The sequence below is a fragment of the Myotis myotis genome, unplaced genomic scaffold (genome assembly GCF_014108235.1).
Source record: "Myotis myotis isolate mMyoMyo1 unplaced genomic scaffold, mMyoMyo1.p scaffold_m19_p_7, whole genome shotgun sequence".
NCBI lineage: Eukaryota > Metazoa > Chordata > Mammalia > Chiroptera > Vespertilionidae > Myotis > Myotis myotis.
The window spans coordinates 63,983,583-64,107,559 of NW_023416379.1; the positions used below are offsets into that span (position 1 = coordinate 63,983,583).

At 41.4% G+C, this 123,977-nt stretch overlaps 1 protein-coding gene and 1 non-coding gene across 4 annotated transcripts; one reads left to right on the plus strand and one right to left on the minus strand.

The window, feature by feature from the left end:
* The first annotated feature begins 2,710 nt into the window (after positions 1 to 2,710).
* Positions 2,711 to 84,965, plus strand: SLC17A5 (solute carrier family 17 member 5). 3 transcript variants are annotated; one of them, XM_036316828.1, is made up of 11 exons: positions 2,711 to 2,913; positions 26,128 to 26,324; positions 37,224 to 37,457; positions 40,016 to 40,103; positions 43,666 to 43,752; positions 44,907 to 45,025; positions 55,030 to 55,188; positions 59,883 to 60,015; positions 61,007 to 61,154; positions 78,518 to 78,608; positions 83,630 to 84,965. In XM_036316828.1, exons 1-11 carry the CDS (start codon positions 2,823 to 2,825, stop codon positions 83,765 to 83,767), a joined length of 1,485 nt encoding a protein of 494 aa, XP_036172721.1. In that variant the 5' UTR covers positions 2,711 to 2,822; the 3' UTR covers positions 83,768 to 84,965. The 3 variants fall into 3 exon arrangements, with proteins under 3 accessions (XP_036172721.1, XP_036172720.1, XP_036172719.1); XM_036316827.1 differs by lacking the exon at positions 2,711 to 2,913 and adding an exon at positions 20,897 to 21,013 and having other exon boundaries at positions 37,302 to 37,457; XM_036316826.1 differs by lacking the exon at positions 2,711 to 2,913 and adding an exon at positions 20,899 to 21,013.
* Positions 63,001 to 63,105, minus strand: LOC118660951. Its single transcript, XR_004969113.1, has one exon. It is a non-coding gene; the product is annotated as a U6 spliceosomal RNA (small nuclear RNA).
* Positions 84,966 to 123,977: the final 39,012 nt, after the last annotated feature.

Consider the following 123,977-nt stretch of genomic DNA (forward strand, 5'->3'; position numbering starts at 1 on the left):
AGCTGGGAGTGGGGGAGTTATGGGGTTCTTTTGGGACTGGGTGTTGGTGTCCCTTCTTGAGGTTCCCAGGGTGTACCCTCTTAGGTGAGCAGTGCTGGGAGCAGAATTTTTGTGAGTTTATTTGAGCCAACCTGTTGACAATTGCCAGGAAGCAGAATCTCAACATATTGGGATAATGCTCCAGAGAATGGCAGTTTTTCACCTTGTTTTATACATTACAATTAAAGGAGGAGACATAAGTGGGTTGCATGAAATCCACTGGTGATAGATTAGGGAGGTGGAAAAAGCTAAGGGGGGGGGGGGAACCTCTGGGGTCCGATAAAAAAATAAAATGATCGACACATACTTCTTTTACTTAGGTGGGTACAGGATAGTTAATACTCCACAATCAACAAGAACAATGAAGTGATTTATGGCAAGAGTACCAGGGCCCAGGAGCATTTGGTTGTGCCCTGAGAGGTCCAGAAAGAGGGAAGTTACAAGTTACCCTGACATTTCACAGGGATGTTATCTTAGATGCAAAAAGACAACAGGCTCAGTTAAGGTAAAGATTGACCTTTGTCAGGGAAGATACTGTCCTAGGACATGACTACCCACTATAAACTGCTTTTACTTAAAGTTTTAATTTCAGACCATCCTTTGTGGTTACTTCAGGTCTTTGAGTTTGTAAGACTGCCATGCAGGCCTCCCCTGAGCCTGTCAGGTTAGCACAGTGATGGCGAACCTTTTGAGCTTGGCGTGTCAGCATTTTGAAAAACCCTAACTTAACTCTGGTGCCGTGTCACATATAGAAATTTTTTGATATTTGCAACCATAGTAAAACAAAGATTTATATTTTTGATATTTATTTTATATATTTAAATGCCATTTAACAAAGAAAAATCAACCAAAAAAATGAGTTCGCGTGTCACCTCTGACACCCATGTCATAGGTTCGCCATCACTGGACTAGGCAGAGTATGAGAATTCTCTATCCTATTTCTGCAACGTTTCTGTAAACCTAAAACTTTTAAATAAAAAGTGTATTTTTGAAAAAGGATCTTCCCTAGTTTGAAATGTTTCAAATCTCTTGGAATCTTTATTCCTTGGTCCAAGTCCTCTATAACCTAACTATTCGAAGTGTGGTCATCGGTGAACTTCTCAAAATCTCAGCCCACCCCAGATGTACCAGTCAGGGTCTCCAGAGAAACAGAACCAACTGGATGTAGGTGTGTGAAAAGAATTATTATAAGAAATTGGATCATGCAATTATTAAAGCTGGCAAATCCAAGTCTACAATGCAGGCCACCAGCCTGGAGGTCCAGGAGATGTGCAGTCTAGACAACTTATCACTGATGATTATCACTGGTGACATTAAACTTCATCACATGCCTGAGACAGTGTTTGCCGGGCATTCCCCCCTGTAAAGTTACTCTTTTCTTCTCCTCCCTTTCCGTACTTTTCTCTTTGGAAGGAAGTGAGTATGTGCAATGGATGTCTGAAAGCAGTCTGCGAGGAAATGCCCCCTGCTCAGAGTTGGCCTTTTTGTTCCACTCGGCCCTTTGATTGCATCAAGTCTACCCAAGTTAAAGAAAGCAATCTGCTTCACCCACAACTTGCTCTTTTAAATCCAAAAACACCCTCCAAGTGGACACACAAAACTTATTGTCACACCAGACCTGACCAATCTGAGTCTGCATTTTAAAAGGATCTGCCAGGGGATTTCATGCCTATTCAAGTTGAGCAGCATTGCTCTACAAGGCTCCCAAAAAGCTGGAATCCCTTCCCTCAGAGAGTTTCAGATCTACATGGTAATAACTCAGAAACAAGGCTTGATTTGTTGTTTTCAACTTGATAACTTTTCTAGCATTTACTGATCTGGAGGTTAGGGGTATCTTTGTAAACCCCAGCCCTCCTTGTGGGGCAAGGGTGACCTTCCCATTGTTCTCTACCTGGACCTCACCAAACCTCTGATCTGGATTATTCAATGACTGGCTTGCAAGTCTTCCCTGGCCACAATGAACTCCCCAAGGTCATCTACCACGTATTTTTTTCCTTTTCCTTGCATATCTTTATTACCCACAATAACCGACGGTCAGGACAGAGGCCCCAGGTCTGTTCCACCCTCGCCCCCACCCGCCTCCCAAGACAAGCCGGTTCCTCTTGTTCCTCTTCCTGCGTCAGCAAATACCAGGGGAGGCTGCTGGGAACCTCAGACCGGCAGGGGGCACACCACCCACCTATCAGAGCATTCAAGGGGTGGAATCCTATGAAACTGCCGATATTGGGTTACTTTGACCTACACAATCGGGAACTTTACGGGACTCAACAGGGTTCTGCTGCCTTTTTCCTTCTCCAAAGCTACTTTAGGGGTAGTAGGCGGCCACAGGTAGATGGCAACAGGGCTGCTAATACTCATGGCAATTTACCACCCACAAATGAACGTCAAATGTGCACCATCCACTTCCTAAATCCGAGCCGAACTCTCCTTAACCACGCGCGACTCCAGGGCCCTCCGTCAGCCCCCAGTTCCCACTCCGCCGCGGCCCCGGAGGGCGGCCCGGCGCCGGCCCGGGGAGAGCAGCGGACGGACCGGAGCATTGTGCGCAATGCGTCAGGCCCCGCCCCCCAGCCGAACTCCCAGAATTCCGCTGCCCATTGCCCAGTCGCCCACAGCCAAGATGGCGACGGGGGCGGAGTCAGCGCGGCCGCCTCGGGGCGGGGCCGCGGCGACCGGACGGGGCTGAGGGGCGTTGCCAGGCCGGGGGCTGCCCCGGGGTTCGGCGGTCCGGCCCGAGCGCTGCCCTGCGCCGGTAGATCGGCCGCCTGCTCCCCGGAGACGCCATGAGGTCTCCGGTTCCCGGCCAGTCCCCCGAGGGCGAGAAGGTCTCGGACAGCACACCCCTCTTGCAGGGCGCCCCGCAGGCGGAGGCCGGTGAGCCGCGGCGCGATCCGGGGACTTCGGGCGGCCGGGCGGAGCAGTGATGGCCCGAGGCCCCGCGCCCTGGGTCTGTGGGGCGGGCGGGGTGGGGGAGAGCCAGGCGTGAGGGGGCGCGAGGACCGGGGGACCCGCTTCTGGGCCCCGGAGGCGGGCGGGAACCGTGAGGCCAGGTCCCGCCGCGGGTTGGGTGGGACCTCGGCAAGTGGCGCCGCCGGCGATGTTGGGTGGTATCGAGCGGGGCACCCCACGGGAGAATGAATGAACGGGGGGAGCATCTATCAATCAATGAGACCAAGAGGCCAAGGGGCGGGCGGAGGACCCCGCGTGAGAGCGAACCGGGGGAGAAACCTGCGAATGGACCGGCCGGACAGAGCTGCCGGCTCTTCCTCCCCGTCCCTCCGGGTTCCCGCAGCTGCACGTCCGCCAGCTTGTGGTCGGGGAGCTCCTTGGGCGAGGAAGGGAGGCCAAAAAGGAGGTTTATATTTGTGAGGACGCGGATGGAAATCATTGCATAACCCAGCGACTATCTTGAAATTGTTTGGTAAGAGATAAAAAGTGCTGCGCTCTGTTATTTCCGTCTTGACATTTATGTTAGGAATCAGTTGGGTTATCCTCAAGGGATATCTATAAAAGTCTCTTCCAGGGTAACTTGCCAAAGGTCTTGCAACAAATAGGAACGGGGAATACTTGACAACGCATCCTCCCCAAATGGGGGGAGAGGGGGAAGATATTGTGCTCTTTGCTATTTCTATAATGAAACTTCTTTCGAAGTAATTGAAACTACAGAGCAAAACAGCTTGCGTGCCTTCGGTAGTTGCAAAGAAGTGTGCATAAGAAACAGTTGAATTAGAAATTTGACTTTTCCTGACCAAGAAGAGTATAGTCCTGTAGTGTCTTTTTTATTTAACGTTCCCAGATGGCAGCCGTAGACGTGGCAACGTTACAGTGCCGTCTGGCAGCTGGGAGCTTGTGTTGGTGGATGTTCGTGTAAATACTGTACCGCAGGGACGTATTACCTGGGAGTTGGACTTAGTTCCATAAATTGATTTTTTACCCCCTGTGGCATATAATGTTAGATTTCTATAGTTTTCCTCTGTAAAATAATCTAGTATGGAAATACAGAAATAAAGGTCATAATAAAGATATTCCCTAGAGACTACTAAAGTCTGTTGCAATTTGGGAGGAGATATTTCTGTGTGTGTGTGTGTGTGTGTGTGTGTATAAAATTTTAGCTCAAATATTAAACATCATTAGTTGTCAAGAAAATGCATATTAAAACCACAACTATGTCACTATGTACCCGCTAGAGAGGCTAATAAATTTAAAAGGCTGAAGATGCCAAATGTGGACTAAGACATGGAGTAACTAGAACTCTCATTTTGCTGGTAAGAGTGTAAAATGTTACAAATACATTGGGATCTGTTTGGCAATTTATTTTAAAGTTAAACATATATTACCATAATATAGCAGCTTTATTTATAATAATAAAAGACTGTCAACAACCTAGGTATCCATCAACAGGTGACCAGATAAACAAATTGTGGTATGTCCCTACAATGGAATACTGCTCAGTAATAAAAGGAAACTAGTAATATACATGTTAAACAATAACCTTCCAGGCCAAAAGTTTTTCTGAAAGAAAGGGTTTATTGAGCAATATGCTAACCAGGAAGAGGACCAGGTCCTGGGACATACCGTCTTAACCATCAGCAATAGAGCTAGGTGGGAAGAACAGACATGCCTGCTGTCCTAGCATTGATAGGGCTCCTTTTATGCAGTGATTTTGGGGATGAAGAAATAAAGGGGCAGAGGTGGTAGTGGTCTGATGCAGGGCTAGTTTGGGGATAGGTGTATTGTCCATAAGGAAGAAGTGTACACTGCTTTTGGGTTGGTTGTGGGCAACAGTCCAGAGAGTTTATGCGTAAGCAGCATGCCAAGTTATCTGGTGGTGGGCTATCTTTTTAGATGAGATGAAATAGCCACCTAGGAGTTGATTCATAGCTTCAACATACATTTAGGAATATGAGCAGTCTTCGTTGGTTTCTTGCCCCCAGTTCTATTAATTGATTAACCTTCCTCCTCCATCCTCATTTTAATTTAGGACATCTCAGAATTTTTCTCTTGTCACATATAACAATCTGGACAAATCTCAAAAACACTGAGCAAAAGAAGCTACCATATTAACATATGGTTCCATCAGCATGAAGTTCTAAAATAAGCAAAATTAATCTGTAATAGCAGAAAGTAGATCAGTGGTTGCCCTCAGTTCTATTAACTGATTTTAATTTAGGACATCCAGAATTGGCTTTATTAGGTCATTCCAAGAGGCCCTGGAATGCCTCAAGAATTTGTTTTCTCTCCTTTGTTTCTTCCATTCCATGAACAGGTAGTATATCTTTTCATTTTTTTCTGTCTTCTTCAGTTTCTCATAATAATGCCTTGTGGTTTTCAGTGTATAAGTTCTTCACATCCTTTGTTAAGTTTATTGCAATTGAAAAATGAATTGTTTCCCTTTTTCATTTCTTTTTCTGAAATTTTATCAATGGATTTTTATACATTTTTCATTAAATTATGTTCTATATATATTCACTTTGCACTTTCATGAAAGTAAGGATGTTTAGAAAAAAAGCTTCCCATCCACATCAATACATACAGACCCAGGGAAAGGTCCCGGGCCTGAAAATCTACCTCCCTAAATGTAGGGCAGAGTAAGATCAGAGAATGAGGCTGCCACTCCACTCTGATAATTGGGAGTTTATTAAGGGAGCATATGTGACAAGGCAGTTGCAAGACTAAATGGATCCTGCACTGCTTGGCATGTGCCAGAGAATTATACAGAACAAGACAGGATAGTCACAAGTACTTTTAAGTGACCAGTCCCAGGTACAAATGCTTTCCATGCTTGACTGATTGAGGACAATGGCCTCTTCCAGGAGCCAGTATGTAGCAGCAGGCAGGGGAGGGGTGGTGATTTATATCAGAACATCGACTACCATCAGACGGTCTCTAAGTCGGGTTTGCCATAAGCAATCTCCAATCTGGCTCAGTCCAGCTAGAGAGCCTGGCATTAGTCACATTATGGAACAGTCTAGACTTTTCCACAATTCAGAATTAGTTTTTTTAGGTATGGTGCCTGAAGGAGTAAGTCTTTAGAAGTCCTAAAAATTTCTCTTCCCATATGTTTGCATACATTTTATTTATCTTTTATGTTTGTTTCTGGAACAAACTGATAATGGAATTAGCTGTACCTCATCTATGCTTAAGTGTATGGTTTTGTTTTTCAGAAGAGAAATGCTGATAAATGTCAGTCATAAAATTGTACTTAACAGACCTTAGAAACCAATTACCACCTACTGGCACATGCTTTCATATATAAACTAGTGGCCTGGTACATGGATTTGTGCACATTGAAAGGAAATTAATTAGAAGAAATATTTTAATATCGCTATTTGCCCTTTCTCTATAATTGAAGTGTCAACCAAATTCACGATCGACAATGACAGATTAAAACACACGCGTGTGATTGGCACCAGCGAGAGCTTTATATGAATCGTGCATGTGCAAGTCAATGTTTATTTTTAAATTGCCAGCGTGCATCATATGTACTGGCTGGTTGGTCAGTCAGATGGACAGTCGGTCACTTAGCCTTATATATATATAGATACCTGAGGGCCAAAGAAGTTAAGTTCCCAATGATTGCATGAAGCTCTATTAATGACTAACTTGAATTCTGAATTTTAGTCCCATCCTCCTTCCTTAACACAACACTGCCACATTTGTGTTATATTTGAGAAATTCTTGTTTGCAAAATGCTTCATTTTTACATGATCCTTAACAAAATTGAAAGTTTTCCACTTCATTAGGAATAAGATGACATGGTTTTAAATTATGTATAGTGTTTCTTTATTGAGGGAGCTAAAATTAGGATATAGTTCTTTGGTATTAAGAATTAATACCTCTCAGGTTGATATAACAAAATTCTCGGTAACCCTACTGTGGTTTGCCTCTCAAGTATTTGCTTTAGTACTTAGGCCAGCGGATTTCAGAGATGCACACCGAAATGATTTGGGAAGGGTGGCTCAATGCTGATAAACAACAGGAAGTATATGGAGTTTTCTAGCTAATTTAGGTAGAAAGAAGGGAGGGAATTAGGTAAGGAAGAGCAAAGCGTCCCCTCCCATACATAAAAATTCTTTATTCCTCACATTTTCCACTAATTGAAAGTTTATTTTTGTATGAATGAGATGTGACTTATATATACTTAAATGGATTTTCAAAATACTGTTGCACCAAAAATGAGCTCATTCATGTTGAGCAAATAAGCTTTAGGGCTTCTAAGACATTTGTTTGTGCTTAAAGGCAGAGCATGGATTTGGAGCCAGAGTGCCTAATTGCCAATCCCAGGTCCACTAACTAGTTGTGTGAGTTACCTAATCTCTCGTGTTTTCTTTATTCATAAGTCAAGGAAAATAATACACCTGATTCATAGGGTTATTGTGAATATTAAATAAGCTAATAGAAAGTGCTTAGAATAGTGTTTGGCACATGGTATTAGTTACTATTAGTATCATTATCATAATCATCATGATAAATAAAAAGACCATTTGGACTTTATATTGCTCAGAGAAGCAGGAATCCACAAAATGAGGGCCCCATTCTTCACTATCATGCTCTGTAGGAACTTGTGATTTTCTAGCTTAAAATATAAGGTATGATGTGCTGGTAAGCAGCAACCATAAATGGAAATTGATTGGGGAGCTAGGAAGGCATAAGGATTTATGAGGAATTAATAAGGCAGGGTAAGGCCAGTTGAAGATTACCCTTTTTTTATAAATATATTTTATTGATTTTTTACAGAGAGGAAGGGAGAGAGATAGAAACATCAATGAGAGAGAAACATCGATCAGCTGCCTCCTTCACATCTCCTACTGAAGATGTGCCTGCAACCCAGGTACATGCCCTTGACCAGAATCGAACCTGGGACCTTTCAGTCCGCAGGCCGACGCTCTATCCACTGAGCCAAACCAGTTTCAGCGAATATTACCCTTTTTAAAAGCAAAGCTTATGGGACTGTAGAAGATGGCAGCGGAATAGGCAGGCATGTCCTAGGTCTTGCCCAGAGCAAAGGAGTGAGCAGCTGAAACTAATAACACCCACCCCGAATTGGGGAAGTATACTCAGCTGGTGAGACAGTTTGCAGCTGGGAAGGGCAGAGTTCCCCTGGAAAGGTAAAAACCAGGGATCTGAGCAGGAAAGTTTGCCAGACCTCTGAGCTCAGAGGGTCAGAGGGAGACCGCGTGGCACACAGCCGCGTCTCTTGGGACAGGCACAGCCCCTGACTGTGGAAAGGAGATCCGCAGGACTGTTGGCGCTGGGGGATTTGAGATCTGGGTTCTGTAATTATGGAGGACTGAGCCTAAAAGGGGCAGCCTGAAGCGCTGACCAGACCATGCAGTGCCGGTAAGAGAGGAGCTTACAGAGACTCAGCCTTACCTGTTTCTGTGGCCAGCGTTTGTTTGTTTGTTTTCACTGAACCCTATTTATAAGACATTTCGGATACAGACACTCACCCGTGCTGAAGAGCGGGAGAAGGTGCAGACGAGTGGAATCTGGGGAGAGGCTGGGGAGAGAAGGAGGGCCAGGAGAGGTGGCAGCAAATTGAGTGCTGAGTCACCCCTGAGCCCAGAACTTGGGCAGCCATTTTTTCTCCTGAAGCTATAATTCCTCCCTCCAGGCCCCAGGCAAGGAATACAGGCACACCCAGATTCCACCCTGAATGAGATGAAGGATTAAAATAATCTGATTAATCCCTGGGAGTTAACAGGGTGTGGCCTATAGAGGGGCTTTTAGTCCCAGCAACAACAACAACAACAGAATCACAGACATTCCAGAAAACTGGGATCTTAAGCCAGCTAAAGGAATGACATTTCAATTTTTCAATTTTATTTTTTTATTATTTTGTTAGCTTTTTTTTTCTTTTTTCTTTTTTTCCCTTTTTTTTTGTTTGTTGCTTTCTTCTTTCTTTGTTCTCCTTTTTTTTGTTTGTTCCTTCATTTCCTACTTCTGTTCACATTATTTTTTCAACCACATGAGCAACAGACACATGAGCGGCACACTCTTGTCCAGGTAGCATCAACCCTGTGAGCAGCCTGCCTCGAGCCTAAGAGCAGCAGCCTCATGTGGCCTGCCCCTGTCCAAGGAGCAGCAGCTGTGTAAGCAGCCCGCTTCCCCATCTGAAGAACAACAACCACGTGAGCAGTTCAACCTGTCCGAGGAGCAGAAGCCGCACGAGCAGTCCTTCTACATCTGAGGAGAGGCAGCCCTGCGCAGCCCACCCCCATCCGAGGAGAAGCCGCTGCGCACAGCCCACACCCTGCACTAGTCCGAGGAGCAGCAGCTGCACAAGCATCTTGCCCTCGCCCAAGCAGCAGCAGCTGCACAAGCATCCTGCCCAATCCGAGGAACAACAGCTTTGTGAGCAGCCCGCCTCCATCCGAGGAGCAGCAGTTCTGTGAGTGGCCCGGCTCCATTCGAGGAGCAGCAACCACACAAACAGACCACCCACATCCAAGGAGTGGCAGCTCTACGCACTGGTCCGAGAAGCAGAGCCACAACAGTCAGCACCTGTCCAACGAGCAGCAGCCGGTCCTAGGAGCAGTAGCCCCACAAGCAGCCCACCACATCAGAGGAACAACAGCAGCGTGCAGCCAGCCCCCATTCAAGGATCAGCAGCCACATGAGCACTTCGCCCCAGTTCAAGGAGTAGCAGCTGCGTGTGTAGCCCGCCCCATCCAAGGAACAGCAGCCTCGTCGTGATCAGCACCTTTTCTGTCTGAGGAACAGCAGCTGTGTGTGAAGCCTCCCCCCACCAGCCAGAGGAGCCACAACAGCGGTGAAAAACACCCACCACAGGAGCTCCTGCCAACTGAGGAGCAGCTGCTACCACAACCGCCCAAGGAGCAACCACAGCCACTCCCTCCCAAGGAGCAGCCACTGAACGACTCAATATCTAGATATGTCAGTGAGATCAAACATGGGTAGACAAAGAAACCCCCAAAGGAAAGAAAAGGAGGACTCGCCAGAAAAGTAGCTAAGTGAAACCGAGGCATGCAGCATGACAGAAAAAGAATTCAGATTAAGGGTCCTAGAATGCATAAACCGGATGGAGGAAAAAAATCAACAACTTATGCAAGAAGCAAGAAGAAACAGATGAAAAAAATTAATAAATTATGTAAGAACCAAGAAGAAATGAAGATATAGCTGCAATAAAAAACACCATTGAAAGTTTCAACAGTAGACTAGGAGAAGCGAAGGACCGAATTAGCAAATTGGAAGACAGGGAAACAAACCACACCCAAAATGAACTGCAATTGGAGAAAAAAATTAAAAGAGGAGGAGAGCCTAAGGGAGCTATGGGACAACATGAAACGAAACAACATACTAATAATAGGGATGCCACAACAACAGAAAGATGAACAAGACTTAGAAAACCTATTTGAAGAAATAATATCAGAAAACGTCCCTGAGGTGGGGAAGAAAAAAGTCACACAAGCACAGAATGTACCAAACAAGGTGAACCCGAAAAGACCCACACCAAGACACATCATAATTACCATGGCAAATGTTCAGGACAAAGAGAGAATCTTAAAGGCTGCAAGAGAGAGACGGAAAGTTACATACAAGGGATCTCCCATTAGATTATTAAATGATTTCTCAATAGAAACACATCAGGCCAGAAAAGAATGGATGGAAATCTACAAAGTGATGCAAAGCAAAGGACTGAATCCAAGAATACTCTATCCAGCAAGGCTATCATTCAAAATTGAAGGGGAAATAAGAAGCTTCATAGACAAAAAAAGGCTAAGTAAGAGAGTTTATCACCACCAAGACAGCAATGCAAGAAATACTAAAGGACTAGTGTAAACAGAAGAAATAAAAAGCTCAAAAAGAAAACAGCCACAAAAAATATAAATGGCTACAAACAAGTACCTTTCAATAATAACTTTAAACGTAAATGGAATAAATGCTCCAATCAAAAGACATCGAGTGGCTGAATGGATAAAAAAACATGACCCATACATTTGCTGTCTACAAGAGACCCACCTCAGAAGAAGGGACTCACACAGACTGAAAGTGAAGGGATGGAAAAATATCTTTCAGGCAAATGGAAATGAAAAAATAGCTGGGGTAGCAATACTTATATCGGACAAAATAGACCTCAAAGTGAAGGCCATAACAAGAGATAAGGGAGGCCACTTCATAATACTAAAGGGATCAATACAACAAGAGGATATAACCCTGATAAACATATGCACCCAATGCAGGAGCACCCAAATCCATAAAAAAACTCCTGGAAGATATCAAGGGAGAGATCGACAACAATACAGTCATACTAGGGGACTTTAATACACCACTGACATCACTGGATAAATCCTCTAGACAAAAAGTCGGCAAAGAAACAGCAATCCTAAATGACTCACTAGATCAGATGGGCTTAACTGACATCTTCAGAACATTTCACCCCAAAGCCACGAAATACACGTTCTTCTCAAGTGCTCATAGGACATATTCAAAAATAGACCAAATATTGGGTCACAAACAAAGTCTCCCCAAATTCAAGAAGATTGAAATCATACCAAGCATCTTCTCAGACCACAAGGCCATAATATTAGAAATAAACTACAACAAAAACAACTCAAAATACGCAAACACTTGGAAGCTGAATAGCACGTTACTAAATATTGATTGGGTTACCAATGAGATCAAAGAAGAAATTAAAAACATCCTGGAAACTAATGACAATGAAAACACAACAATCCAAAACGTTTGGGACGCAATGAAAGCAGTCCTGAGAGGGAAGTTTATAGCTCTACAGGCCTATCTCAAAAAACAAGAAAAAATGGTAGTAAATCATCTAAATCAGTTATTACAGTACCATAGTCCAGCCACATCAAATTATTTGTAGTTTTCTTCTCTCCCTTTGCTTGACTTTCTCATTTCCTCACTTCTGTACATACTGCTGTTTTTGCTTACATTGTTCTACCTCCTCTAATCTGTGTGGTGAATTTTTGCTCATTGGCAAAGACTCAGTGCAAATGTACTTTCTCCAAGAGGACTTCCCTGATTCCCTCCCTCCCCCCCACCCCCACACCACATGCAGATTAATGTAATTCTTTTGTCCCTTGTTACACACATATGTCTTATTGGTATAACTTTCTCCAGGGTCAGCAGGGAAGGAACTCACTTTTACTGCGTGCCAACTATACCGCTCTACAGTAGTTTATTTAATCACACAAAACTCAGTGAGGTGGATGGTGGTCACCTCATTTTCAAGCTGAAAACGTGAGAATGAAAACTTAACTTCCCCAAAGATACACAGCCAGTGAAAATCAGAACTGAGGTTCATTCCCACACCTGCTTCATTCTAAATTAGCCCGTTTTCTTTCAGCTACACCCACTACACATTTCCTAAGTTTAAATCATATTTGAGAAGCTGATGTTTGCTTTGGTGGGTGCTCTGTTCAATATGCAAGCATGATTTTGCTTTGAACTTGATTTCAGTGTGTCAGATGCTCAGTGGATATTATGTTCTTTTTGTCATGCAAGCATGCTTTCATTGGACCAATTTCAAACATTATCCAAATTCATAAGCACATTTTGCTTTATCACCATACTTTTTTGAAATAAAATTTTTCTGACTTCTAATCAACAACCATTTTTATAAAGATATGAACCATCTATCTTTGATATTTCTTAAAATCTCATAGTCATATACTTTGTGGCATCTGTGTTGGCTTTTTATTTTCTAATTATTGACCATGCCCCCAAAAGTTGAAGTAGTGTGAACCACAACTTCTACGTCATATTTTCAAGTAGTATCCTATCTAATAATAGACAAAGATTAAAGTTAACCCTACCTCTGCTACGCTTCCCATTGGCTAATCAGCGAGATATGCAAATTAACCACCAACAAAAATGGCGGCCGGCAGCCATGCAGCTGAAGCGAGCAGGAGGCTTGCTTGCTCCAGTGATGGAGGAAGCCAAGCTTCCTCCCTGCTGCAGCCAGGCTCTGAGCTCCACTCTAAGCAACAAAGTTCCAATTATAGAAGCTAAACAAACCCCAGATACCTGCTTTCAGCACGCCGTGGCGTCAGAACTGGAGTGGCAACAAAGTTTCATTTATAGAAGGTAAATAAATCCCAGAATAAAGAAAAAAAGGAGAGGCTGGGAGCTTCAGTCGCCAGCAGGCTTGGCCAGCCTGAAAACCCTCAGCCCCTCATCCAGGCTGGCCAGGCACCCCAGTAGGAACCCCCACCCTGATCCGGGACACCCTTCAGGGCAAACTAGCCAGCCCCCACCCGTGTACCAGGCCTCTATCCTATATAGTAAAAGGGTAATATGCAAGCTGACCCTAACAGCAGAAAGACTGGGAATGACTGGTCACTATGACACACACTGACCACCAGGGGGCAGATGCTCAATGCAGGAGCTTCCCTCTAGTGGTCAGTGTTCTCCCACAGGGGGAGCTCTGATCAGCCACAAGCCAGGCTGATGGCTGCCCGTGTAGCGGTGGTGGTGAGAGCCTCTCCCGCCTCCTCAGCAGTGCTAAGGATGTCCTACTGCAGCTTAGGTCTGCTCCCTGCTGGCAAGTGGACATCCCCCGAGGGCTGCCGGGCTGCCAGAGGGATGTCTGATTGCCAGCTTAGGCCCAATCCCCCGGGGAGCAGGCCTAAGCCAGCAGGTGGTCATCCCCTGAGGGGTCCCAGACTGCAAGAGGGCACAGGCCAGGCTGAGGGACCTCCCCCCACCGAGTGCAGATATTTTTATGCACCGGGCCTCTAGTCACTAATAATTTGAAATAATTCACTTCCCAAGCTTTTAGCCTCACATCTTAATCAAATGATAAGGTATGTCAGAGTCCAAATCAAGGAACATGTGGAAGAAGCTAATAATATACAATAAAAAAGTAACTAAATAAGGATGTAATGGGGTAATAGCAATACAGATCAGAATAGCATAAAATATTATTTAGAGTAAGAGAATAGTAACTTCATTCCTCCGTTTTTTTCATCCCATATCTAATACATATCTCAAATCTGCCCATTTCTCTCCATTGCCCCTGCTCTACTCTAGTTTAAGCCACTTTCATCCCTTACCCAGAAAACTACAGTAGTTCCTAAGTAATCTCCCTGTGTCTGCATTCCCTACAATGATTCACATTTCTCTCCTTTGTAATCTCCATACAGCAACCAGAGAAGCTCTTTAAACCATGAATTGCACCTTGTCACTCCTGCTAAAGTAGATAATGAACTTTGCAAAGCAGACTGTATCTAAATCTAGATTTTTCTTACTGTAAATTACTCAAAGTCATACAGTCTAATAGCCCAAGTTTCTAGATTATGAGTCCCCATCCAGACTTCTCTGTATTATTGTCCAACACAAAATGATTATTTAAAAAAAAAGTGTTCTCCTATTAAACATGCCTTGCAATATTCAGACTGTCCTTAACCAGACCACTGCCCATTTGGTTGGAGCAGAGAGCAAATGTGTCTAGATTTCGATAACAGACACCATGAATGGAGTCTGGAAATGCAGTTCTCATGGGTCTGGATCTAACTGTGGCAGTGCTGCCATAATCTGATATCTGTAGTCCTGAAAAACAGATGAAAACTTCCCTGTTAAAAGATGTAAATCTTGAAAGAGTAAAAATGATAGCAGTTGTTTAAGTGTGTGAGGGTTTATGGAAAAGTGAGTTGGATTGTAGTATATTATATATCTAAGTATAGTTATGGCCTAGTTATTAATGCTTCAGTCCAAATAAGTACCAAAACCTTGGTACTCTGAATAATGTATTATTGTTGGAGGCTAGGTCAGTGAAAACATCAGGATTTCTGAGTAGGAGACTCAATAAAAGAAGAAAAAAGGAGATAGAGGAACCAAGATGGTGATGCAGGTAAACTCAGTACTCGCATCCTCCCACAACCACATCAAAATTACAACTAGCTCAGCCAGAGTGGCTCAGTGGTTGAGCGTTGACCTATGAACCAGGAAGTCACGGTTCTATTCCTGGTCAGGGCACATGCCCACGTTGTAGGCTTAATCCCCAGTGTGGGACATGCATGAGGCAGCTAGCTGATCAATGATTCTCATCATTGATGTTTCTATCTCTCTCCCTCCCTTTCTCTAAAATCAATAAAAACATATTTTTAAAAAATTACAACTAAAATTCAGAACAACCATCATTCAGAACCACTTGAAATCTGGTGAATGGAAGCTCTACAATTAGAGAGTTAAAGAAGAAACCACATTGAGACTGGTAGGAGGAGCGGAGGCATGGAACAGGCTGGTTTGACACCCACATCTGGAGTTTTTTTAATTCGGAGGGACATCTTGAGTGTGGAGGTACCCCCACCTTGGAGGAGATAGGGGTCCTTGCCCCACACCAGGCCCCCAGCCCAGGGTTTCAAAGCTGGGAATAGACGTCCCCATAACTTCTGGCTGTAAAAACCAGCAGGGATTGTGGCTGAGTGACATGGAGGCTGCTGGAGTCCCATGCAGTTCTGAAACTGGACAACCAAGGGGTCTGGACAATCTGTCACTACTTGAGCCAATTAAACAGAGACAGGGGTGAATCATATATGTGCATTTATTCCAATAATGCCAGCAGTATGGGAGAGCAGCAGTTCATCCATGAAAATCTGCTCTGTACCTCCCCCCACCCCCCCATAAGCCAGTTGCTTATATTGGGTAGGACAAAACTTATATGGGGAAGTAGGCAAAAGAAATAAGAATGGGTATGCAAAATGGGTATTACAGGCATGGGGAAGTAGGCAATGTAGGCTGGGGTGGGACTCCTTTGTTTAGTTAATAAGGTTGCTAATTTTCCATGATAATAAGCAGTTCTCCAATGAGAGTGGACTGCATTCCAAGATTGATTCCTAGGTCCAAGGTTGACTCCTAGGTCCCTGGGACATACAACTCCTAGCTAGGTTAGAATGTGCTTCATTTAATTAGAACAAAATAATCAAGGTTAACAGAACATGGTTAATACTTTCATAATTATAGCTAGTCTCCAATATTCTATTTCTGCCCCTAACAATTCCTCTTAAAGGGCCCAAGCATGGACTTATTCAGACTTACTTCCTCTGAGCTCTAGCACTTGGGCAGTAGCTTGAAAAAATCCAAGGACGGAATTTTTCCAGGGAGGAAATAAATTGTCTGGCATTAGAGCAAGAACTGGGAGACAGCTTTCTCCAGACAAAAGTGGTGACAGATGTTTATTGTTCCTCTGCTGAGACCTCCCATGCCACAATGCTGAAAGGCAGTTGCCATATCTTAGTCTCCATCAACCTTGCTCATACTGTTCATCCCACCTTGCTGACTTCCTGAGATCCTGCCCCACCCAATTTGCAGCCCACCTAAGCTATTTGTAGTGGCTTTTCCATACAAAAGGCCTGTCCTGGCTCAGACTCCAGACTTTCCTAAAATCTTTCAAACAAGTAGCAGCTGATCTCAGTTTGTCCCATACCTCTTGATAAGTTGACCCCTGGCTCAGCACTAACAGCAGCTTGCCAAGGTTCACAGCTTGGCCTCTCCTCGGCACCTCCAAGCCCAACACAAATAGCAGCCATCTGCAGATGCTCTCCAACTCATGCCGGGTGGCCCCAGGTGGGGCATAGTCAGTGGCTGACTTTGTACCTTCCAGGAATCCCCAGAGCCAATACACCCAGCGGACAGCTTCAGACCACACTAGATTACAACTCTACCACATCCACCAGTGACACACTCAAGGGGCAGACTCAGTGAGCACCAAAGCCCCACTGAAGCAAGTCCTGCTCCATAAGGGTATCTCCTGCACAGCAGTTTTTCTGCTGTAGTCACAACTGGTCCTCACAGCCAATTGGCCTGGATGTCAGTTCCTCCCAATAATGCCAACAGCAATCAAGGCTCAACTACAACAGGACAGTGCACACAGCCCACACAGGGGCACACCTAAAATGCCCAGCTCAGGTGCCTGGGCAGGCTGAGCCACTAGGCCCTACAGGACACACTACATATGGTCACTCTACCAATTCCAGGAGAAACAGCAGCTCTGCCTAATACATAGAAACAAACATAGGGAAGCAGCCAAAATGGGGAGACAAACATGTCACAAATGAAAGAGCAGAAGAAATATCAAGAAAAAGAATAAATGAAATGGAAGCAAGCACACTACTAGATACAGAGTTCAAAACAATGGTTATAAGGATGCTCAAGGAACTTAATGAAAGCTTCCAGGAATTTAGTGAGAATGTTAAGGAACTTAGTGAGAATTTCAAGGAAATTAGTGAGAACATCAAAGACATGAAAGAGGACCAGTCAAAAATGAAGGAGCCCTGCCTGGCTTGGCTCAGTGGATAGAACGTCATCCTGCAGATTGAAGGGTCCCAGGTTTGATTTCAGCCAAGGCACATGCCTGGGTTGCAGGCTTAATCCCCAGTGGGGGGTGTGCAGGAGGCAGCCAATCAATGATTCTCTCTCATTATTGATGTTTCTATCACTCCTCCCTTCCTCTCTGAAATCAATAAAGAAATATATTTTTTTAAAAATGAAGGATAATTTACAGTAGAGTAGAGGATGCAGAGAATCAAATCAGTGATTTGGGATATGAGGAAGTAAAAAATACCCAATTAGAAGAGCAACAAGAAAAAGAATCCAAAAATATGAAGATAGTGTAATGAGCCTCTGGGACAACTTCAAGGGTACCAACATTCGCATCATGGGTATGCCAGAAGGAGAAGAAAGGGAACAAGAAATTGAAAACCTATTTGAAGAAATAATGACAGAAAACTTCCCTGCCTGGTGAAAGAAATAGACGTACAAGTCCAGGAAGTGCAGAGAGTACCAAGCAAGAGGAACCCAAAGAGGCCCACACCAAGATGCATCATAATTAAAACACCAAAGGTTAAAGACAAAGAGAGAATCTGAAAGCAGTGAAAGAAAAGCAGTTAGTAACCTATAAGGGAGCACCCATACATTGATCAGCTGATTTTTCAACAGAAACTGTGCAGGCCAGAAGGAACTGGCAAGAAATATTCAAAAGTGATAAAAACCAAGGACCTACAACCAAGATTACCCAGCTTTATCACTTAGAATTCAGCGGTTCTCAACCTGTGGGTTACGAACAATGAAAATACATCTGCATATCAGATATTTACATTACGATTCATAACAGTAGCAAAATTACAGTTATAAAGTAGCAACGAAAATAATTTTATGGTTGGGGGTCACCACAACATGAGGAACTATTAAAGGGTCGCAGCATTAGGAAGGTTGAGAACCACTGGAGATAAAGAGCTTCATAGACAAGAAAAAGCTAAAGGAGTTCACCACCACCAAACCAGTATTACATGAAATGTTGAAGGGTATTCTTTAAGAAAAGGAAAAAGGAGCCCTAGCTGGTTTGGCTCAGTGGATAGAGTGTCAGCCTGCGAGCTGAAAGGTCCCAGGTTCGATTCCGGTCGAGGGCACATGCCCGGGTTGTGGGCTCGATCCCCAGTGGGGGACTTGCAGGAGGCAGCCATCCATGATTCTTCTCTCATCATGGATGTTTCTATCTATCTCTCCCTCTTCCTTCCTCTCTGAAATCAATAAAAATATATTTTAAAAAAATAGAGTTGAAAGGTCTGAGTTAGGCCCAATTCTTTAAAAAAAAAAAAAGGAAAAAGGAGATAAAAAATATGAACAATAAAATGGCAACAATGGAATCTAAAAATCAAAATAAACAAGGAATCTAATGAACAAAATAAACTGATGAATAAAACAGAACCAGAGTCATGTAAACCTAGAACAGACTGATGAATCTCAGAGGGAAGGAGGGAAGAGATTAACCAAAGAACTTATATGTACATATGCATTACCTATGGACACAGACACTAGGGTGATGAAAACCTAGGGCAGGTTGGGATCAGGGTGGAGGAGGGCAATGAGAGAGGAAACAGGGCAGCGTCTGTAATTCAACAATGAAGATTTTAAAGATGAAGAAGGAAAAAATATGTGCATAAGCCTACAATTAGAGTTAAAAATAGGTCAGATTTCTCTCACATGATCCTTCTTTCACTGGCTCCTCCAACCTACTCTGTTGGCCTTTTTTTTTTTTAAAGCATTGCAGTACCTTCACTTATTTCCCTTTTTGCTGTGGGCCCTATAAGCATGATCAACTTAGCAACTGCCACATATGCTGCAATTTTCATAGATTCTGCAAGTTTTTCAAGGTAAGAAATTTATCAAGGGGAGTTTCCTGCCTTAGCGTTGGCAGTAAACTTTTTATGCTATGCTACATTTACAATGAGATGGCTACTAACCTGTATAATACATGCTATGCCCTCACGAGTACTCAAGTACTTATTGGCCATGTTTTAGATAGTTTTTTAGAAATAGTGATGCCATTAAACCCTCTCATCTATTTTTCTCATATTTTTGCCAGCCAGCAGGGATTGGGTTCAGTATTGATTCTGGAATGGAAATTTTTCTGAGCAAAGTTGATAAAGCTATTGCCTCCCATGTTTTTTGTTTTTTTAAATAAATCTTTATTGTTCAGATTATTACAGTTGTTCCTTTTTTCCCCCCATAGCTTCCCTTCACCCAGTTCCCACCCCACCCCATGCCCTTATCCCCTCCCATTGTCCTCATCCATGGGTGTAAGATTTTTGTCCAATCTCTTCCTGTACCCCTCACATCCCCTCCTCCCCACCGAGAATTGTCAGTCCACTCCCTTTCTATGCCCCTGATTCTGTTATATTCACCAGTTTATTCTGTTCTTCAGATTTTTTATTCACTTGATTTTTAGATTTCTCTTGTTTGAGGTTCTCTGTGCTTCCTGATTGTAAGTCTATTTCTTTCACCAGGTAGAGGGAGTTTTCTGTCAATATTTCTTCAAATATGTTTTCAATATCTTGCTCTCTCTTCTTCTGGCACCCCCATAATTTGGATATTAGTATGCTTGAAGTTGTCCCAGAGGCTCCTTACACTATCTTCATATTTTTGGATTCTTTTTTCTTTTTGCTCTTCTGGTTGGGTGTTTGCTTCTTCATATTTCAAATCTTTGATTTGATTCTTGGGATCCTCTCGTCTGCTGTTGGATCTCTGTATATTATTCTTTATTTCAGTCAGTGTATGCTTAATTTCTGATTGCTCCTTTTTCATATCCTTGAGGGTCTCACTAAATTTCTCAGAGGTTTCTAGAAAATTCTTGAGTAACCTTATAACCATGGTTTTGAACTCTATATCCAGTATTTTGCTTTCATCCATTTCTTTCATTTGTGACTTGTTTCTTTGTCTCCGCATTTTGGCTGCTTCCCAGTGTTTGTTTCTATGTACTGGGTAGCTGATAAGTCTCCTTGAGTTGTTAGAGTGGCCTTGTGTGGTTGGTGTCCTATAGGGCCCAGTGGCTCAGCCTCCCCAGTCACTTGAGGTGGACGCTCTTGGTGCACGCCTTTGTAGGATGTTTGCACAGTCTTGTTGTAGTTAACCCTTGATTGCTATTGGTATCACTGGGAGGAATTGACCTCCAGGCCAATTGGCTTTGGTGACCAGCTTTGTCTACACTGGAAGATCTGTTGCATAGGAGACACCCTTATGGGGCAGGACTTTCTTCAGCAGGGCTTTGGTCGTCACTGAGTCTGCCCCTTGAGTGTGTCTCTTATGGATGTGAAGAGTTGTAATCCGTTATCATCTCCAGGGAGTTGCAAGGTCAGCCACTGTCTGGGGCCACTCAGCAGGAGCTACAGAGACATCTGCAGATTCCTCTTCTTTGTATGGAGTTTGGAAGTGCCCAGACAAGGCCCAGCTGTGGCACAAGGCCACTGCTGCTACCAGGTATTGAGCGTTCTTTTGAAATCTCTGGGACTCTCTGACCCAGGTACAGTTTGTTTTAGGCAAAAGGCCAGGCCATTCATATGCAAAATCCGATGCACACAGCTTGGGTGGAGTTGTAAATTGGGAGGGGCAGGGTCTCTGGGAATCACCAGGGCAGAACAAACAGCAATGGCTTCCCTGAACGGAGAAGTCCTGCGCACCAGCTCAGGAACAATGATTGCTTCGAGCACCTCTACCAGTAAGTTGCCTTCATATTCCTGTCCCAATGCCAGACAGTCCAGTTTCTCCCCGTATGTGTCTGGGTCCCCCAGAGTCTCACCTGTAACTGGAATCCAGGACCAGCGGGAGCTTGTATCTCCCTCCCGGTTTAAAGAACAGCATATCCAGGTGCCAGCACTTTCCACACCTCTGCACCTCTTACCGGTCTCAGTGCACTTTCTTTACCTCTTTAATTGTAGAATTTCCACTCAGCCAGCTTTCCCGCGGTTCTGGGTGGTAGTTGTTCTGCCGTTTAGTTGTAATTTTGGTGTGGTTGTGAGAGGCAGCAAGTATAGGTGATTACCTATGCCACCATCTTGGTTTCTCCTCTGCCTCCATGTTTTAAGAAATTCTTACAGTATAGGCTTGCATGTGTTAAGTGTTTATTAACTACAGATACCAGGAACAAATTCTTTTTTTGTTGTTGTTGTTTGTTTTTTTTGTTTGTTTGTTTTCTTTTTTTTCTTTTTTTTTTTAATTGCTTAAAGTATTACAAAGAGTATTACATATGTCTCCTTTTTTTTCCCCCCGCCCTTGACAATCCCCTGGACTCCCCTACCCCCCAGTGTCTTATGTCCATTGGTTATGCTTATATGCATGCATACAAGTCCTTTGGTTGATCTCTTCCCCACCCCCCTCCTGCCCTCCCACCCTCCCCAGCCTTCCTGCTGTAGTTTGACAGTCTGTTCGAGGCAGCTCTGCCTCTGTATTTATTTTTGTTCATAAGTTTATAATGGTCTTTATTATCCAGAAATGAGTGACATCATGTGGTATTTTTCCTTCATTGACTGGCTTATTTCACTTAACATAATGCTCTCCAGTTCCATCCATGACGTTGCAAATGGTAAGAGTTCCTTTCTTTTTACCGCAGCATAGTATTCCATCGTGTAGATGTACCACAGTTTTCTAATCCATTCATCTACAGATGGGCACTTAGGCTGTTTCCAGATCTTAGCTATGGTGAATTGTGCTGCTATGAACATAGGGGTGCATATATCCTTTCTGATTGGTGTTTCTGGTTTCCTGGGATATATTCCTAGAAGTGGGATCACAGGGTCAAATGGGAGTTCCATTTGTAGTTTTTTGAGGAAACTCCATACTGTCTTCCATAGTGGCTGCACCAGTCTGCGTTCCCACCAGCAGTGCACAAGTGTTCCTTTTTCTCCACATCCTCTCCAGCACTTGTCATTTGTTGATTTGTTGATGATAGCCAGTCTGACAGGTGTGAGATTGTACCTCATTGTTGTTTTGATTTGCATCTCTCGGAAGGGGGGCCGGGAGAGGTGGCAGTGAATTGAGTGCTGAGACACCCCTGAGCCTAGGACTGGGGCAGCCATTCTCTCCGGAGAGTGAGACTCCTCCCCCCAGCCCCCAGGCAAGGAGCACAGCCACACCCAGATTCCACCCTGTACAAGATCAAGGATTAAAATAACCTGATCAGTCCCTGGGAGTTAACAGGGTCTGGCCTATAGAGGGATTTTCAATCCCAGCAACAACACAGCGCCAGTAACTATTACGCAGCCAGCTCTGGGCAGTGAACTTCCACTGGACAGAGAGGCCCTATTGCCTCAGAGGCCAACCCCAGAACACTGCCACCCAGAGGCTGACCCACAAACTGACTCTTTGCTAAACACAAAATAAGGCAGTCTGGGAAACAAATGCGGCCTGCTTTAAAATAAGGACTGTGGTTTACAACACAGAGGAACAGTGTATCGCAGGGAAACTCAACACTCTCCTGAATACCTGGCAGGTCTAAGGCGAGCCACACTGAAGAATAGAAGAACAGAAGGACCTTCACTACTGCAATTTTTTTTTTCTTTTTTCACCTTTTAACTAAGAAACCAATTTTTTTTCTTTTTTTTTTTTCTTCTTCTTTTTTTTCTTTTCTTTTCTTTTTTTTCTTCTTTTTCCATCACCTGATTTGCATCTCTCGGATGATTAGTGACTTTGAGCATGTTTTCATATGTCTCTTGGCTTTCTGAATGTCCTCTTTTGAAAGGTGTCTATTTAGATCCTTTGCCCATTTTTTAATTGGATTGTTTATCTTCCTTTTGTTAAGTTGTATGAGTTCCCTATAAATTTTGGAGATTAGGCCCTTATCAGATATGACATTGGCAAATATGTTTTCCCACACAGTGGGTTTTCTTGTTGTTTTGTTGATGGTTTCTTTTGCTGTGCAGAAGCTTTTTATTTTGATGTAGTCCCATTTGTTTATTTTCTCTTTAGTTTCCATTGCCCTAGGAGCTGTATCAGTGAAGAAATTGCTTCGGCATATGTCTGAGATTTTGTTGCCTTTGGATTTTTCTAGTATTTGTATGGTTTCCCGTCGTATATTTAAGTCCTTTATCCATTTTGAGTTTATTTTTGTGTATGGTGTAAGTTGGTGGTCTGGTTTCATTTTCTTGCATGTATCTGTCCAATTTTCCCAAAACCATTTATTGAAGAGACTATCTTGACTCCATTGTATGTCCTTGCCTCCTTTGTCAAATATTAATTGAGCGTATTGGTTGGGGCTGATTTCTGGGCTCTCTATTCTATTCCATTGATCTATATGTCTGTTTTGTGCCAGTACCAGGCAGTTTTGAGAACAGTGGCTTTGTAATACAGCTTGATATCTGGTATTGAGATCCCACCTACTTTGTTCTTTCTCAGGATCGCTGCAGCTATTCGTGGTTGTTTTTTATTCCAGATGAATTTTTGGAGAGTACGTTCTAGGTCTGTGAAATATGCCATTGGTATTTTAATGGGAAGTGTGTTGAATTTATAGTTTGCTTTGGGTAGTATGGACATTTTAATGATGTTGATTCTACCAATCCAAGAACATGGTATGTTCTTCCACCTCTTTATGTCTTCCTCTATCTCTTTTCTCAACGTCCTGTAGTTTTCTGAGAAGAGGTCTTTTACCTCTTTAGTTAAGTTTATTCCTAGGTAGCTTAATTTTTTTGGTGCGATGGTAAATGGGATTCCTTTTTTAGTCTCTCCTTCTGCACATTCACTATTGGTGTATAGAAATGCCATAGATTTCTTGGCGTTAATTTTGTATCCTGCTACATTGCCGAATTCTTTTATTAAGTCTACTAGTTTATTGATGGAATCTTTAGGGTTTTTTAAGTATAATATCATGTCATCTGCAAATAAGGACAGTTTTACTTCTTCTTTTCCAATTTGGATGCCTTTTATTTCTTCTTCTTGTCTAATTGCAATGGCTAATACTTCCAGTACTATGTCGAACAGGAGTGGTGCAAGTGGGCATCCCTGTCTTGTTCCTGTTCTTAGGGGAAATGGTGTTAGTTTTTGTCCATTGAGTATGATGTTGGCTGTGGGTTTGTCATGTATGGCTTTTATTATGTTGAGGTATGATCCTTCAATTCCCACCTTGCTGAGAGTTTTTATCAAAAATGGGTGTTGAATTTTGTCAAATGCTTTTTCTGGATCAATTGATATGACTATGTGGTTTTTTTCTTTCGATTTGTTTATGTGATATATCACGTTTATTGATTTGCGGATATTGTACCATCCTTGCATCCCTGGGATAAATCCTACTTGGTCGTGGTGTATAATCTTTCTGATGTACTGCTGGATCCGATTTGCTAAGATTTTGTTGAGGATTTTGGCATCTATGTTCATGAGGGATATTGGCCTGTAATTCTCTTTCATTGTGTTGTCTTTACCTGGTTTTGGTATTAGGGTGATGCTGGCTTCATAGAATGAGCTTGGAAGTGTTCCTTCCTCTTGGATTTTTTTTAAAAATATATTTTATTGATTTTTTTACAGAGAGGAAGGGAGAGAGATAGAGAGTTAGAAACATCGATGAGAGAGAAACTTCGATCAGCTGCCTCCTGCACATCTCCCACTGGGGAAGTGCCCGCAACCCAGGTACATGCCCTTGACCGGAATCGAACCTGGGACCCTTCAGTCCGCAGGCCGACGCTCTATCCACTGAGCCAAACCGGTTTCGGCTCCTCTTGGATTTTTTGTAGTAGTCTGAGGAGGATAGGTTTTAGTTCTTCCTTGAATGTTTGGTAAAACTCCCCTGTGAAGCCATCTGGTCCTGGGCTTTTGTTTGATGGAAGCTTTTTGATGACTGCTTCAATTTCTTCCATAGTTATTGGCCTATTGAGATTTTTAGATTCTTCCTGATCAAGTTTTGGAATGTTGTATTTTTCTAGGAATATGTCCATTTCCTCCAGGTTGTCTAGTTTGTTGGAGTAGAGTTGTCCATAGTATTTTTTAACAATCATTTGTATTTCTGTGGGATCTGTTGTTATTTCGCCTCTATCATTTCTGATTTTGTTGATTTGGGTCCTTTCTCTTTGCTTCTTGGTGAGCCTGGCTAGAGGTTCATCAATCTTGTTTATCCTTTCAAAGAACCAGCTCTTTGTTTCATTGATTTTCTGTATTGTTTTTTTGGTCTCTATGTCATTTATTTCTGCTCTAATCTTTATTATCTCCTTCCTTCTGCTCACTCTGGGCTTTTCTTGTTGCTCTCTTTCTAATTCTTTGAGATGTAGATTTAGATGATTTACTACCATTTTTTCTTGTTTTTTGAGATAGGCCTGTAGAGCTATAAACTTCCCTCTCAGGACTGCTTTCATTGCGTCCCAAACGTTTTGGATTGTTGTGTTTTCATTGTCATTAGTTTCCAGGATGTTTTTAATTTCTTCTTTGATCTCATTGGTAACCCAATCAATATTTAGTAACGTGCTATTCAGCTTCCAAGTGTTTGCGTATTTTGAGTTGTTTTTGTTGTAGTTTATTTCTAATATTATGGCCTTGTGGTCTGAGAAGATGCTTGGTATGATTTCAATCTTCTTGAATTTGGGGAGACTTTTTTTGTGACTCAATATGTGGTCTATTTTTGAAGATATCCCATGAGCACTTGAGAAGAACGTATATTTTGTGGCTTTGGGGTGAAGTGTCAGGAACAAATTCTTTTTGACAAATGTTTTTAGATATGCTTAATCTGAGAATATTCGCAGAAAAATATTCATGATTTATTAATTTGTGCACTTCGAAAATGTAACCTTTTTAGTAATTTAGTCAATATTATCTGTTATTCTTTTAATGAACCTTTTTCCCAATCTTTTATTTCAGCTCCAGTGTGCTGCTCTGCTCGTTACAACTTAGCAGTTTTGGCCTTTTTTGGTTTCTTCATTCTGTATGCATTACGTGTGAATCTGAGTGTCGCATTAGTGGATATGGTTGAATCAAATACAACTTTAGCAAATAATAGAACTTCTAAGGAGTGTGCAGAGCATTCTGCTTCCATTAAAGTTATGCATAATCACACAGTAAGTACTATTTTTTTAAAGCAAGCAATCTTAATCTTAAAATATATCTAAGTAAAAAATATTGAAAGGTCTTTCTTCATCCTACAAAAAAATCAAAAACATTTCTTCATGTAAATTCTGAATCACTTTCTTTTGTATTTTCCCAGGAACAGGTTGGACAGTAACTTATAACTAACTTTTGCTATTGTGCTTTAATACTTGTAACATGTGTAATATACCTTGATCTGTTTGAAAAGTTGTCATTTCCTCTATAAACATAACACCCTTGAAGAAAATTTGAAAACCTGTTTGGCATACCAGTGAAGGGGTTCAGAACAGGCCTCTTCAAGACATGCCACTTTGGAATGTAAATTATATTCAGGTGAAGGCAGTTGTGACCCTGTGAGCTTACAAGAAACTTTTATCTCTCCTTTAAAATTTCAAATTAGGGGCCTTGCCCATAATAACAGTTATCACCAGAAATAACTTTTTATGACCTATCTGTAAGGGACGGACAAACTTCTTTTATTTATTGATTGATTTGAGAGAAACATCGACTTGTTGTTCCACTTATTTATGCATTCATTAGTTGAATCTTGTATGTGCCTTGTCTGAGGATTGAAAACTTCTAATTATGGAACATCTGCTTTCATCGTTCTGCAGTGACCTTCCTCTCCTCTGAAGCCCAAAGGTTTCTTGCCTCATCCTTAGTTCAGAACGCCCTATATACCCTTGTTTAAACTTTTTGTCTCTGAGCCTCTCATGTATGTGGTGTTTTCATATCTACATATATAACTAAATTTGGTTATTTTCTCTTATTAATCTGTCTTAATGTAGATTTAATTATTAGACCAGCCAAAAGAACGTTGAGGGTAAAGGAAAGTTTCTTCCTCCCACACAGCACTGTGAGCAGAATATCTCACAGGCTATTTACTGCTCACCCCGACGCTATTGCAGTAGAAAGTTCTTTGGTCCTCTAACGTGGCCCAGCAAAAACATGGTAAGAATTCTTGCCAAGCCCAACTCCCGGATCTCTACCTATAGAGTTTGGTGAATTAGAGTGGTAAGAGTCCTTTTTTCCTTTTCTAAATTTAGGTTAGCAGGAGAAAATATTTTTAAAACTAGTTTCTTGCGCTTAGTGACTCTTGGTTTTTTGGTATGAATGCACATAGGTTTTGTATTCTGATTTTCTTTGTCTCTGGTATTTCTCCTTTCATTTTGTTATATGTTCTGAGAACACAGCTTTAAGACCATTCCATGCTCTCAAGGGAGTTTTCTGTGTCTATCCATTTTCTCCCAGAAATCATGAAAACAGGGCCCCTCATTCTTGTTTTGCACCAGTCAAAGGATGCATATGTATCTGGCAAGCCCTGTGTAGGCTGTGAATCTAACCCCATTAAAAGGAGTAGAGTTGGCCCTGGCCGGGTAGCTCAGTTGGTTAGAGGATTGTCGTAATATGACAAGGTTGCGGGTTTGACCCCCAGTCGAGGCACATACAAGAATCAACCAATGAATGCATAAATAAGTGGAACAACAATCTAGGTTTCTTTTCTGTTCCTCTCTCTCTCTCTCTCTCTCTCTCTCTCTTTCTCTCTCTCTCTCTCTTTCTCTCTCTCCCCAAAATAAACAAACAAATAAATAAGGCATCAGGGAATACATGATTCCCTGTGTTTTAGAATGGCTGTTTCTAATTCTGGGAGTGAATTTTATCTTGTGGAGTTGCATCTTTTTTAAAAAACTGATTTCGGAGAGGAAGGGAGAGGGAGAGAGAGATAGAAATATCAATGATGAGTGAGAATCATTGATCAGCTGCCTCATGCACACCCCCTACTGGGGATCAAGCCCACAACCCGAGCATGTGCCCTCGACCAGAATCAAAACCAGGACCTTTCAGTCTGCAGGCCGCAGCTCTATCCACTGGGCCAAGCCTGAGGGCAGGGTTGCATCTTCTTGCACTCTTCTTTGGGGATGTCTCTTGTATCCCCAGTTCTTATTGGTTTGAGTTGCTATTAAGATTCTACTTGTCAAGATCAGATGGTGGATCCTTTGAATTGGAAAAACTTCTAAATTGAAAAGAAAGAGAAAAAAAATTTAGAGAGCTTTCATATTGTTATAATTGCTGGTCATTCAGGTTCGCTTAATAAGATGGAAGAACATCTCTAGCCGATTTGGCTCAGTAGATAGTGTTGGCCTGTGGAGTGAAGCGTCCCGGGTTCAGTTCCGGTCTAGGGCACATGCTCGGGTGGCAGGCTTGATCCCCAGTTGGGGGGTGCATGCAGGGGGCAGCCAATCAATGATTCTTTCTCATCATTGATGTTTCTTTCTCCCTCTCCCTTCCTCTCTGAAGTCAATATAAAAAATTTTTAAGAGATGGAAGGACAGAAATTAGAAGAAAAATAAAAGTCCACTCGGACCCATTCTTAGTTGCCTTCAGATATTTGTAGATACTGTTTTAAAAAAACAAAAAAACAAAACAATGGAAGTACAGTTGTCCTGCGCTTAAGAATAAAAAGGGAAGGAAAAAATTGGCAAAATCTTACTAAAAGACAACTTAAAATTTTTGTGTCCTAAGAACTCAGCTTGGTAACCATCAGGTTGGAAGCTTTAAAACGTGGTCAAACGAATATGGGCTAAACTCTTTTTACAGGTAGGGTCCTACCAAACTACTTCCAGCCCTCAAGAAAAGTGTAACCTAATATTACAATGGCAATTGTGCCTAATGTTCCAATTAGATTAGATCACTTAAAAGTGCACTTAAAAGCAAGGATTTCCAAATCAAATAAACAGAATGAAATGCCTGTTTTAAAATATTGTAACTGTGAAACAAAGAGAATACAAACTGAAGTCACAGAACTCGTCCCAGTAGGGTGAAAATATTTAGGTCAGTGGTTCTCAACCTTGGCTGCACATTAGAATCACCTGGGAATCTTTTTAAAATCCTGATTTCTGGGCCTCATCCTCCGGAACTTCTGTTTCTTTGTTACTAATGTTGTGGCCCCACCCCATAACAAAGAAACAGAAGTTCCGGAGGATGAGGCCCAGAAATCAGGATTTTAAAAAGATTCCCAGGTGATTCTAATGTGCAGCCGAGGTTGGGAACCACAGCTTTAGGTGATTATTAAAAAGGGGAGGGAGTACATAAAATGGACATAGATGGGGTTAAAACAAAGCTCTTACTATGGTATTACAAAAGGCTGGATGGACCAAAGTGGCCCCGTGTTGGTCCCCCAACATTAAAGGGCCTCAAACAAATCTGTTCTATTTACCCCAGTTTAGAAAAAGGGAAGGAAAAAATTGGCAAAATCTTACTAAAAGACAACTTAAAAATTTTGTGTCCTAAGAACTCAGCTTGGTCAGTGGCAGAGATTACAGTGAGAAACCTGACCAGCAATCATTTGGGGCAGCGGTCAGGCTGGTTAATCAAGTTAAAGACTGAAAACAGGGCAGGGTCTCTTGGCTGGACCCTCCACTGGGGACCTTTTTACACAATTGTGGGTAAATGGTCAGGGAATAGAAAAGAGAAACTTCCAGGACTCCTGACTCAGGCTTCAGTTAGATTAAAATAATATAGAATATAGGGATTGATAAGATTATGAAAATTTGAATGTTTAAGCAAGCTTTATGTGAAGTTACTGGGTCTCTTTTACCTGATCTATTACAGAGGTGGACATTGTCTCTCACTGGGAAACATTTCCCCTGCCTACTTTTATAAAATGAACAGCATATAAATTCACCGCTCAAGCAATATTAATTAGACATGCTAAAGAAGAAGAAAAAATGTTTCATTGAGTGATTGTTGGAAAGAGCAAATTAGAAATTAAAGAGATAAAAGGTACCTAAAATAAAAGACTGTATGGCTGACATTACTCCTTACAGATGATTTTCCTCAGATAGTTTTCACTCCTTGGTCTAAGGCCAAATCAAAAGGCCATAATTAGATAATTCTTAAACTCGGGGAGGATGCCCAAAAGTTTTTGTAAATGGATTACCTCATGAGCCCAGTGAGAGAGGGAAATAAAATTTCACACTGTTCCGACTGATGAATCTCAGAGTGGGGTGTGTGTGGGGAGATTAATGGGGGAATTTATATGCATATATGCATAGCCCATAGACACAGACAATAGTGTGTTGAAGGCCTGGGAGGGGTGGGTGCAGGGTGAAGAGGATCAGTGGAAAAAGGGGAGGTATTGTAATATTTTCAACAATAAAGATACATTTACAAAACATAAAAAAAAAAAAATTTCACACTGTTCCTTCCTTCCCAAATCCAGACAAATTGATTATTGATCCTCTTTCTCCCAGGGATAGCTATTGCCTGTGTCCTCAGGGCTTGGAGTGGCTTTCTGCTTGCCTGGGACATGCAGACTGTCAGTGTTTTCTTTTGCCTATCAGAGGAAATGACTCTGGAAGGTAATGACTTCTGCATCCTCTTCATTCAGTGGGGAAGGAAGAAACTTTTCCTCTACCCTCACGGTTCTTTCGGCTGGTCTAATAATCAAATACACATGAGACAGAGTAACAAGAGAAAATAACCAAATTTAAAACATCTACTGGTACATGGAACCTCCCATACATGAGAGAGTGAGAGACCTTACACACATGAGAGGTTCAGGGATAGAAAGTTAAAATGAGGTATACAGAGTGTCCCCCCTAAAAATGTATTCACACTTTAACAGCTGATAACAGCTGATAGCTCCATTTTGAAAATGGAATGTATTTAATAAACTGCCTTTATAATTATGCAAAGTGTGAGTATACATTTTGGGGGGATAGCCTATATAAGGCACTCTGACCTAAGTATAAGAGAAGGGGCCCTGGGGGCAGCCTCAAGAGGTCATTACAGAACTATAGGGAGAGAAGATGTTTAGAATTAGAAATTTGCCCTGCCCTATAGATAGGCCATAGTAAGTTATTTTTAGTAATAACTCTTATTATGGGCAAGGCCCCTCGTTCTTTAAGAGAGAGGTAAAAGTTTCTCATAAGCCTGCAACGTCTTAATGTCTTCAGCTCAAAATAATTCACATTGCAAAGTAGCACATTTGGGGAGGCCTGTTCTGAGCCCCTACAAGTCCATGATATTGTTTAATACTGCCAGAAATATTGTCCAAGCTGAAACCTGACAAGACACTTGAAAAGATTTAATAACTTTTTGGCTCAGTGGTTGGAGCCTCGGCCCACGAGCCAAAGGGTCTCAGGTTTGATTCCCGGTCAAGGGCACATACCTGGGTTGCAGGTTTGCTCCCCACCACTAGTGGGGATGTGTGCAGGAGGCAGCCAATCTATGTGTCTCTCTCACATCGATGGTTCTCTCTGCCCCCTCCCCTTACACTCTGAAAAGCAATGAAAAGAATATCATGTGAGGATTAACAAAACAAATTTGGAAAAATTGGAAGCTAAAGATTAAAAGCCTGATGGGAACTTTTAAAAAAGCCTCCTCCCCTAAGCTAAAATAAAGAATATATACCCAGAGGAAAAGAAGAAAATTAGGAAGATGTAGTTGTCACAATTGTATTGTAGTTAACAACACAATTCTTTGGGGAATTGAGAATAGTTGTCATTACCTTACAAATCTGTGAAACCAGAAATGCAACTGTAGAAGTCATTTAAACCCTGTGACTTGGGACCACTGAGAACTAAAACCCCTTTTCCCAAAGTCATTAAGAGCTAAAGTTGGACAACTTGATGTAAGCTTCAGAGAAATCACCACTACAGCTCTTATACGGACAATCTTTTTGCCTATTGCAGAAAGATCACCAGAGACATTCAAACTTCAAACCAAGAAAATCCATCAAATTGTCACTGCCTGCCTTCAGTCCCTTTGAAAAATGCCAGATATCTAGAAATCTTCTTGACTGCCTTCAGAATTCAGAAACTGGGATTATAGTCTGCTCAATCATTAACTATAGTTTTTCTTTTGTTTCTATAAGGATACCTCCTAAATACTTGATTGTTTGCACCATAGGCCTAACTTTGAAACTCAGCTGCATCACTGGTTCCTGAAATAAAATTAATTAAACTGATCTATTTTCAAGACAAAGACTCTTTTACTGAGATATAGAACAATCTATCAACCTAGTTTCTAGAATATAACTTCTCAGGAAGTTTCAAAGGCAGGACTGAAAGGGTTCAGAAGAGGCCACCCAAGATGTGCCCCTTTGGCATGTGAATTATTTTGAGTTGCAGCCTTGTGAGAAACTTTTACTGCTCCCTTAAAGAATTTTTTTTAAAATATATTTTATTGATTTTTTTACAGAGAGGAAGGGAGAGGGATAGAGAGTTAGAAACATCGATGAGAGAGAAACATCGATCAGCTGCCTCTTGCACACTTCCCACTGGGGATATGCCCGCAACCAAGGTACATGCCCTTGACCGGAATCAAGCCTGGGACCCTTCAGTCCGCAGGCCAACGCTCTAGCCACTGAGCCAAACCGGTTAGTGCCCCTTAAAGAATTTAAATGGGGGGCCCTGTCCATAATAAGAGTTATTACCAGAAATAACCGGGGCAAACTTCTAATTACTGAGCATGTCTGTTCTTATTGTTTTGCAATAATCTTCCTCTCCTCTGAAGCTCCTAAGTGCCTTACCTTATCCTTACTTCAGAAGGTTATATATATACTAGAGACCCAATGCACAAATTCGTGTGAGGGGCTCGGCCGTCCAGAAGGATGTCCAGAAGGACGTCTGGTCTAATTAGCATATTATGCTTTTATTATTATAGATCATTTTCCCTTTCTGTTTCTGAACCTCTCATGTATGTGGGATCTCTGACTCCTCATGTACTAGTACGTGGGTTCTCACACAGAGGTAATTAAATTTGTTAATCTGTCTCTTGTAGATCTAATTATTAGAAGCTAAAAGAACCTGGGAGGGTAGAAGAAAATTTCTTCTTCCCTCACACCAGAAAATTTGATTGTTTAATGTATTGCTGAATAGTTTTTATGGGTCTATTATTTAATAGCTGTTTTACTTATAAAGCTACTGTTGTAAGAGAGCTTAGATCATCTGAACTACAGGATGAAAAAATAAGATTAGATCAATTTCTTGGGACATTCTTTTCCAAAATTTATACAAGCCTACACTAAGTCATTTAAGTCACTTTGCCTGCCTCATATTATAGTGGAATTGATCATTGTGTTTATCATTTGTTCAGAATTGAGTTTTAAACACTTTGAATACAGTCATGTGCCACTTAATGACAGGGATTCATTCTGAGAAATGCATCATTAGGTGATTTTGTCATTGTGTGAATGTTATAAAGTGCCCTTACACCAATCTAGATGTTACAGCCTACTACACACCTAAACTATATGGTATAGCCTATTGCAGTATAGGGAAGGAAAAATAATTTTACCTCTACCCTTAAAGGTTCTTGGCTAGACAGCCCTGTAATAAAATACAGATTAACAGGAGAAAAACAAACAAAAGTTTAATAGCATGTACACTTCCTTTAAACATGAGAGAGACAGAAAAACTGAGTAAACTGCCAAAATGGCTGAAGCCACTACCTTAAAGATCATCTTCAGCTAAAGACAAAAGATGTTGGGGGTCTAGGGAGTCATTTATTTTCCATCCACTTCTAGAAACTGTCTGTATTATGGTGGCTCACCTACCTTGTAGGAAGTTTGCTTGTTTGTCAGTCTAGTAAAAGGAAAAGCCCAGTACACAAGAGTAAGTTTGTTATGGAGATTTAAGTCACTGAGATGAATGAGGTCATCCCCACCTTCCAGATATAGAGAGCAAAACACCCTTACAAATGGAGATTTCTTAAAATCTAAATGTCCTTTGTTTTATTTTTGTTGATACTATTACAGATGTCCTCCTTCCCCCTCTTTGCCCACCTCTACCCAGTATCTCCCCCCCCCCCCCTTCCCTGGCCTTCATCACACTGTTGTTTGCAAAGATGGGCTATGGATATATGTTTTTTGGCTAATCTCTTCACAGGGTAACTTCTACTTGGTTTTCAGAGCTTCTCCCATATATGCCGTTTAAAATAAAGTTAACCAGCCTAGCATAATCCTTATGCCAAATAGACATATTTGGGGGTAACAAATTCTGTTCCCCTTCAGCTCCTAGGCTATAAACCTATAAAGCATGTTACTGTATGAAATACTGTAGGCAATAGTAACACAATGTGAAGTATTTGTGTGATGTGTTGCACTAGTGTCACTAGGCAAAAGGAAATTTTCAGCTCCGTTATAATATTACTAGAGGCCTGGTGCACAAAAATTTGTGCACTCGGGGGGGAAGAGGGGGTCCTTCAGCCTGGCCTGTGCCCTCTTGCAGTCTGGGACCCCTCGGGAGATAACGACCTGCTGGCTTAAGCCTGCTCCCAGGTGGCAGAGGGCAGGCCTAATCCCTAGGTGCGGCCCCTGGTCGGGCTCAGAGCAGGGCTGATTGGGGAGTTGGGGCGCCACCCCCTGTCATGCACAGAGCAGGGCGGATTGGGAGGTTGCAATGCCACCTTCAGTCACGCTCAGGGTAGGGCCGATTGGGGGGTTGGGGCACCGTCCCCTGTCACACTCAAGGCAGGGTCTATGGGGAGGTTGCGGCGCCACCCCCTGTCACGCACAGAGCAGGGTCAATCGGGGTTGGGGCGCTGCCCCCTGTCACACACAGAGCAGGGTCAATCAGGGGGTTGGGAGCTCCCCCCTGTCACGCACAGAGCAGGGCCCATCCGGGGGTTGGGGAGCTCTCCCCTGTCACCCACAGAGCAGGGCCGATCAGGGGGTTGGGGCGCCGCCACTCTCACACTCAGGGCAGGGCCGATGGGGAGGTTATGGCTCTACCCCATCACACACACAGCAGGGCCCGTGGGGTGAGGGGGTTGGGGCGCCGCACCCTGTCACACACAGAGCCGTAGGGTGATCAGGAGGGTGGGGAGCTCCCCCCTATCAGGCACAGAGCAGGGCCAATCAGGGGGTTGGTGTGCCTTCCCCTGTCAGGAACAGAGCAGGGCCGATAGGAAGGTTGTGGCCCCGCCCCCTGTCACACACAGAGCCACAGGGTGATCAGGGGGTTTGGGCGCTGCCCCCTGTCATGCTGATCCCGGTGCTGGGAGACCTCGCGGCTCTGCTGATCCCGGTGGTGGGAGGCATATTACCCTTTTACTATATAGAATAGAGGCCTGGTGCATGGGTGGGGGCTGGCTGGTTTGCCCTGAAAGGTGTTCTGGATCAGGGTGGGAGTCCCCACTGGGGTGCCTGGCCAGTCTGGGTGAGGGGCTGAGGGCTGTTTTCAGGCTGGGACTGAAGCTCCCAACTGCTCCTTTTTTTCTTTTTTTCTTTTTTTTTTTTATTCTGAGGCAGCTTTAGCTCTGAGGCTCCAGCTCTTAGGCCTCCGCTCCTGAAAGCAGGTATCTGGTTTGTTTAGGTTCTACAATCGAAACTCTGTATCAACTCCAGGTCTGAGATCCCAGCTAGCTGAAAGCTGGTTTCTGGGGTTTTGTTTAGCTTCTATTTTTGTAACTATGTTTCAAACTGCCAGCTCAGAGGCCTGCAGCGGCAGGCGGGGAACATTGGAGTCCTCTGTCACTGAAGTAAGCAAGCCTCGTGTTAGTTTCAAGCTGCCTGGCTGCCGGCCGCCATCTTGGCTGGCAGTTAATATGCATATCTCACTGATTAGCCAATGGGAAGGGTAGCAGTTGTACGCCAATTACCATGTTTCTTTTTTATTAGATTGGATGGTACCACTTGACTATATGTGGCCCTTTATTGACTGAAATGTCATTATGTGGCACGTGACTGTATTTTATTTTGCTTATCACACAGGGAGACAATACAGGGAGAAAAGCCTGGTGTCCTTTTTTATGAGTATATTTTCATCCATTTTCAGTGCTCACAAAGGAGCCAGATCACACTTGGGTGAGTCTCCGCTGCCATTTACAAATGAAAGCATTCAAGCAAGGTTTTCTTACCCAAGGAAGCACATGTACAAAAAATCTTTACATTTGACTTAACTAATGCTGCTAAATACATATTTGGGTACATATCACCCACTTTCACCCATGCCAACCTTTTGACGTATAACTGTATAACTAAAGTCCTAAAATTGTACAGATACACTACAAATTGGTACCATAAACAAGGATAATTAGGGATTTGTTTTGTATCTTTCCCTTTTGCAAATGCTTTTGTTGATCTAGCTACTTATCTTCATCTGCCTTATAAAGAGAAATCATGGAATGGTTCTTGACACCTTGGCTCGGTTATACAGCTGTTAAAAATGTCAAATATTCAGATCACTTACTAAATCTTCATTATTACCTTACTATGTGCTGCTACTAATTAAACAACATTTCCTATTCACATGAAGTTTGTGGGAAGTTTGTGGCTTGGTTTAAATTCTTGTTCTTTTGTATTGTTCTATATGTTTATTCAAGTGCTTGGTCTGAAATGGGGAGATATTAATGATCCATATTTATGTATACTAAAATCCAACATTAAGTGAACGCTTAGTATGTGTCAGGCCTTATTTTATGTGCATTTTCATTTATTCTTCCCAGAACATAAATCCAGTAAGTAATAGAGCTAGCCTGGAACCCAGGCCTGGCTTCAAAGCTTGGCTCAGCCATTACAGTAGCCTATTTAGTAGTTCTGGATTAAGCCTGTGCCTCTTTTTTGAGCCTTCTTGGTCCTGATCATTACAAAACCTCTGCAACTCATCCTGTAATCTAGTTTCATAAAATAGTAAGCCTTCTTGAAGTTTTTGTCTTTCAATTATTTTCCATTCACTTCTAGATAAGAAACTGCATGCCTGTGTCATGGTGATTCGCCTACCTTGTAGAAAGTTTGTGTGTTCTTCAGTCTAAAAAAGTGGTTCAGAATTACATTTTTATGTACTTACATGCCAGTAAGATAAAGGAGCTGTTTAATGAAGGTCTTATAAGGTTGGTGTTTTTTTCCTCCCTTCTACTCTTTATAGGGTAAAAGGTACAAATGGGATGCAGAAACTCAAGGATGGATTCTTGGTTCTTTTTTTTATGGCTACATCATCACACAGATTCCTGGAGGATATGTTGCCAGCAAAGTGGGGGGAAAACTGCTGCTAGGATTTGGGATCCTTGGCACTGCTGTCTTCACCCTGTTTACGCCCATTGCTGCAGATATCGGAGTTGGAGCTCTCATTGCACTCAGAGCACTGGAAGGACTAGGAGAGGTAATTTTTTTCTCTCTTCTGGTTTTATTCTTGCTCTATATAGCTTTCTTGTCTTTTTAAAGATACCATTCTTTGGTATGAATATGAACCAAAAACTAATATTGGAAGATAATAGGGATTTATTTTTTAATGAGAAAGATGATTAACTAGAAAATCACCTGAGTAGATTTCCTTTATGGTCAATAAAGTCTCGAGTGGGAGCACCCTGACATTGGAAGCTTTACTGAAAGAGCAGAGAAAACATTTTCCAGGAGACATTCCATTGCTCTTTCTTTTACTTTAGGAGCTAATAAAATAAAACACTATTAAAACAGTTAAGACAGACCTCTGGAACTTTTGCCATAGTTTATCTCTGCTGTGTCAATGATTGCACAGACCTAAAACACATTTTACACAATAGATTATTGAATTACCTTTTTACTTTTAAAATTTGTTGCTTATTCAAAGAACTTCCTCTATATCATTTGTTCTTTCTTCTGGTCCTTTAACTTAGATAAATTATTTTATTTGTCATTTTATATAAGTTTCTTTGTTTCTGTGATTCTTCTGTTCTTTCTGTTGCTTTTAGAATTATTATTAATTTTTATGTCTTTTCTTCCTCCCCTCCTAAGACTTTTATCATTTTAAAATTTTTTAATTCCTTATCATTTTTCCTTTCCACTTCTCCTTTGCATTTCGTATTTGTACCTCCATCTTTAAATAAGGATTTCTTTTTGTTTCTTTTAACTTCTACCCTTGAAACCAAGGCTTAGGTTAGTTTTCTCTCTCTTAATGCTTCTCTGACCCAAGCAAAATAGTGGCCTCTGGATTTGGTGTAGAGCATGAAGTTATTTCAGGTAGTAATATATTATGCTATGTTAGAAAACCACTAACTGGAGTCATAAAAACAGAGTTTGAATAATACCTTCACTGTGAAAATGTTAGGTACATCCTAATGTCTAGGCCTCAATTCCATCATTTTTTTAAAATTGGGACTAAAATACTTGCCCCATATTCAATCACAGCTCAAATGGATAATGATTGCTAGAGTACTTTGGAAATTGCCAAGTACTAATTTAATTTAAGCTTTGATCACTCATTTGAACATTCTTATTTTGTCCTTATCAAATAGAGATGTACTAAATAAATCCCTCTTAACTACAAAATAAAAATTATCCCTGTAATACCAGGTTCCTCTTCTCCTTACCTAAGAAGATTATACTTAATTGTAGCATATTTTCTCTGTTCCAGGTATTGAATCTCCTTACTGCATGTATTCTCATATTTTAGCACACTGTCTATTGATGCTACTAATTTAGCACTATAGCATATTAATTGTATTACTACTGCTATCTCAAGTGACTATTTTATTTCTGAATAGAATTTAAGTTGTGTTTATTCTGAGGTTCTTTTGTCTTTCTTTATTCCTCCAATATGTATCACATGTACATCGCCTCATCCATAAAATTAGGTCAGCATCTCATCCCTAGCATCTGATTCACCATAAAATATACCTACATTGTGCCTAGGGTTTTATAATAAAGTTTTCCACAATATAATCTCGGTAGACATTTCTGAATGTCTTATGATTTATTCTATAATGACTCCCCCTCTTGCTCCATGATACAGATTATTGCCTATTTGGAATGCTGCCTAAGTCATTTTTGCTTCTATTAGTCATTTTTGCTTCTATTAGTATTTCTTCTTTGGGAAAGAATTAGCAGAAAGTACAAAGTAATAAAGCATATATTCTTCTCTCCATTAATAATAGCACTAGTACCATTTATTTTTACAACAATCATGCAAGATAGGGAGTATCTGTTTTACATATAAAGAAACTGAAGTTCAAGGAGATTGAGACTACACAAAGACTATACACACTGTAATTGAATGTATTCCCCACCCCACCCCCGACCATTTTTTTTTTATCAATTAAAATCAACTTGAATTTCTTCCAGTATCCCAAAGTATTAGCTTAGTATTTTTAAAAGTTATATTGGTGCCCTGTCTGGTTTGGCTCAGTGGATAGAACTTTGGCCTGCGGACTCAAGGGTCCCAGGTTCAATTCCAGTCAAGGGCACATGCCCGGGTTGCAGCCTCGATCCCCAGTAGGGAGCTTGCAGGAGGCAGCCAATCAATGATTCTCTCTCATCATTGATGTTTCTATCTCTTTCTCCCTCTCCCTCTCTGAAATCAATAAAAATATATTTAAAAAATAATTTTAAAAAAGTTATATATGTTGGTAACATTTCCATTTCATTCAGGCCTTTAATAAAGTGAGTAAAATTAACCTTGAGAGGGATCTTTTATATCATCATTCAGTCTGTTCTTTTAGATTTATTATAACCTTTACCTTAGTCCTCAAATCAGTTGATAGAATTCACAAATCTTTGTTCAGATTTTGAAAGTAATTCATATAAGGTATTGTCACTTAACACTATAAAGACATTTCCCTTTATGGAACCTGATTCTGGTTTGATTCTTACCCAGAAATTTCTCTTGCAATAAAATTCAACTGAATTTAAAACATTAGCACAACTACCTTATATTTCATCAGAAATATCCTTTCCCCTCCTCAGGGTGTTACATTTCCGGCCATGCATGCCATGTGGTCTTCTTGGGCTCCCCCTCTTGAAAGAAGCAAGCTTCTTAGCATTTCATATGCAGGTGAGATAACTATTCTTATACAAAATTTTGCTATAATTGATTATGTACATAACAACCTTGGAGAAAAATGCCTGCACACCAGCATCATATAATGTCAGATGCCTCCTTTGGGGGAAAATTAACTTTTGGGGGTATAACTTTATTTTTCATTTTTTTCTTTGGCTCAACTGTATAAAGCAATGTGGCTTAACTAACTAATGTTATTTTCTTCTGCCATAATTTATTTTTTAAAATGTTGACTTTCCAGATATCCTATATAATAAAAGGCTAATATGCAAATCAACCGAACAGTGGAACGACTGGTTGCTATGACGTGCACTGACCACCAGGGGGCAGACGCTTAACTCAGGAGCTGCCCCCTGGTGGTCAGTGTGCTCCCATAGGGGTGCACCACTCAGCCAGAAGCCCTGAGCCAGGCTTATGGCTGGTGAGCACAGCGGCGGTGGCAGGAGCCTCTCCCGCCTCTGTGGCAGCACTAAGGATATCTGACTGCCAGCTTAGGCCCAGTAAGCCATCAGTCGGATATCCCCCGAGGGCTCCTGGACTGCAAGACAGTGCAGGCCGGGCTGATGGACCCCCCCACCCCCTTCAAGTACATGAATTTCATGCACCAGGCCTCTAGTTGGTATAGAAAATGCTATGGGGTTTTTTGTGGGGGGGTTTTATTGTTGTTAATCCTCACTGGAGGACATTTTCTCCATTGATTTTGTTTTTAGAGAGAGTGGAATGGAGAGGGGAGACAGAGAGAAACTTCTATGTTAGAGAGACACAGCCATTGGTTGCCTCCTGCATGCTCCCCAACCTGTGCTGGGGATTGAGCCTGCAACTGAAGCACATGCCCCTGACCGGTATCCACCTCCAACCCTTCAGTCTGAGGGCCAGTGCTCTAATCACTGAGCAAAACCAGCCAGTGTGAGGATGCTATGTTTTTTTCTAAAGTCCTATGGCTGGAAAATTGAAGGCTTATTCTTAAATTGTGATTTCTGATTTTATCGTCTAATGCACATATCATGACTCTCAACCCCTCTCTTCATATATCTTTTTTCTATGCATTTATTTGCCATCATTTTTATCTATAAGTGAAATAGCATAGGCTTTATATATGAATTATAATTTTACCAGATTTCACAAGAATTCGAGCCTTCTATTAACTGAATTAAATCTTTTTTACCTGACTGCTGTTAAATACAGAAAGGCCTCTCTGTGGTGACTTACAAGCTAAAATCTAAAGGGTAAGAATGAACTAGTCATGCAAAGAGCAGAAAAAAAGATCATTCCAGCCCATCGGAACAGCATGTACAAGGGCTCTCAGGCAGGAAATACATAAGGGTTCAAAGAAATGAAAAACCACTATAAGTGGCTAGAACATAATGAATAAAAGGAATATTACATAAAAGCTTAGAGAAATAGACAAGAGCCAGATAATATCAGGCCTTATAGGCTACAGGAAAGAATGAGGATTTTCATTTCCAAGATAGAATGCGGAGACATCAGAGGGTTTTATTTTTTGGTTTTGGTTTTTTTTTTTTTTTTCAATCCTCACCCAAGGAAATGTTTTTATTGATTTTGAGAGAGAGAGAAAGGGAAACATCAATCGGTTGACCCAGGGATCAGATCCACAATCTAGGTGTGTGCACTGACCAGGAATTGAACCCACCACCTTTTGGTGTATGGGATGATGCTCTAACCAACTGAGGCACCCTGCTAGGGCATAGATATCAGAGGTTTTTAATCAAAAGAGAGACATAATCCAATTTATATTTTAAGAAGATGATTCTTACAGCTGTATAGAAATTAACATGAGAAATCTGATTATAAGTTCAAGAACAGGTACTATCTGCGGTTCCCCTTCACCAATTGAATACAGTCTAACCTCGAATTATTAGTCAACATTTTTTACACTCTTCACCACTTCATGTCTGAACCATGTCTAGCATGGTCAGTGGTGAACTTGAGGAGGGGTGGTGAAGGATTAAAGAAAACAGACAAGAGAATACAGTTGGGGACAGATGGATCACTGTGCCTGGTTGAGGATACAGTGACACAGCCTATAAGCCAAAGCTTTATTTTATAGTCAGGTCACACAAAGCAAAACAAGGACAAGATGTTTACAATGTTCTTGCGAGTTTCAAATCTGCTGCTTTCCTGTTGTTGCCATTCTCTGAACTTTTATCTAGCTTTATTTTGGCAGCACTTGCTGCACCTCCCGCAGCCCACATCTCTTAGCTACCTCGAACTGTAGGGTCCGACTATAAGGTCAAGCTTACAACTATAGCCTTTGGCTATAACCGTGCTGGGAGGGCTTTGCCCTCCAAGCTGGGACTTGTATGTGGCTTTGCCACAAGTCAGTCCAAGGCTTGATCCTGTCCGAACGCTATAGCCACTCTCCACACATGTCAACCAGCCTATGCCCTGGCACATAGTACCTGGCATGGAGGACATATTCAGTAACTATTTGACTTGTTTTTCCAGCCTTTATCTTCTTTTCCTTCAACCGGAGTTCCCAAATCCACTCTCTGCTTTTCTACTTCCTTGACTCATCCTATTACAGCTCCCTCTGTATCTTCTTACCTTGTTTCTATGGGTCTAAATTTTACCCATCTTTTCAAAGCCCACTGCTGCTTCTTATATCTTTTCCTGACCTCTGAAAGTCAGAGGTAATCTGTCTCATATTTGAACTTTCATATTGCTCTGTGACACTTAACACTTTCTAACATCTATATATATATACATAAGCCTAAGCAACCAAACAACTGGTTGACTGGTTGCTATGATGCGCACTGATCACCATTGGGCAGATGCTCAATGCAGGAGCTGCCCCCTGGAGGTCAGTGGGCTCCCAGCCAACCTCCTGTGGCTGGCCAACCTCCCATAGTCCCTCCCCCTGGCCAGCTGGCCCCAATCAGGACTGGGCGAGATGGCCCTGATCACCCCCGATCGCCGACCAGGCCAAGGGACCCCACCCATGCATGAATTTGTGCACCAGGCTACTAGAAAAATATTAAGACCACAACTTGAGCCAAGAAACAATATCTGATTATTTTAGCTCCTATCATACCCACTAAGGTGTCTTGTGTATGGCAGTTAAACTTAATTTTATTTATTTCTCTGAAACAATTGTTTGTAACATAATGTGGACAAATTAGATTATTACAAGTTTCATTCTTATTTCATTAAGTATGCTGCTGTAGGTTATGTTTATTAGCCTTAGAGACCACCTTTGAACCTCAGATACCTGGATTCCTAACACATGTGACATTTACCCCTTCATATTATAATAGGTCTTATATTGATAGATGCCTTCTAATGCAATAGCTACATAGTTGTAACTAATGGAACTACATATTAACGTATACATTTTACATATTGTGGATTTTCTGGTAAATGATTCCTTAAGAAAATGGATTGTTTGTATTTACATGTGACTAATTCAGTTCTTGTAGGATCTGAATCATTCTTTCTCTTCTCCATTATTTGTTACCCATCTTCTTTAAGCAATAAATGGGTAACAAAGTCTTTGTTCATCTCTCCAAAGTTTACAAAGTCTTTGTTGTTATTCTAGGAGCACAGCTTGGGACAGTAATTTCTCTCCCTCTTTCTGGAATAATTTGCGTCTATATGGATTGGACTTATGTCTTCTACTTTTTTGGTAAGTTCATTGAAAAATTTAACCTAAATTATAGTGTAACGAATCCAAAATGTAATAGTAGTCTTATAATTGGTTAAAATATATATATATTCCAACTCACTGAAGTAATCATCTCCAAAATCACAAAGCTCTAAAACACTGATAGCCTATTTTTCAAGTTGATATGGTCAAAATGATCTGGCTGAGTTTTGACCTGATATTAGTGTGGGGATATTTCTCAATAGAAACTGCTGTTGAATCCAAGACTTAAAGCTATACTTACTATCAAAAATTACTATGTTGAATATTATAAAAATGTATATTTTGAAAATTTTCTTCTCAAGCAAGGTAGGAAGCTTTCACTTGTTAGTTTTAATTTTGTCCCAGGGCCTTTTACTTCTCAGTCTCATTAGCATAGTGATACATGTTTTCAATAAATTAGATTGCCACAAAGACATTTTATGCAGGAAATCTAACTGCAATCAAAACAAAAGAAAACCAACACAAAACAAAGCAGATACCTGTGGAAATAATACCTTGTGGAAATTTATATTTTAAAAGGTTTATCAGCTTGCTCTTTCTTTCTCTGGAGCACACCCATGCCTTTTCCCCTCTCTGTCTCTCTGCCTTTCTTTTTCCTAAGCTCCAGGGCCGACTTTGTTTTTGTTGGTGTGGTGTTTTTTTTGGTTGTTTTTTTTTTTTGGGGGGGGGGGTTCTTTTCTCTTTTTTGTTAGTAATTCTTTATTCTTGAAAGTATTACATATGTCCTCTTTTTCCCCCATTGACCCCCTCCAGCCTACCCCCATCCTGCTCCCCAGGTCTAGGGCCCTTCTTTTGTCTCTAACTTGTTTCCTGAGCCCACAAAGCTCAGCTGGTTCTATAGCTCACTTCTTCTACCTCTGACTTTCTAAATAAACTTTTGCAAATAAATAAAAATAAAAGATTTGTCTGGTATACTCTGAAAGGCAGAGTCATATGGTCAAAATTGTTCTCTTCAAAATTTATAGGAAATAATACAGATAGCAATTATCCCAGTAAAGAATTATGGGAGGAACTTGAAATAAAAACTAAACTGAAACCAATATACATTGATTTTATAATTACATAATTTTTTCAACACTGTAAAAACTACTGTTGGTGCATTCTAATTTTATTTATTATTTTTCTATTTTAAGGTATTGTTGGAATCATTTGGTTTGTTTTATGGATCTGGTTAGTTAGTAATACACCAGAAACTCACAAGACAGTCTCTCACCAGGAAAAGGAATACATTCTTTCATCGTTAAAAAATCAGGTATTGACTTTGGCATATTTTAAAAATAATTTTGAAACTTTTTTTCTTCAGAAATAATATACCAATTGTTTTTGTTTTTTTACCACGTTGCCATCTTAACCAGAAGCCGAAGATCCCAATTTTTAACAGATATTTTCATTATGCATGCTCTAGGCAAAATGGAACAGGCAAATGAAATAAATGTACAAAGTATTAGTTTGTTTTGCTGGAGAAAATCTAATTCTCTCTAAAAATCTATGAAAAAATTAATTTTTTTTTTTTAATATATATTTTTATTGTTTTCAGAGAGGAAGGGAGAGGGAAAGAAAGATAGAAAATCAATGATGAGAGAGAACCATCGATTGGCTGCCTCCTGCATGCTCCCCGCTAGGGATCAGCCCGCAACCCAGGCATATGCCCTGACCGGGAATCAAACCGTGACCTCCTGGTTCATGGGTTGACGCTCAACCACTGAGCCACACCGGCTGGGCGTGGCTGCATCCATCTGGTGGCTTCCAGGTGCCGTGGCCTGAGAAGAGAACCTGGGAGCTTTGTGCTGCCTCAGCCGGGAAGTGGCACACTTCACGCATCACTTCTGATGGCCAGAACATTCCTTGGGCCCTCGCTAACGGTGAAAATCTAATTCTCTCTAAAAATCTATGAAAAAATTAATTTTTAAAGTTATTTTAAACCTTCTAGAGCAGCAGTTTTCAACTTTTTTCATCTTATGGCACACTAATTACCAAAATTCTGTAGCAGATGAAAAAATGTATATATTTTTTGCTAATCTGACCAAAAAAAAATAGGTATAATTTTGATTCTTTACACCAGATGGCTATTGTTGTGTTGGCTCTTGTCATTTTTTTGTAAAATATGTTTTTATTGATTTTAGAGAGAGAAGAAGGGAAAGAGTGAGAGAGAAATATCCAGTGGTTGCTTCCTGAGGATGAGGACCTAGCCCACAACCTGGGCATGTGCCCTGAACAGGAATTGAACCAGTGACCTTTCTTTCAGTGCATGACATGCTGCTCAACCAATTGAGGCTCACTGGCCAGGGCGGCTGTTGACTTTTTTTAAAATTGACAGTCTAAGGGAAAAGAGGTCAGTGCCCCTGATAAATAGTCAGATATTGCATGTTTTGAAAATTCTTGTGTCACACTGGTTGAAAATTACTGTTCTAGAGTAATGATTATCAGGCAAATCTTAAATTTGTTTTCTTCTTAATTAGTAGAAAATAAAATGTGTTATTATGAAAGGAATCTTATAGCTACACTAGAGGCCCAGTGCACGAAATTCGTGCACCAGGGGGCAGGGAGGTGGGTCCCCCAGCCTGGCCTGTGCGCTCTCACAGTGCAGGAGCCCCGCGATTGATCACCCCAAAGAGGTAGGCCCCACCCACCCATCCAGGGCTCCTCGATGGATTGCTCCAAAGAGGTAGGCCGGAGCCGAGGGACCTGCCTCCGTGCTGTGCATGCAGCATCAAGCCCCCGCCCACCCAGTGCGCATGCAGCCTCATGGTGATCACTCATTATGGTGTGAGGGCATCACGACCACATAGGCTTTTATTAATAGGATTCTAAATGTTAGCTGTTAGAAAACTAGTATGTTTTTATATGTATTTTAAATGAGTGTGATTTAATGATGATAGCACATTTAATATATATACCTATTTGCCCCTCTACAGTAGATCTTTAGAAAAAAAATCTTATTAAAGCTAGATTTCTATCACTTAATCAAACACAGTAGCAAGTCAGAAATAAAAGTCTGTCATAATTTAATATAAGAAATGCTCAAGCCATGAAAACAAAATATTTGGCCCTAGTTGGGTTGGCTTAGTGGACCGAAGGGTCCTGAGTTCAATTCTAGTCAAGGGCATGTACCTTCAATGCAGGCTCCGCCTTGGTCAAGGTGCATGCAGGAGGCAACTAATCAATGGGTTTCTCTCACATCAATATTTCTCTGTCTTTCCCTCTCTCTTCCACTGTCTCTAAAAATTAATGGAAAAATATCCTTGGGTGAGGATTAAAAATATATATATTTGCCTTTTGGGGAGAATAAAAGATAATCTGAAATCATTAGGAAAAATTAAAATATATGTAGTCCTTTCTTAGCTTTATTAATGGCTTCAGAGTCACTTTATTAGTTTAAGAACATAAAATAATTCATTTGAAACTTTTGCCCAATAAGTTACCACTATTGATATTTTCTTTTTTTAATTAAATCTTTATTGTTCAGATTATTACATTTGTTCCTCTTTTTTCCCCCCCATAACTCCCCTCCTCCCAGTTCCCGCCCCACCCTCCGCCCTCACTCCCCACCCACTCTCCTCATCCATAGGTGCACGATTTTTGTCCAGTCTCTTCCCGCATCTCCCACACCCCTTTCCCCCACAAGAATGGTCAGTCCATTCCCTTTCTATGTCCCTGATTCTATTATAATCACCAGTTCATTCTGTTCATCAGATTATTTATTCACTTGATTCTTAGATTCACTTGTTGATAGATGCATATTTGTTGTTCATAATTTGTATCTTTACCTTTTTCTTCCTCTTCCTCTTCTTAAAGGATACCTTTCAGCATTTCATATAATCCTGGTTTGGTGGTGATGAACTCCTTTAGCTTTTTCTTATCTGTGAAGCTCTTTATCTGACCTTCAGTTCTGAATGATAGCTTTGCTGGATAAAGTAATCTTGGTTGTAGGTTCTTGGTATTCATCACTTTGAATATTTCTTGCCACTCCCTTCTGGCCTGCAAAGTTTCTGTTGAGAAATCAGCTGACAGTCGTATGGGTATTCCCTTGTAGGTAACTGACTTTCTTTCTCTTGCTGTTTTTAAGATTCTCTCTTTATCTTTTGCTCTTGGCATTTTAATTATGATGTGTCTTGGTGTGGTCCTCTTTGGATTCCTTTTGTTTGGGGTTCTCCGTGCTTCTTGGACCTGTAAGTCCATTTCTTTCACCAGGTGGGGGAAGTTTTCTGTCATTATTTCCTCAAATAGATTTTCAATATCTTGCTCTCTCTCATCTTCTGGCACCCCTATAATTCTGATGTTGGTATGCTTGAAGCTGTCCCAGAGGCTCCTTACACTATCCTCGCATTTTTGGATTCTTTTTTCATTTTGCTTTTCCAGTTGGGTGTTTTTTGCTTCCTCGCATTTCAAATCATTGACTTGATTCTTGCACTCCTCTGGTCTGCTGTCGGGAGTCTGTATAATATTCGTTATTTCAGTCCGTGTATGCTTAATTTCTAGTTGGTTCCCCAATATAACATCGAGGGTCTCATTAGTTTCCTTGTAGATCTCATTGAGTTTATCGGCGGCTTCTAAACAATTCTTGAGAGACCTTAAAAGTGTGGTTCTGAACTCTATATCTTCCATTGACAATTTTGTCCTGTTTCTTTGTCTCCGCATTTTGTTATGCTTCCTTGGTGCACCCCCTAGTGGTCTTTGTTGGAAGTCTTATAGTTAAACCTTGATTGTTGTAGCTAATACCAGGGAGGGTTTGACCTCCAGGCCAAGTGGCTGTGAGAATCAGCTGTGTCTGCAGTGAGAGAACTTCTGTCCTCTAGGGAGGTGCTAATCTAGCCTTTGCCTGAGGCTATCCGGCAAATGCCTCTGTGCAGGGCTTGGGCGGGGCGGGTCGCACAGGATCAACAGGGTGGGCTGGAGAGAGCAGTTATGGCGGCTCTCAGTCCTGTCCCCAGGGGCTCTGCCTCTCTGAGTCCCAGCACCCGCTGCAAACCTCGGAGAGAAAGCTGCACTCGCTCTGACCGAAGCCAGACAGTCCCGCTTCTCCCGTTTGAGTCTGGGTCCCTAAAGACTCGCCTGTATCTGGAGCTCAGAATCTGCGACTCCCTCCCCATTGAAAACGCCAACCGCGCCCTCCGCCGCCAGCGCGCTCCGCGCACTCCGCACCTCAGAATTTGACTTCAGCACTGCGCCTCCTCTGAGTGTCCGTATGCGTTTCTCTTTCCTCCTAGTTGTAGGACTTCCACTCAGCCAGCGTTCCTGTGGTTCTGGGTGATGTCCGTTCCGTCTTTTAGTTTCACTTTGGAAGTAGTTGTTCAAGGCAGCAAACTCCGGCGTTAACCTATGCCGCCATCTTGGTTCTCTCTCCGATATTTTCAATGTTTATAGAAAGTATAGGCAGGTAGAATTTAAACATTTACTCATTTACATTTCTTTTAAGTTTTTAAATTTTGCTACAAATGTATCTACAAACTGCTGAACTTTAGAAAAATATGGCATATCTTGTTCTTTGCCAAAGGTCAGCAAAAAATTAGAAGAAATCAGCAATGTAATAAGGAAAGTTACTTTGAGATCTTAGTGTCCTTCATGATGTTAATCAAATGTATCACCCACTTTTTTCCTTGAAGAAACCAATAAAAAGAATTTAATGCCATGTTAACAGGTCTTGCCACATAAAACTTTATATGTTTGTCACATTTTCTCAGCATTGCTGGGCAACAGCGAGCTTCTATTATTATTTTCATAGACTTATGAAACTTTTTAGTTTTAGATTTTTTTTCCATAGCTTTCTCTACTTGATGTGTGTCTAAATCTGTCCATTATCCAAACCTACGGCTAATTTGTTCTTTCATATGTTTCAGAAAGTAGAATATTCAGAAGCAAGAGGAGTTAGAAGGATTAAGTTTCACAGAACCCCAAACTGCATTCTTAAATCAGATGATATCGTAGTTGAAATGTCATAAAATAATGTGTTTCGTAAAACTTCACCTTTAAATCTTGGATCCAAGAGATCTAGCTCATCTGCTGTACTTTATTCATCCTTTAAACATTTTTTGACAATTTACAGTGTCCTAGTTTCTTTGTCAGGTACTGGGAGCTTAAAAGATAAGAGAAAGAAAATGAACAAGACATGGTTCTTGTGGGATCTGTGATCTCCAGAGGGAGACAGACATGAATGAACAGAATTTCAATATAGTGTAGTCTGCATGATGCAGTGCCGTAAGACAGACATATAAGCTCTGGCCTGTGTGGCTCAGTTGGTTGGAGCGTTGTCCTGTACACCAAAAGGTGGCATGTTCAATTCCTGGTCAAGGCACATACCCAAGTTACAGTTAGATCCCATATGCAGGAGGCAACTGGTGGATGTTTCTCTCCATCCCTCTCTCCCTCTCCCCCCCTCCCTCCCTTCCTCTCTCTAAAATCAATTACATAAATTAATTAAGTAATGTTTTAAAAAAAAACAGACAGATGCACAGGAAATCTTTGAAACAGAAGGCAGGCGTCTCAGCCAGCCTGGGACATGTCATAAGTCCTCTGGTATCAGTGCCCCCCGGCCAAAGGTCATCACGAACATACCTGTAGTGGAACAGAATTGGGTTTCTTGATTTGTTTTAGTGAGGGAGAAGGCACATCATGAGGAACCATAGGGCATCTCAGTGAGAATTAGGAGCTTGTTATAATTTAGACTTGGATTCATTGACTTTGGGAGGATTTAAAGAACTGTTTTGGTGTTAGTAGCAATTCTATAATTATCTTAATTTTTTTCTAGAAGGTGGGGCTAAAGCTGTTAGCCAATAGAGGAGATTTTTGTTCCTTTTTTGTGGTTTATAGCATTCTTATTTTGTCTGTGTTCAGACATGATTATAGAGTGGTCTTGTTTTTGTCTCATTCCATCATGTTTATAGAATGGCTTTGTTCAGGTTCGATGGTTGAACACCAGGACCTAGTTGTTACAAGCAGGCAAGCTCAGGTGACAATAGCCTGGGGATGCTTTTTTCTTTCTCACTAATAAAAGCTTTATATGATCAGTCTAGAAAGGGAAATTGGAGTTAGCCAGACAGATTGGGGAAGTGAGATATGTGCAGGCATTCCAGGCCAAGTATATGGTGCAGCGAAGGCACAGGAGACAGGGTAATATCTCAGGAAGTCAGCAGTTAGGTAGGCTAAAAGTAAAAAGCAAAGAGCAGCAGAAGATATAGGAGGTAGGCAGAAGTCAGATCAGAGGGTCCCCTATGTCTCACTGAGGAGCTCAGATTTTATCGTGCAGGCACTGGGATGCCATGAATTGTTTGTAAGCTTGGTGACGGAATGAGGCTTGCATTTTAGAGAACTTACACTGACAGCTGTGTGGAGAGAAGACCTGAGCCAGATAGGCGAGGTTCCAGTTAGATGCTTTCTTACTTATTAAGCTCAGAAAAAGTCAATACTTACAGGCAGAAATGTGATTTCATTCTTACAGTTGGTAGATCTTAAATTTATGGCAGCATGTATAGTTCTAATTCTGATTTAGAAATTGTTACAAAAAGAGCAATAAAATCTTCAGGGAACTCTACAAGTAAACTCCCAAGGCCAGCTCATAACTAGTGAGCTCTATACTTGTGAGTGCTTTAAGATCATCAACATCTCTGTTTTAAAGATCTCTCTTTAATAAATTATAAACAGACATTACCACTTCACCCATAGAGGTTTTCTTTCCTAGAGATCTCATATTGGTTTTTTCTTTCCTTTACTTAATTCTTGAGAACAGCATGTTTTATAACTGTTTTTGCCTTTATACCTTTAAGAAAGAGTATACAATTTGGCAACATTATTAAGTAAATGGGGCCTTGGTTTGAACAGTTAGTTGCTATAAATTAAGAACATCTATTGCATGCAACTTTTTCTAAATCAATTTGTTGTTACTAGCATTTGACAGGAAAACGTGGTTTTTTTTGTGAAGTTGCACATAGAAGATACTCAATATATGCTGAATGGCCTTACCCTTCATGTATTCTAGAAAATTAACACATTTTACAACAAATAATTTTTTTGTAGTTATCAGAGCAGTATGTGCCTTGTCTTCCCCAGTTACTGCTGGGAGCAGGATTCTTGTGATATCCCGAGAAAAGGAATTTTCTGAGACTCACACGGGATGATGAGACATAATAGAAAGCTTTATTTCTATGGAATTACATCCCTGGGTTTCCAAAGTCCCATTTCCTTTAGTCCAGTCATAGAAGAAGTGTAGCTGGGATTTCAATAGAGCTGGAAGCAGAGCCAGTGTCCAGATTTTCCTTTCCATGTTGGAGCGGGTCCAGTCTAGCATCAGGGTAGTTTAGCTTGTGTTTCCCACTGCCGTCTTGCAGTCCATTGCATGTGGGGTCCGCATGGCTGTGGGCCATCCAGGCAAAATAAGGAAGCCAAGAATCACAAGAGTCACGAGCCAAGTGCACCAAGAGTCACAAGGGGAACCAAGCGAGTGAATTTCTTTGTTTAGGGGATTATGTATCCTCCTACTTCCATGCGCTGACAGTGGCCATGCCCCTTATGTACAATTATCTCTGCGTTCAGATGTAACTGACAAGAAAGCAAATTAGCCATTGTATTCCCCATATAAGAGTCCAGACCTCACTGTTTCATCAGAAATTCCATTATCATTCAAGTATCTAAAGAAAATTTGCTTTCAAAATGTTGGCTGGAAAGATGATCTGAGCAATTTAAAATTTTCCTTCCCAGTGTATTTTCATTTATCACCAGTGGCATTTCAGAATAATGTAGAGCTCTCATGTTTTTGCCAACATGAAGGTTAATGAAGCCATAGAGAACGTGTGTGTGGACACTGTTTGATTGACAAGTCTTCTCTAACAGTAATATTTCAGAATCAATAGCAAGAGAATAATTTCTAGATCTAGAATATCAGAAAAAGCTGTTTTGTACTTCATTAAGGTCTTACCTTAAACCTGTGTCATCCATTACGGTAGTCACAAGCCCATGTGGCTATTAAATTCTTATTTAAACTAACTTAATTAAAAATTTGGTTCCTCTGTTGTGTTAGGCAAAATGCAAGGGCTTAATAGCCACATGTGGCTACTGGTTACCACACTGAGAAATGCAGATATAGAACATTTCCATTGTTGTAGAAAATTCTACTAGACAGCACTACCTTAAAACCTTGAAGGATTTTTTTAGTGTCTGCTGGATACTTGGATAGTTTCTCTTAGTAACATTTAAAAAAATCCTCTTTAACTTGAAACATAATGTATAATGTGAAAATGCTGTAAATTGATCTCATAATTCTTATTGGGAGACAAGACTTTTGTTTTGTACCCAGTTTACAAATGAACACGAAGCTGTAATATATGCATATCCTATTCTTTCCAAACCTCACATAATTACCAATTCCTTTTTGTGGAGAGAACATTTAAGATCTGTCTTAGCATCTTTCAAGTATATAATACAGTATTATTAACTTTCGTCACCATGCTGTACATTAGGTTCCCAGAACTTATTCATCTTATAATTAGAAATTTGTACTCTTTGACCGACACTTCCCCCTCAGCCCCTGGCAACTACCATCCCACACGCGTTATATCATACAGTATTTTTCTTTCTCTAATTTTTTCACTTAGCATAACGCCCTCAAGGTCTAGTCATGTTGCAAATGGCAGGATTTCTCTGTGGCTGATTGTCTAAGTCAATATTTTCCACGGGCTCCTGGACCTCAGCCAAAAGGGGCTGGAGCTGGTGTATAACTGCCTTTAGGGTTCATGGCCGGGACCATGATTGGTATTTGTTTTACCCAATGCACAGGTGTGTGAGGCTCCTCCCAGGTCCCTTGGCAAATGGAGCTGGATCCCACAGCTCCCACAAAGGCACTTTTGTGTATGGATGGATGCCAGATGAGTCTAGGACAGTGATGGTGAACCTTTTGAGCTTGGCGTGCCAGCATTTTGAAAAACCCTAACTTAACTCTGGTGCCATGTCACATGTAGAAATTTTTTGATATTTTCAACCATAGTAAAACAAAGACATATTTTTGATATTTATTTTATATATTTAAATGTCATTTAACAAAGAAAAATCAACCAAAAAAATGAGTTGGCGTGTCACCTCTGACACGCGTGTCATAGGTTCTCCATCACTGGTCTAGGACATCTTATTTGGCTATCTTGCTGATGTCATTCCACTTATAGCTGTTCTTGGTTGGGTGTTTCTCAAAAACATCAGATTATCAAAAATTCAGTTGATATGTATAGGCCGTGAAAATACGCTAGTATGGCTAAATTTGCTTCATTTGTACAAACAAGATTATGCCTAAATACTGTTGAAATGCTATTATCAGAGCCATATATTCTTCTAAAATAATACTGTTAAGCCCCAGCCAGTGTGGCTCAGCTGGTTGGAGCATCTTCCTGTACACCAAAAGGTGGTGGGTTCTGTTCCTGGTCAGGTTGTGGGTTTGATACCTGGTTGGGGCATGTATGGGAGGCAACGGATCGATGCTTCTCTTTCTCGCTAAAAAAAAATTAAAATAGCCCAGGAGGTGATGGTTCAATTCCCGGTCAGGGCACATGACTGGGTGCAGGCTCAATCCCCAATAGGGGGTGTACAGGGGGCAGCCGATCAATGATTCTCTCTCATCATTGATGTTTCTACCTTTCTCTCCCTCTCCCTTCCTCTCTGAAAACAACAAAAATATATTTTATAAATTAATTAATTAAAACATCACTGTCACTACATGCAAGTACATGCAGCAGGAATCTTAAAATTATTACATATTTCATACTAAAGTTTCTTTTTCTGGAAGGGGGGGTACATTATTCAGAATATATTTAGTTTCCAGAGATCAGATACATTTAAACATGTACCTTTCAACACAGAAGTGTGATTCATTTCCTTTGTGGGTTTCAAAGCCATATAAAATATATCTATGTTCCAAATTCCTTTAAATTCTAAAATCTCTAGACTGATCTTGTCCTTCCTCTTGTCTCTAACTTTTCAAGCAATAGGGGTGGATGGGGAGGTTGCAGACCTCTTTTATCTCTATAACTGTGGGTGACTTCTGCCATTCAAAAGGAATGTTTGGAGTTGACATTATCACTCTAATTACATTTCAATTTTTCTTCTAATCTGAAAAATGGACTCTATTACTGTATAATATTTTTAAAGAGTTGGTTTAAAAATCTGGAATTTACTAATCAAGGCTGATAATGTGTTCTAGATGGGATTTTGGCTAATAAGGTACAGATCTAAACATAGCTGTAGCTTATCCTAAATGCGCCTGGTTGTTTGTTTTTTCAGCTTTCTTCACAGAAGTCAGTGCCATGGACACCCATGCTAAAATCCCTGCCACTTTGGGCCATTGTCGTTGCACATTTTTCTTATAACTGGACTTTTTATACCTTGCTGACATTATTGCCTACTTATATGAAGGAGATCCTAAGGTTCAATGTTCAAGAGGTAAGAAAATATAATCTATGCTTCTTATATAAAGTACAGATTTTGAACTGCACACAGAATTTGTTTTTATCCATGAGAAATTCAGTTATTTTTACCTTCCATTTTACTCTAATTACTAAATTTGAAAGACTTCTATTTTTTGCTTCACAGTTGTTCTTTCTTTTTCAGTCAGTGTGTGTAAACTCTTGATTCATGGTATCTTTTGACTGGAACCCCAGTAACCATAAAGTCTTGCTAATCCCTAGTAACTTGCAGGATATCAGATCTATGTTCCAAATTCCTTTAAACTCTAAAACTTAAAGTGGCACCAACATTCACTTCTACAAAGGATGGTAGCAGGACTGCTGGCAGCTGAGCAAGGAGTTGGAAAGTGCAAGGTTCTTGTGCAGAGGCTACTTTGCAGCATCATTTAGGATTGGAAAAGCTCTAGTTGTAAAGCTGTATAAGAAGGACCTTCCTGAAACTGCCAGTTCCTTTGAACTCATCAGTTGAGGTAGTTCCTGTTATCTCTATTTACATTGATGGATTTTGTCTTTAAAGAGATTGAGGAAGAGCCTAACGAGAAAGAGGCACAGTGTGTAAGGAAAATTGGTGGCATTTTTGCTTTCAAAATTAAGATAAATTAAAGACAAACGTAAGAGTTAAAATGATAAAACTCTTAGAAAGTATACATCTCTGTGACCTTGGACTAGGTAAGTTTCTTACATATAACACCAAAAGCACAAGTAATCAAAGTAAAAAACTAGATAAGTTGCACTTCATCAAAGTTAAAAACTTTTGTGCATCAAAGGACACTATCAAGAATGCAAACCCACTGGAGGGGAGAAAATATTTGCAAGGCACATATCTGATAAGGGTCTAGTACCCGCATTATATAAAGAACCCTTACAACTCAATAATGAAAACACCATTTTTTAAATGAGCCAATGATTTGAATGGACATTTCTCCAAAGATATACAAGTGGCCAATAAGCCCATGTAAAGATGCTCAGCATCATAAATCATTAGGGAAATGTCAATGAAAACCATAATCATATACCACTTCACACCTATTAGAATGAAAAACAAACAGAAAATAACAAGTGTTGAGGATGTAGAGGAAATGAAACCTTCATACACTACTGGTGGGAATGTAAAATGGTGTAGCCACTGTGGAAAAGAGTTCATCAATTCCTCAAAAAAAATTTAAACGAAGTTATCATATGACCCAGTAATTCCATTCCTAAGTTTATACGAAGAGGATTGAAAACATAGGTCCACACAAATACATTTACACAAATGTTTGTAACAGCATTACTCATACTAACCAAAAAGTGGAAATAACCCAAATGTCCATCAGCTAGTGATTAGATAAACAAAAGGTAGTATATTCATATAATGGAATATCACTCAGCCACAAAGTGAAAGATAGCCCTTGTTGGGGCCCAGGGCAGGCCAACCCAAGATATCCCACAATGGCATATTGATTATTTCTAAGTGGTAAAATCACTTAAGAAGCATATATTCTTTCTGATGTTCATAGCAGCATAATTTATAATAGCTAATATTTGAAAACAGCCCATGTGCCTATCAGTAGATGAGTGGATAAACAAGCTGTGGTACATTTACACCATGGAATACTGTGCAGCAGTAAAAAAGAAGGGTCTCTTACATTTTGAGACAGCATGGAGGGACCTGAAGAGTATTCTGTTAAGTGAAATAAGCCAGTCAGAAAAAGACAAGCATCACATGATCTCACTCATCTGTGGAATCTAATGAACAAAATAAACTGTTGAACAAAACAGATCCAGAGACATGGAAGAAGGGAACAGAAAGGGAAGGCGGAGGTGGGTGGGTGGGTGGGAAGAGATCAACCAAAAAACATGTATACAGATCTAAATATTATTCCACTGAGGTTTCTATTTGAGATTTTCCCGGGAGAACTATGGAAAGAATGAAATATCAATAGCTAGCCAGTAATTACTGCTGTGCACTTAATTGCCTTTATTTTTAAAAATATATATTTCATTGATTTTTTACAGAGAGAAAGGGAGAGGGATAGAGAGTTAGAAACATCTATGAGAGAGAAACATTGATCAGCTGCCTCCTGCACACCCCCCACTGGGGATGTGTCTGCAACCAAGGTACATGCCCTTGACCGCAATCGAACCCCGGACCCCTCAGTCTGCAGGCCGACGCTGTATCCACTGAGCCAAATCAGCTAGGGCTGCCTTTATTTTTTATGGAATTTTTAAAGTTCTATAATGAGAGAATTTAAAATAGGAATCTTTTATCTTGCATTTCATATTTTTAAAGACATTTTCTTTTTTGAATCAAATTTTTTAAAAATTTGAATAGAGTTTGACAGTAATTCTCTACTTAAATAGAAGCTTTTTTATTGAGGTAACATTGATTGGTAACATTATATACATTTCAGGTATACAATATTATAATTTGATATTTGTATACACTTTGGTAAGCTCATCACCAAAAGCCTAGTTTCCATCCGTCATCATATATTTGACCCCCTAAAAGCCTCTTTTTAACATGGATTTTTTTCTTGAGAAACCAATTTATTACATTCATGAAATGGCCTTTCCTTAGGATAAGGCTAGCTTTGTATTTAAAATTATAATCTCATTAATTAAAAATTGTAAAGCTTTTGATCTCGTTATAATCTTGCTTTTTCATGTAATTTTAGTTTCATTAGTTATCCTACCATTTCTTTTTTTCCTAGTTTTTTTCAATTCTAGCGTCCATATTTCTTACAACTCAGTGAGAGCCGGGACAATATCTATTACCCTATTTTAGATATTAATATTTTGGGATCAATTTTTTAAAATAAATGAATACAAGGAATTTTATCCTTGCACAGAAAGTTGAATAACTGTAGAAGATACTCATGGAATGAATAAATGTTGAAGATTTTAGTAGTTTTAGATTGTTGGGAGTTTTTAACATTGTAGCTTTAGAAAAAAAAATTGGAGCATTAAGTGGAAAACTTCAGTAACTCTGTGGAATTATCAGCCTTATCCCATTAGGGAACAAGACCAAGATCTGAAAATTCATTTCTCTACTTGCTACAGCTTATTTATCTTTAGGATTCTTCCCCAAGTAACAATAGCTTTAATCCCACTATGGACAAGTCTAAATGGAATAAAATTTAAAGAGGAAATTACACAGCATAATACCAGAAAGAAACAAAAATTTTCAGTTACAGCCCTAGCTGGTTTGGCTCAGTAGATAGAGCGTCACCCTGCAGACTGAAGGATCTCAGGTTCAATTCCAGTTCAAGAGCACATGCCTGGGTTGCAGGCTTGATCCCTGGTGGGAGATATGCAGGAGGCAGCCAATCATCAATGATTCTCTCTCACCACTGATGGTTGTATCTCTCTCTCACTCTCCCTTCCTCTCTGAAATCAACGAAGATACATGTTTTGTTTTGTTTTTTTTTAAATTTCAGTTATAGAAGAACTGGAAGCATACAGCATCTGAATACAGAAAACCAAACTATGATGAAAGAAATATTTTCTTAAGCACTTTAATTTAAAATATTAAATTTTTCTGGTCTGCACCATGAATGATGCTTAAATGGATTATAAGATTTAATTATTGCTGATAAAATATCTTTCTGCCTTTTTTGTGTTTGTAAACACTAACACGTGTATCCATCTCTCTTAGACTATAAAAACATTTGTATGTGTGTGTGTTTGTGTTTTGGTGGTGTTGTTTTTCATTTGGTCTTGGCACCTCAGACTTATGCTGAGGAAAAATGAACGGAAGAAAAATTTCTCTTATTCTGAGTGTGTGTTCTTCATTTTACAGAATTTGTGATGTCCTAAAAAGCTGTCAAGTAATTTCCTACAAAAATAACACATTTCCATGATTAGTTCTGTTTCATATCTCCTGGTGTTTTCATTTTGTTTAGGTGGTAACTTAAAGCAAGAGGGAAAAGATAGAGTGTCTCTCAATCAGAGCCTTTGTCCTCTGCTCAAAGTATGTGCTGATGCACCAGGCACCTGACCTAGATGGTGTTCACTTAAGAATAACTTGTTGAGATATATATTTGACTTATATGTTTTCTGTATGTGTTTTATTTTATAATAAAAATATTTTTAAGATAAAAATAAATGACACTTAAGACAAAAACTTCAGTGGGGAAAATCCATAGGCTAATAGAAAGACTTATCTTCTCTCACTGAAGCTACTGCCCAAGTCCCAAAATAACATTCAAGATTGCCTTGAGCAGATTGGACTATAGTGAGCCCTGGTTCCCTTTGAGACAGGATCTTAGGGACTGCATTGAACTGAATCCCAAAATCCTTCTATAGACCAAACTTATTTACTATCTATAGTAATACCTGGTAATATGCTAATTAGACCAGACATCCTTCCGTACGACCTTCCGGACAAAGCCGGGGGGGCTGCGAGGGAAGCCCAGGTCCCGGGTGCCTACCAGCAGCCGAAGGGAAGCCTGGGTCCTGGGTGCCAGAGGGAAGCCGGGGGACGGAAGGCCTACTCTTGCATGAATTTCATGCATTGGGCCTCTAGTACCTATATAAAAATTAACAGTTTATTGCTATGGATTTACTTTGTTTTTGAGTGGTGAATGCGTGTGTGCGTGCATACGTGCGTGCGTGCGTGTGTGTATGTATGTGTATGTGTTCGTTCTTTCTCTCATCATAATTAATTCCATATCTTCTTATTCCTCCCAGAATGGAATTTTATCTGCAGTGCCTTATTTTGGCTGTTGGTTATGTATGATCATGTCTGGTCAAGCTGCTGACCATTTAAGGGCAAAATGGAATTTTTCAACCGTATGTGTTCGAAAATTGTTTAGCCTTATAGGTAAGTGATGTGAATCAGGTTTTGTTTGGGCTCACAGTTATTTACTATGTTTACAGTATAAAGCAAGCTACAAATGCTAATATTAGTCATTTATTTTGTTCACATATTAAAATATATTTTAATGCATGTAGTATATTTGTTTATAGAATTATTCCAGGTAGGATAATTCTGTAAACATTCTGGGCACCTACCACTGAAAGTTGCTGTCCTGTTTCACTGCTTACTTACTTCAACTCTCAAGAAGTTATTCCACATCTTTAAGTGAAATAAATCTCTTTAGATTAAAAAGGGGGGGGCCTTTCTCTTTTTTTGGCTTTCTGTGGACCTGCTCTCTTCAGTATGGTAGCCACCAGGCAGATGTCTCTATTGTAATTCAGTTGAAACTTAAAAATAAGTTTCTCAGTTGCAGTTTCAGTATACACAAATACAACAATTCTATTCTCACAGAGATAGGATTGCACTGCTGTAGACACAGATAAAATGACAGCCCACTCATAAGTCCTCTTCTGTTACTTGTATTCCATGCTTAACTGCCTGTAATAAACTATGCGTATTGTTTGCAGTTGTTAAGACCTATATGGGGTGTTTTTCTAACTTTATTTAACAGTTTATCATTTAGTTTATTTTCTTTGAATTTTAAATCACACTCTGTATCAGCTATTGCCTCTCTCTGGGACCATATTTTTCATCATTCTCTTCTTGCTCTTTTCTATAACATTGTAGAACTTTAGCTGAGTCTTGGTCACATGTAGATTTAATGGCAATGCATAATAAGACTTTACTTTTACTTTTATATTGGTTGCATTATGCCTATATGTTTTCCACAAATTTTTTTCATGAAACCATTAATTTAAATTGAGTCTCCTAGGCAATACAATGTTTGTACAGTAGGTGGCAGTAATATCCAATCTCAGATTTATACTATATTAAGGTAGAGCAGGCAAATATTAATGCTGGGGCTTCTTTTCTTTTTGTAACCTTTTCACTTCAGGAATGATTGGACCTGCAGTATTCCTGGTAGCTGCTGGATTTATAGGTTGTGATTACTCTTTGGCTGTTGCATTCCTAACCATATCAACAACCCTGGGAGGCTTTTGTTCTTCTGGATTTAGCATCAACCACCTGGACATTGCTCCTTCGTGAGTACTAATAGAAAGATTGGCTGTGATTAAATTATTTTGTAATTGTGGTAAAATATACATAACATAATATTTATCATTTTTAGTGTACAATTCTGTGCCATTAAGTGCATTACCATTGTTGTGCAACCATCACCACAAATCCATCTCCAGAACTTTGTCATCTTCCCAAAGGGAAACTCCCTAACCATTAAACACAATGCCCCCCACAGTTCCTGGCAACCACCGTTCCACTTTCTGTCTCTATGAATTTGACTACTCTAGGGATGATTTTAAATTCTTGAAGATGTTTTTAAATTTAAATTTCTAACTACCAACATTTCTGTACACACTGTTTCCATAAAAACATTACATAAAATACATTATAACTGCTGCTGATCATACTGAGAAAGTACGATCAGTGCTGCATATACCCTTAGCAGTGGGGAATCAAGTAGTGAAAACCTGGAACAGTTAGGCATTGGACCAAGAAACCATTTGAAATAAAAGGTAGCCTAAGCAAAAGCTCCAAGACTGTAAGCTCTGAGAGTGCAGAGGCCAAGTCTGTCTTCTGTACCACAGTAGTACTGGCGCCTGGTCCTGCACTGGACCATGGTGAGTACTCAGTCAAATACAGAATTCTCAGTCAACATGCAAAATCCTCCACATTATGGTCCCAACCTATCTTTATAATTTTAGTCCTCCCTCCCTTACCTCATCTTCTACTGATTCTTTGCTGTAACTGAACTAAACTACTTTAATTTTCTAAAAATATCCCCCCCCCACACACACACACACATGCACACACACACTTTCCTACCTTTGCCCCTTTGCTCATGATAATCTATATACCTGGAATGCCCACACTCATCTATGATTTGTCTCACATCTTATAATTAAATTTAGATAATGTATCCTTGGCCAGAATAACTGGCCTATGACCTTCTCAGGAAATCACATCCAGAGGACTCTAGTGATGTTAATTTTAATCACCCAGTCAAGGTGTTGTCAAGTTTCTCCAATAACTAATTACTTTTTTCCCCTTCAACTGAAAATGCATCTCTGGAGAGATGCTTTGAGATCATACAAACATCCTGCTCCTTATCAAACTCCCCTCACCTCTACCACCTTAGATTTAGTGTCTGTTGATGATCTATGCCAAACCAGGTTTTCTGTGGTGATTTCAAAATGAAAATATTTCAACTCTATCCTCAACATGTATCAGTCGGCACTCTGTTGTAAGGAAGATCTCCCCTTCTCCATTTGTTTATCTATTAATGATCAGTGTGGGCTTAGAGATTTGTGATTTATTTACTGTTATAATCCATTATTGTCCTTATTTATTTTCATGTTCACATTATCTCAGTTTTGGCTAATGGGAGTGCTTTTTAGCTGGCTCCTGTGACCTGTTTTCATGCCCCATCATTGTTTTGGGGGGTTTTTTTGTACTTTCTTATTGATGGAACAACCAGATGTTTTGGCTTCATCTTACACTTTCCCTGACTTGCAATTGAACATTTCTCAAAGGAACCTTGGTTCCTCTTAGCGATGAATGGTATTTAGCAAAGATGATATGCTTTCATTACTAAGTATATTGCCTTTCCTACAAAAACCTTTTTCTTTTCTTTTTTTATTTTTTTAAAATATATTTCATTGATTTTTTTATAGAGAGGAAGGGAGAGGGATAGAGAGTTAGAAGCATCTATGAGAGAGAAACATCGGTCAGCTCCCTCCTGCACGCCCCCTACTGGGGATGTGCCCGCAACTAAGGTACATGCCCTTGACCGGAATCGAACCCGGGACCCTTGAGTCCACAGGCCGACTCTCTATCCACTGAGCCAAACCAGTTAGGGCTTCTTTTCTTTTTTTAAATATGGAACACTTCACAAATTTGCATCATCCTTGCACAGAGGCCATGCTAATCTTCTCTGTATCATTGCCATTTTAGTATATGTGCTGCAGAAGCAAGCACAAGAAAATCTTAATTACTACTTACAAATCACATAAAGCATTAACAACTGTCAAAGATTTATTTACAAATAGAAACAAAAGTCAGCATTTTATCAAATTATTTCTTCTACATCTTTTATATGCTGATTCACCTACTAGGTTTTGTTTTAAACCTTTTTTCACTTTCTTTGAGATTTTGAAAATTTATCCTATAGCCTTCAGAGAATTATAGTTATCAGTATAGACTTGTAAATCTTTTTAGAGTGAATTGTAGTGACATCTTTCTCCACAAAATCAGCAAAAGAAGACAGCTTTAAAGGTATATTACTTTTTTAAAATTGCTTTCAAAGAGGAAGGGAGAAGGAGAGAGAAATAGAAACATCAATGATGAAAGAATCATTTTTCGGCTGCCTCCTGCATGACATCTACTGGGGATCGAGCCCACAACCTGGGCTTGTGCCCTGACCAGGATTCAAATCGTGACCTCCTGGTTCATAGGTCGACACTCAACCACTGAGTCACAAGTGCTGGGCGAAGTGTATATTACTTTTAATGTTATACTTTCCTAATTCTAGTAAATGAAATATGAAACTTGTTTAGTTATCTCTTCATTTCTATAACCATAACTTTTAATTAGAGAAGTTAATGGGTTAAATAACTGAGTTTATATATCAACTACATGTATATATATTTAAATAGCTACAAAAAGTAACTGCATAATAGTGAATTCTACAGGATATTATTTAAGTTTATATTAGGAATAAAATTGAAGTTGAAATAGAAAATGTAATATATCCTGAGATTAGGAATAGAAAGGAAATAATACATCTAAATTTATCGGACTAATTTATATCTTGATTAATCACAGTCCTTCAATGGAAGGGTCCTCTCAAGATTCAGAATTCCAATAAAAGTTAAAGTGCCCAAGTCTAGAGAGCTTATTCTTTTGTGTGATTATGAAGCTGATAATTGCTCATTTGATAGTGGTAACTATTTGTCTTAAACAGTAATATTTTTATTAGTAACTAGAAATTTGTAGGAATAATAATTGCTTATATACTGACCTCAAAATAGCCACTCATTTTACAGAGAAAATGGTACCTTCGTGGGTCAATTATTTTCATAGTTTTCCATATAATTAAAATTGACTTAAACTTTTAGAATAAGAAACTAATAGTTTCTTATCTGAATCCTTTCCTATAGTTGAATTTGGATTTATACTGTCAGAATCTGTATTTCATACCCTTAATAAAGTCTCACTTGTGAGTAAAGTACAATTTTTAAGTTGAGCATCTGAGAGAGAAAAGCTAAAATAAAGGTTATGTTGCAGAAATTACTGCATTATGGTGGTGAGGGGGGAGACATTACTTACAATCTTTGCAGTGTTTAAATTTTGAATTTCAAATTTATCCTTGTATAGTTTTATATGATTTTTATTTTTAAAAAGCTAGAAGTTTACATTGATCTGGTTAAATATAAAGCATTTTGTCTTTCTAATATGAATATAGTGGCTGAATGACATTTTTAAATGCATAAGGGTCTAACAATCAGAATAATAAAAATATTACACTGTATGTGGAAAGTCTATTGTGATAAATAAAAACCTCTTTGTAGATATCTCTTATCCAGTCTAGCAATGTAAACATTTTCACATCCCAAGATTGGTCATGCATGAAAGTTTTATTTTACAGTGCCTGTCACATAGAGTATGCTCAGTAAATATTTGTTGAATGAGTGACTTTCTGGTTTTAATCACTGGACTAAATGTCAGATGTTGAAAGTATTTACAATACAGCAGAAACTTTTGTCAAAAAGAAAACATTTAAATAGAGGGAAGAATTTTGTAAACCTTATAAGCTAGGAAATTTTTATTTAGTATACATATTGGTCAGTTAAGAATTGAAAGAGTTTAACATAAAAATGAAAGAAAAAAGAATACTTGAAAAGCGAATTAATTTAAAAAAATTCTTTTTTTCTAATATATCTTATTGATTTTTTACAGAGAGGAAGGGAGAGGGATAGAGAGTTAGAAACATTGATGAGAGAGAAACATCGATCAGCTGCCTCCTGCACACCCCCCACTGGGGATGTGCCCGCAACTAAGGTACATGCCCTTGACCAGAATCGAACCTGGGACCCTTCAGCCCACAGGCCAATGCTCTATCCACTGAGCCAAACTGGTTAGGGCCAAAAAATTCTTCTATAAGTTTAGTGGTAATTTAAAAGATCTGATACACACATAACTGAAATAGTAAAGAACCCCTTGAAGTTGAAGGACTAAAGGCATAAGAAGCCATTTCTGTGGAAGAGAGGATGGAAAGAAGTTGACATGCCTAAATAAATGTTGTACAGTGACTTGAGGCATGTATTTGGATTTACAAATTAGAACCTAAATCTGATTACCCAAAAAAGAATTCGAGGAAATAGCAAATAATTAAAGGACTAAGATATATTTCTTTATGCTACTGACTAAAAAGAAATCTAGAAATTATCCCACTTGAAATAAGTTAAACAAATAACATTGTCTAACTATGTGATTTATCCTATCTAATAGAGGGAATATGCTAATTGACCCTCATACCATCACAAAGATGGCAGCGCCCACCGCCAATAAGGCCAATAAGGAGGGAATATGCTAATTGACTGCCCCATCCTCAAAGATGGCAGCGCCCACAGCCAATAAGGAGGGAATATGCTAATTGACTGTCCCATCCTCAAAGATGGTAGTGCCCACAGCCAATAAGGAGAGAATATGCTAATTGGCTGCCATGCCCTCAAAGATGGTGGCGCCCACAGCCACAAGATAGCTGGCAAGGGAGGGCAGTTGGGGGTGACTGGGCTGGCGGGGGTGGGGGGGCAGTTTGGGGCAATCGGGCCTGCAGGGGAGCAGTTAGGCATCGATCAGGCTGGCAGGAGAGTGGTTAGGGAGTGATCAGACTGGCAGGCAGAAGCGGTTAGGGGCAATCAGGCAGGCAGGCAGGTGAGCGGTTGGGAGCCAGCAGTCCCAGATTGTGAGAGGGATGTCAGACTGCCAGTTTAGGCCCGATCCCTGTGGCAGTCTGACATCCCCCAAGGGGTCCCAGATTGGAGAGGGTGCAGGCTGGACTGAGGGACACCTCCCCACCCCCACTCCCACCCCCATGCACGAATTTCGTGCACCGGGCCTCTAGTAGAATTATATAAAGTTAGAACTAAGAAGGCTTTAGGGCAGTGGTTCTCAACCTTCCTAATGCCGTGACCCTTTAATACAGTTCCTCATGTTGTGGTGACCCCCAATTTCATTGTTACAAATTGAATATAATTAAAGCATGGTGATTAATCACAAAAACAATATGTAATTATATATGTGTTTTCCGATGGTCTTAGGTGACCCCTGTGAAAGGGTCGTTCGACCCCCAAAGGGGTCGAGAAACACAGGTTGAGAACCACTGCTTTAGGGTAATCTCATCTCTTACTACTCAAAGTATGGTCCTTAAAACCTGCATTTTAAGATCCTCAGGTGATTCTCGTTCACATTCATGTGTGAGGCCCTGGTCTAGTCCAGGCCTCTCACTCATACAATAGGCATGTATTATTTATAACATTATATAGTACTATATATTTAGCACTCTACATGACTCTACAAAAGATAAAACCTAGGTCCTCCTTGCTAGGAGATTAGTCTATTTGAAGAAAGAAACAACAAAAAGAAATAATTGTAATATATTATAATAACGCTTGGTTGAGTATTTATCAGATGCCTGCTAAGTGCCAGCCATAACAGACACAGTCCTGGCCTGTGGAACTTTGAGTCTGGAGTGATAGACATGAATTACACAAATGAAAACCCAGCTTTTGGAGGGGCGGGAAATAAGGGAATATAATAAGGGGATATAATGTAGTTCAGGGAATAAGAGAAGGTCTCAGGAAGTGATCTTTAAGCTAAAGACTAACGAGGAGCCCAGCTGCTTTTGCTCAGTGGTTGAGCATTGATCTATGAACCAGGAGGTCACTGTTCAATTCCAGGTCAGGGCACATGCCCGGGTTGCAGACTTGATTCCCAGTGGGGGGCATGCAGGAGGCAGCCAATCAATGTTTCTCTCTCCTCATTGATATTTCTATCTATCTCTCCCTTCCCCTCTCTGAAATCAATAAAAACATATTTTTAAAAAACACAAGAAAGCAAGAAAATATAACCATCATAGATGTGCTTGGCAATATAGGCAAAATAGTTAATAAAGTGAACTTTAAAAGAATAAGAAGTTAGCCAAGTAAAAAGGAAGTGGTATTCTTTTTTTTTTTTTAATATTTTATTGATTTTTTACAGAGAGGAAGGGAGAGAGATAGAGAGCTAGAAACATCGATGAGAGAGAAACATCAATCAGCTGCCTCCTGCACATCCCCCACTGGGGATGTGCCCGCAACCCAGGTACATGCCCTTGACCGGAATCGAACCCGGGACCCTTCAGTCCGCAGGCCGACGCTCTATCCACTGAGCCAAACTGGTTTCAGCAGAAGTGGTATTCTTGACAAAAGAATTTACACGAGAGGAACAAGAAATTGTGCATGTCTTAGCCTGGTTGGACTGCCATAACAAAATACCACAGGGTAGGTGGCCTAAACAACAGCAATTTATTTCCTCATAGTTCTAGAGCAGGGGTGGGCAAACTTTTTGACTCGAGGGCCACAATGGGTTCTTAAACTGGACCGGAGGGCCGGAACAAAAGCATGGAAGGGTACGGTCTTTTTTTTTTTTTTTTTTTTTTTTTTTTTAGTTTTATTCATTTCAAACGGGCCGGATCCGGCCCGTGGGCCATAGTTTGCCCACGGCTGTTCTAGAGGCTAGAAGTCCAAGATTAAGGTGCCCACATGGTTGGTTTCTAGTGAGAACTCTCTACCTGGTTTGCAGAAGGTCTGCCTATTGCTTCTTGCTCACATGGCCTTTCCTAGGTGTATGCATATATGCAGAGAGAGACTCTGGTGTCTCTCACTCGTCTTACAAGGGTACCAACTCTACTGGATTAGGGCCTCCATCCTTATGACCTCATTTAACCTGTATGACCTTCTAAAGACCCTGTCAAACAAACATTTAATCCATAGCAGTCTGTTTTATTAACTAAGGGAAGTCTGTTTGTGGCTGAGATGTAGAGAAGACAGACGAGCCTGAAGTAATAAGCATTTTACATTGTATCCAGAGAAAGTAGGAAATAACATTTTCTGTATTTTAAGATCACTCTTGTGTGGACAAGAGTACAAGTAGAAGAAACCAATTAGGAAGCTATTGTAATAACCCAGATAAGAGGTGATGAGTATAATAGGAAATATAAAGATATAGATATACTTGAGATATTTTGTAAATACAACAGGTGGGGCTTGACATCTGTTAGACCTGAAGAATCAGGAAGATATCAATGATTATTTCCAGATATTTTGTATGGGCACCTGGGTAGATGTGCCATTTACTGAATTGGGATGGCTGAAGGAGGAAAACTCTTGGGAAAAGGTAAAAAGTTCAGGCATGTTAAATTTTATATATTTGTGAAAACATATAGAAAATAGTAGTTGTACTAGTGGAACTCAGAAAAGAAGTCTGGTTGGAAATGAAAATTAGGGAATAGTAATCCACAAATAGAGTATTTAAAGACAAGGATTGCCTGAAGAGAGGGTGGAATGACAAGCGATCCTAGGACTGGATCTTGACAAACATTTACAGACCAGAAAGTGGGGAAATAACCAGAAAATAAAACTAAAAAGGGAACCACCAGAGAGATAGAGGAAAATCAAGAATATGGTGTCAAAGAAACCAGGACTATACAGTCTTCAAGAATGAGAGCTGGATGACAGATAAAGATTTAGGAGTCATCAATGTATGAGTAGTAGATGAAGCCATGGGATTGGATAAAATTACTCAGCAAACTGATGAGAATCTTGGGAATCCATTAAGTGAAACAAGAGCTTGATGCAAAGATAATTGATAAGAAGCAACAAGAGAAGAAGGAAAATAAGTAGAGGTTGGGATCCCCAGAGGGAGGGCTTGATCAGCAGTGTCAGGTGCAGCACTAGGTTGAAAAATCTTAACTGTTAGTCTTTCGTTATTCTTTGATTTCTCTGTGATATAGGAGTCACTAAGAAAGGTGATAGGCAGAATAAAAGACTTGAGAATAATAAAGGTTCGAAATAGCTACTGAGAAAAATAGTCACTAAGAACTCAAAGGGATTTTTGGCATTGGTGAGGATCTGCTGAAATTGGAGATTAATTTTGTACTCTCGTTGTTGTACTAAATTGTTATTTCTTTCTATGGCATTCAGCAGCCCATGTGTAGGATTGAAAATGTGCTGTTGTATTGATCTAGGCTTGAGATTTTAATGAGCTTTGGGTTGATGAACAGTCAAAAAGGGATATGGGAATTGAGAGTTGGGCACAGAAGAGATTTAGGCTGTGTTATCTCTTAGTTACTTTTAGTTAAAGTAAGAGAAATCCCAATTCAAGCTGGCTAAACAGCATACTCTATTGATTCACTTTAGTGTAAAATCCAACGACTTCAGGCAAGAGGTGATCTCCAGCTGTCTACTAATATTCTTTTCCACTCCCTACCCTGCCTTTCATGATAGGTTTATCCTAAGGCTGGATCTGCATGTAAATTCACACAAATGAAATGATTGCCAATAACAACTAGAATTACATTCACATCAAGCAAGTAAGAAAAAGGATTTGTTCCTTTCCCACCCATGGAAATAAGGGGTTGGGAGAGGGCTTCATTTTGATTGAACCAAACTGCATCACATATGCACCCGTAAACCAATCCCTATGGTCAAGGGAATACCATTTTACTTTAGGACAATCAACACCCACCCCTAAAGTTAGAGGTGAAGGAGTCAAAGCCCCTCAAACCTCATGGGAATGGATGCTGAGGAAGCCATTAGTAACATATATAAAGGACTCACTCTGAAGATGAAGCAACTCAGGCACAGAGGAGTCATTGACTTTTAAAGTCACAGCTAGTAAATGGTGGACTTTGAATCAGATCTTCCACCTCCATAATCCAAGCATCTTTCTGGTACATTAAGTAGCCTTTCAGTTACTTATTTGTATGATCCTAAAAATTGGTCATTGTAGAGGAACTAGAAGTTATTTTGAGAACTCAGAATAAAGAACTCATTGCAGGGAACAGACACATACTCTGGTTGCCTCAGTTAATGTGAGTTTGTTAAAGATGAAAGTGGATGCTGGAAAAACAAATGTGCATGGTACCTACCTTCTAATAGTGAGGATTAAATAGAGCACACAGACACTCACACATAACACTTAGCTCATAATGTAATAAGTGTGTTTGCACATGATTTAATAAACAACTATTATTTTATGTCAAACTTTGAGTCCAGTGCTGTGACCAGGGTCACAAATCAATCCCCATAAAATATTAAAAGGATGATTAATGAGCTCTTAGAAAAGAAAATATTGATCACTAAGGAGCCACCATTGGATTACTAAGAGCCAAAATAACAAAATAGTCTAATATCTCAGTGTCATATTAGTTTCATATATAGGGGAAACAGTATTTGGTATAGCAGGATTTCAACAAGATCTCCCAATGTATCCTTTTGGGCAGGATGGGAAGAAATGCACAAGACATACAGTTATGTAGATTTGCAATTATGAAATTTTAGTATCATAGCTAGCTGATTAATATATCCAGTCATTTAACAAACACTGTGCCAGGCACTGTATCAAATATTGAAGACACAAATATGAAAGTAATGGTCCCTGCTTGCATCTATAAGCATATGCAGGCTTGGAGGGCAATAAGGTCATGTCCTGAAGCATATACTGATACTACTTGTAGGTAGGGCCCTGAAACTGGGCTCCAAGCATTAGCTGAGTGGTTGAACTCTACAATTTTTTTTTCAATATATATTTTTATTGATTTCAAAGAGGAAGGGAGAGAGAGATAGAAACATCAATGATGAGAGAGAATCATTGATTGGCTGCCTTCTGCATGTCCCACACTGGGATGGAGCCTGCAACTGGGCATGTGCCCAGGACCAGAAATCTATCCATGACCTCCTGGGTCATAGTCAATGCTCAACCACTGAGCCACACTGGCTGGGCCAACTCTACATCTTAAAGACCCTGGTCCAGCCCTAACATTTTGTGAGTCTTATAGGTTCAAAAAAGACATTTATCTATATATCTGCAACACTAAACCATTTAGTGGCATGAATGGTGCCAGCAAATAGTCCTAAAAGTTAGGAGAATGGTAAGTGCCTGTAGACCTCAGGTAATGAAGAAAGTTGTACGTTCTCTAAGCTGATGGAGGCACCAGATTTATGGCTGTGATCAACATATGTATATATGTATGTATATGTGAACAACATATGTAACTTTTAAAATTATGCAGCTGTACAACTGTAAATTAATCTAATCAAAGGCAAAATTATTTATTTGCATTTTGATTCAACTCTTCAGATGAGCTTTTGGTTTCTGTTTTCCTACTAGAATTTCTTTGTTCAAAGCATACTAGCTGTTTCTAGTTCCCTGTGTCTTGGTTAACTGAGGCAATCCGTGTCTTATAACCATGTTGTTGCATAGTTGCTTTTTGTCTTGGTAATCACTGAGTCCCCACACAGTGGATAGCACTGCAGGTTAGAGCAACACTTGAGTACCACTGACGAATAAGCATTCATTACTGAGGCTTGTGGTGAAAAATTAAGCATGGGAAAATTGGTCTTATAGATTGAACTCAGTAATGGCTACATTTTTAACAAGGCAACATTAGAAATTATAACATTAAAATATTAAGTACTGATTTAGAATCAGACAAATTGGGTAACATATTAGTCTTTCTTCATATATAGAATGAAGATAATCCTCATGGGGTTGAGTTTACTATTCAAATGAGATTATATCTATGTGTGTGTGTGTGTGTGTATATGTGTGTGTGTGTGTGTATATGTGTATAGCCTATCTAATAAAAGAGAAACATGGTAATTAGCCATATGTCCGCTACCCTTCCCATTGGCTAATCAGGGTGATATGCAAATTAACTGCCAGCCAAGATGGCAGCTGGCAGCCAGGCAGCTTGAAGCGAACATGAGGCTTGCTTGCTTCAGTGACAGAGGACTCCAACGTTCCCCGCCTGCCTTGCCAGCCTCTGAGCTTGCAGTTTGAAACATTGTTACAAATATAGAATCTAAACAAACTCCAGAAACCCGCTTTCAGCCAGCCCGAATCTCAGAGCTGGAGTTGAAACAGTGTATCGATTATAGAACCCAAACAAACCATATACCTGCTTTCAGCAGCAGAGGCCTCAGAGCTGGTGCCAGAGCTCAAGCTGGCCCAGAATAAACAAAAAAAGAAAAAAAGGAGCAGTTGGGAGCTTCAGTCACCCGCCAGCCTGAAAACAGCCCTCAGCCCCTCACCCAGACTGGCCAGGCACCCCAGTGGGGACCCCCACCCTGAAGGGTGTGTGACCAGCTGCAAACAGCCATCATCCCCTCATTCAGGCTGGCCAGGCACCCCAGTGGCAAACCAGCTGGGACACCCTTCAGGGAAAACCAGCTGGTCCCCATCCATGCACCAGGCCTCTATCCTATATAGTAAAAGAGTAATATGCCTCCCAGCACCGGGATCAGCGGAGCCGAGAGGCCTCCCGGCACCGGGATCAGCGTGACAGGGGGCAGCGCCCAAACCCCCTGATCGCCCTGCGGCTCTGTGTGTGACAGGGGGCGGGGCCACAACCTCCTTATCCGTCCTGCTCTGTTCGTGATGGGAAGGCGCCCCAACCCCCTGACCAGCCCTGCTCTGTGCCTGATAGGGGGGAGCTCCCCAATCCCCTGATCGCCCTGCGGCTCTGTGTGTGACAGGGTGCAGCGCCCCAACCCCCCCCCCCCACGGGCCCTGCTCTGTGTATGATGGGGTAGAGCATAACCTCCCCATTGGCCCAGCCCTGAATGTGACAATGGCGGCGCCCCAACCCCCTGATCCGCCCTGCTCTGTGTGTGACGGGGCGGTGCCCCAACTCCCCTATCGGCCCTACTCTGTGAGTGGCGGGGGGAGCTCCTCAACCCCCTGATCAGCCCTGCTGTGTGTGTGACAGGTGGGAGCTCCCCAAGCCCCTGATGGGCCCTGCTCTGTGCGTGACAGGGTATGGAGCCCCAACCCACCTGAATGGGCCCTGCTCTGTGCGTAACAAGGGGCAGCGCCCCAACCCCCTGATTGGCCCTGCTCTGCGTGTGACAGGGTACGGAGCCCCAACCCCCCTGATGGGCCCTGCTCTGTGCGTGACAGGGAGTGGTGCCGCAACCTCCCCATCGACCCTGCCTTGAGTGTGACAGGGGGGCGGTGCCCCAACCCCCCAATCAGCCCTACCCTGAGCGTAACTGAGGGTGGCATCGCAACCTCCCAATCCGCCCTGCTCTGTGCATGACAGGGGGCGGCGCCCCAACTCCCCAATCGGCCCTGCTCTGAGCCCGACCAGGGGCTGCACCTAGGGATTGGGCCTGCCCTCTGCCACCCGGGAGCAGGCCTAAGCAAGCAGGTCGTTATCTCCCAAGGGGTCCCAGACTGTGAGAGGGCACAGGCCGGGCTGAGGGACCCCCCTCCCCCCGAGTGCACAAATTTTTGTGCACCGGGCCTCTAATATATATATATATCCTATATAATAAAAGGGTAATATGCAAATTGACCCTGACAGCAGAACTACTGGGAATGACTGGTCACTATGACACACACTGACCTCCAGGGGGCAGACACTCAATATAGGAGATGCCCCCTGGTAGTCAATGCGCTCCCACAGGGGGAGTCTGCTCAGCCACAAGCCAGGCTGATGGCTGCCAGTACAGCGGTGGTGGTGGGAGCCTCTCCCGCCTCCTTAGCAGCACTAAGGATGTCTGACTGCAGCTTAGGTCTGCTCCCCGCTGGCAAGTGGACATCCCCCGAGAGCTGCCAGGCTGCCAGAGGGATGTCTGACTGCCAGCTTAGGCCCAATCCCCCAGGGAGCGGGCCTAAGCCAGCAGGTGGTCATCCCCCGAGGGGTCCCAGACTGCGAGAGGGCACAGGCCGGGCTGAGGGACCTCCCCGAATGCACAAATTTTTGTGCACCGGGCCTCTAGTGTGTATATATATATATATACACACACACACATATATATATATACACACACATATATATACACACAAATACATATACATATATAGATATAAATTTAGAACCATGCCTGACATCAGGTTTTTCAATAAACAGTGTTCCTATTGACATATAAATATGCACATGGTATTTTCTAAGCCTTTTCTTCTATATCCTGAAATAGGGATTTTCTATGGATGGTTTTGTTGCCCGGATTCAAGGGAATTGGGTAGGTTTTTAACTATTAATGCCACAGAATTCTAGTACTCCAATAGCAAAAAATCCAGACTGAGTCCATGCACCATGTTTTTTCCAATCACTCATCAACCTTTCATGGCCCTTCCTGGCCTAGTGTAATATAAATACTTGAATGAGCTTCTTGGTGCTGACAGTTAGAATTTCACAACATTCATCTGCACTTAATATCTGTCACTGAAAAGATCTGGCAGCACTGCTGTCAGTTCCTCCTACTGCCAAGGTGTTAATGGTTTTTTTAAAAAAGACAGGTTCTGCCAGGCTTGGTTAATTTAAGATACACTCCCTAAAGGGCATAAGCCAAAAAAGTCTGTGCCACATGGTTTTGTTATTGTATTCTGTATGCATGAGTTTTGAACATAAAAATTTATGATGTTCATAGATAACTGAATTAGGTTCAGGATTTTTTTTTTTTTTATTCAGGCACTGTATTAGTCAGCTCAGGCAACCATACAAAATGGACTAGGTACCTGAAAAACAAGAATTTATTTTTTCATACTTCTAGAAGCTGGAAGTCTGAGATCGTAGTGCCAGCATGACCAGGTTCTGGTGAGGACTCTTCCTTCTCCCTGTGTCTTCACATGGTCTTTCCTCGATACTTCCTCAACAAAGATCAAGAGAGCATCTCTCTCTTTTCCTATTCTTATAAGACCCAGGGCACATTTTCCTCTTCATTTGGGGACGTGTGGGAGACAACTAATCAATGTGTCTCTCTCACATCAGTGTTTCTCTCTCCCTCTCTTTCTCCTCTCTCCTTTCCATTCTCTCTAAAAATCAATGGGCCCTACTTGGTTTGGCTCAGTGGATAGAGCATTAGCCTGTGGACTAACGGATCCTGGGTTCAATTCCAGTAAGGGGCACATGCCCAGGTTGCTAGCTTTATCCCCAGCAGGGGACGTGCAGGAGGCAGCCAATCAATGATCCTCTCTCATCATTGATTTTACTATCTCTTCCTCTCTAAAATCAATTTAAAAAATATTTTTAAAAAGTCAGTGGGAAAAATATCTTCAGGTGAGGATTAACCAAAAAATTTTAAATAAAAAGAGGAGAGGAATTTTAGGTCAGTAGCCTACAGCCGAGGAATTGAGAATCCTAAGCCCTAATAGAAATAGTATTATACCACTTTAAGGTTCTATAGACTAGCCCTGGCTGGGAAGCTCCGTTGGTTAGAACATTCTCCCAACGCCAAGGTTGTGGGTTTTATCTCTGGTCAGGGCACATACAAGAATCACCCAATGAATGCATCAATAAGTGGAACAATAAGTCAATATGTCTTTCTTTCTCTCTTTTTCTCTCAAATCAGTCAATCAATAAAATATATTTTTAAAGATTATACATACTAATAATCATCAAACTTCCTTAATTTGACTGGAATTTTATTTTATAATAACCTTGAATATCATAAAAATTAAAAGGTCTAATTGGACTTTTCTTATATGTAGGTGATTTTTATGACAAATAAATGCCATTTACTTGATTAATTTTTCTTTTAAAAAAAATACTTTGATTAAATTCAGAGAGGAAGGGAGAGGGAAAGAGAAATAGAAGCATCAATAATGAGAATCATCCATCAGCTGCTTTCTGCACACACCCCCTCCTCCCACTGGGGATGGAGCCCACAACCCTGGCATGTGCCCTAACCGGGAATCAAACTGTGACCTCCTGGTTCATAGGTCGATGCTCAACCACTGAGCCATACCAGCTGGGCTCGTTAACTCATTTTTAATTATACCACCACCTTTAAGTTTTCTTGCTAAAAATATCAGACCCAAATCTAATAAACCCTCTAGCATCTAGTCTAGATACTACCAGTGTGCAGGGGACATAATATTATGTTAAGTGATACCTTAGGGAAGCAATCTACAAAATCCAGAAAGTAGGACTATCTACAGGATAAAATCCTAGTTCCTTCAGTTAGAGAGAGAACAATGAAAAAGGAATGAACTACTGATCCACACAACTTGGAATGATGCTCAGCAACCCTAGTATGTAACTTAAAAGGTGGGATACAATATGATTCCATTTATAAGAAATTTCCGCTTAGGAATTGTCACCCTTTGGAGTTGATGCCCAAGTCGGGTGCCAGTCTCTATGGGACTAAGCTCCAGCAGTCAGTGCAGCCAGAGCCCCATGGATCCATGCAAGAGGCCTCGAACAACTGTGGGTCATGTGCACCGTCTCTGTGTATCGGATGAGCACATATGTTGTACTGGCCACTAGAAATAATAAATGGGAGTAAACCATGAGTTTGCAGTGAGACTAGCGTCAGAATTAGCAAACATGAATTAGAGAACAGAGCCTCTTAAAACACATAGTACCAGCTTTAAAAGCATTAAAGATTCTGAAAAGACAGAGCTCAGTATGAGCTGAACTGGACAGAAAAAGCTTCATGGAACAGGTGCCAAGCAAGTGGTTTGGATGGACAGGAGTGTGGACTTCAGATAGTGAAAATAGGTAAGTACCAGGAATGAGCATGGCAGAGTGAGCAGCTGGAATGAGAGCTGTCTGGGTCTAAAGTTGAATACTGTGTGGTGCTAGGAAACAAGGCTGGGTAGATGAGCGAGGGCCAGGCCACTGCAAATCAGGCAGAAGATGACAGTGAGCATTAAACCATCTTTGTAGGTTTTTGAGTAGGAGAGAGGTGACCCAACAAATTTAAACTTACACAGTCTGAAAGGCAGTTCAACCATATGTAAAATGTCCTTTAAAATGATTTTACCGGTGGTTCTGTTTCTTGGTCAGGTGCTAGTGACATGATTGTGCTCACTGTGTGAAGGCCTGGGGAAGGGGCGGGAAGGGGGGTCAACGGGGTAAAAAAGGGGACATCTGTAATACTTTCAACAATAAAGATAAATTTAAAAGATTAATAAATATAATAAAAACCATTTGCATTTATTTTTTTTTTTAATTTTCAAGCTCCATATGGTTTTTACACATTTCCATATGTATATTGTACTTAAAATTTTTCTTTTCATATACTTGGTGGGATGTGGGGGAGCTCAGGTGGGACCACCAGATATTTTACATATACACATCTGTGAACCCATCAATGACAAGGGAAGTAATTTATCACTAACTTGCCCAAGGTCACATAGATGGTTAATGGTGGAACTAGGTAGGAATTTTTAGGTCTCCTGATTATCATCCCTATGACTTCTTTATAGAAAATGATAAGCATTTCATTCTTTTTAGGATGGTAACCAAAATATTGGCTATGGTAGCCTTGTTTAGTCTATATACATTCTTTATGTACTGGAAAAATCAACAGTTCATTAGCATTTCCCAAACACAGGCAGGAATTCTTTAAGGATTTGCATGTAAACATAGATAAGAAGATCACACTCCCCTAAGATTTACCCTTAAAATAAATCATAACTTTTTCTGAGCTTATTAAAAATGCATTCTCTCTCTCTCTCTCTCTCTCTCTCTCTCTCTCTCTCTCTCTCACACACACACACACACACACACACACACACACACACTGTAGACTCAACTTGTCTACTTCTGGGACAGTATAAAAGGATTTCAGTATAAGTAGATATATAATAAGTAGAGCAAGTAAGATGTAAAATTGATATTCAGTATGATCTCATTTCTATAATAATATATTAGAAATATACATAGAAAACATAATTAGGATATTTACCAAAATGTTAATGTTGATTATATATGGAAGGATTATAGATCATTTTATTTTTTCTTAATGTTTTTTGTTTATTTTCAACAATGAAATAAATTTTGTGATCAGGAAATAACTTTTTTTAACTTAAAAAACGTAAGACATATCAAGCTTCCTATTTAGATATGCTCATGATGAAAATCATCTCTCAGCACTTTCCTATATCACTATAAACAGGATTTATTTCAATGGCCGTGTTTAAATAATGTTAGAATGCTATTTAACTATTTAAATGCAAGTTTTCACTAGCTAAACATTTCAGTAATGTCCTGTTCCAGTAAGGCATTTAATTTAAAGTTTCATAAGAACACAGCCTGGAAGTGGTATAGCTATCTATTGAAAAAAGTTACTTAAGTGTGTGATACAATATAACCCTCTATGAAAATGTTCTGCAGGTATGCTGGCATCCTCCTGGGCATCACAAATACGTTCGCCACTATTCCAGGAATGATTGGGCCTGTCATTGCTAAAAGCCTGACCCCTGAGGTAAGGAGATGATTAACATATAAACTGAAGAGATCTAAACAGTTCACTGGAAGCTACACCTCTGTGTCAAAGTTGAATGTACTTTAATTAAGAGTAAAATTCTGAATGTTTATTCTTATGCAATTCTTTATAGCAGCAAAAAGTAAATGTCTTAATGGGTAGAAATGTATATTTTCAAAGAACACTCCTTGGATTAGACAGAACAATAGAACTAAGTTAAACAAAGATCTTATAGCTGAAACTACACAAGTACTTAAAAATTGTGATATTATATCATACAAATGACTGTGCTTTTTATTTGAATGAATAAAAATTGGTAATGTATAATTTTTCAAAAATTGGTTGCACGAAGGTAAGGTACAGGAAGTCATGTGAGAATGAATAAGGAACAGTTGAAATAATGGAGACTGTTTAGAGGAGCAGAGACTTGGGAAGACTTCCATATGAAAGACAGCGACTTGCTCTCAGCAGCTTCACAAAGACAGATGGAGAGAAGTCATGAGGAGACCATAGGAAGGTTTTTTGTTTAAAGCTGTTGCTATATGGGATGAGCTGCCTTATGAATTAGTGAGCCCTGAAATAGTCAAACATGTTTTCAAAGGCATTTCTTGGGTGCTAATTAATGTACCAGATACTGAGGATTCAGTGGCAAAAATGACAAGTTTCTGCACTTGAGAAAATCATCATTTAGAGATTATATGAAATCAAATAAAATAAAGCATGACAAATACTGCAGAAAAAAAAATGTGTGCAGAGTGTTCTGGTCACAGAGGAGAGAATAGCCAGTCTGTGGGGATGGAGCACTAGAGGACTGAGCCCGGTGGGTGGGAAGAGGCCTGTACAAAGAGTTCCTCCAGGGACAGCCAAGATGGCGGCATAGGTAACACCTGAACTTGCTGCCGCGCACAACCACATTAAAACTACAACTAAAAGACAAAATGAATATCATCCAGAACCACAGGAAGGCTGACTGAGTGGAAATTCTACAACTAGAAGGAAAGAGAAAAGCGCATTGAGTCCGGTAGGAGGTGCAGATGTGTGGAAGTGTGGAGGTATGGAGGCGTGCGCGGAAGGGGCCGGCAGCTGGGTATACTGTTGTCTTTTTTAATCAGGAGGGAGTTGCAAGCTCCCGACTTCTCTGAACTCCAGTTCCAGGCGAGAATCTGGGGACCCAGACTCATACGGAGAGAAACTGGACTGTCTGGCATTGGGCTAGAACGTGAGGGCGGCTTTCTCTCAGAGGTGCTTGCAGCGGTCATTGTTCCTGCATGGGGCCGTGGGACACAGAGACCCTGGGACCTCTCTGAGGCAGAGCAGACTGGCAGCCATTGCTCTTTGCTCTGCTCTGGTGATTCTGAGATCCCACCCCACTCAATTTACAATTCCACCCAAGCTGTGTGCAGAGGCTTTTGCATATGAATGTCCTGGCCTTTCTCTGCCTTTTAAAAACCTGTCAAGCTGCAGCTGGGTCAGAGAACCCCAGAGCTTCCAAAAGAAGGCCTAAGGCTCCTCAGCAGCCTGCACTGCTTCACAACTGCACTTCATCTGGGCACCTCCAAACCCCAAAAAGGAGGAATCTGCAGATCTCTCTGTAGCTCCTGCTGGGTGGCCTCAGGCAGTGGCTGACTTTGCACCTCCTTAGAGATCCAAGAGCCAGTGTATGTACCCAGTGGTCAGGGTGAGACCATTCAGATTACAACTCTTCATATCCATAAGAGACACACTCAGGGGGCAGACTCAGTGAGCACCAAAGCCCCACTGAAGCAAGTCCTGCCCCATAAGGGTGTCTCCAGCACCGCAGTTCTCCCACTGTAGACACAACTGGTCCTCACAGCCAATTGGCTTGGAGGACAATTCCTCCCAGTGATACCAACAGCAATCAAGGCTAAACTACAACAAGACTGTGCACACAGCCCACAAAGGGGTACACCAAGAGTGTCTACCTCAGGTAATTGGGGAGGCTGAGCCACTGGGCCCTATAGGACACCTAGCACATAAAGCCATTCTATCAACACAGGGAAGTAGCCTAAATGCGGAGATAAAAAAACAGGTCCAAATGACAGAAATGAAGGAAAGCAAACTACTGGATATAGAGTTGAAAACCACAGTTATAAGGTTACTCAAGAATCTTCTAGAAACCTCAGAAATTTAGTGAAACCCTCAAGTATATGAAAAAGGACCAATCAGAAATTAAGCATACATTGACTGAAATAAAGAATAATATACAGAAATCCAACAGCAGACTAGAGGATCCTAAGAATCAAGTCAAAGATTTGAAATATTTGAAATACCCAACCAGAAAAGCAAAAGGAAAAAAGAATCCAAAAATACGAAGATGGTGCAAGGAGAGGAGCCTCTGGGACAATTTTAAGTGTACCAACATCCAAATTATAGGGGTGCCAGAAGAAGAGAGAGAGCAAGATATTGAAAACCTATTTGAAGAAATAATGACAGAAAACTTCCCCCACCTGGTGAAAGAAATAGACTTACAGGTCCAGAAAGCGCAGAGAACCCCAAACAAAAGGAATCCAAAGAGGACCACACCAAGACACATTATAATTAAAATGCCAAGAGCAAAAGACAAAGAGAGAATCTTAAAAGCAGCAAGAGAAAAACAGTTAATTACTTACAAGGGAGTACCCATACGACTGTCAGCTGATTTCTCAGCAGAAATGATGCAGGCCAGAAGGGAGTGGCAAGAAATATTCAAAGTGATGAATAGCAAGAACCTACAACCAAGATTACTGTACCCAGGAAAGCTATAATTTAGAATTGAAGGTCAGATAAACAGCTTCAAAGATAAGAAAAAGCTAAAGGAGTTCATCACCACCAAACCAGTATTATATGAAATGCTGAAAGGTATCCTTTAAGAAGAGGAAGAAGAAGAAAAAGGTAAAGATAAAAATTATGAACAACAGTCCTGACCGGTTTGGCTCAGTGAATAGAGTGTCGGCCTGCGGACCGTAGGGTCCCAGGTTCGATTCCAGTTAAGGGCATGTACCTTGGTTGCGGGCACATCCCCAGTAGGGAGTGTGCAGGAAGCAGCTGAATCGATGTTTCTCTCTCATCGATGTTTCTAACTCTCTATCCCTTTCCATCTCCCTTCCTCTTGTAAAAAAATCAATAAAATATTTTTTAAAAAATTATGAACAAATTGACAACAAATACATATCTATCAACAAGTGAATCTAAAAATCAAGTGAATAAAAAATCTGACGAACAGAATAAACTGGTGAATAGAATAGAATAAGGGCATAGAAAGGGAATGAACTGAAAATTCTCGGGGGCAAGGGGGTGTGGTGGGTACGGGAAGAGACTGGACAAAAATCATACACCTATGGACGAGGACAGTGAGGCAGGGGGTAAGGGCAGGGCGGGGTGGGAACTGGGTGGAGAGGAGCTATGGTGGGGGGGGGGAGGAACAACTGTAATAATCTGAACAATAAAGATGTGTTTTTAAAAATTTAAATAAATAAATAAAAGGGTTCCTCCATTGTGTGTGAAATCAAAATAAATTATCTCAAAGGCCCTTTCTAACTCCAGTTTCCTATTTTTAAAAAAATCTAATGAACTGGTGAAATATATTCTTCGAGAAGCTGACTTAAACTTCTAAAAGAGACTTAGTTTTCTCTGTTTTGTCTCTGTAATCGAGTTAACACTTTTAGAATATGCAAACTTTTTCATTACCAAATAGACTATTTCAGACATCTATGTGTTCACCATAGGCAATGCTCCTATACTCTGTTCCCACCAATTCCTTACTTAAATGAATCAGTGCCCCTTGTTACTGTGTTCTCACATAACGGAAAGATATGTTGGGAAAGTGTTTTGTTTTTTTTCCCTAAAATTCTGTGTCTCCATGTGGACATGTCAGAAATGTTCAACATAGATCATTGTGACAACACACTACCACATGTTACTTTCACTTATTGATACTCCCAGCGCTTATGCTAGGGAAATATGGACTCCTGAATTAAAGTTTTGAATGTTTGTAAAATGGGAACTGAACTGGATTTTGGATAAGTTACTAAAGCATTAGTTTAGTGATATCTTTTAAAAGTAAAACCACATTTGCTTTAAAATTAAAATTGCTTACAATGAAATTTACTGTACTGCCTCAAAAACTTTGTGGAATGAATCAGAGTATATATAAATAATTAAAAGTCAAAGTGTGTCTGAGATTCAGGTTTGGGGATGGGTTTTTTTTATATGTTTTTTATTGACCTTTTGAGAGAGATAGAGAAATAGAAACATTGATAGATACTGATGGATTTTTGTCACATGTACTATTTGTTGAATCAGCTGCCTCACTCCCTACTGGGGATCGAGCCTGCAACCCAAACATGTGCCCTGACCGGGAATCAAACCAGCAACCTCTTGGTTCCTGGGTCAACACTCAACCGCTAAGCCACACCAGCTTGGCTAAGATTCATTTTTGTTACAAACAAAACAGCATTCTCTAAAAACTGATGAAATTTTTGTTAAAAAGCCAACTAGGAGCTATGTGAGATTTCTGGTACAATTGATTGATTTTAAGTTACTCACTGTCTCCAAATAACATTAAGGTGTTATTGTATCCCCTTAATGACACAGAGAAGCTTGGTCTTTAGGAATCCTAAGAAGCTGTCTTAAACATTTCTTCCTGGCATATGATGTAATTATTGACTGACTCCTCTAGGGTGGCAACACACTGTTGGCATATCTAAATAGTTACTAAAATTCAAGATGGATTTCTAAGATTTTTTTCACCAAAATACATTCATCTCAGATAAGTATAACTTAACCCCACAGTGCTCCTTTCTTCAGATTTTTCCTTTTTTCTTGAGTAAATGGCCTCATGCTAGCTTTCTACTGCCTTTTCTTTTTCTTTCTCATTGCCAGTTCTACTGGGTTGTGTGTGTGTGTGTGTCTGTGTGTGTCTCTGTGTGTCTGTGTCTATGTGTGTGTGCGCGCAGTGTGTGTTTAGCGTTATAAAGTGAACAAGAAATTTTCATGTGCATTTTTTCTTTCTTTCTCTACAGAACACTATTAGGGAATGGCAAACTGTTTTCTGGATCGCTGCTGCTATTAATGTATTTGGTGCCATTTTCTTCACACTCTTCGGTAAAGGTGAAGTGCAAAACTGGGCCCTCGATGATCACCATGGACACAGAAACTGAAGGAACCAATAAATAATTCTGTCTCTACTCATGTATTTTTGCTTATCAGTAACCTAAAAGTGCCTTTGATATTTTAATATGTAAGCATTCTATATACAAGAAAAAAATTGTATGTGTATTAAATTTTTAAGGCTTGTAATCATGAAATGTCACTAGTGGCCAGATTAGTAAAATTAGCTATTTTTAATTATTAATAACATATATGCTGGAATTCATACTTAAGGGTCACATAACTGGCTGCAAGTCAGCAATATGAAGTAGGGGAGTTCTATTGAATGAGCTGAAGTGGACTCTTCTATGCCTTTACTTAATTAAACTAGATTAATAAGTCTCAGGTCTTGGTAAACACCTATTTTCACCCACTTTCTTCATAATTATTTGTCATCAGCAATCCCTGACACTTAAGTTTCAAACTTTAGCATCTCCATGGCGCTGCCAGCCATTCTCTAATTCGGATCGGCAGCTGGGCTGAGGGAAGCATGCCCAGGCAGCTGCCACGCAGTCCCTTCCTGGCTTCAGGGACAGTGCCCAGCATTTATCAGAGGCGGCAGCCAAGCCCAGGCACAGGGCCAAGTCTCTGGATGGTGTTCTTCCCCTGGGGGCTGTTAAGGTGCAGATACAACCCCGAGAAGGCAGGAGCATTGAGATCACAGCCATGGCTCTGAAGAATCCTCAAACTTTCCCCTCCCAGGAATATTGATTGGCATGTAACCTGCGAGAGTAAAGTGTGATGCCCAATTAACCACTAACACCATCATCCTTGATTAAAACTACCTTTGAGTAGATCAGACTATAAATTCCAAGTCCTGTGTTCTATGAGCTACGCCAGCTATTTGTCCAAATGTAAGACCCTGGTTGCATTTTAAGGTTTAAGTGACTTTTAAAGGCCACGTCTCCTGAGACCAGTTATAATGTAAAGGTGAAAATCATCTTCCTGCCAATTCTTGAAATCATATTTCCATTTTTTCCTAGACCGTCTTCCAATGGGTTTTGAACATACTTTGAGGGCTTTTATGTGATTAGAACTTGGTTTATGTTATATGTTTGTTCAACACTACCTGTAACATTTTAATAAAACTGCTTAATGTAATATGATGTGAATAATTTCTGTAAATTTATTTTTAAATCTGTAAATAGCTTTGGGTTGCAGTGGTGATATTTCTTTTATAAATCATCAAAATAAACCTTTTTTGATTGATTTTTGGATCTGACAGTTCTATGATATTTTCTAGTGTCCACAGTGGCTATTTTACATCTTTTCTGCCATCCTCCTAAAGCCCCCAATGTACCTCTACATGCATCTCTGCCACACCAGGTAGAGGAGAAGTAGGCCAGCTATTTAAAATGGAAATCAAGCCCTAGCTGGTTTGGCTCAGTGGGTAGAGCGTCGGCCTATGTACTGAAGGGTCCCAGGTTCCATTCAGGTCAAGGGCACATGCCTAGGTTGTGAGTTCAATCCCCAGTAGGGGGCATGCAGGAGGCAGCCAATCAATAATTATCATCATTGATGTTTCTATCTCTCCCTCTCCCTCTCTGAAATTAATAAAAATATATTAAAAATAAATAAAATAAAAGAGATATTGCTATTGCCATTGACCTGCCCTTTCTAGCCCACCACTGATTCTGTCCTGTCTTACCTTCTCTAAGACCTTGCTTCAGTAATTCCTTTTTAATTCTTTAATCTCTCTTCTTCTTTTCCTTCTGTCTCAAAGACAATCTTCTCTGGCCTTTAAAAAACAAAAATACAAACTCTCCTAGGGACATATACATGCAGAATATCTTGAGAATCATTCTCAAGAAACCAGAATCCGTGGCTACCTCTGGAGAGAGAAAATAGGCAATCAGCAGTAGGAAGGAGAATTAATTTTCACTTGACCAAAAGTGGCAGTGGACTAACCTATTCAAATAAATACATCATTTTTTAAAATCTGTTGCTCAGACTACTACATAATCACTATCAGGTTTTCAACTACCTGCTGGACATCCCCAACTGGCGATCTTCTCTGTACCTAAGACTTGTTTAAATCCAACCTCACTCCCTCATCGCCATCCCCAATGAACGTGGCTGTTCCTGCCACTTATTCCTGTTAAAAGTTTCATTTCCGCAGTCACTTAGACTTGGACCCGAGGTTATTTTTTATTCTTCCTCCTTTCTAGTCCCCCAGCCCTGTGTCTAATTAACCACCTGCCTTTTCCATTCCAGTTTTTCAAGTCTCTTTTAATACCCCTGCCATCTCCTAAATAAGATTCTTGTAGCTTTTGTTTCCACCTGGAATGGAAAAGTTAAGCGGCCTCACAGCCGTTTTAGTCAGATCCTTCTCTGTCCAGCTTCCCACCAGTGCTGGTTAATGCCCCCAATACAGTGGGGCCTTGACTTACGAGTGTCACGACTAACGAGTTTTTCGAGATACGAGCAGTCTCTTGGCTGATTTTTTGCTTTGAGTTGCGAGCTACAGTTGCGGTTACGAGCCAGCTTCAGAGACCCCACTGCTAGTTGGCTAGTCTATTTGCATATTAGCTTTTTATTATATAGGACTAGAGGCCCGATGCACGAAATTCATGCAAGAATAAGCCTTCCTTCCCCCCGGCTGCCAGCACTGGCTTCCCTCTGACACCCAGGACCCGAGCTGGCTTCCCTCTGGCCACCTGCAGGCACTTGGGACCTGGTCTGACTTCCCTCCTGCCTCCCGCTGGCACCCGGGATCCAGGCTGTCTTCCCTCTGGCCCCAGCTTCATCCGGAAGGACATCCAGTCTAATTAGCATATTACCCTTTTATTATTATAGATTAGATTCATCTTGAGCATCTTGAAGGCAGGGTCCATTTGATTCATCTCAGCATGATAGTCCTCATAACTAACTATATATGCTTTGTCATAATTTTCAGTTGCTTAATATTTAGAAAAATAACCCTTTATTAAATAGACAAAAAATTGAATTTGGAATATATATACACCTATATGTATGTATATTCTTATATTCATGTTGTTTTCTCAAAAAAATAATTAAATGTGCCAACACCTTTTAAGTGAAGAAATGCTCACCTCAAAATGTTATGTGGCAGTTATTGGTAAGTGGTTTTGAGAACAGCTTAGTTCCCATAGGCAGAATACTTCCCCTCCCAGTTATGCAACTGATACTTACTGAGCATTCATGGGCCAGGCTTTCTTCTTTGCACCTGGGACACAGCAGTGAAAAAGCCCCTCCCTCTGCTCATGGAGCTCACATTCTAACTTATCAAACCTTTCTCTTCATGGGCTCCAGCCTTTGAAACCCTGCATGTCAAGCGTCACTATCCACCGAGCAGTCAGATCCAGAGGGAATGGGCATGCCAACTGGCCTTGTGAATCAGTTAGGAAAGAAATTGAGACACACGCTGAAGTCAGCAGTTTGTATTAACCATTGTAATGTCTTTCTTACTTCAGCCTTTATTTCATTTTCAAGAACCAGAAATCAAGATGTTTGAATTTAAACCTTGTTGCAAAGTAAAAAAAAATATATATATATCTTATCTCCTCTCTACGGGCGGCTTATCAACGCTGTTCAAAATAATATTCCCCCAATAGAAAGATATTGATATAGTATTTAAACTTGAAGGCAGGACGAACACTATAGGACGTGCCTGATTCCTCTCAGGAAAATCACAGAACTGCCTGAGATGAACAGAGTGGGACAAATAAATGTCTTATTTCAGTTCAGGAATAAATTATCTTTCTCATGGAAATGGAAATTAAGATAGATCACAAAGCCTTTTCAGATGCCTATGAGAGTTAGAGCAACCATAAGCAACAAAGCAATTATAAGTTTGTGCTCTAAGGGGGCGCTATAGAAGAGACTTCCTAGGAGCTGGGGTCTGGGGCGCAGTGAGTTCTGGCAATGCCAAAAAGAAAGGAGATGGAATACATTTTCTGCCACCCCTTTCATGTGCCTTGCGGAGGAAGAACACGAGTAATTTTCCAAGCGCCTGTTTACTTTCACTTTATCTTGATGCTGGGGAGGAGGGAACTTAGAGGGGCCACGTCACTGCAGGCCTGTGCTGTGAGAAGCCATTATGCTCCACTGAGCTGAAAAGGCATTTAAATGCCCTCTTTCCGCCACATGCCTCCCTGCGCGACAGGCTGCACTTCGGGCCAAGGGGAGCCTACCGTCCTACATACTGCATTAAGTCTTTTCCTGAGGTGCTCTTTTTGACAGACAGAAACAACAAATATGCCAGCATTTACAGCATCCTTGCCTCTCAGGATTGAAGTCGGTGCTCCTCAAAGCGCCACAAATAGCCCAGGTTTTATGCACTTCACAACTTCACACTCACTCCACAGGGGCTCCCCACAGAAGCTTGGTGGAGGTTGACGGCAGTCTGAATAGGGTACGGCCTGCTCGCTCTTGTTCAAGAACCGCTTTGAGTGAAGTACTAGCAGGCAGCTAGAGGAAATTCAAGCATGTATATTGTGAAACCTATATAATTAATTACCTATACAATATCTATTATAATGCCCTTTAAAATTATTTTACTGATCGAATGATTTTAGAGAGGAAGGAAGAGAGAGGAAAATATCAATTCGTTGTAATATTTATGCATTCATTGGCAGATTCCTGTATGTACCCTGACCGGGGATCCAACCTACAACCTTGGTGTATCGGGATGATGCTCCACCAATGAGCCACCCGGCCAGGGCATCATGCCCCCCTCCTTTTTCTTTTAGTTCAGAGGTGTGCCGTGCTTTACGTTATCCTGTCATCAACAGCAGGAAGTTCATCCTGCGCTTGGCCATCACCGGCTACAGAGAATCATATGATCAACCTGACCGATAACAGCATTTGTGTGTGTGGCACTGTCACGTAGTTACCTCAGTCAATGCTATGATGCCCCGAATATGCCGGGAGCAAGCCTAGATAGACCTGGGTCAGAGACACATTCTCTGACTGCTCATGGAGGGTCTCTGGCCCTTACGGGGACCCACCTAGTAACCTGGGCTCCCCACACCAACTTCAACCGAACAAGCCCACAGGCTCTCCTATTACAATAGACCAAAAAAAATATATATTCCTTAACAAGATATGTCGCCAGCACAGAAGCAAATGATTATTTAAAGGACAAAGCTGCTTCTTATTAATTAAGAAAACAAATTCTACAAGAAGCCTGTGCATCGGGGCGCACTGAAGGTTTTTACCTTCTCCCAGAATAAGGTGTGAAATTAAGACCTGGGCCCCACAGCAACCCAGCTGAGAATTTATTGTAATATTATCTTAGCTCCTTGTATCATATTAGGGACTATTTAATTATTCTATCTTTATTCTATAGTACTATGTTTTTAAGATGTTTTCTGTAAACCTAGGCATGCCAATACACAATTTAGTTGCTTCTGAGAAAAAGGAAAAAGAAAAATGAACTTATTATTCCTACTAACAAACCAGTTTGAAAATTTTAATGATTGGAACACTTTGAAGGGGTGCCAAAGACCAACCCTCCCACTCTGTGCTGTTACTGAAGAGTAAAGTCCCCACAGAAGACCTGTGGGCATTCAAACCTTGTAATTCCAAATTATGGGACAAACCTTGTAATTCCAAATTATGGGACAAACCTTGCAATTCCAAATTATGGGACAGGCAACGAGGACTCGGGGGGAAGAACCTCAGCTCCCATTGAGAAGGGAAAGTTCAGAATGCCGGAGGAAAGTAAGTGTAGACTCCTCACCCTGTGTTTTCTATACCTCCCTCCCACGCCTTCCTCACTCCCTGCCTCTGTGACACGCTCCCCTCACAACCACCTCTTTTCAATCTTCCCTGTTAGCAGGACGGTTTGCCGTCATCGCAGGAGTCATTACGAGGGCACCTGGCCTCTCTGTTCTTTCTGGGAGGTTTGCTCAGTTCTTCTTCCAGCTCTCATTTTTTAAAATATGTTTGTATTTATTTCACAGAGGAAGGAAGAGGGAGAGAGAGAGAGAAATATCGACGACAAGAGAGAATCGCCCATTGGCTGCCTTCTGCACACCCCACATTGGGGATCAAGCCCACAATCCGGGCATGTGGCCTGACTGGGAATTGAACTGTGACCTCCTAGGTTCATAGGTCCATGCTCAACCACTGAGCCACACCAGCCAGGCTTTCTGATCTTACTTTTGACCCACACAGTAAAATGGAACCTAAGAAGGCTGATGAGGAACCATGGTGAGTTCTCTCCAGGTTTAGAGTGGCCTGAAGAGCAGGCAGGCGTGGGGTGCACATTACTGCATCTTCTGAGTCCCCTTCTCTTCCACTGTAAGTTGAGAAGGTTGAAAAGAAGAGGAAGAAGGTGAAATGCACTGAACCAGGACCATCTGAGGCTGTCAATTGAATAAAAACTAAAGCAGATAAGGAAATAGTGAAGATATGTTCCAAATTCAATGTAGTAGTATCTAGTATTATAATATTATAAATGACAATATTGATAAATTTCCCAGAGTAGAGAATTGGTGCCAGGTACTGTATGAGGGCTCTACATCAATGTTTATTTCATTCTCCCCACTGCCCTGTCACATAGGTATTCGCACCACCGTTTATAGATGAGGAAACTGAGAATGTCACACAGATAAGTAGCAGAGACAAGATTCAAACTAGGTCTCTCTAATGCAATGGCAGACTCTCTTTAGTCCTATGCTATATGCTGTCTCCATTAAAAACTCTGTTTGTGGGGAGGAGGAAGAGAATAAACAAGGTCAAATATATGATAGTGAAAGGAAACTAGACCAGGTGGGAAGCCTGCAATAGAATAAATAGATGTTAAATTATAATCTTGTACCCCTGGAAAGTATATAATGGTATTAATTAATGTTACCTCAATAAATTTAATGTTTTAAAGGAGTAAAGGAATAAGCCTCATTCCAATAGGGGGGAAATCATGTTTGAACACTGTTAATGAACATAAAAATTACACTTTTGGAGAGCAGTTTGGCAATATGTCAAAATTAAATAAATATATTCATTGAAACAGCAATTCTACCTATGGTCATCTAGTCTAAAAAATACTTGAGCCCGGCTGGCACGGCTCAGTGGTTGAGCATCGACCTATGAACCAGGGAGTCACAGTTGATTCCCAGTCAGGGAATACAGGAGGCAGCCAATCAATGGTTCTCTCTTATCATTTGATGTTTCTCTCTCTCTCTCTCCCTCGCCCTTTCTTTCTGAAATCAACAAAAATGTATTTTTAAAAAACACTTGAATAAGCACCAAACAATTTTTTGGATTATTGTCAATTTTTCATCAATAAGAAAATTTATAAATAAGTTCAGGTACATTTAAAATAGAGAATACTATGCAGCCATTTAAAAACAAGCAGAGAGACAGAGATGTAGGAGTCTGTCCATATGTTCTGTTGGAGGATGAAAGTGTTACCTAATAATATACAAATTGTTTTACCCTATTTTTAAAAAACAGCAAATTGTGTATATGTTGATATGTGTATTGAAAAATACCTACTCATACTAGTAAGCAAAATTAGAAAGTGAATAAGAAAAATATGTTAGAAAATACCTATACAGCCTAGGAGTATGGGAGGGAAATACTAGATGGATGTCACTACATTAATTTAAGTGCTTCTGTTCAGCAAAATATACCAAAGCTAACAGATGACACAATGGAGAGACTGTAACATCTTTCAGGATAAGAAGTTAATATCTAGAATATTCAAAGACTTCTTGCAGATCAACAAGCAGAAGGCAGAAAACCCAAAAGAGGAGAAACCAAGATGGCGGCATAGGTTAACGCCGGAGATCGCTGCCTCAAACAACCACTTCAGAGATATAACTAAAGGACAGAACGGACATCACCCAGAACCACGGGAAGGCTGGCTGAGTGGAAATTCTACAACTAGGAGGAAAGAGAATATCATACCCAGACTCAGAGGAGGCACAGTGCTGAAGTGAAATACTCAGATCCCCGGGGACCCGCCCCGCCCAAGCCCTGCGCAGCGCCATTTGCCGGATAGCCTCAGGCAAACGCTAGATTAGCACTGCCCTAGAGATCCAGCACAGAAGCCCTCCCACTACAAACACAGCAGACTCTCATAGCCAGTTAGCCTGGAGGTCAAATCACCCCGGTATTGCCGACATCAATCAAGGCTTAAAGGCAACAAGACTGCGCACAAAGACCACTAGGGGGTGCACCAAGAAAGCATAAAAAATGCGGAGACAAAGAAACAGGACAAAACTGTCAATGGAGGATATTGAGTTCAGAACCACACTTTTAAGGTCTCTTAAGAACTGTCTAGAAGCTGCCGATAAACTTAGTAAGGCCCTCGAAAAGACTGGTGAGACCGCCGATAAATGCAGTGAGATCCTCAAGAAATCTAATGAGACCCTCGATGTTGTGATAAAGAACCAACTAGAAATTAAGCATACACTGACTGAAATAAAGAATATTATACAGACACCCAACAGCAGACCAGAGGAGCGCAAGAATCAAGTCAAAGATTCGAAATGCGAAGAAGCAAAAAACACCCAACTGGAAAAGCAAAATGAAAAAAGAATCCGAAAATATGAAGATAGTGTAAGGAGCCTCTGGGACAACTTCAAGCGCACCAACATCAGAATTATAGGGGTGCCAGAGGATGAGAGAGAGCAAGATATTGAAAACCTATTTAAAGAAATAATGACAGAAAACTTCCCCCACCTGGTGAAAGAAATAGACCTACAAGTCCAGGAAGTGCAGAGAACCCCAAACAAAAGGAATCCAAAGAGGACCACACCAAGACACATCATAATTAAAATGCCAAGAGCAAAAGACAAAGAGAGAATCTTAAAAGCAGCAAGAGAAAGAAACCCAGTTACCTACAAGGGAATACCCATACGACTGTCAGCTGATTTCTCAACAGAAACTTTGCAGGCCAGAAGGGAATGGCAAGAAATATTTAAAGTGATGAATACCAAGAACCTACAACCAAGATTACTTTATCCAGCAAAGCTATCATTCAGAACTGAAGGTCAGATAAAGAGCTTCACAGATAAGGAAAAGCTAAAGGAGTTCATCACCACCAAACCAGTATTATATGAAATGCTGAAAGGTATCCTTTGAGAAGAGGAAGAAGAAAAAAAAAGGTAAAGATACAAATTATGAACAACAAATATGCATCTATCAACAAGTGAATCTAAGAATCAAGTGAATAAATAATCTGATGAACAGAATGAACTGGTGATTATAATAGAATCAGGGACATAGAAAGGGAATGGACTGACTATTCTTGGCGGGGAAAGGGGTGTGGGAGATGTGGGAAGAGACTGGACAAAAATCGTGCACCTATGGATGAGGACAGTGGGTGGGGAGTGAGGGCGGAGGGTGGGGCGGGAGCTGGGAGGAGGGGAGTTATGGGGGGGAAAAAAGAGGAACAAATGTAATAATCTGAACAATAAAGATTTAATTAAAAAAAAAAAGAAAAGAAAAGAAAACCCAAAAGAAAAACGAACAAATAATGAAAAGATAATTCTCTTAGGAGGCCTAATGTCAACCAATTATATGAAGAGATGATCCAACTCCTAGTGGTTACAGAAACAAAGAGAAATACAATCTAAAACTATAATGAAATATTACTTTAAACCCATCAGATTGGCAAAAATTAGAAAGTTTGATGCTACCCAATGTTGGTAAAGGAAGTAATGAAAATTCTTGTCCACAAGGGAAGAGGAGAGACTATAAACTGGCATGTCCATTCCAGAAAGCAGAATATTTGTATTTACACTAAATAAAAATACACCATTTGGCCCTGTATAATGCCCCCCACCTGAGTATATGTCATAGGGTAAATATGCTTAAGTCCTTAAGGGAACACATAAACCACCGTTTATTGTGACAGTATTGGTGGCAGCCCAGGTGTCCCTCACTGGGGAAACATACAAGTTAAATGTGGTGTTTGTTTACTATGAATACTATCATTCAGGAATATCCAGAGACCTCAAAAAGTATTGAGCAAAAAAAGGACTTATACCACTTCTGAAAATTGAAAAAGTAATATTTCCCAGATAGTTGCATAATTTAGAACATATAACAAACTCATTTGTGCTTCCATGCAGGAGAGAAGAATGAGAGTAGAGATGGCGGGAGGGGAAAATTAAAAATAAGCCTGTGGGCTTGAGCTAAACATAAGGTTCTATGAACAGAAGAGTAGGAGACAAAAATAATGTTTAAGTGGGCACTCTGCAGGTGTTGAAGTTGGGCAGGGGACGAATACTTCTCTTTCTAATTTTAACTCTTCTGCATTATTTTTCTTACAATGAATGTGCATTACTTGGATAATTAAAAATAAAAATGTTGCACAAGAGTAGTTATTGGGAATATTCGGGAAATGTTCAAAATATATTACAGTGTGATTACATTTTTTGTTTTTTTAATAAAAGTTCTATGGAGATATAACTCACATACTCTAAAATCACCTTCTTTACAGTGTACAATTCAGTAGCTTTTAGTATATTCACAGAGTTGTGCAACTATCACAGTTCTAATTCCAGAACATTTCATCACTCCAAAAAGAAACCCCTTAGCGGTCACTCCCCACCCCCCTCCTGCACCCCTAGAGCCTGCCACCACTAAGCTATTTTCTGTCTCTATAGATTTGCCTGTTCTGGACATTTCATGCAAATGAAATCATATAGCATGTAGTCTGTGTGCCTGGCTTCTTCCTCTCAGTATAACTTCCTTTTTCTTTCTTTTTTTTTTTAACATAGCATTTTCAAAATTCATCCATGTTTTAACATGTATCGTACCTTGTTCCCGTTTATTGCCAAATGATGTTCCCATGGATTACTGTACCACTTTTGTTTACCCATTCATCCCCTGACGGACATATTTGGATTGTTTGCTTTTTGACAGTTATGAGCAACGCTGCCATGAACATTCATGTGCAGGCGTTTTTGTGTGGGTATATGTTTTCAGTTATCCTGGGTATAGTGATTTCATTTTTGTTTCAATAAAATATGCATATGGGGGGAAAACTGAATACATACATCAAAATATGAACAGGAATTATTTCTGGATAGTGGGGCAATCGGCACATTTTTTTCTCCTTTGTGCTTTCCTATTTATTTTAAATATTCAAAAATAAAAATTGGGTATTTTAAAATCAGGGGGGAAAATATACATTTTTTTTTTAAAAAAAAACAAAAAACTAAACTAAACTACAAAAAAAACCTCAAGGTCAGCTTCAAACCCAGGGTCTGGCGCTGGCGCTCCAGGCAGCAGCGGCCTGCGCGCTGTCATCGCTCCGGGCTTTGCACCTCGCCGGGCGCAGGGCTGCTGCGGCGACACAGTGGCCCTTGTTGGTGTCCGCGTCAGCTCCCAGCCCTGCCAGTGACCCATATTTGCTCGCCAAAAACAGACACCGGCGGAGGGTGCCACTCAGTTCTGCTGTTTTCCTCCACTTCCTTCTCCACTATAATATCCATCGTTTTCATTGTAAGGATTTTGTATTTTAAAAATATTTTTTAAAGAACTGACATTAAATCACACACACACACACACACACACACACACACACACACACACACACACCCTTTCTTCAGAAGCGCGGGCCAGGCCGCATGGTCACTGCCCTGAACAGCACTCCCGGGCCGAGGGTCGGTTACCCCGGGCACCGGGAACCCTCCAGACTGAGCCGCTGGGCGCGGGGCCTGAGCCCCCCCAATTCCCCCCCCCCCCCCCCCCCCCGCCGTGGGTGGAGCAGATCTGTCCGCTCTCCGCTCTCCGGAAGCGGGTCTGACTCATCCCCCGCTGACAGTGAGTCAGACCTGCCAAAGGCTGGCTGTTCCCCCAGGGGAGGAGAGGAGCGCGAGAGCGACCGTCTCCCGGCCATCGCCCCGAGAAAACAGAGAGAAGAACCGAGGTGACTCCGCGGGGCGCGGCCGCGCGAACAATGGGAAGCGGCCGCGGGGCCTCGGGACCTGCCGCGGGCGGCGTCTACACCGCCCCGCAGCGTCTACACCGCCCGGCGGCCCGTGGAGGGCGGGGCTGCCCGCAGCTTGCAGCAGCGGGGACACTAAGAAATGTGACTCTCTTTTATCCTCATTTCTTTTCACCTAAAACGCAGAACCAGCTATTAAGATTGCAACATGATAATGACAATTTTTTTCAAAAACCCACAGGTGCTGTGGGAGCAAAAGCCTGGGTCAGGGCCTCGTGCCCAGAGGCCAGGGTCCCCGCGGCCGCACCTGCAGACCCAGGAGACCTCACATCGACTCCTCGGCATCCGTTATGTAATTCGCCCGAAAACTAACCTGGGAAAAGGCCGCGTGGCAAAGCTGCGCTCCAGGCCCGGGGTGAAGGGCTCGCTGAAGTCGGGGGGCCAGCCTGGGCCGCACAGGATGGAGCCCGACGTTTGGGCAGAAACAGGGACTCGATGGTGCTGGCGTGAGGCCTGCTGGACCGAAGGTCGTTGCTGGGGGATGCAAGGTCTCCTGCAGGATGTGTGAGCTGGGGATTCCTGTCCGGGCTCGGTTACGCTCAAGGAAAACGCAGCTGCAGCCAAGATGGGAAAATCAACGGAGCGGTTAAGACCCCGGTTTAGGTCGCGGCGTGTTCGGTGCCTGGGATGCAAGCGTCCTGGGCGGGGCAGGCCAGCTCTGAACCTGCCCGGCCTGCCCCGCCAGCGTCCCCAGGGCGGGCCGGCCGCAAGGCCACCCTCAGCTGGTCGCCCCCAGCTGCCCGGGCGTTTCCAGGGGTCGCCCCGGTTCTGCGGATCTTCTCTGCGGGAAAAGGGGGCATCGCCTGGGCGTCCAACCCGCGCTGCCAGCGCCCCTCGCCTGGAGTCCGCGCCACCGGGCTCCCTGCCCAGGACAGCCTCCTGCCAGCCCCAAAGCCCAGAAGGCCATCCAAACTCAAAAGTTGCCCCTCTAAGTCTCTCTCCCCACCTCCAAGAACACACCACCCCTCGTACACTGACATCCCAAACCCCAGACCCTCACACATGCAAGTCCCTCTCCTTTCCCCATGGAGGAGATGGCCTTACCATCCAAACCAAGGCGTTCAAGAGGGAAAGGAACGCTATTAGTAATCACACCTGCCTGGGGCAAGCCGGGATACCAGTGTTGGGTCACCTTGGGGGATTTGAGCAATTTCTCTAAATTCAGAAAACATTCTTGACTCCTCACACTCTTCCAATGAATGAGAAGGAGGGAAGCAGGTGGATGTATTTTAAAAAGAAAATAAAGCCCAATTCAGCACTAAATTTTGGAAAATATCCTGTTTCATTAGGAACACTTAGACCTAGTTAGTGTATTTTGCCCCGCTTCTGTTAAATACTTGGAGATTTATTTGTAAACGCTGCAACAACTTCTGTGGACATCAGCAAAGCAGAGCTAGTACGTCTTGCATGGGATGCGGAACTAGCCTGTGCCAGACTGACCTGACAATGGTATTTCTTCTAGAGGGATTCTCTCTGTGCATTACCTTTATATGTGTTTTGTGCATTACCTTTATGTGTGTCTAGTTATCACATTTATACAGCTTTTGAAAAAATAGAGACTTTTTTAAGCAGTAGCATTCTAGCTGCCTAGCTATGTGTAATCAGCAATAGCCAAACAATTTTAAGACAAAATAGCACATACTGTGTGCTTCCACTATGCATTCTAAATTATAAACTCATTTAACCCTCCTAATAACCCTATGAAGTATAGTGTTATCATTCCCATTTCACAGATAGGGAGCCTAAGGCAAAGGAAGGTTAAGAAAATTGCCCAAAATCTTACATCTAACAATTGCACAGATGGGATTGCCAAGTCCATGCACTAACTAACCGATGCTGACTGACCAGCCTGCGAATACCTCCAAAGGCATAGGACAGTGGTTCTCAACCTTGGCTGCACATTAGAATCACCTGGGAATCTTTTTTAAAATCCTGATTTCTGGGCCTCATCCTCTGGAAATTCTGTTTCTTTGTTATGGGGTGGGGCCACAACATTAGTAACAAAGAAACAGAATTTCTGGAGGATGAGGCCCAGAAATCAGGATTTTAAAAAGATTCCCAGGTGATTCTAATGTGCAGCCAAGGTTGAGAGCCACTGGCATAGGAGATGTGCGCCCTGGCTTAATGAAGCTCATTTGCTAAAGTGCCGAGGCATGTGTTTTACTGCTGCCCACTGCGCTTTAATAAATGTTCCCATCGGCTGTCCCCAAATGAAGCTGCTATTAGGATTCCCCCAAGGGGCCCCGTAGGCCTTTAGCCGTGTGACCCAGTCTTCTTTTCCTCTCCCCCTCAGCTTCCGCTAAAGCAAAACTCCAGTTTACACTTTCCTGCCTCAGCGTTTTCCCTGTGCTTTTCCCTCCACCTAGAATGCCTTCCAAGCCAACTCTTGGCGCTTGACTTCTTTTCTTGAAACCCCATCTACCTTCAAGGCCCAGATCAAACTGGCATTCCACCGTCACTCAAGACAGAATCTCTCTCGCCAAAGTCTGAAACCCTATAAAGCCTTTATGGACGGCACCGCTCACACGCCTTCATATCTTATCTCCCCTCCTCAGTCAGCAATTTCCCCCCCCAGCACTTAGCACAGCACATTTTCACAGAAACAGTTCCCAGGGAATGTATGGCCCTACATTGTCTGCACTTCATCCGTCCTGTCCATTAAATATCTGCAGAGAAAAATTATGTATTGATTATCTCAAAAAGAAAAGATTCCTCTTTCGGAAAGAACCATGGTTTTATTCAGGTGTCTCTCTCTCTCTCCAGTTCTGGAAGGAGACTGGTGGGTCTGAGCCAGTGCAACCCAACAGAAATAGAAAGGGAGTTTAAGTTTTCTCGGAGCCACATTAACAAAGTAAAAATAAGCAGGGGAAATTATTTAAATTTTATTTAACTCAGTATACCCAAATGGTATCATTTCAACATGTAATCAATATAAAAAACATTAAAGAGATATTTTACTTGCCTATGTGAGGAGAGAGAGAGAGAGAGAGAGAGAGAGAGAGAGAGAGAGAGAGAGAGAGAGAGAGAGAGGAGAGAGGTTTTGGGAGTCTGGTGAGCATTTTATACTTACAAAACATCTTAATTCAGACTAGACACTTTTCAAGTGTCCAATGGCCACATGTGCTAGTAGTTGCTATATTGGACAAAGCAGGTCTGAGTCCATCAACACAGCATTCCCATGGCCACCAATATTGGTCCCGGAGTGGTAGGCTGCTCAGGCTGAAGGAGAGGAGCTACAGTCCCTGTCTGGGAGAGGTGTCTGCCTTGCGGCAGGGAAGCCTGTAAGCCTAATTGCCTGGCAGCCTTGGGAACCATCTTGGAACCATGAGGGTTAACTTGCAGGACTGGGGTTAGAATGACACCAACATTGGGGTTTGGGGGGCTGGGTGAAAAAGGTGAAGGGATTAAACAAAAAAATAAAAACAACTCATAGGCACAGACAACAGTATGGTGACTACCGGAGGGAAAGATGGGGGAGGGAAGAAGAGCATATAGGGAGTATAAATGCTAATGGAAGGAGACTTGACTTGGGATGGTGAACACACAATACAATACACAGATGCTGTATTATAGAATTGTATGCCTGAAACCTGTCAGATTTTATTAATAAATGTCACCCCAATAAATTCAATAAAAAGATTAAAAAAAAAAAAGAAGAAGAATGACACCAACATTGAGGATGGGAGGAATGTGAAGACAGAAAAGCCTTGTGTCCTTAGCGGCATTGAATTTAATTTCCCTTTTGTTAAGCCAGACTGGGCCAGGGTTTTCTGTCACAGCCAAGAACATCCCAACGTCAGAGGCAACCCTTGAATCCAGGCCTGCAGTTTCTCTAGGCCCAGACTTCTCTATCAGGTGCCTCTCAAGATTGGTAACTCATTCTTTTGGATCCCACTTAGATTCTTTCAATGGCCTGGTGGTTCCAACTGCCAGTGGATTAGAAATAAAGATCCCCCAAAATGCTGGTGCTTGTGAGGCCTCATCCACCAGGTGGGTCAGGGCAGGTGCAAGGTGCCGTCATCATCTGGGGTAAGAAGTCCCCTCTCAAGGCAGCCGTTGCTGCACTGCACTCTCGAGTTAGCCAGTGCTTGCCCATCTGCCAGGGCAGGCATCTGTCACAGCCGTTCGTCACCTCTCCTGGAATCCACAGACCTTGGGGCTGGCCCAAAGCTGGACAAGCAAGAGCCCTTTGCCAGCAGGCAGCTTAGGAAGCCACACTTTCCGCTGTGCGGTGGCAGCTTTCTCTGGCAGGTGCCAAAGATAGGATTAGGTGTCCTAGGCCAACTGCTGGTGCCAGGAATTTGGCAGAAAGGTTGGCAAGAGCACTGACAACTACGGGGCCATAAACTGAAGAGAAGCAGCAACAAGGAAAAGGGACTGAAAAATAATGCCACCACAGGAGTGAGATAAAATAGCTGATGAGCCCAGGCCATCACATTGTGCCTACAAGCCATGTGTGCAGGAACCTGCTCTGAGTCGCACAGACCTTACTGTTCACTTACAATGCACAGGTCTTATAGCCACAAATAACTGCGCCTCCCTCCCATCTGTCTTGGAGAATATGCACCTTGCGCTGGTTGGTGAGAATCTGGCAACGTGGGACAATGAGATGAACGGACTAGAGATCTGCCGCTTGGTGCTAGCGCGCTGGAGGGCAAGTCACAAGGTCTCCCTGAGGCTCAGCCCCTAACACGAGGATTAGTACATCGCTCTCATAGCTTTCCGAGGCCTGTGTTCTAAAATGCATGTAAAACCCCTTGTAAGCTCTAAGTACTATAAATGTTCACTGTTATAAGAAAAAACACCTCTGATTGGTTTTTTCACACCAAGAAGCTACTACCTCCTTATTGTGGTGCTTCTGAAGAAGAAATGACAAAGATAGTGTTTTTAATAAAAGTATATGTTCTTTTTAAAAATATATATTTTATTGATTTTTTACAGAGAGGAAGGGAGAGGGATAGAGTGTTAAAACATCGATGAGAAAGAAACATCGATCAGCTGCCTCCTGCACACTCCCTACTGGGGATGTGCCTGCAACCAAGGTACATGCCCTTGACCGGAATCGAACCTGGGACCCTTAAGCCCGCAGGCCAACGCTCTATCCACTGAGCCAAACTGGTCAGGGCAAAGTATATGTTCTTACAGCATTTATTTCTACCAGCTCACTCTCTCTGCGCCTCTGGTTCCTGCATTACAAGGCCAGACCTCACATTTCTGTCCTGCGCACAGTGGGGGACCGGAGTGAGGGGTTGCAGATCCAAAAGGTTTACTAAGACTTAGAGTTTACACATCAGGGGGTCACCCCCAAAACATTTATAGCATCTAATTGCAAAAGTGCCTCCAGGGTGTGATCCAAGTCCTGTTTTATGAAACATTTCAAACATTGGAAAGTACAGAAACGAGTAGGACACCCACATTACCATCTGTTAAATCTGGATGATGGTCACATTGGTGTCATTTTATTTTCTGTATGTATTAATGTTTGAAATATCTCATAAAACAATTTTTAAAAATAGTAATTTTTAAAAAGACCTAAGTCAAATATCCACATCTTCTCTTGGATGCATTTTTTAATGTCCCAATCTTTCATACATTCGTTTCCCAAAATTGAATTAGATGCCGTTCATTTGCATCTCTGTGATATGCTGAGGTGACTTGTGTTACATTACTTACCACACTTCATTAGAACTTCTCGTTACCGTAGGTTTTGCAGTCTTTGAGGGCAGGAATCAGGCCCTTCATCTGTCTTCTCATCAAGCCTCACACCTGTCCTATTGTAGGGCTTAATAAATGTCTCATAAAATCTAAATAAATTGTCCTGGCCGGTTTTGCTCAATGATTAGAGCATCGGCCCATGGACTGAAGGGTCACAGTTTCGATTCCTGGTCAAAGCACGTCCCTCAGTTGCAGGATTGGCCTGGTTGGGCCTGTGTGGGAGGTAACCAATCCATGTGTATGTATGTGTCTCTCTTCCCACCTTCCTTCCTCCCTCCCTTCTATTCTCTCTTAAAAATCGATGGAAAAAATATCCTCGGGTAAGGCAAAAATAAATAAATAAATCTAAGTAAATTAATATGAATGAAAGACTCTGTTTCTCTCTAAGCCAGTGGTTCTCTACCTTCCTAATGCCATGGCCCTTTAATACAATTCCTCATGTTGTGGGGACCCCCAATTTCATTGTTACAAATTGAACATAATTAAAGCATAGTGATTAATCACAAAAACAATATGTAATTGTATTTGTGTTTTCCAATGGTTTTAGGCGACCCCTGTGAAAGGGTCGTACGACCCCCAAAGGAGTCTCGACCCACAGGTTGAGAACCACTGCTCTAAGCCATCACTAACACCAGAATCTTCTCTGCTCCCCAAGACTGTTTCTCTTCTCCCTTTCTCTTCTGTATTAGACATAAATCATTCTGAATGTTACAACTCTACATGTCTAAGGAAAATCTGATAGCCACATTTCAGAGAACCATGCTTTAAGTTGATTTACATATTGCTATAGACTGAATGTTTGTATCCCCTCCAAAATGCATATGTTAAAACCTAATCCCCAATGGGATGGTATAGTGGAAGTGATTAGTTCATGAGAAAAATAGCCAATGAATAGTATTAACGCCCTTATAGAAGAGACCCCGGAGCGCTCCTTTGCCATGGGAGGACACAGTGACATGACAGCTGTCTATAAACCAGGCAGAGAGCTCTCGCCAGGCACCAAATCTGCCCAGTGTCTTGATCTGGGACTTCCCAGCCTCCAGAACTGTGAGAAATAAATGGTGTTTATAAGCCACCCAGGCTCTGGTTTTCTATTAGGGCTGTTTGAATGTACTCAGACACGGCACTAAAAATGCAAAAGAAAAGGCAAATTCAATTAGAACATCCTGCTTCCTCTAGCCCAGTGGTTCTCAACCTTCCTAATGCCACGACCCTTTAATACAGTTCCTCACGTTGTGGTGACCCCCAATTTCATTGTCACAAATTGAACATAATTAAAGCATAGTGATTAATCACAAAAACAATATGTAATTATATATGTGTTTTCCGATGGTCTTAGGTGACCCCTGTGAAAGGGTTGTTCAACCCCCAAAGGGGTCGCAACCCACGGGTTGAGAACCGCTGCTCTAGCCATTCAAGACTATAAATTTGAAAAAATATGGCAAATTTTTAACATTGATAACCCAACAAATCAATCCCATGTCCTGTCTCCACATTGCTTGAGAACAAACCCCCGCCCTCTTTTTTTAAGAATACATTTTATTTACTTTTATTTTTTTTAATGTTTTTTTATATTTTTTTATTGATTTCAGAGAGAGGAGGGGAGAGGGAGAGCGAGCTAGAAACATCAGTGATGAGAGAGAATCATTGATCAGCCGCCTCCTGCATGCCCCTCACTGGGAATGGAGCCCACAACCTGGGCATGTGCCCTGATCGGGAATCAAACTGTGACCTCCTGTTTCATGGTTGACACTCAACCACTAAGCCACACTGGCTGGTGGGAACAAACCCTTTTTGAAAAGATTCCTGTCTTTTTCTTGTTATAGTCATGATATTCAACCAGTATGACTGAAATAAGATAGTAAGTAACGTGTATCTACCACCATCCTACCAAGTATTTGAACTTTTTGATCACCTACACTGCCCTTTCTAATACATATTTAACTGAATGCTAGTTTTAGTTTCATTATAAACAAAGGCAGTTGTCTTTAAGGTTAAAATTAATAGGCTAAAAACCACAATTTGTCATCGCACACTTGAAATTTCCCTACTTTATAGCTAAACAATTTGTTCAAATGATATCCAGGACCAAAGCTGGAAGATCTGGTTATAAGTGCGATTGCTTTATTTGATGTCCTTGTTTACCTTTCCGGTCCCATCTGCTGCCTCTCCCTTGCCACACCCTGTAAGGCAGCCTTGCTGAGTAAGTCATTCTCTTTCTGACCTCCTTGCCTTTACATGTATTATTTCTTTGGCCTCATTAGAATGTCTCTCATCCCCCAAGTCTCAGGCCCATTGTCACCTCCTTGGGGATCTCGTCTGAGCCCTCCTTGCTCTATCACACATCTCTATTCCAATACTTGCCTCTTGGCTGGAAGGATCTGCTCCTCTGTGTCTTGTCTCAGGAGGACCCTGAAAGCCAGTGCTGGTCTGAAACCTCAGTCTGCTCATCTTTGTGGTTCGAACACCAAGTATGGCACCTGACACTGAACCAATGCTCAGTGAACGAATAGCTGAGACTGAACAGATAAGCAAAATGAATGTATCTGACACAAAGCTGTGTATAAAATCATTTGCTCATAGGTGACGAGGGAAGTTACAATGAAATGGTTAAGGAAAATGCATAGACACACAATGAAAAAGGACTTAACCAAGGATCCATTTGGTTACACAGGGAGACGGTGGTAACAGGGCTGAACAGGGCTGGGTCTCCTCGCTGGGGCCCCTTGGCCCTGCTCAGTCCCTAGCGCTGTGTGCCTGTAGAGTTTGGAGAAAGCTCAGTGCGAAGGTAGTACTTTTTACTATGATGAAGGACTTCCTTGGCTGAAAGCCTGCTTGCTCATCGTGCCTTGTCTGCCTCCTGCTACTCTGTTCCCAAATTGCTGTTTCCATAAGTTTTCCAGGGATTGTAAACCAGTGTGTATATGAGGGTGAGCAGAGGGGAAAACAGCAACACCCAGGAAGCCAGGGAAAAAAGGGCAGATTACATAATGAGGAGGCATCCGCAAGATTAGCTACACCTAGGATTGTGCTGGAGCCCCCAGAGTTCAATCACCTGCTTTCAAACCACAGTGCAACTAGGAGAGTGGCCTGATCTCCCATTTACAAGTATGAATCCTTTCAAATTAGCCTACACTCTGTGCAGCGGCATTCTTAGTTTATAAAGACATTATTATATCTAAAAACGTACTTATTCATCTGTTGTACTCGACATGCACATAAACTAACTGGGAAACTTACAGCGATTCAAAATGACTGGTAAATAACCTCTTCTGAGATGATTTTTGAAGACTGGCAGGATTCAGGGCAGCCAGAGGCTGGGAGTGTGCAGAACTGGCCCTGAGGCATGCTCTGACTATTAGCAAGCTGCTAGGTTTCGAAGTCTAATCTCTAAGACATGATTTGTTCACAGGTCACCATGTGCAGACAATGGTTCTCCAAGTGTGGTCCAGGGACCAGTAGACTGTGCATCACTTTGAAATTTGTAAAATGCAAATTATTGAGCCCCACTCAAACTAACAGAATCAGAAACTCTGGGGCCCAGCAATCTGTGTTTTCACCTGACCTCCAGGTGTTGAGTATGTATCCTGAGGTAGGAGAACAGCTGCCCGAAAGTGCTGGGGGCTCCTGCAGGAGCTGCTGAGTAAAACCCGGAGCCAGATCCTGCTCATCCTGGAGTGCATGGAATTTGGAACCAGGCATCCCCGATTTGCCTGTTGTATTAACAGCCACGGCAAGAATCCACTTTCCACTTCAGCGCACAACCCTTGGCAATCCAAACGCTGCTAGTCCCACCCCCTTCTCTACCTCTGCTCAGCTTAACCTCATCACTCATTCGTTCACTCATCTTCTAATTTACCCTCATGCCACTGACCTCTAAGCCATTTCCAGATAAAACGTGTAACAGACCCAGTGAATGCAAACGGAAGCATTACCTGTGCACTTTGTACCCTCCTCTCTTACACAACCGCAAACTGCCACAAAGCGGGCTGAACACAGGGACATCAGACCCCACCCTGCAAGCGGAGAACAGGACGGGGACACCTCAGAAAGGCCTCTCTCTGTGATCCGGGGAGGGCCTGCTGGGAGGATCTGTTATCCTGGCTCCCCCTCCCTCGAGGTAATAGGAAATCAAATTATACAAAGCAATCATAGTTTATACGTTAAAATAGCTTGTGGGAATATTGCTGTGTGCTACATTTATCTAGTACTTTAAAATAATTTTTATGTTTTATTTTACTATTTTATCCTGCGGTTGATGCTATGACATAGGTTTTTAAAAATCAGAAATTATCAGTACTTTAAAAGTTTAAAAAAAGTTTTGGCGAGGTTCATGGTTTCTGCAGCTCAGCTGTGAGGAGCTGCATTAGATCAGGTGGTTGTTGCTGAGGCCCTTCTGGGGGTGTTGAAGCCGGTCCCTCCACCTGAAGGCTCCCTATCCTCTTCTTGGTGTAGTGAACTTCTAGGCATTCTTCAAAACCTCACTTAGAGAAGCATCACTTTTCCACAAAATGTTATGATGGCTGGCATGTGCTTCAGAATACTTCTGTAGGAGGGGGTTAGTAGGTGGGGACAAGAAGAAAGAAGACTGGTCATAGGTTATTAACAGTTGCATCTGATGGATCAGTGCATGGGAAGTTGGGGTTGGGGAAAGAATTAGGTTATTTCCCCTTTCTCTCTACTTTTGCATGTTTGAACTTTTCCATAATAAAAAGTTAAAAGTATATGTATATAAATAAATAAACATTTTAAAATAAAATATTTTTAAATGAATTATATATAATAATAATAACAATAATAGTAAACATTTTGGACCAGCACAAAGAATGGAGCAAATGACTCTTACTGGAAATGCTAAGAAAGGTAAATGTATGTATATTATAATCTCTGTACTGGCCCAAATGTTGTTTTGTTGTTTGTTATTTTATATGTCTATCTTCCCTTTAGACTGTCAACTTTTTCTTTTTTTTCGTTAGTCCTCACCTAAGGATATTTTTCCATTGATCTTTTAGAGAGAGTGGAAGAGAGGGAAAGACAGAGAGAAACATCAATGTGAGAGAAACACACAGATTGGTTTGCCTCCTGCACATGCCCGACCAGGGCCCAGGCCAAGGAGGAGCCTGCAACCAAGGTACGCGCCCTGACCCGAATCACCTTTGGTCTGCAGAGCAATGCTCTATCCAGCGCCAAACTGGCTGGGGCTAACTTCTTTTTTGTTTTTTTTGCTTTGTTTTTTATTTTGTTGTTGCTAACTTTAGACTGTCAACTCTTGAATTCAGACCCTTTTGTTCTGTATCATTTATCTATATACTAGAGGCCCGGTGCACGAAATTCATGCACAGGGAGGTGGTCCCCTTAGCCCAGCCTGCACCCTCTCCAATCCAGGACCCCTCAGGGGATGTCAGACATCCCTCTCACAATCCTGGACCATTGGCTCCTAATTGCTCACCTGCCTGCCTGCCTAACCACTTCTGCCTGCCAGCCTGATCACGCCTCACTGCCTCTGCGTGTCAGTCTGATTGCCCCTAACTGTCATCCCTGCTGGCCTGGTCACCCCCAATTGCCCCCCGCCAGCCTAGTCACCCCTCACTGTCCCCCCTGCCAGCCTAATTGCCCTCAACTTCCCCCCCTGCTGGCCTAATCACCCCCAACTGCACCCCCCCCCCAGCTGGCCTGGTCACCCCTAACTGCCGCTCCCTGCCAGCCTGGCCGCCTCTTACTGCACCCCCTGCTGGGCTGGTCACCCCCAACTGCCCCCTTCTGCCGGCCTGGTCACCCCTAACTACCCCCACCCCGCCAGCCTGGTTGCCCCATGCAGCCTACTTGTTCAGTCTTTTGGTCGTCCCTCACTAACCCTCCTGTGGGCCTGGTCACCCCACGCAGCCTACTTGTTCAGTCGTTTGGTCATCCCTACTAACCCCCCTGCCAGCCTGGTCGTAGGCAGCCATATTTGTGAGGTTGTGATGGTCAATTTGCATATTACCTCTTTATTATATAGGCTCTTGGGGCTTAGCACATTCACCACTAATTGAGCAAATGCAAAATTGTCCCTAAATATATAGTTTGTTAACTTCTAATAGAAAATGGGACTATAGCCTTAGAGAACAGAAACATTTTGATGTTTAATGACATGTAATAAGAGTGACATTGTAAACTCCAGTGTGGTTTCAAATTAGAGAGCAATAAACTCTTTCTTGAATCTGACTAATGAATAAAGAGCAAATCAAAAAATGGTCAAATGGCACACTGTTTGCTGAGTATCTATTGAAGGAGGACTCTAGGCTACACCATCTTTTTCACAACTAAGCTAGCATTTGCAAAAAAGCTTTAGCAAAATATTTGAGCTACTGTCTCTCAAGCTTCTCTACAGCAGTGCTTCGGGCCAATTCCTAATAGGTGGGTGCTTCTGCTGGCCAGGAAGCTCCTTTCCCGTCAGCAAGTCACAAATGCAGGCTGGAGATGGACTGTGGGATACTGGCTAATTTGATTATCCTCCTGTTATCAGCTTTCTTCAAAATGCCATGGCAAAACTAATAGTAAGCAATGCAGACTTGCATATGGCTTCCTGTTCTCTGGCTTGCATATGGCTTCCTATTCTCTGTAGATTTATATGCAGGAATCCCACAGGCCTGAGGCAGGAATGTGATTTTAAATGGCAGACATTCTTTAAATGTCTGTGGACCCTGTCCCTTCGCTCCTCTGTCTCCTAATCTTCAAGCCACCCAATCTCCTAGCTGCTAAACTTGCCCTCCTCCAACCCTTCAGCCAAAGCAGCACAATAGAGTAACAATGCTTCTTATACTTGAATATGCATACAAATCATTTGAGATGTTGCTGAAATAAAGCTCTAGATTCAGCAGGTCTGGGTGGGGCCTGAGATTGTGCCTTTCTAACAAATTCCCAGATGCTACTTGCTGCTCCTGATCTGCAGACCACACTCTGAGCAACAAAGCTCTACAATAGGCATCAGCAGACTTCCTGTAAAGAGACAAATATCCCTAACAGGCTTGGCTCAGTGGATAGAGTGTTGGCCTGCGGATGAAGGGTCCCAGGTTTGATTTCAGCCAAGGGCACATGCCTGGGTTGTGGGCTCAGTCCCCAGTAGGGGGCATGCAGGAGGCAGCTGACCAATGATTCTCTCTTATCATTGACTAGAGGCCCGGTGCATGAAATTTGTGCGGGGGGGGGTGGGGGGGTGGCGGTCCCCTTGGGCTGGCCACAGCCGCAGGCGCCCGAGACTGCGGGCAGGTGGCTTCGCCTGGGGCAGCTTTGTCAGGAAGGACATATGGAAGGTTGTCTGGAAGCCGTCTGGTCTAATTAGCATATTACCCTTTTATTAGTATAGATGTTTCTCTCCCTCTCCCTTCCTCTCTGAAATCAATAAAGAAATATATTTTTTAAAAAAAGAAAGATAAATAGTAAAATTTAGGCTTGTGGGCAGTAGGTTCTCTGTTCACCCACATGATTCTGCCATTATAACATAAAATCAGGTGGATAGCCCTAGCCAGTTTGGCTCAGTGGATAGAGCATCAGCCTGCAGACCAAAGGGTCCCAGGTTGGATTCCAGTCAAGGGCACATACCTTGGTTGCAGGCTCCTGCCCAGCCCAGGCCCTGGTCAGGGCTCTTGCAAGAGGCAACAAATTGATGTGTTTCTCTCACATCGATGTTTTTCTCTGTCTTTCCCTCTCTCTTCTACTCCCCCTAAAATTCCATGGGAAAATGTCCACGGGTTTTGAAATAAAAATTAAAAATGAATAAATTGAATATAAATAAATAGGAATCTTTATATGGAAAAAAAAAAAGAAAGCTGAGAGCAAGCGTGGTTGAAATCTACTCTTAGTAGCTTTATAAAGAGTGAGCCAAACAGTAGTGATAACAACAACAAATGTGAATGTACCTCCATAGCCATTTATCAGGGGGAAATGCCTAAAATTATTTTCCATTTTTTGAAGAGTCAAGGGACTTCTGCTATTAGTACTAGTTAAAAACATTTACTAGTAAATGAGATTTTCACACGTCTAAGAAAAACCCAGACTTGAGATAGTTAAAATAATCCCCATATACCTAAAAACGAGCTCTGCATGTGGATCCAAACTTAGTTTCCCTGGTAGTGAAAAGGGTGCAGCCAAGGTAGCTGCTGTGGTTTTCAATTCTTGGGTGTAATTTCTCAAGAGCAGCTCAAGGGCGGCCGGCTGGCTCGGCAGTACCTTCTCCTGGGGCGGATTTAGCGGCTCCCTCTGTGCTCAGTGGGCAATTAGAGCCAGGTTTCAAGCACAGACTGAAAAATTAGTCTCTAGAGTCATGAGGGGAATTATCAAGGCCACTTGGCTCGAGGACCGAGTGCCTCGAGTGCCTGGGCCTGGAGTTTCTTTTCCCTTCGCCGGATGTGCCTGGCTGTCCATTGTCTGGGCTTTCTTCATTCATGCTGAGAGGACACGGTGCAGTGTTGCTGGAGAGGATGCAAATGACTCTAAGATCCTTCCCAACACAAGTTAATATGCACCTGTTTTCCTGCTTCTGTTGATTAGAGAATCTGGTCTCAGATAAGCATTTTTCTTGTGTGTAAATATAGCACATAGTGCAGTTCCTTTTCATAACTAAGAGGCCTGGCTTCTTTAAGAGTGGAAAGAAGTGATTACCCACGACCACTCTCTAAACTCGAGGGGATCTCTTCGGCTCTTTATTATTTGCTCCAGGGGGAACGGAGGTTTAGAAAACTGTGACCAGCTCAAAGATGCAGGGCCTGGCTTTCTCCTTGCCCCGTAGGGATGTTAAAAATAGCAGCGGAATTATAAAGAGGAATCTCAGCCCTCCCGGAGAAAGAGGCCATACATAGCGCAGTGTGGTTTGTTCTTACAAAGCAAGGCCGGACAGTGGCTCTTTCATCCCAGCAAGGCCCTCAGCTGCTTCCCTGACACAGGCTTCACAGTTGGTGGGACAAGATGGGATCAGCAAGAAAAAGAGAAAGACAGGGCAGAAGGGGGAAAGAAGCCTAGAGAAACTGGTTTTATTTGTGTGTGTGTGTGTGTGTGTGTGTGTTTTACTATTCTCAAAAAGTATGCCTAACAGTGAAGAAACAGAGAGATACAACATCCAAAACCTACTCTCCCTCCTTTTAAGTGGTTCGGGGTGCTTCCCCCCAACAGATTTCTCCCTTCTCATAAATATGGTTTTAAGTTTTCTCACTGGCTTAACATGGGCAAACCTGAAAATACAAAGTGTGTGAGTGTGTGTGTGTGTGTGTGTGTGTGTGTGTGTGTGTGTGTGTGTGTTGGGGAAATCTCCTATCCACATCCCCATGAACTAAAGACAACCACGACTAACATTTTAGTATATCACTTTCTAGCATTTTCATACTAGAGAGGAAAAAAGAAACAAAAGAGGAAGGAAAATGAAATGGGAGGGACCAGGAAAACACTTACGTCATCGACAGCATTATTAAGTGCTGAGAGCTTCCTGCTGTCTGTGCAGGAAGGTCAGGTGCCCAGGACTCTCCGCGGAGCCAACTAAAACAATGGAGGGTGAAAAGAAGGGAGTTGTGTGTATTTGCATTTAGAAGTGATCTGTAATTTCTAACCCGGGGGGCTGATATTATTTACATGTCTAATCTGGAAACTCTTGCTTCCCCTAACAACCTGGAGTTCAAGGCTGCCCACAAAGCTACATCAAAGTGAAGTAATCGATGCTGAGAGCTCTTGGCAGCCGCTGTAGGAGAGCGTGTTGGTGTGAGTAAAGAATTGAAAGATGCCAACTGTTTTTTTCATGCTTGAATGTATATAGAATTACTCGGGAAGCTGGTTAAACGGGCAGGTTTCCAGGCCCTTCCCCAGAGATTGTATCCAATTGATCTGCGGTTGGGCAGGGCCCCAAAATGTGCATTGTTAGCCTGTATCCTGGGCAATACTCCTGTATATCCGTCGAAGGCCACACTTTGAGAAACACTGCATAGCATTAAAATTAGCAATCACTTAAGTGTTAGGAAGAATTTCTTTTTTATATAGGCAAAAGTTTACTTAGAAAGGCACAGAGATGCCGAAACCGGTTTGGCTTAGTGGATAGAGCGTCGGCCTGCGGACTCAAGGGTCCCGGGTTCGATTCCGGTCAAGGGCATGTACCTGGGTTGCGGGCACATCCCCAGTGGGGGGCGTGCAGGAGGCAGCTGATCGATGTTTCTCTCTCATCGATGTTTCTAACTCTCTATCTCTCTCCCTTCCTCTCTGTAAAAAATCAATAAAATATATTTAAAAAAAAAAAAAGAAAGAAAGAAAGGCACAGAGGTAGAAGAAGTGAGCCTAGAAGAAACAGGTTCAGGAAACAAGTTACAGAGGCAAAAGAAGAGCCCTCAGAGCTTGGGAGAAAAACAGAAAGAAAAGGTAAAGGTAACACGCCTTGGGGGGGCGAAGGGGGGGGAAGTGGGAAAAGGTGTCAGCATTCTCCAGGTCCTGCTCCAACAGGGAGAGCGCCAGGAAGAATTTTTTTCAAGTGAAATAGAGTTAGAATTTTGACCGCAGGACTTTTCAGAGCCTTTACTAAATAACGCTCACTATTAATATCCCAGTGGGGTAGTATGCCAAATTTCTCAGATTTATTTCCCCAAGAAAGCCTCTTTTCTCCCCCAAGGAACATCTTTGCATTAACGTTCTGTGGAACATACGTGGCATTGCTGGTTTATTTCAGAACCACTTTCTTTTTGGATACTCCAGTAATGAAACGTAAGGAGAATCAAAATGTTCTCTTTGGTTGGTTTCTGTAAATACGCCATTCTCTAACCCAGTGGTTCTCAACCTTCCTAATGCCGCGACCCTTTAATACAGTTCCTCATGTTGTGGTGACCCCCAATTTCATTGTTACAAGTTGAACATAATTAAAGCATAGTGATAAATCACAAAAACAAGATGTAATTATCTATGTGTTTTCCTATGGTCTTAGATGACCCCTGTGAAAGGGTCGTTCAACCCCCAAAGGGGTCGCGACCCACAGGTTGAGAACCGCTGCGAACCTATCAAATAAATTCAGCATGGTACTGAACTATGGAAATTCCAGTGTAGTCATTGTAGGAAGAATATATTTTAGATGAATAGGAAAGAGGTTTTACATTTCTTGCTAAACCTTGTGGGGTGGTAGCAAAAGGCTTTGGAATTGATCAGATTTCCCTCCAGTGTGTTACTGGTTGCAGATCTGTAAAAGTCTAATGTCTCAGAATCTTTGTTTCCTCACAGGCAAACTGGGGACGATAATGCCTATCACACTAAGAGGCACTTTTGTAAAGATTAAATGAGACAGCATTTGTAAAGTACCTGGGATACAATAACCCAATGTTAAATTCCCCTTATCAAAGTTCATCTGTTTGTAAATAGTTTACTGAAAAAGTGGACACACTGGTAAAGACTCTATTTTAGTGGCGAAACTTTCATTTCTTTTAGGATCAGACAGCAAAAGAGAAGTCAGGTGGGAGGGATATTTCAATTTTATGTATATGACAGTTGAAGTTTTTGCTATAATGTTATCACTTTCCTTATTATTATAATGCCTCCGTTTAAAAATGTAAATAATGGAATTCCTAACAGTCTATATTTTACAGATGAACTAGAAAAAGGTTTACTAACAATGTAAATAAAATTGAAACTAAAATTCATTCCTTTGTGAGAACAAACACTGATTATTGAGGTTCACATAAAAGGTGGTTAACTTCTTGGAATAACTACCCAATGTCTTTATTTCTAACAATAAAAGGCTGTTAGGATTTCATGGGCTTACAAAAAGCAATGTTGGGGAAGGATTGCTTCCCATCTTCCCAAGATGCCTTTAAAAGATATTTTTATTTGTATTTTGGAATAATCTTAGATTTACAGAAAATTTGCAAAGATAATACAGAGAGTTCCCATATACTCATATTCAATAGAAGATTTACTTTTAAAAATAACCTAAGCACTTTGTTGTACATGAACATTAATCACAACATTCTGGTAACATAATCTTGATGACTTCGTTGTTTTGCTGGCCAACCTAGGCTGGGTTTTCTTTCTCCTTGTTCTCTCTGTACCAAAGTTATCATTTCCTAACCCCACTATATCTCGTGACAAAGCTCTGTAGGGGATGATAATGTTCTCAGCACCCTTCATTCTAACTCCTGGGGGTTTTGGCATGTAACAATAGGTAGGTCATTAAATACCTTGGTGGCAGCTTGGTGTTGACCCATAAATGATGCTAGCATTGCTGACCACCATGGACCTCAATTAAAGGAGCTTACACTTAAGATCTAAGTGGGAGACATCCTGGTTCCTTCCCATTCTTCCATAAAGAACCCTTAGAGGTCTTTTGTCATGTCTTCTGAGGACTAGAAATAAATCATTTCTGCAGATCATTTAAGGATTTAGATCCTTCAATAAAAATCTATGCTGCACTGGCCGGGCAGCTCAGTTGGTTAGAATATCATCTGGATACACAAAGGTTGTGGGTTTGATCCCCAGTAGGGGCACATAGAAAAATCAACCAATGAATGAATAAATAAGTGGAACAACAAATTGATGTTTCTCTCTCTCTTTTCCCTTTCCTCTCTCTCAAATCAATAACACACACACACACACACACACACACACACACACACACACACAGTCTTGTAGATCAGGTTGTCCGGTATGAACTTCTTACATCAGCATGGCTTTTGGCCAACGCACATAATTCCCATTATATTGATTCTAGCAATCGCCATTAGTATAGATCATTGAATTAGGAAGTAAATACGTTATTTTTCCCATGTTAACTCTTTTTTTATTTTTTTTTAAATAATATATTTTATTAATTTTTCACAGAGAGGAAGGGAGAGAGATAGAAAGTTAGAAACATCGATGAGAGAGAAACATTGATCAGCTGCCTCCTGCACATCTCCCACTGGGGATGTGCCCGCAACCCAGGTACATGCCCTTGACCGGAATCAAACCTGGGACCTTTCAGTCCGCCTCAGCTCATGTTAACTCTTTATTCCCTTAATGGAGGAGCTTGCACTCAATAAAATGAGTGGTGGAGGGGGGAAAGAAATTGCTTTGGAGCCAAGCAGTCACTTGCAACTTGGCACTTTGAACAACTTAATTTTTCATAGCCCCAGTTTCCTCACCTGTGAAATGGTTACACTATCTATCTCATTTGATAGTTGTAAGTGACAGGATTTGGAACATGCCAGTCCAACGTGTGGCACTTTGGCATATTGAATATTTTAAACTGAAGAAATGTGAGACCTCCGCTTTCTTCCCTGAAGCAGGTCAGAAGACCCTCTTGGGAGAAGTGCCTTTCCTATACTTGCTGGAAAAGAACATCTTCCCCTCCAAAGACAGAGGGATACTGAGAGAACCTGAATGAACAGGCCTTGCCGAGTTTCCCCTGGTTCATTGCCCTTGTCCATGCCTCTTTGTCCTTTGTTTTTTCCCACAACTTTCCACTCTTCAAAACACTCAGGTTCAACAATCACTTTGGGTCTTCATTTCCTTACCAAAGCTCCTGGGTCACATAAAAATTCTGTTCGATAAATCTATACACATTTCTTCTGTTACTCTGACTTTTCTCAGTCCAATTCACAGGCCCGCAGCCCAAGAACCTAAATGGGTAGTAGGAAAAATAATTTTTTGCTCCTCTATATTAGGACAAAAATGACATAACACATAATTCAGTGACTTGTAGCAAATGGGTGTTCTCAAGGAATTAATAAATCCATTATGGTTTCTTGTATATTCATTTTGTCTTTCCCACTGAAATGCAAGCTCCTCTAAGGTACAGTAGTTCTTTTGTGTATCCACAGAACTAGCACAGTACTGAATAGGAAATAAATTCCAATTGACTGTATTACTGTGCTCCCATCCTCCAAGTTTCCAACCAGTTTGAATTTTAATAAAAGCTACTTGTGAGGTGATGTTGACTCACTAAGCTCTCAAACAGTTGCAACATAAACCACACAAACTGAGTAAAGTTTCATCTCAAAAACAACAACAGCAGCAATAAAAACTCTAACTATTTAATGAGGTTATTACAAAACTACTCTTCGTGTACTGGAATAGTTCAACACTGAAGATAAAGTTAAGTGATTAAGTGGAACAAACTGTGACTGCATTTGGAGGTAAAGAAGATGAGATCATGCTTAATATGTGACCAGAAGTGTGAGTGACTTCAGAAGGAGCTTTTGGAAAAGAATAATTAGCAAGACTGTTAATTAAAGTGCCATCTGTAGTCTCAAAGAATAATAACTGGTTAACCTGAGTAAGATATTGGTTTTTGATCTGTCCTTTTACTATTTAAACATGAGTGGGACTTGACATTCTAAAAAAATGTAATGACAGTTCACAAATTGTGAAACTCAATGGGCCTAAATGAGCTATAAAGACCTCAGTGCAAACAAAAATTAGTAAAGAGCAGAGGTAATGAAACTGCGATGGCCCATAGGCCAAATCCGGCTGTTTTTGTTGGGCCTGAGAGCTAAAAAAGGTTTTTATGGGTTTTTTTAAAAAATATATATTTTTATTGATTTCAGAGAGGAAGGGCAAGAGAGAGAGAAGTAGAAACATCAATGATGAAAGAGAATCACTGATTGGCTGCCTTCTGCACACCCTCCACCAGGGACCGAGCACAGAACAGGCATGTGCCCTTGACTGGTATCGAACCCAGGACCCTTCAGTCTGCAGGCCCACGCTCTATCCACTGAGCCAAACCAGTCAGGGCTAAGAAAGGTTTTAACATTTTTAAATAGTTGAAAACAAATGTTTTAAAAGGTTAAAATTTTATGACGTGAAAATTATATGAAATTCTAGTTTCATATTGAGACACAGCCACACCCAATCATTTACATGTTGTCTATGGCTGCCAGGGAATGACAGTGGCAGAGCTGAGTATGTGCTTGCAACAGACACCACATGGCCAGCAAAGCCGAAAATATTCACTAGAAAAAGTTTGCATAGGTTACAGTAGGAGTTTAAATTGAGCTCAGTAAATGACTTGAAGTAAAATATATTATTCTTAATACATCATTGATGTTTTCTATTGAATTTTATTGAATCAAAAAGGATTCTGCTTATTTCTACGTGGCCTTAAAGGGAGGGAAGCGCCTGTGGCCCATCACTGGGCACTTTGAGGTGCAATAGGGCCTATGAGTTTCAAAGATGTATGAAGGTTGTCCTGACAAATGTTTTCCAAAAACTTGTCATAGAGGATGGCTGTGAAAAAGTCACTAGAAGCACAACTGCATGTAATGAGCATATATGTAGCTGCAGATGAATGTTCAAGCCCTTAGCTAAGTGTTATACCTTAAAACTTCTTTATTGCTTCACGTGTGGCATGCAACCTTTTAGAAGGAAAAATGAAGAAATGACCCAGAAGATATGAATAGAAGCAAATGATGAAAATTAATGTTATTTGACATTCATCACCTCACAATAAATTATGTAGAAAAAAAAAGGATTCTATACAACAAATTGTTTTCATATTATTTGATATCTGAGGACACACTCCTATTTTTCTTCATTCTCACATGATTTCTTCACTTCTGACACCAGATTTGTAGGTGTTCTTGACACTAGCCGAGTGTCCTGCAATTCAGTTCAGTTCTGACACTATCTGCCTGGGGTTAGCGTCAGGTCCTACAAGACTACCCCCGGCTTCAGATGCCTGTTGCCAAGTCAGATTGTCACTTCTGACCGACCAGCCGGAAGGGTTCTTACAACCCCCTCCATGGGGGTGATCATTTGTTAGATGCTCACAGAACTTAGGAAAACACTTACGTTTACTGGTTTATTACAAAGGATATAGTAAAGGAGACAGATGGACAGCCAGGTAAAGAAATGCAAACAGCTGGACACAGGGCACTTCCATGGCCTCTCCAGACACACCACCCTCCCAGCTTTTCCAAGTGCTCAGCAATCCAGAAGCTCTTCAAACCCTGCACTTTCTGGATTTTTATGAAGACTTCATCGTGATGATGGATGATCATTAACTCAATCTCCAGCCCCTCTGTCCTTCCCAGAGGATGGAGAATGGGGCCAAAGGTCTAAGTTTCTAACCATGGCTTAGTCTTTCAATCCATAAGCCACCAAGAATAGCCTCATTAGAACGTAAGACACTCACCCTAGCTGGTTTGGCTCAGTGGATAGAGCGTCAGCCTGCATACCGAAGGGTCCCGGGTTCAATTTTGGTCAAGGGCACGTACCCCAGTTGCAGGCTCCTCCCTGGCCCGAGTCCTGCTTGGGGCTTGTGCAGGAGGCAACCAATCAATGTGTTTCTCTCACATTGATATTCCTGTCTTTCCCTCTCTCTTCCACTCTCTAAAAATCAATGGGAAAATATCCTCGGGTGAGGATTTTAAAAAAAAAAAAGAACATAAAGCACTCTTATCACCAAGGGATTTAGGAGCTTCGCCAGGAACCAGAGGCACAGACCAACACATAGGTTTTCCACTATTTCACACTTGGTATCTACATGTTTATATGATTGACTTGCAAGCAGGCTACAATGCAGTATGTATCTCATGCATAGTCATATCACCAGCACTTAAATCAGAATATGGTAAGATTAGTTCCCAATGCCAGGTAAATAAAAATGCCTTCCTGAACAGCTATAAAACATAACTTTTAAGAATCTAATATTAAAAATGCTCTTTCTGGTAGAAAAATAGAGGTTACCAGAGCCTAGGGAGAGGTGGGGCGGGGGGAATTGTCATTAAATGGATACAGGGGTTTTGTTGGCGATGATAGAAAATTTTTAGGTATAGATAGTAATGATTATTTCCCAGCATTCTGAATGTATTTAATGCCACTGAATTGTACACTTATGGATAGTTAAAGTATAAATATATTGTTTTGTATTTTTACCACAAGAAACCCCACACACATATACCCCCAAAAATCTCTTTCTGGGTTATTTCCAAAGCTTGATTATTTTCCACAAGGAATAGATTTTCTACCTGACCCTGTACTTTATGTTTAGCACAGAAGGGAGAAAAAATATTTGACCTCTTCGAGCACATTTTTATGGTCATTTTATTCTATCTTGAGGTCGTAATCAATTAGTCTTCAATTCTCAAACTCAAACTTCACAACTACAAACTATAAAACAAGTCAACACCAGGACAAACAAACAAACTACCCACCCAATAAGTAACTCAGGAACCTGGAGGAGTGAAGCCGTGGTGAGAACTGTAAGTATCTCCTTCCTCCCACTGGATTCTAAGAACTTCCTTCCCACCATTGTTTGTTAGAAAGGGCCTATTTCAGCTATTTGGGCCTGAAAACTGATAATGTGACTTCCAGCAACATAGTCATTATTTAAAAATCTCACCGAAACATGACTGAATACTCAATGGGTTAAATTAAACTAAGTACACATGGGTAGTGTGTATTTTGTGCACACTTTGCCAAAGATAAACACAGCTGGACGCTAATTAAAGTGCTAAGGACAGATTTTAATCAGTAATATATCATTGTAATAGGGAACAGTCCAGTGTAAACTGAACTCAACTTCGATTTATACAGAGGTGACTGGGCATTTTAAGGGGAGAATGAAGGAATAGGTGGGGTGAGTAAGGACTCAGTAGAGTCAGGGAAATGAAAAACATGGGGAGGGTATGGGCCCCTGTGAAAACCGCCTGGGTTTGTTCACTGGCACTTATGGAAGTTAACAAACTTCCTACCATGTCACACCTCCACCCTCATGGCCTAATCACCCCACACCGGCCCCACTCCCAGTACCATCAGGCTGGGGATTAGATTCCACCATGTACATCGTAGGGGACACACTCAGTCCATAGTAGTTATCACACAATTTAAGGCTTCCCTTTCCATCCATTTCTCTATCTGCAAGATGACATAAGTGCGAATCTTATTATAATGTGTTGAAAGTCATCATTCTTACGACAGACACTGCCTAATACAGACCACATCACTCCTCTGCTCGAAATCCTGTCCTGGCCCTCTGCCTCATTTGGAGTAAAAGTCCGTCTTTATAATTAGCCATAAACCTACGTGACCTCCTTTTCCTCTCCATTCTTCCCCTGGCCACCTCTCCATTCCCGCCTCAGGGGCTCCTGCTTTCTGTTCTCTGGCTGGAATGTGCCTGCTCTGCTCCACATGGCTGCTCATAGGTCTTAGGTCGTATTATAGAGCAGCCTTCCGTGAACATCCTATATAACACACTCTAGCCCAGTGGTTCTCAAAGTATGTTCCTGGACCACAGCATCAGCATCACATGGGAACTTGTTAAAAATACAAATTCTTAACGCTTCCTTTCAGGGAATACACTGATGATTTAAAAAAACAAAACAGAAAACGCACCTCTCCCCATGAGGCTAATAATCTTTCCAGCCTGGTGTTTACTTAGACTTTGTCAGAAACCATAGTAACAATCTCAAAAGATCTGAGGAAAAAACACTGAAACTTAGGGTTCATCTGGTCCGACCCCCTCATTCTACAGATGAGGAGAAATGAATGCAGAAAAACGGTGGGACCTGCCCCCAGCCAGTCCGTGGCCCGAACCTAAGTCCTCCGAGGTTGTTCTCCCCCCCTCAACATTCTCTCGCTGCAGTGCTCCTGATAACCTGCAATTTACCCACACTCTCCTCAGAGCTGTTCAGAGTTTCACATCTTCACCATGCTGCGTTATCAGGACGTTCGTTTATAACCTGATAATTTATAACCACTGCAGAAAAGCTACGGTTAGTCAAATGGGCACCGATATAAACTCTGTTAACTGCTTTAGTCTATAATAAGCATGATTTTTCATTTCAAAATGAAAATAACTTATATTCCTATACTTATATGATAAAAAGTTGATTACTACGTGCTTATATAAAAAACTTTTATTCCTACGACCTAGACACTTAAAATGTTAAGAGTATATATTTCCAGACATTTTACATTAAAAAAGTAATACAGCCCAACTGGCATGGCTCAGTGGTTGAGTGTCGACTTACAAATTAGGAGGTCAAGGTTTGATTCCCAGTCAGGGCACATGCCTGGGTTGCAGGCTCAATCCCCAGTGGGGGCATGCAGGAGGCAGCCAATCAATGATTCTCTCTCATCGTTGATGTTTCTATCTCTCTCTCCCTTTCCCTTCCTCTGCAAAATCAATAAAAATATATATTTTTAAAACACTGTATCACTAAAGTTCTGTATAGTTAGAAAAAAAAGTAATACATACAGGGGGAATAAATGGTGATGGGGAAAAAATAAAGGGGAAAAAGAATTAAAAGTAATACACATTCTTTCCCCCTAAATTCAAACCTGACAAATATGTATAAAGTACAAAATAAAAATAGCCCTTCTTACCTCTGCTCTTTCAGAGAGCAGAACTCTGAGGTGGCCCCCAAGATTTTCTGTCTTGGTGTATAGGCCTCTATAATCCCTGAGACTGTGACTATGATGGACTTTACTCTCATGGTTGGATTATTACACAGTACAATCAACCTTGACATAGGAAATTATCTGAGTGGCCTTGATCTAATCACATGCGGGTGATTAGATCCCCTAAAATCAAAGAGGGTTTTTTCTGGATGGTGACAGAAGAGGAAGTGAGAGGTTTGACGTGTGAGGAGATTAGGCACACTCGAAGATGGAAGGAAATTCCAAGAGTCTTAGGAACTCTGTGTCAGACACTGGGAGAAATGTCAAATGTGTATTTCTTATTATAAATCACAGCATCACAGCAGCCTGAATGGGCTTGGAAGTGGGTTCTTCCCCATCGCCCTCCAAGGAGAATGCAGCCTGGCTGACAACCTGACTTCAGCCTGTGTTCACGGAGCAGAGAACCGGGCACCCTGGGCCAGACTCCTAACCTACAGAGACTGTGACATAATCGTGTTAGTTTGAAGTTGCTGAGTTTGTGGTAATTTGTTACACAGCAACAGAAAACGAATAAAAACCCAATCCTACTTCTGAGGAGGTAATTACTTTACATACTTTGAGATTATTTGAAAATATCCCTTTCCAGATATTTTAATTCGTAGATAAGTATATATTTAAATGAGATCATTGCTATTATTTGCATCATGTTTTCTTCATTTAATATACTGCCAGCATCTTTCCATGTACCCCTTGGGTATGTTTTATAAAACAGATTTCTAGAATCTTTGTCAAGGTGTATGCCACTTAAAATTTTGGAAGAGACTGTCAAATTGCCTTAAAAAGAAAAAGAAAAAGACTACATTGATTCCCAGTCCCACCGAAAGTATAATGAGTCCCTACGTCCCCACACTCCCTCCTTTACTGGATATTCTCGCTCGTAGTAATGCTCCCTGCCCACTGGTATTTTTACAGCCAACAAACTTATAGAGTCGAGTAAAACTAACCGCTATAGTCTGGTTTTGTTTATTAAGCGTTATTGAAAGTCTAGGAATGTAACTTAATAGTGATCTTTATACTTAAGTGCACATAAAGCAGGGTACAACTACTGAAATTTGGCCTACCGATTGACTAAGCAAGTGTTGTTTCTAGGCATAAATATCTATTTTGGAAGACTTTCAAACTTTTCCTGAGTTTTGGCAGGATATCTTTTAAAATCAATTTGCATTAACTTTTTTAAACCTCAGGAACCCAAAACACATTTTTTTAAATCTCTCCTATTTCTTACTTGAATTACTTAAAAGTCCAAAAGCATGGTCAGCCAAAACTCGTAAACAACCAAGGAGTCCTTCAGACATCTTGCTATACACACCTGTGTGCTGGTATTTGTGTGGACATGGTTTCAACTCTCCCAGGACTGTTTAGTTTCTATTATCCATTCCTGAAATTTAATGAGATTGCACAGCCAGTCATCAAGAAGGATTACACTGCCAATAAAGTGTAACTCAAAGAATAAGTATTACTTCACCTGCTCGTCCCTCTGTGGAAATGGGAAATGGTTCTCAGCAGAAGACCCTTTGAAAAATGACATATTCTAGAGAGAACTGAACCTGCGCCTGCCTGCCTGGCTGAAGAGGAAAGTACCTCCTATCCATTCTGGGTCTGGAGAAATGTCCTTCAACACTTGCCCTGAATTTAGCATTTAACTGGTTTTCAAGTCTTAAGTTCATTCCACAAGCAGTTGCTAGTACAAGTGTGTCCTAATCAGTGTTTGAGGTTGTCAGGATGGACTTGGGGCTTTCCACAATAAAGACTTAAACTGTGTGTCCAACTTTGTTTATTCTGGAACAGGGCTTCTCAACCCCAGCACTACTGACATGTTGAGCTAGAATCACACATAATCCTTTGTTGTATGGGGCTGTCCTGAGCACTGTAAGGTATTTCACCATCACCCTCCAAGGAGACTGCAGCCTGGCTAACAACTTGAATAGGCCTCTGCCTATTCAATGCCTGTAGCGTCCCCAAGTCATGACAATAAAAACGGTCGGCCCTGGCTGGGTAGCTCAGTCGGTTAGGGCATCATCCCGATAGGCCAAGGTTGCAGGTTTGATCCCTGGTCAGGGCATATACAGGAATCAACCAAGGAATGCATAAACAAGTCAATGTTTTTTGTTTTCTCTCTCTCTCACTCTCTCTCTCTCTCTCTTAAATCAATAAATTAAAACAAAGTAAATTAAAATAATCTTTAAAAAATGTCTCCAGACATTGATAATTATTTCCTGGGAGAGGCGGGTGAACTCACCCCTGTTTGAGAACCAGTGTTCTAGAAAAACACAGGATTATTGAATTTTCCTTAAACAAACCATGAATTTACATATATTGAATTACTGCTTTCCAACCTTGATGACAGTACAAATCCTTTACACTTTAAAGGCCCATATCCTCTGTGAGGGTTGCCCAGGCACAGGGAATCCAGCAGTAAACCATATATGTATATAACAGCTTTCTCGAGGCCTATGTGGCTGTGGGTAGGGAGGGATTACTATGTGTATAAGTACATGCCAAAACAAGTAACCCAAAGGAAGACAGTAAAGAAATGTGGTTCTATAAACACTTATGCAAAGGAAATCGTCGTAGTTTTGGGGGACAAGGGAGCAGAATGTGTGAGGAGAGGGTCAGGGCATGCTGCTCTGTGATGGTGACGGAGGGAGATCTGAGGGACCGGTCAGCTTTAAAAGAAGTGAGGGGCTCACCCAGGCCCTAGTTAGTGGATCCCCAGACACTTTTTTTTCTGCAGGAATTGATAATCTTAGGGAGAGGGTCATATCAAGAGTACTTTCCATGTGGCAAATGACAGCAAGACATTGCAAAATGGATGGAGAAGCACAGAGAGCCTTTAGCCAGGTCTGGGGGGTTCAGGAAGGACCTCTAGAGAACGTCGCTCTCACTTCCCAGGAGTAGAAACTGATCCTCATGCACACGCCCAAGATCACAGAGCTCATGGGAAACAGACCCGATTCAATCCCAAGCCTCCAACCCCAATGCCACGTTCTTTCCACTCTTCAGCTTCCTCCCTGCAGCCCTTTGCTCATTCCTCCTCTTTAGCACTGACTTCATCCTAACTCGTGTTGCATGGCAACACTTCCCATAATCTGGGACAGTACATGTAGTTTTGCTTAAATACTATTCCATTATGATTTCATGGGTCAAAGGTGATTTGAAAAATTATCAGTGTTTTTTTTAACTACATTATCTATCTGATT

Bases quoted from the DNA above. Each gene is read 5' to 3' on its own strand.
- SLC17A5 (XM_036316828.1), top strand. From the start codon at position 2,823: ATGAGGTCTCCGGTTCCCGGCCAGTCCCCCGAGGGCGAGAAGGTCTCG. The intron at 26,325-37,223 runs GTAAGTACTATT...TACTCTTTATAG, and splicing joins AAGTTATGCATAATCACACA to GGTAAAAGGTACAAATGGGA. The intron at 43,753-44,906 runs GTAAGTTCATTG...TTCTATTTTAAG, and splicing joins TTATGTCTTCTACTTTTTTG to GTATTGTTGGAATCATTTGG.